Raw genomic sequence first — 144,179 nt, forward strand, 5'->3', positions numbered from 1 at the left:
ACACATAGGGGATTAATGTTAGAGTAATACAATTATAAGTTTTTTGATGAGGCTATATGGTTTTAAGGTTAAGGACTTTACTAAACAGAATGGTCCCTGAAGGTATGTATGCCCTAATCACTACAACCTGTGAATGTGCTAAGTTATAGGCTGAAGGGACTTTGCAAGTGTAATCAAGGGTAAACTAATCACATGAGTCCTTGAAAGCAGAGAACTTTCTCCAGCTGGAGGTAGGAGAGATGAAACAGAAGTGGAAGTCAAAAAGATTAAAATGTGTGAAAAAGATTTCACTCACTTTGGTAGCTTTGAAGAGGAAGGAGCTCATGAGTCAGGTAAGGTGGGCAACCTCTAGAGGCTGAGAATGATCCATGGCTGACAGCTATCAATGAAACAGGGACCCTAGACCTACCACCACATGGTACTGAATTCTGACAACCTGAACGAGCCTGGAAGTGGATTCTTCCCCAGAGACTCCAGTAAGAAGCACAGGACAGCTGATACCTTAATATTGGTCTCATCAGTCTCCAAGCACAATACTCTGTTGAGCACTCTGGACTTCTAACTAACAGAACTTGAAATAATAAATTTGTATTGTCTTATCCACTCAGTTTGTGGTAATTTGTTATAATAGCAATAGAAAACAAAACTAAAAAATAACAAGTAACTACATAGAATTTATTTCTATATTAAATCAACATGAGTAGTGAACAGGCTGTAGGATAGTCAGAGTGAAAGAAAGTAAAAGGACATAAAGTCTATTATTAAAAAGAGGCCCCCGAACAGAATTTTATTACTGAAAAATAAAATAAAATTGTGTGAAAAGCATTAAAAAGAGTAGAAATGGATAGCTTATATTTATTAAACTCCAATCCACAAATAACATTAAACTCACCTTTAGTTATCTAACAAAACAGTTTTGAGACATGAGATATAAAAAGCAAAAATCTGAACTAAGAAAAATTTAAAAATCTATAAAACATAATTAGAGTAACTGATAAAGCAGACCTGAAGTAAGAATATGGTAGAAATTTAAACAGAAAACAGAATATATACCTTGTTTTCAACAAAATCATGGAACTTACATAAAAACGGAGTTAATTCATAAAGGAAATCTCAACAATTTCCATAGATTTGATATCTTAATGCTTTGTTCAGTACAAGAAAATTATAAGTTTAAGAAAAGATAAAAATAAACATCTGGAAATAAAAATTAAAAAATGAAAATGACATTATTTGAAGCAAAATCAAAATACATATGAAATACCTGCTTTATACAGTCAAAGCAATATTCAAAGAGACATTTACAGTTTGAAGTATAATTATTTTTTTAAAAAAACATGTGCAAGAAAGAAGAAAAAATAAAAAATATATGCAGTTATTCAATTGATAAAAGAACAATAAAAGGTAAAGAGTGGGGTAGAGAAAAATCAATAAAGATAAAATTAGAAATTGTTGAAATAAAGAAAGGATGCAAATCCCCAAAGAGCAGTTGATAAATAAAAACAAGGACCTTCCCCCAACAACAAGCATCCAAATAAATTTAAAAAGCCTTGATTCTTTTTAAAGATTAATAACATGGACTATGTTGAACGATATATCTAGGTGTAATTTAAAGTAGGAAATAAAATATATGGCCATTCATCGTTTCACTTACAATGTGGTCTATCTGTTAGTTCTTATTGGAATCATTTTGGATGCTTTCTTAAAATACACAGGACCAAATTACTCTCCTGAAAATCTGAATCTGGGATCTGGTTTTGGATATTGATGTGTATATAATGGATATCTTCCCAAGTCATTCTGATTTGTATCATAAGGACCAGGAAATACTAGTAATTATACAAAAATCCTAGAGCGTTTTAGGGACTCCTGTGTACAACATTGAAAAAAAAATCCAGTTTTGAATGTGAGATGCTGTCCTCACGAGTTTCAGTTAGGCAAACAGAAACAATAATATAGTTAGTTCTGTTTTACACCTTCAGAGGCTTTATCTGATACCAATCTTGATCTCTTTATTTGAGAGGAACAGACAGAACTCTAACAAAACGCAGGCCTAACTAGTCAATTAACTGGAGGTGAGTGAAAGGATGTAATATGGAAGCATAGGATGAGTTCATCAAATATTCTAGAGAGGCCTCAACAAGACAGAGAAGCTCTAATGTATCTGGCAAGGGTTCAGTTATGCATTCAGTCATTTATTTACCACATTTTCTTTGTGATGCTACGGCATCAGGTGCTAAATTAGAAGTGAATATACAAATGTGAATAAAACAGACCTGATCCCTACTCCTCTCCTCTCCTCTCCTCTCCTCTCCTCTCCTCTCCTCTCCTCTCCTGTCCTCTCCTCTCCTCTCCTCTCCTCTTCTTCTTTCCTTCCTTCCTTCCTTCCTTCTTTCTTCCTTTTTTTCTTTTTCTTTCTTTCTTTCTTTCTTTCTTTCTTTTTTCTTCTTCTTTCTTTCTTTCATTCTTTTTCTTTTTCTTTCTTTCTTTTCTTTCTTTTTCTTTCTTTCTTTTTTTTTTTTTTTTTTTTTTGAGATAGGATCTCCCTCTGTTGCCCAGGTTGGAGTGCAGTGGTATGTTCGTAAGTTCATCATAGCCTCAAACTCTTGGGCTCAAGCAATCCTCCTGCCTCAACCTTCAACATCTGGTTCCTACTCTTAAGGCTCTTAGTCAAAAAGAGGCTAAGCTAAGATATAAATATATTATTTCAGATTTTGATGAATGCTTTGATATGAAATAAATAGACTGTAAGAAGAGTAAATAAAAGCATCTATACATAGTGTGCTCCTTGTATCATAATACAAGGGAAGGGGATAGAAGGAGCCAGACACTGCAATACTTTTCTATATGAAGAGGATTTTTATGGAAAGTTTACCACTCCCTTAATGATAATGTAGCAATGAAGTGTCTGACTCAACCTACTTTGGTGACACATTCTAATCAGGTCAAGGGGGACTTGGGGTGGGGCTCAAAGGAAAACAGCCAACCTTTCAGCCTGCGCCATGCCAGGTCTTCCCAGCTCACTCCTGCTTTCACTCCAAACCGATTTGGTAGGACACCCTTTAGGGGGTTGGAACACTTGCTAGAAAAATCATGGGTGCTTTTCTTGGTATGGTTTGGGGCTCTATTATTTTGAGATCCCGTGGTGACACTAAGAATCCATGGACAATTCAAAACTGAAATGCTTTCCACATTTATTTTTAGAGAACATACTATCAGTTAGTAAACAAAACAAGGTAATTAAAAGCAAGCAGCATATTAGATGACACAGTGTCACTCTGTAGGAACTCAGTGGACTTTTTATCCCTGTAAGATTACACAGAGAAGGTGGGGCACTTAGTGGGTCTTGGAGGATCAATGGATTAGACAGTTGAGTTAATGAAGCTAAACAATTTCATTTGCATAAAGAATAATGTTGCCAGCTCAAGAATGACTTTTTTCAACAAAAAGAAATGAAATGAATTAACTATGTGTAATACAGGGAAAATTTTCTCTCTCAAAGAAAGAAGTTCGAAGAGCATGTCTTATTGACAATGTATCAGTGGCATCATTTTCCTATATGAAATATGGCCCATTGAATTTTTCTTACTTCTTTTTTTTTCTTTTTGGCTCATTGATTTTGTAGTTTGAAATGAGCTCATTTTTCCCCCTATGGGGAGAGTATTTTCTTGCAACGAAGAGAAAAATGATTCATCTTTACCTAGTAATAAAAGTTTCCAGCAGTTTTGCATCTGTCAAACCTTGTCAGTTTATTTTAAAACTTATACCATAGAAACTTGAAGATAAATAAATAATCATTTGCTTAGAAGCAATTAATACTGTTTTCCTACATTTCTACACCTGCAATTTACTAATCCTTAAAGAAAATTTCTCTACTTTTTCATATGCAGTTGTATCATCAAAATGCAAGGTCAGTTCTTTGAAGTGACAATCCCAATGCACTAGATAAATGGTCAGATGGCAAAGTGCAGATAATAGATGACCTTGGGAGCTAGGGTCTTGAAACTCTCAAGGAAACAATTATGAATGCTTTATATCATGGCAGTAAGTCATTGCCCTAAAGCTTTGTCTGCAGGCACGTGCTGCTTTCCCAATAATGCAGAGAGAAAATGGAGGAACTGACAAAGCTGTGTACATGCTTACCCATAATCCATACTAATAAAAACACAAATATTTCAAGAGAAGTTTTTTAAATGCCACCTTTCCTCACTCTTCCAGTCATATAAATATAGGTCTGGAGAAGTGTGGCTTATATGATGATGATAGCATTACAGCATCATATCATAAACTGATGCATTATGTTATGATTGCTGATGGTCTTTGTGTTTAGTCATATCTTCTGGAATCATGATGCAGTTGTGAAAGACAGTCATTTTGCTAAAGAAAATATCTAGAAATATGGATTCAACAACTAAAAATTATCATCTACATATCTGTATCTTTTTCTTAGTCTCTGGTTTCCTCTGTCTCTCTCTCTCTCTCTCTCTCTCACACACACACACACACACACACACACGATAATATAAAATTAAGTTAATCTCACTTTTTTTGGTATGCCAGTTTTACAGATCACTACTAATCATGAGATTTTGAAAAATTATTTAATTCATCTAAAATTTGTTGGGGTTTTTTTAATTATTAAAAACAAAAGACTTTATCTGGAAATCCCTAAACTAACATATTGTTGTTTCCCTTTCCATTGGCTGGAACTAGTGTTCATCAAACTTGTTATGTTTACCCTCCAGCTATATGAGGACTATCTGGAGGGTGCCTGGACATGGGGAATTTTAAGGAAATCAATAGCCAGGTTCTCAAATTTCAACCATTCCTCTTCCTCCAACCAAGCTGCTGCAATTAGGGACTCATTCAGTCTCTTCTTTTCTATTTTCTCTTTCACAGTCACACCTTTTTCAACTTACGCAAAAAAGTAATACCTCTTATCAACTTAAAACATAATAATTAGAATTCCATATTTTCTGTTTTAGGAAAGGTATGAGAGTATTTTTTTTTTTTTTTTTTTTTTTTTTTTTTTTGTGAAAGAGGGAGTGAGCCAAATATTTAGTGGCCAAAAGAATGAACTCTGACAATCATTATACCAATTTACCAAGAATTGCCAGAGGCCCACCCATCAAGCCTATAGTAGGGTGCACGTCTTGCCAGTGGTTTGGAAAGCAAAGTGACATATGTCATTTCTGGGTTGGAGCATTTAATTGCTGGTAATATTTTTTCTTCCTGGAGTTCAGTCCGACAGAAAGTTCCTTTCTGACATAAGTCTGTTCTACGTTCCTGCTGTGTCTTCCAGGCCCTCAAAATGTGGTGGATCTTTACAGAGCAAAGCCCATATTGTGATTTGCACTTCATTCCTCCAAACTACAGGTCAACTTTCTAAAACTGAATCACCAGCAGGAACTGTAAAATTCATTCCTGGCTTTCTGTTGAACTATTTCTTGACTATCAGTCCAGGAGTTCACGGAAGGCACACAATTTTATTCTAAACTCACTGAAACACAAGGTAAACTATAAACCAGGTACTGCCTGAAATGAATTTAAAGACCAATTAGAAAACAGGAACAACAACAATATTGAAATGGGAATGTAAGAATAAGCAATTGAGCATTGATGATATTATACCATTAGCAATTTTTAGTGATATGTTTGTTTGAAAGATGAGGATAGAGAAACAAAGAGAGAGTGTGTAGCTTGCCTGGGATTATGCAGATAAGGAGAGAGAAAAATCAAGCATATATTTCCATGTTTGCAGGTTTAAATTTCTCCTCTCCATGTCGTATTTACAGAGGCACACACATTCACTCAGGCAAAACATCTATGATTTTGGTTTTGAATTGCCCAAATCAATGACTTCTATGATATTATGGCCGTAGTTATTCTAGCTAGTACTAGGGCAGTATTCAGATAGACCTATAACAGTGTAAGTATAGTATCTTTATCTGCAAGTAACATGTTGAAATATTATTAGTTTTTATGTCTATAAGTTCTACTGCTTTATCTTTGACAAAGTCTGAAATAGTACACTGGTGACATTTTTAAAAATTAGTCTTCCGCATTTAAAGACCACTCACTATTGTCATCTATCATTGTTCTGGAAATGTCACATTGATTTTATCCTCCTTGCAATAAATGGTAACATCCAAAAAAACAAATAATGGTCTGACAGCTCAAAATCAGCTGCCAGTCTTGGGTAGAGCAAAAATGAATAAAAGGGCAATTTTACTTGAAGGACAGAGAATGAAAGTGTAAAAGAGAGAGAGCAATGCTCTATCAAACACTGACAATATTGACAATAGTCCAAAGTAACCTAAATTATAATATTTTGTCTTTTCTATTTAAGAGATGTCATATAAATGATAAATATAGCATGTCATATCATAGGTCTATTAAATTTTGCCGATCATAGTACATTTCCTGAAAATAGATTTAGATATAGAACCATAGTAAAGATTGAAAATTGCAAAATCAATATACATGGAAGGCAGATTACTTCTAGATAATATATTCTGGAATTCTCATGGATCATGTCACATTAATGTAATATAATCAAAGATAGGGTGTCAGAATTATTTGGAATTTCATTAAAAGATCCTGATATGAATAAAGTGAATTTGATTCCTTGTAAGTACTCGATGAACTGAGAGATTGACTTGGAGTTCAGATCTTTGAATTTTATTGCCAGTTCTTCCAGGGATGGGTGTTGATTTTGGACCAATAACTTGAATTATCTATAGCATAGTTTATTTGTCAATGGTACTAAAAGATATGGATGTTTTGACCACATTCACAAAGCTTTTATTAATATTTCATTATGTATGGGATTGTGACTCGAATTCCCTAGATGTATCTAATAATCAGCAAGGTTTGGAAGTCCTCATTTTAGAGTCATCACTGCAGACTTATGCAGCAAGGAAGCTATGAGGGTTATCAAATAGGCTCAGACTTCGTTTTTTTACTCTCAGAGTGGACATAAATTTCCACTTGAATAATAGGCTAGAAAGGGTATAGAAAAGACATCTGTGGTTTTTCTTTTTCCCAAAAGATTCTCTAAACCATATTCTGATACCTCAGTCTAGAGGAAAGTGTGGAGATATCCTACTCAAAAGATAATTCACTATGAAAAATGCTGTGGTAGTTTGCAAGAATGGCCATAATACTTTGAAGCACCTCCATTCAGCAACAAAATTGGTTTCCCCACTCTTGAACTTGGGCTGGCTTTGGGAATTGCATTAACCGACGGAATGCAACAGGAGAAATGTATGCAATTTTGAGCCTGAATTTCAAGAGGCTTTGTATATATCTCTCTTTCCTTTTGGAATTCTGCTATCATTTTGATAATTCTGTGCTAACCTAATGAAATATAAGAGACCATGTGGGCTAGGTTTAAAAGATCATATGTGAAGTCCATCCTAGACCAACCCCTTGTCAACCTAAAAGCTGACTGACTGCAGTCACAAGATCCATCTAGCTAAAATAGCCCATTTTGGCAACTCACAGAATAGTTAACTAAATAATTGTTTTTATAAGCTACTAAATTTTGGAATGGTTGGTGTTACAGTGAAAGCTAACTGATATAGACATTAATTTTCAAGAGACACAAATGTTCCTGTACCAAACATGTAGAATAACAATGCATTTTTATACTGATAAAGTAAAAATACTTTATATCAAACCCTGAACATATCATTTTCTGTTTCCTCGACCTTTAGTAATATGTAGAAGCTTAGATGTAGAAGATTAATGCAGATTCTCCACAGAATAAATTACCAGGTCCTTGTTTCCTCCAAGCCACATAGATAGCTATCTCTATAAAGGCAGTAATCAGTGAAAACTAATACATATCCATTAATTTATTCCTTCAAAAAGCACATATTTATACTTACACTGGAATAGGGACCGTGCTAGGTATGGATATAAACCAATGAACAAAATAGACATGCTATCTGTTCATACACTATAGTGAAATTGTTTATATCCAAGGAAATAAACTTACCTAGTTGCATATAAAGGGCAAATTTCCCAATTAATGGATCATTTCTGAATTCATCACTTCACCAATTAATGTATTTTTATGATCTAGATAGACACTGTGATAGATGCTGGGAATACCATGAAAAATGTAACACACAGTCCTTGCTCAAGTGGAGTTTATACTTTGTGGAGAATAACAACATTCTCCTCCCCCAATACAGGCACAAACCAAGATTAGACTTAGAGGCCTGTGTTTTAACAGCCAGAAGTTGGAGATACAGGGGCTTCGCTCCAGAGAGAACTGAAGATGCTTAGACAAAAAAGGCCACCTGAGCCAAAAATAAATCAGAAGCTCCAAAATTCTACTGCCAGAGAGAGACTAGGGTAAGCATCAAACACAAAGAAGCCAAATGTGGAGATAAAAATCAGATTTTGAGGGCGGGCACGGTGGCTCACACCTGTAATCCTAGCACTCTGGAAGGCCGAGACGGGTGGATCGCTCAAGGTCAGGAGTTTGAGACCAGCTGAGCAAGAGCCAGACCCCATCTCTATGAAAAAAAAAAAAAAAATTATCTGGACCACTAAAATATATATATAGAAAAAATTAGCCGGGCATGGTGTCATATGCCCGTAGTCCCTGCTACTCGGGAGGCTGAGGCAGAAGGATTGCTGGAGCCCAGGAGTTTGAGGTTGCTGTGAGCTAGGCTGATGCCATGGCACTCTATCCCGGGCAACAGAGCGAGACTCTATCTCAAAAACAAACAAACAAACAAACAAAAAAATTAGATTTTGAGAGCTAAGGATTTAAACTAGCAAGACCCATCAGGTGATAATTGGAGAGGAGGGAATAGGTAGCAGAAGGGATTTCTGCATCTGAACAATGATTTTTAAACCTAGTTATGTGCCCCCAAATTAGGGAACTTAGGTTAGGAAAAGCCTGATCAGGTGGAGTTTATGCCTCTACATCCCCGCTTTGGCCTGACTCCAGAAATGGGCATTAAACAAAACAGGGTATTATGAACAACTTTATGTTAATAAATTTGAAAATGATGATGAATGAATAAATTTAATGATTCACCAAACCCTACTAAGACAGAATTGGAATATTTAAATAGTCTTATAATTAAGAAATTGAATTTATAATTTAAAATAATTCTACAATAAAGAAAAGTAAAAGGCCCCTGGATCCTGACAGCTACCTCCTTAAGTTCTACTAAACCTTTATAATGGAAATAATTCCAGTATTATGCCAACTCTTCCAGAGAATGGAAAAAGAAGGTACATTCTATAATATATTTTAGTAAACTATTCTAATCTTGATACTAAAACTTTATGAGAATTCATACAGAAGGAAAAGTATAGACGAACATTTCTCACAAATACAAATTAAAATATCAACAAAATGTTAGAAAACTGTATCTAACAGTACATAAAAGGAGCAAAGGACAATTAACAAGTTGTGCTAATCTCAGGAATGTAAGATCAGATTAACATTTAAAATCAATCAATGCAACTTGCCATATTTTTTAAAATAAGGAGAAATATGTGATGACTATACAAATACATATAGGGAAAATTGATAAATTCAAAAGCCACTTCTAATAGCAAATTAGGATTAGAAAAGAACTAATCTGAACTAAATTACCTTTATTTAATAAAGAATCTGTATAAAAAAACTAACAAACACACCAACACCTATAATAAAGACCATACTTAATGTGAAACAAAGCATTCCCTGTGAAACTGAGAATTAGATAGGGATAGTCTGAGGCAGTGAAATAAAATACATCCATATGTATGTATAAATATGCATATAAATAGATTACCACACAAATGAACTAGAAATGATGTATAGGGAAGTGAAAAGAAGTAAAGCTCATATTATTTGCATATGATGAAATTATATATACAGAAAGTCCAAAGGAATCTGTAAAAATTATTATACTTAATAAGAGAATTCAATAAGTTATTAGTATTGAAAAATTAATTGTATTTTGCATATTGCAGTACATAACATACAAATGAAACTTCAAAATTATGCTATCTAAAATAGCATAAACATTCAATTTCCAGAAATAAATCTAGCAAATTATGTGCTAGACCTGTATAGAGACAACCAAAAAATATTATTGAGAGATAATTGAGATGTATTCAATTTTTATATATTGGGAGATTCAAATTTTACAGATGTCAATTCATCTTTAATTTATAGACACAATGAAAAACCAAACAAAACCCCAATCCTTTATGATATTATTATTTGGTAGCATTTAATAAACTGATTTTAAAATATATGTGATCAGGAAAAATGTAAAGAATAGTTCATGCATTCTTGAAGAAGAAATAACAAGATGGTTGAACTTACACTACCAGAAAATAAATTCTATTATAAAACTACAGTAATTCAAATAGTTTTAATTGATTATTGCTTTAAGGTAATTTAATAAACCAATAGAAGAAAATAGAAAGTGCTGAGCAATCCATCCATTTATAGACATTTCAAATTTGATTTATGACAAAGGTAACAATTAAGAGCTCTATGATTCCAGTTATATAACATTCCCAAACAAGCAAAACAAATCCATATTGATTAGAAATGTATAATATTTGATAAGAGTACAGGTAAAAACATGGGATTTGATATAAGCTTTATCATGCTACTTTTTAATGTTGGGGTTTTTTAATGGATGGGGAAGGGCACCAGGAAGCTTCTGAAGAATGAAGAATAGTCTATTTTTGTCCACATTGATGGTTAAAAAAGGAGGTAGCTTTTTAGAAAAATCAAGCTCTACATTAAGGTTTCGTGAATTTACCTGTGTGTGTGTGTGTGTGTGTGTGTGTGTATTTTTCTATGAATTAGAAAAGCCATTCACAAAAAGCAGGGGACCTTAAGTTCATAAAGAATCATACTTGCATTATAATTCGAGCTCCTCTACATTTTGCCTGCATGTCCTTAAAAAATTGCTTAATCACCCCTAATGCTTAAGTATCTTACTCTGTGAAATGGTGATAACATCTATTTGCCTTGTTTTTGTGAGGATTCAAGATGTTCGGGCTATTCAAGGCCTTGCTAGTGCTGTAGCTAACAGTGAGTGTTTGCGATGGGATTGACAGACAGTGTCCAGAGTACTTTATAGGTTCTAACTCTTTTAATCCTTGCACTCACGCTTTCATACATGTGCTATTATTACAGATTTTCCCTATAAAATGACCCATTGATTTGTAGTATATCTTCAATGAGTTATACCACAAATCTCTGTGATGCAGGTATTTCTATCTTCTTTACAATTAAGTCCAATACTGGATTAAAATGTTTAAATTCTGACCTCAGGGTAGGCTTGTAACTAGTAACAGATACAGGACACTGTAAACTGTCTGCCTGGGCTCACCATTTGTTTGTTCAGAGCAGAGTAATTAAACTGTAATTGAAGAAAGAAGAATTCTCCAGGAATGGCATAAGATTAATGCAATTCTACTCTCTTACAACTTCATAAATTCCTCGGAGTTCTTTTTATTGGAACAAAATCTTGATTAGGGTAAGGGGTCCTTGCAGAACAAGGAAGTTGAGTTCTGTCCAGATTTTGAGAAGAGGATTAAAAATATTCTGCAGGAGGCAAGAAAAGTGATATATTTGCTTTTGAGAAGGAGAGGAGAAGAATAGAGGGGAGAGAAGGAAGGGAGAGAGGAAGGGACTGAAGGAGGAGGGAATCTGCAACTTTTCAATATTATTGAAGCTCACAAAGTTCTTAATGTAGTGACTGTAAATTTTTGTGGAAACCATTTGAAGTGTTTAGTTTTGTACTCTCATTGATATGAGGCAAAACAGCATGTGAAGACAAAGCTTGTCATAAGAAAGCAAAACATCCACGATTTGCAGATACCCAAGGGCAGAAGTTTGGTCTGGTCTGCGCTACGGAAATAGAAACATGACCTAAAATTGCCAAGTGATAGGGGGATTGAACTCACAACTGGGTTTTAGAATAATAAAAGCAAGATGCCAGATGAAAGATCACAGTGGACTGGAGTAATCCAAAGGTGTCATGGAGGAAGTGGAAACAAATATTCCATTTTACGTGGAAGAAAAAAATCCTTACAAACAGTGAGCTTATTTGCAAATGCAAGAGTTGAAGGATATCATAATAAACATAAGTATTCTACAATCCTTATTTGCTCTGTAATAGGCCCTAGAAGTTGGCCGCAGGAAGAATGCAGGATGCTGAACCCACCTCCTCCTTTCTGCCGCACTAAGACTTTCCTTGGAGGTCATACACAAAACTTAGCTCCGAGCTCCCAGGATTATTGATGGCAGCAGCCAGCAGAATAAAAATTCCATAGGTAGGCAGTAAATATTTGAAAAGACCTTTCAGTTTGGGGAATGGTTTATATTGTTGCTTAAAAATGTAGTTGGAGATCCATGGGAGCCCACGATTGGGTGCGGCGTGTTTTACAAATGATACCCATTTGTCCTGAGCGAGAAACATTCCACCCTGTAAATGTCAGTTTCACAGTGACCAGATATGATGAATGAGCACTCTGGCTCCTATTAATATGGAGGTCACACATTTAGGACAAAAATTAGAGACCATTGCAAAATTAATTTTCCCTCTCGGTGTGGCTAAAATGATAGGAAAGAAAATGGGGAGAGCAAGTTTGCAAAAATATGAAACATAAAGTTTCTTTCTGAATGTCTCTCTGAGCTTCCAACTTCATAAAGGAATTATCTTAATCATATTGAAAAAAAATGAGAGAGCTTGAAATACGATCGCAGATGGAAACTCCGACACAGGGAAGTATAGCATAAATTTCTAGGCACTCAAACCTTGGATATTGCAGGCATGATTCCATAGCTCAACTCCTGAAAGGAATAATAATTACTATTTGGCTATTTGTCAAGGTGAGGGTTCCACTGGAGGGAACGTCTTATTCAATTTGGGAGCTGAAATTACACAACTGGAGAGATATTAAATAACAGCACAAAGCTGAAAAGGAAAAGAAGGCAAGCAAGTAGCTGAATTGTAAGTGAGGAATAAGTAGATATAAAATGTGAGGAGGGCCTTAAGGAGAGGGTGGTTGGCTTCTCTGGTGCTAATTTTGGGCTTAATCTGATTATATGCAAATTCGCATGATTTTTCTGTAATCCACTTATGTGTCTGTTAATGACAAATGATGTCACTTTGCAATTAGCAGGTGTGGTAAATTGATTAATCAACCAACAAATATTTATTAAAAGCCTAATATATTCAAAGCCAGTGCCAAGTGTTGTAGAGGATACAAGAAGTCTGAATTATAGTCCTTATCTTGCAATTTACTTGAGGAATAAGACTATAAACACAAAATCCAGCACTATAAGACAAAATATGGCATATTATAAATGAATGTTACTGCGTATACCATGGAATTTCACAGAGGGAAAACAATCTGCCCTGCTGAGGAAGAATTTATGGAGGTCCAAGCAGGGTTAGGACATAGAATATTTGCAGCACATTTGAGCTTTGGGGATCAATTTGTATTCCTTTTATGAATATGCATTTAACAAATATGTATAATGTGGACTTCCAACATTCTAGGAAAGGTACTAGTATTGGATACACAAAACAAGTTGAGTCTCTGATATTCCAGTTTATTTTTCAAATTAGGTGAAGTACTTTTCATTGCTTGTTTTGGTAGAGTGAGTCAAGAATATCAACTCCTGCCTTTACACAAGAATCGGCATATTCACTGGGGAAAAATTGTTTTTGTGTATTGTGGCATGTTCCTTGGTCCTCTGGCTTTAAATACAGCCCTGCAGTAAACTAAGAAACAGACAAATGGCAGCAAAGACCTGTTAAATATTAAACTGTTTTATTTGGAAATTGGTGTATGGATATTGGGGGTTGATATTTAATCTCCAGTGTTCTCAAGAAAAGACTGGTTTATATACGAGTTATCGCAAAAATATTTAGGCATCATCATGTTTTATGAAGGAGGCCCCTGAAGCCCCTGAGTAGGGGTTAGAGCAAGGACAGGCACTTTTTCTTGACAAAGGTATTAAGGTATCCATTATAACCTTCTGACCATCAAATTACTCTCTGTTTGTCATACCATTTTAAATTTAAATGGTACCAGGGCCTTAAATGTCAGGATTCCTGTTATAACTTAGACTCTAGTGTCTTTAATTAATGCTTCATGTTCCTGTTATGGTTATTTAGAATTTGCTGAAATCCCTAGAGCTATAAATTTTTTTTACAGGTCTTCGAGGTATGAACTTTAACAAAACAGCTATAAAAGGGTAATAGGCAAGGGCAGTATATCACAGAGCAGCAGCGGCAATACGGGAGGAATGAGGGAATATTTTGCAAACAGATTAAGAGATTTTGTTTTTGTCGAGGGGTTTGGAACTGGAACAAATTGGACATAAAACTCGAGCAAGAAAGCACGATCTCTTTTCATGTCTTGAGTAGGTGTAGGTTGTCACTTTTCACAAGATAGACATTTTCATTGAAATCTTGTTCCATTCAAACCAATGTCATTCAACTGGACACATTTTGTTTGCATGCCTACTGTGTGTCTAGTATTTTATCACTACTATGGAAGTTACACAGAAAGGAATAAACAAAAACAAAAACAAGCTCCTGTCTAAGTACTCTTAAAAAATAGTTTTAGAGACAAGGTTAGCATGTATGAAGCAATTATAGACCATTACCAGACAGAACATATATCTGCCAAAGTGCATAGACTAGTCTGTGAATTTTGAGTGCTATTGCATCTCACAGGGAAAGATCAGTAGGAACTAGAATTATCATGGGATCCACCCTAAAGCAGGAAACGTGAAGTGTTTTGTATAAAATGGATGACCATTGGAGTGTGAAAACACAGGGGAGGCCTTTCCATAGGAGAGAGCAGAACCAAAAAACTCACAAAGGTAGAATAAAAAAGACTGCATTGCATAGTGCATAAGAACATGTTTTAGATTCAGAAAGACCTAGTCATGAAATTACTTACTGTATTATTATATTATTTCATTATGGAAGAAATAGAAATATAGTGTTTGTGATTTTAGATATTCCAAGAATAGTTTAAAATGGTTGAAATTGGAGTTAAATTCTCCATTCAGGGATATTTGAAATATAAACTGCTTGAAAAGGTCAGACAACAGATTAATATGCTAAAGGGTCTTTTGCTGTTGTTGTTGCTGTCTTTTGCAACACAACTCTTCTTCAAAGTTCTGGTAGTTCCCCATTTCCAAGAAGGATGAGAAAGAGAAGAGAATGGGATGAGAAACCAGGCTTCTTTTTGAACTTCGGAGCCCTGTAATGAGTTTACAAAAGAAAAACATGTAAGTTATTTCCTTAGACACAAAGCTGGACTGGACATTTGTCTTGATTGTTTCAATTTTCTTCATCTAGGAATGTTAAGCAACATGGTAGTAGTGAGACCTGCTGTGACAATGGATGGTCAGCATACCAAGATTTATTTTAGATCTTTGCTTCCGTATTCCATAATAAATGCTGATTATCTGGTATATTATAACTGATTCTTGACTGAGACATAGTTTTGTAGATATTATGGTGATATTAAATTTATTCATTTCATAAATATCTGTTAAATGATATATCGTTGAAGTCAGGGCAGCCTGGGTTTTGCTGCAGTAACAAAAAACCATAAAACCACAGTAACTTAAAACATTGTATATTTACTTTTTCTCAAAGCTACATGTTCATTCTAGGTCACAGGTATACTTTTCAAGTAATCCTTCCTTATGCAGGAAATGACATTAACTAACAGAGTCTGTACCATTTGGAAAGTCTTTGGTTTCTGTGGCAAAGGAAGGAAGAAGATATGCAAATTGCATACAGACTCTTAAGTCTTTTTTCTCAGAATGGCAATTCAATTCCAGTCACATGGATCATGTCCAATTTTAGGCCTGGTGGTGGTAGGGCATAACACTAACATGGGGCAAGGAAGAAGAGAACCAGAAATACAGATAAACACTAATGAATCTGACAATTAGTGCAGAAACTTCAGAAGAGAAAGACACACAATGCCAATGACCTAATGATGCTCCTATATTTGTTGGGAGAGATAATAAACACACAAATAAATAAATAACAGAATATTAGACAGTGGTAAATCCCATAAAAAATAGAGCAATAAACAATACAACAATGGCTTAGCTACGGTAGTCAAGAAATAACTCTCTGAAGAGTTGAAAATAGATCTGAAAACTAAATGTTTAAAACAGTCAAACTGTGCAAAAGTTTTACCAAATTAGCACTTTAGGCATGAGGAACAGTGAAGAAGAGTTCCCAGATTAAGAATGAGATAAAGTAAGGCTTTGTAAAGCAAAGAATATCATTTTCCTTGTATCATATTTGCACAATTTGCATTAAGGATCGGTAAGATCTAAGTTACAATTGGAGGGTTTCATCTGACTGATGTAGGAGAAATTAATGGTTATGGGAAAAGAACAACACAGAGAAACGAGTCAGGAGCCCAAGCAATAAAAGATAGGGTCTAAAACAGTGATTTGTTGAGGGGGGTGCAGGAATAGTGAGAAGAAGATGGAATAAAGATAGCAGGATCTGAGATTTGCAAGGTGCATGCATTTTTGGAAATAAAAAGAATCACATTTACTGTCAAGTTCTGAATATGAGCTACTGATTGGAAGATGGTCTCATTTACTAGATTAGAACTGGGACAGGACCATGTTTAGAGGTGACGAGGTGGCAGAGTGCTGATTTAAGGAAATTGTTTGAAGATATTAAGCTGTGATAAATGTTGGACATCCAAGTGGACACATGGAATGACAGTCTGAAGATTATAGAATATCTTAAAGGCAAACATAAGAATCTAGAATCAATGGTATATTGTTTGAAAAAATAAATATGAATGAGAATAATCTGAGAAACGAGTGGTATAGGCAAAGAGAAGAAGGATAATTTCTGCTTCCAATAATAATGTACTATGGGAGAAAAATATAAATCAGGCAGGATAAATAGAAATCAAATAGCAAGATGGTAAATTTACAAGGAAATATGCCAATAAACACTTTATATAATATGAAAATTATTAAATGTTCTAATTAAAATATATTTTCTACTTGAAAAATATGCATTAATTTTTTTTTAAAAACAATACATGTAAAATATGAACATAGAAAAGTAGATAGTAGGAAGACGGATAAAGTAATGTCATGAAAACACTCACTAAATGTAAACTGATATAACTTATACCTATGTTGATTTCAAACATTTTGATTCAAATGCAACTATTATAAATGAAAAGAGCCATTTTCATAAGGGCAAAAGGTTAAATTCAACAGGAAGGTATAACAATCCAAATTTATAAGCACCTAATGTGCATAAAACAAAAAGTCCCATAACAACAAATGTTGGCGTAGATGCGTAGAGACAGAAATACTCATACACTGCTGGTGGGACTACAAACTAGTGCAACCTCTATGGAAAGCAATATGGAGATATCTTAAACAGATACAAGTAGACCTATCATTTGATCCAGCAATCCCATTATTGGGCATCTACCCAAAAGAACAAAAGACATTCTATAACAAAGATATCTGCACCCGAATGTTTACAGCAGCACAATTCACAATTGCGAAGATGTGGAAACAACCCAATTGCCCATCAATACATGAGTGGATTAATAAAATGTGGTATATGTATACCATGGAGTACTATTCAGCTACAAAGAACAATGATGATATAGCACCTCTTGTATTTTACTGGAAAGAGTTGGAACCCATTCTACTAAGTGAAGTATCCCAAGAATGGAAAAATAAGCACCACATGTACTCGCCATCAAATTGATTTCACTGATCATCACCTAAGAGCACATTTAGAAATAACATTGATCGGATGTCGGGCAGATGTGGGTGGGGGAGGGGATGGGTGTATACCTACATAACGAGTGCGATGAGCACTATCTAAGTGCTGGACACGTTTGAAGCTCTGACTCGGGGTGGGGCGGGAGGGCAAGGGCAATATACGTAACCTAAACTTTTGTACCCCCACAATATGCTGAAATGAGAATAAAAAAAAATTACAAAAAAAAATAAATAAATAAATAAAAAGAAAAATAAAGAAAGCACTCTGTACCACAATGTATGGACTGCAGCTAAAGTCATGCTAATAGAAAAATGTATTGGCTTAAACAAATATATTAGTAAATTGTAGAACATAAAAATCAATTACTGAAGCATCCACCTTAGAACAATCAACTAAATAAAAGGAAGTTTTGGGAAGGAAATGATAAAGACGAGTAGAAATTATCAAAATAGAGAATTGATATAATAGTCGAAATCAACAAAATATAATGTTAATTTTTAAAAAGTAATAAAATAAAAATTATTTGGTGTGTCTGATCAGGAAAAATAAAAAGCACAAATCATTAACAGTACAAATGAAAAAGGAGATATCTTTATAGATCCTTTTATAAAGATTATTATAGAACGTTATGAACAATAATAAATTTGAAAATTTTAATAAAATAAATAATTTCATAAAAAATGAAATGGAAAAGAAGAAATAATGTGGGGATTTATATAATTATTGAATAAATTGCATCTATATTTAAAAACCATATAAAGAAAGCATCAAAGCCAGATGGCTTCATCAGTAAATTTTACCAAATACAGAAGAAATAACACAATTCTTACACAAACTATTCTAGATATTTGAAAAAAGAAAATGATCACTAACTCATTTATAGGTTCTAACAACATAGATACAAAAACCTGACAATGATATTTTCTTCTAAAAATCAGATTACTGGGCAATCTGACTCATACATATGTTTTAAAATTCCTATACAAGTTTTAACACAGTGAATCCAACACCATATATGAAGTTTAAACCAAGATATCTAAGTGGGGTTTGATTTTGGACTGTTGAGTTAGGGTAAAATTCAAAAGCCAAATTAGTGTAATTCACCATATTAACAGAATAAAGGGAGGCTATTCATAGACATCAAAAGATTCAGAAATTACATTTGATGAAATTCAGCATCCTATAGTGGGAACACACTCAGCAAATTTGGAAAGAAGGGATCTTTTTTAATTTGATTAAAAAATAATCTAGAATAATCATACAACAAACATACTTCATGATGAAATGTTGAAAACATTTGAAAGTAAAAAGTACTTTTATTTCATGTTTTACTAGAGGTTTCAACTAATAAATATATGTAATAAAAGAAAGAAAACAAGTAATAACTTGAAAAACAGAGTGGTTACCTGGATTATCTTCTTGGACCCAATGTAAACATGCAGGCACATAAAACCAGAAGAGGAAGTCACAAAATTATGACAGATCCAACACAGAAGGGAGCAGAGAAGAGATGAGGTAGGAAGTGAGGTCACAGAGATTTGAAGGAAGAGATGAACTTGACTCACCGTTGTTGGCTATTGAGACTGAAGAATCAGCCAAGAATGCTGGTGTACTCCAGAAACTGAGTGGCTAAAGCCAGTTAAGAAAACAGGGAAATCAATCCTGTAGCTCCATGGAACTGACTTCTGCCAACAACTTTAATGAACTTGGAAAAAAAGTCATCCTCAGAGCCTCTAGAAAGAGATCCAACGAAGCCATGCTGCATCCAGACTTGTGACTGATTAAACTGTGAGATAATAAATGGGTGTTGTTTTAAGCCACTACGTTTGTGTAATTTGTTACATCAGCAACAGAAAACTAATACCTAGATTGAGTATTCAAAAAGAGATTGCATTTCTATGTATCAGCAACCAATAGAAAGGGCAGTTAAAAAATATATGCCATTTATAATGGCATAACATACACAAGGACAAAATTTAACAAAATATGTGAAGACCTCTGGCAAGGAAATTATACTTATTTATATAGAAAAACTAATGATATCCTAAGTTATTAGAAGAATATTTCCTGTTCATGGATTGAATAACTCAACATTTTAAAGAAGTCAATATTCTCCATATGGATCTTTATATTCAACATTCAATGAAGTCCCGAAGTATCAGCAGTTTTTGACATAGCTGACAAACTGATTGTAAAATTTATGTTAGAAATACAAAGGTCACATATAGCAAATCCAAATTGAAGAATTAGCTAAGATGGCATTTTTTTTATCAGATATCAAAGCTTATTTTAAAAGTTATAATAACTAAGATAGTGTCATATTAGCACAAAGGTATATTAACAAACCAAGAAAACAAATAATGAGTCCAGAAACTGGCCTGTGCATGTATGTATGGGTACTTAATTTACATCAAAATTACCATTGCAAAGCAGTGAAAAATACTTACTGTCAATATACTTATAGTGGTGTTATAACTAGTATCCATGTGAAAAGATGATTGAAACTTGACTCTTATCAAGTTTGTGTGTAACACATACACAAATTAATTTAAGATTGTAACCCTAGATATAAAAGGCAAGACAATTCAGCTTCTGGAAGATAATATAGTTAGAAATTGTTATGGTCTCAGGATAAGAACAAATGAGCAAAACCCCTGAATAGGAACTTCACAGAATAGGAACTTCATCTAAATGGAAATAAATATATAAAAAAATCACTCAGCCTCAATATTGCAAACTAAAGCTGCAACAAAACACCACTACATGCCTACCAGAAAGTCTAAAATTAACAATGCAAAATTTATTGATCTATCACGTAATGAATACTGGACTAGTTGTATAAAAAATAATGAATCATATAGACTCTATGCAATTTGTTTGCAACATAGTGGAGAAGAAATGAGTGTAAATACACTTGAAATATAAGATATGAATTTCATCTCAATAACATTCAGTGAAGGAAATATGCAGGCTCAGAGAAGGAGAAGTAAATAATTCAGCATTGTAGAAAGTGAAGATTGAGAAATGAATAGATTTATTATATTTTTGACCATTAGGAAGGGGATAAGATGGTCCTTGGTATTCTGATATGACTGAGAGTCTGCTGGTTGACCTTTAAAATGAGAGTTATTTGTTTTTATTTTCTAAATTTTAACAAATATTACTTTTAAAACTATGTTTATAAAAATTTCAAACAGACACCCGAGAGTAAAGATAATGATACATTATACAATCATTTATCTATCACACAGCTCAGTGATGATCAGAACATAGCCAATCTCATTTCATCTAGATCCTTACACAAATTTTAAAAATACTTTTATTGATGCAAAAGGTCAATAAGAGACATTAAATATGTTTATTAAGAATATGTTTTGCAAGTGTGCCATTTATTATTCTACTTAGTATTTATAATAATCCAGAAACACAGAAAATCCACTAAATAACTTAAAAATTTCACCTAAGTTCACATAGCTATCATGGATAGGAATTAAGATTCAAACCAAGGATTTTCTTAATCTAAATCAAGTGTACTTTCTCTGCAACGTTTAGGATCATGAGTGAAAATCAGCTGTGTTTACGTATAAGGTTGGCACCGACAATATGGACTATTGCATTGCGCATTGTCTGGGGAATGGTCACGCTTGAATGTTCTGACTCCAGGGGATGGGGGATGGGAGAGGGGGGAGGGGATGGGGGGTATAGCTACATGATGAGTGCGATGCGTACTGTCTGGGGAATGGACATGCTTGAAGTTCTGACTCGGGGGGATGGGCGGGACATAGGCAATATATATAACCTGAACTTTTGTACCTCCATGATAAGCTGAAATTAAAAAAAAAATAGAAATTCTTTAAATAGAAAATAGAAATTATTTAAAATAAATTCTATTTAAAATACAAATTTAAAGAAAAAAGAAAACCTTAAATCATAAAGAGTTGTCAAATCATAAAAATACTATGAGGAGAATTGTACCTAATTATTGAATATTTTTATATCATGCAAAGTGTGTGTAAATAGGCAAAATACTAGCTTTATTATTGATTTTTCTTGAAATTGTCATGTTTTTTGAAAAGATTTTGAATTGTGTTATATACACCATATACTTAGAAACTAGGCAATTTTCATTGGTTTTGATTCTCTATTGTCTTAACACTACTCCATCCACAGAGTTTGAGTGTCAAAGAAAAGAGTGGCTTGTTTCATGTACACAGAATCTGGCTTAAAGCAAAAGCAGAAAATCAATGTGGCTCCATAGTGCATATTATACAGTATAATGCAATATAGTGGATCCATTTGCTGCAAATGAAGTATCTAAAGGTGACCTCACGGTTTATAGATAGATAGACAGATAGGTAGATATATATAAAATGTACTTTTAAGTCAGTTAGCTTTTGTAGAAATTTGAATGTGTAAATTTATTCAGGGAAATGCTGGACAAATAGTTTAAATGATACCTTGGAATGTAGATTTAACAATATAAATAAAAATATATGATTAATACAGGATAAACAAATTAATTTCTGCAAGGTAGAACAATATTGGAGGAATATCAGCATTTTTTCCCCTGTGCTCTTAATTCAATTTTCATGATGGCATATACATACAAAGCTTACTTCAAAATTCATTGTACGCAGTTTTACCAGACTGTACTTGGAACTCTCTGGTTACTAGATAATGAAAAGTGATCTATAAAAAAATGTAGATGCAAGTGTGGCTACAAATCTGTGGCAAAAATGTATAAAACTACTTTAAAAAATTCTAAAGCTTAAATTGGCTAAGGATTGTGAATATGTGCAAAGAAGTACTAAAAGGGCATCTGAGACATCTGTTTGAATGGAAGGAACAGGGTCAGACAGAATGACCAACGATAAAGAGAAAGTAGAATTACTCCTCCATCACATATTTAAGTTCAATGTGCCATATATGTTCTGTGGGTTCAAATGGCTTCAGACAGTAATCATCTATGCTTCAGTGCCTCTACCTGCCCTATTAACAAAGGATCTCTTACCCTTCATTGCCATGAGTCACCACATGTGCCAGGTACCACTGTTTCTACCAAATTCACCAGTTAAGACCAGGCTGAGCTAGCATGGCTGATAAGCAGTGACCGAGTCCATTTTATGGAATATCATACATCCAGAGGCTAGCACAATACCTGGAACAATATCATGCCCTCAATTTTTTGTTGTTGATGTGTATAATATTCAATGTCAACAAAGATGACAATGGAAATAATAAATTCTGGTATAACCCAGTATTAGAGCCTGTTGTGGCAGGAGCTTACTGCTAGCTGGTCACAGAGACTCAAAAGGCATTCATAAAACAGAGGTTTACTTTGGAGTTGCTAGGACAGTGGGTGGTTTTTATCTGCCTTCTACTGGTTTCCTTTGGCTCCATATTTTTTTTTTTTGCTCCTGTGCTAGTCTTTGTTTGCAAACCTCAGTGACCCCGTGTGATCATACCCATTCCATTCATTGGCCCAGAAAGCTCTTTTTCCTTAATACCCTATCTCCTCTTTCCCTTTTCCATAGCTTCTGAGTCCTAGTTTCCTAGATAGGTGGAATCCCAGTGCCTTTAAGGTACAGGTAGTACAAGTGAATGAGAACAGAAGCTCGGGGAGATTTGGGTAGTGAATAAGAGACCCCAAGCCTTATGTCAAGGAGCATATATCCAGTGCAGTTGACTAGCGTTCTGCAAATGCTAATGCAGTGCTGCTGGATCCTTTGAATTTCAAGAGTACTGGATATATCTCACTCTTTAAAAATACTGGCAAATAAATCAACAGCAATAAAGCATCATTGGAGACCCCATAGAGCATATCTGTGGCATAAACCAGCCCATGGTCACCTACTGGCGATGTCCCTTTCATCGCCATTGGTGTCTCTTCTCCAGATCTCTGCCCTTTCTTATACTTTAAATCTATAAACTGCAGAGTTTCCTGACCAATGGCATGTGATTATTTTAAATGGGTTCCAGAAGGATGGTCAAATGACCTTCATTCTGGTCTAACTTCTGCTGTGATACTTGTGAAATAATTATCCTTTCTACTTTGGCCAAGTGCTAATAGCATTTGTCTCTCCTATGAACTACATTTCTAAAATTTTAATTTGTCTTCTGTTCTTATCATAGCCTTGTTCATGGTTTCTTTCTAGAGGAGGGAAGAAAAGGAGAAAGACCAATCCTTCTTCCCCTGTGAGACAGAAGTCTGTGGGAGCACTTGGATGGGGCAAACAACACACACTGGAGAAGAAATATCGGCCAATTGGCTTGTATTTTCTGCAAGCTAGTCAAATTCCTAATCCAGATGTGTTCAAGCAGGCAAGATACTCTTTGTGAATGTTTTTGTTTTAGATTATAACATGGGATGGTGCTTGAATTAGAACTAATACATTTCTTAGATTCCCTCTAAGATTTTATAAAACAAAAAAATCAAATATTTTTTGTAGCTCACATTCTAAAATTTATCTTAAGTCAGCTGCTAAACATCAAAGATTTAAATTCCTGAATTGTTGGGGTCTAAAGCAGTTAGTGATTGTCTTCTATTTATTGATAATATTTTGATATTATTTCATGACTATGCTATGTAGGATACTGACATATAGTAGGTGATCAATAAACATTTGCAAGATCAGGTTGGATACATATCTGCAGGTCTCAGACTACCACAGTATACTTATGACCTTAATTTATGGTTGGAGTCAGATTATTTAAGAACAGATTAAAGTGCCATATGGAAAATTTCTAAAACTAAGGGAAAAACATAATTACAGAATGATTGGTAGGATATGAGAAAGTAAGCAATGAGGGCAAAGGCCAGATTTTATTCAATCCATTTTAATTTAACAGTTATTAATGAGCTTCTAGTTTGCAGAGGTTCTGTGCCAGGTGCTATGGTGATGTGAAGATGTTTAAACAGAATTCTTGCCTGAATAATTAAGATGTCTATTATCTCCCCTTCATCCTTGTCACTCCAGAAACTATGAATATAGTGCTTGCTCATAGGTCAGGAGCTGTATGAGAACATCGAAGTCACTGGGTTCATATTTAATACATTTAAGGTAAAAATAGTCATAGTAGCTATATTGTAGGGGTGTGGTGCTTTTACCGTTCACACTTTTACTGGTACAGAATTGTCTTCAGTGCAAAACCCTGGGAGTGTGAAGTCTGTGGACCAAATGGAAGGGTAGTGATAATGATAATCACACCAGGGCATTCTGAGAAGCTGTATGACATGAGACTTTGCGAGCAGCCCCTCCCAAAGAATACAAGTTGATTAGACGGCAGCCTTCCCTCACATCGTAACAACAGGATTCTGTTATTACGTAGAAAGGAAAGCATTCCTTCCCACATATGAATGGAGCAATCATTCCTAAAACCATTTGCTTCCAAAGGGAGAATTTTTATTTTAACCTACGGCCCCAAGTGGTGTGGACCTCTAATTGGAGGGAAGGTCAACTCTGGCAAGGCTCCTAGTGTGGAAAACTCTGGTATGGGAGGAAGTTTTTTGTGCTAGTAGAGGTGTTGCTATGGGCACTGATGCATAGGAGCCAGATACAGTGGAAGGAAAATAATGAAAAAGGCTGATTAGAAGCTCTGAGAAAGGAATGGAACATTTGTGCTCAACAATAAAATGTAATGCTCTGTTAATCTATTTCTTGGCTGTCCTTACTCTGTAGGTTTTTAAAATACACTTTTGTTCCTCATTTAGTTTCTTACACTGTATTTCCTCCTTTCTCATCACTTTCCCTGTATTGACACTGACTTTAATTGTGAATAGACTCAAGTCTGCAAGGGCCTGAATATGAAATATAATGTCAGCATCAAGACAATCAAGGCTTTTTGTGCCATATGAAATCAAGAATGTTAGATATGGATAGTGCATACTAGAGCCATCCCCAGCAAAGGCTCAGGAGAAGTTCACTGTCAGAGCCATGCACAGAGTTTTTGAATTTCTGGCGTAATTTAGAGAAATGTCTCATGTCCTTCAATACCTATGGCACAGATTTAAATACGAATACTAATATATGCATATATATGTATGTGTAGGCAAAATTTATCAGGTCTGTGTAGATTTGGTAAGAGCAACATTAAATCTGAATGACTGTTTATTAGCTGTTTGTTCAGGATGTTTCAATGAGCTTACAAATAGGACTTCTCCACCTCAATTTGAGAAATAAGAGAAATTTAAGAAGAAACATTGTTCCCTACCTAGCCATACTCTTATTTAGCATCTGTGAACCTTGCTATCTGTAACATCCTGTAATTCTGTTTTCCACCTTGTCACTTTACTTTCTTCTTCTGTCACTTCCGCATATCCGAGAGTCTTGAGGCTACACTTGGCCATCTCAACTTCAGTTCAGATATGTTCACCACTCACCTTTTCTGTTTCAGCTCTCCCTTTCCTTAATTCTACAAGATGGTTATATTTGATTTCATGTATATGTGCCCTTTACTTTCATAAAAGAACAAAACAAAAATATTTGATATTTTAAAACAGTGCGTTGACATCTACGCCTGTTGTGTTTGTTCAGATATCTGGTTTGTTTTCATATTTCACAGTATTAGGATATCCAGGATCCCAAATGTCATCTCCCTTCTTGCAGACTAAAAAGTCTGCCTGTTATTGGTAAGATGTCACCGATGTTGATTTCAGTGTGAGTAAATTCCAGATCATGGAATGAAGCAGTATACTGTAGCTAGAGGGACTATGCCAGTTGAGGGTTAATGTGACAAAGAAAAAGCCTCCTTCATAAACTTTCCCAGAAAGCAGCCTGTTTTTGGCGTCTAGGCTGCAGAGGACCAAACTGGAACACCTAACACCCAATTCCCCAGGACATAAACCTCCTCCTCCAACACAACTCATCCTTTGAGGAAATAAAGAAATTAGCCGAGGCAGGGAGTACACATGGCCAAATGCCATGGGGTGCCTCAGCTATCAGGTGGCACAGATTTAATCTCTAGGCGCAGAGCTGCTGATTTGATTTAGGATAGCAGTTGTTAAGAGCAGAAGGAGCTGCTGGCACAAATGGCGGCCCTCTCGGCCAAACATGTTTTCCAACTGTCCTGGATTTAGGAGGAAGGAAAAAAAGAGCAGCAAGAGGGAGAGAGGGAGGGAGAGAATGTGGTAACAGACCTATTGAAGAGCTGGGCTGTAGCTCACTCGGAGGAATTCCATTAAATGAACTCATCTGTCATCTTGCCTTTTATTGATGAGTGGCATTGCTTGGTGGCAAGTGACATAGCAGAACAAATAGCATCAGAGTCCTGGCTCCTGTTCTGCAGCACACACAGACGCGAGGGCCCCAAAACAATGAGTCATTACTTATTACATCCATTATTAACTCAGCTCAGCCTCATTAGGCTTAGAAATTGAGGAGAGGGAAAAAAAATCAGAAGCTAAGTAGCACCGAGTACCCACGCATTTAGGGGGAAGGGGGTGGTGTGGGAGAGACAGTGAACGAGTGAAGGGCAGTTAAAACCGGCAACTCAGCAATTGTGACATTTTCAAATCCTGAGGGTCACGGATAGTTGATTGTGTGTTTTCCCTTTTCTGACATGATTGTGTTGAAGACTACATCTTAAAGCAGGAGGGCTGAAGTTGAAGAATATAGGAAGTACATCATTAGCTAATACCAGCCCTTCAAGATAAAGTTTATTAGGAGAGGTGCAGTACCTTTATTAATGGGTGCTTGGAGGTTGCTATATGCTGAAACCTGTATGCATGATCACGTTTTCTACAGGGGCTTCTAGGAGTAGCACAAGCAACTGCTTTCTACTGTAAAGCAGAATGCTTGCTCACATATTGCAAGAATGCAGGGGAATCTTTTTCTTATTATTGCCCCTCACACATTTACCTATGCTTTCTCAAAGTTGGCTGCTGTACCCAAAAATAGACACATTTTCTGGAATTCAAGTGTGTTAATATAGAATCCACATAATTACAGGGAAAAATGGCTTTCATATTTTTAGCAATACTACACAATGATGGAAACACTACACAGAATAATTAGAACTAGTTCTTCAAAAACGATTGTCTTTTGTGTCAAAATATGGACTCAGACTAATGTATGAAATACCTCTTCTTTTACTGGTAACTATGAGTAAAAATTATTTTTACTGTGACTTCACATGAGACTAACTGATCAACTCTGTTGGCTAAACTTATTAGTTAATGAAGCCAAAATATTTGCTGTATTTTTTCTTCCTGAATATTAATAAAACAAGATATTTTGCCCATGTGGTCATGACTTCCTTATTTGGAATATATAATCATTAAGTTTCCTGGCTTTCACACACTTTCTTTTTGAATACAATCTTGAAAGATTTCAATTTTTTTGAGTTAGCATAAGAAGACATTGTTGGGTGTATGTTCTCGTTGAGCTGCTATAATACCTACATACCTATTTTTCTACAAGGCAGTTGAAACTTATAGTAATGTTTATCATACATCATATATACATTAGGTTGTTCAATCAAAGTGTATTCATAGATTGGCAGTTGATAAGTTACAAGGTCCCTGGGCAATTGAAAGAAAAAAAAATCCTTACTATGAAGACAAAGGTTGAAGTCCTTCCTTTCATAGAGTTGTTATTTTGCTACAATAATATTTTGGACAGCAAATAAAAGCAAAATAGTAATCAAAACTGGTCAAATATATGAGTAAATAAATGAATTCATGTCAATGTTAATTTTCCCTATGTTACTTTTTTGTCTACATTTAATTATACATTTGAAAAAAAATCTTTAAAATGTGAAGTTATATACACTAACAGATTGCAGTATGCTGAGTCTGATTGCACACATATTTGGAATATATTTTAATATCTCATAAAAATCATTGATTTCAATTATGCATTCATTTAGCTATCAAATACAGCTTTATTTCATGGTCATCCTGATTATAAAGCTATGAACAATAAAACCACATTACAACTCTCACCTTTTGCTATAAATGAGTGATATTTCTCTCCTGACATTAGTATGAAACCAGAAAAAATTAAAAAATGGTAGAAAAAAGAGGGAGAAAAAGAGAAGGAGGAAGAGAAACGTGTGTCTATATATATAAATAAAAATTTGACCTTCTAATTTTAAAATTAAAGTCCCTAGTTATTAATATTTCTAAAAAATTAGCAAAAATAGTTCATTTTATTCTATTTAAAATGTATTGTGCATTTATCCATTGGTCATGGTTTGGATGAAGGCATCAGGGCAGAGAAGACTGGATTAGATATAAATGATACCCACTTATTTTTGGTTTTGTTTTTAAGCAACTTCTACTGCAAAATACTACATTCAAAGTTATTCTCTCATTTGGACTTACCATCACTTTGGAAAGATAGATTTATCAGTTTTATACATCTGTAAACCTGCATTGTAATAATTCTACCCTCTGGAATAACTACTTTTCCATCAAATAGACCTTACAACTATTCAAAGATAATTATTAGGTATCCTAACATTGTTCTGTTTTCCAGCTTATGCACACTCAGTGCTCTCAACTGTACTATCAGGAAGAATCATTTCAAGCCAAGGCAACAGAGAGAGAATAATAGTTTTTTATGAAGTAGGAATATAATTGTAACTCAGTGGCTTTATCTGCTCTCCCTACTCCCCTCTTTCCAGGCAAACAGCTATATTGCTGCACAGTAGGCTCCTTCATTTATGTTTTTCTAGTTCAAAAGGGCTAGACCCAAAGGATAGCTATCATGAGGTTGTAAAACATTTTCTTAGGGCAAAGCTCTTTTGAAAAGTGATGGGGTCATGTGCCCTAGAGGCCACCACCATAACTGACAAAATTTTCCTGCTACAGATGGAGGTTTCTTTACCACAGAACCTGGATCTTGTCCAGTTTATCTTATTTTCCACTGAAAATTGCCATGGTGTTTTACTTTCTTGTCCAAAAGGTCTTTCTAAGGGTTATTGAAGAGAAATCCCCTTCTCCCAACAAAAGCACCTTATGCTACAGAGCAGAACTGACATGTGTCCTCATTTGTCACGTAGAAATTCCAGCAGTATGGATTTTCACCTGATTTCCTCTTTGTTAGATTCCCTTCTTCAAACTCACCCCGACCCAAAGAAGGCTGGGACACAAGAAAATGTGAGTGACATTTTACCACTGGATAATCAATAATCCTCCACCTCTAATTCTGAACTGTTTCTCCCGTCAAGTTTAAACGCAAATCTCCTTCTTGAAGGTGAACTCATCCCTCATCCAGAACACTACAAGGACTTGCAGAGGTTGCTCATGTTTCCCACAGCCTGTAGATCTTAGTCCTTTTGAATTCTTCCAGCAAATATACCTTTAGTGAGACATGCCTAACATTCTCGTGTAAAAAGTCCACTACTTGTGAATATTCAGGGGATATAAAGCTTAGACCGGCTCTCTGAAATCACCTCCACGTATCTAACAAGGTTTGCAAACCATCTGACCTCATACGTTCTTATGACTCTTTTAGGCAGCAGCCTTTTATTTTGTGAAGGAGTCTGTTTAAGTGTAGTGTGCACTTCCAGGCTGAGATTTTCCAAGCCTGATTATTTGTCTGTGGTGTGCAGGGCATCAGCGCCGGGCATCTGGGTCCAGTGGGAGGCTTATCCTTTCCTGTGGTGCAGCTAATCCAGTTAGGTTACCTTTGGATACATGCCACCGTCTGAGCTGATGTATAAGTTCACGACTTTGGCTGCACAAGTTGAACTTGTGTCACTTTAGTTTAACAAAATTTGAGGCTTTGCTACTTAAAATTTATTTTCTCTTTAACTTCCAGATGAAGGATGGATATTTTGATGTTCACTACAGCAAAGCTCAAGAATTATACCCTCAAAGACATACACAGGCAACTACCTATAAAAAAAAAAAAGCAGAATACAATCACCCCAGTAGAGAGCCAGAGAAGCATATGGCAAAGAGAGGTTCAACACTATGATTGAGTGGGTTTTTGAATGAGACTTAAATGTTCTATAGGATTAGCCACAGGCAAAGGCAGAGTAGGTGTCTGTCTGCTGGTATGATTGAGGGGTGACAGGTAATCTCACTGCCCAAATGTATGCATATCCCCTAAACCACCATGCTGTTATTAGAGAATTGTTCCTGTGGGTATTATTTCTAAAATGTCACCGTAAAAATGCAAATACTTTACCTAGACGTAATGGAACATTAAGCCATTTATAGTCATTTAAATTTTAGGAAAGCTTATAACATTGACACAGAGCTAGAGCGGATCCAGGAAAATAGGATATATAAAAGAATCATTGATTTAGAGGACTTTTGTAGTACCTCAAGGAAGCCTGTGAAAAAAGATGGGGATGGGAGAAGGTTGCATGTTGGAGATAAGGATGCCTTAGTAGGGCAAGTTAAGGATCAGTAGGTTAAAAAATGAAAAGAGTGCAGCACCATCTGATACAACTTTTCCATAATTTGCCAATTTACCAAAAGCTGACCCTGACACTGTAAGCTACACTGAAACTGATGACTTGGAGCATTTAGTCCATGTTAGGTGTGGTTGTTTGTTGCCTGGAAGCAGCCTAGGAAACAGGATCCTTAAATCTTAAATATGTCCCTGGCCCTGTGAAAGTACACCAGAATTTCCTTTTATTTAATAGAAATAATTGGCAGGCCTTTTCTCCAAATATTATCTTTGTAATATTAATTATCATGTTCTTCTTTACCTTGCAGAGTCTAAAGGAAAAATTATGCCATATGGTGTTAAAAGACTTTATTTAAGATCATTGCATTGAGAACAATTGAACTCAATTCCACTGAAACTAAATGCAGGAGGAATTTTAAATGCCTGGTGAACTAATAAAAAGGTATTGTAAGACAGGATGTTGGGGGTGTTGCTGATACTCTCAAGCCTATCTCCCATGACCTCTCAACAAGTTGCATTTCCTTCTTTGATTCACTGTTCTGCTCCTTGAAACACATGTGGTGCACCCCTAGTACTGCATATGCTCAAATTTATCAATGTATGTCCATCTTCCACCTCTACTAAACTATATCTGGTCATTAACGGAGGGTTCTTCCCATGGTGGTAGGCTCCCATCTTTTAAACACTGAAACATGTACAACCACCTTAAATGTTAATCATTATTATTTTCCTTGGAGAGCTGAGAAAACGGAAACTGAGAGAAATTAGGGACTTGCTCTAAGCCCTAAAAGTAGAGAGGTTGAAGAATCAGAACTCAGCTCCAACTGCCCAGTCTCTTAGCTCACTCCCCACTGAACATCCCCCATGGCAAACTGAATCTTATCCAAGCCAGAACCCAATTCAAATCTGGTCTTTTTTTCTGATAAACTGCATATGAGAGACGTCCCTTCTTTGAATGCTAAATCATCTTTCTGGCAAGCCTCACTCAGTGCTCCATAAAATTATTTAAATATCATTTACCTGGGGCAGGGCACTTGTTGAGCCTTCTGCTGAGAACAAAGTTGAAATAGATATAAAACTTTCCAGTATAGTAGAAACTCCCTGATGTCTGCTGCAATCACTTGCCCAGTGTCTCTTTTATTACTGTCCCAGAGTAAGTAAGTTGCAGTGCACACTCTGGTTGCTCAAGGAGGATGGATAGTGCCTCAAATGAAGAACTTGATCTCACAGGCTGCTGGGTTGTGATATCATAGTCTCTGGAAGACACAGCTGGTCCAACCTACTCACTGTATATTAGGAAATTGAAAATTGATGTTGAAGTTGTTTGTTCACTGGAACGCAGTTTCTTGTTAAACTTCCATCTTTAGAAACTTAAAATTGCAAAATAAAGAAGTTCAAATATTTATAAAAGTAGTAAACTGATAGAAGTCACTATTTTGAGCTTGAAACGTGTAAGAAGGATGAACCAGGTACTGACTAGAGATATTCAACCTATTAAATACTTAGCAAGTCTGGACAAAATGGAATAACGAAAACTAAGAATGTTCAGGGTTTTGGAAAGAAATATTTCCTTTCCATAGGAATCTTTCCCATAGACATCTTTGCCCTATCAGACACGGTATACTGGATTGACTTATGGTCTTGTGTTTTTAAACACTCACTGATTCTAACATTTTGAAGTTCACGAATAAAAGAATGGGAACATGTAGTAAATATGTAATGGCCTATTCATATATTTTACACATATGTATATGTTTATGACCACACATATATCGCAATGACATTTTATTTATATTCAGTTAATCTTTTTATCTGTATACATAAGATTTTACGTTTATGAACATTTTTTTTTCAAATCCATCATAAAAATTAATTTGATTTTTTTTCTTTACTACAAACCTAAACAAAGCAGACATTGTACATATTTTATGACTGGTGCCACAGAGTTTTTATAGGAGATCACATGGGTTAGTTTGTGTTTTAGGCTTTGCAAGGCTATGCTGCGATGTTATCACGAAGGAGTTCAGTCATTGTTTAGCTTTATCATCTCATTTTCTATTTAATCTCAAAATGCTGCCTTCATTCTAAACCCAAAGAGAACCACTGCCAGTGGTGGAAGTGGGGCTAGAAGAAGTAGGCTCCAGGAAGATGGGGAGTGTGTGGTTTCCCCCATCTGATTCTCTGGGGAGCTGGCTTTCAAGTACTTCGTGGAAAGTAAATGAGAATTTCAGTGTCTCATAGCACTAATTAATTCTTAAAGGAAAAGCAGAAGAAAGTGGAATTGTTTGACAGCTGCCCTGCACATCAAAGTGTCAATGCCAGTTAACAGATGCCACTGATCAGCTGTTTTCAACTTGTTTTCATATATCTATCAGCACAATAGCAGAAAGTTTTTATAGTTCCTTTCATGAGTTTAGACTCAAGCAAAATGTACCTCCTAAAAACAATGTACATTCAACATTTTGTACTTCTTTGAGTATTGTTTCATTTGCCAGCGATTGCTATTTCCATGGACCCATGATTTTCATCAGTCGCTGCCACAAAATTTTATTGGACACCTAATATGTGCAAGAATCTATAATGAGAACTCAGTAATATAAAATGATGTAGGTAACAATTCTACTCTGAAAGGGCTTAAAACTTGGAAAGATTAAAACATAGTAGTAGACAAAATATAAGATACCATATACTAAGCAGCAAAATATTATTCAAAACAAAAATGACTGCAGCAATTAAAAGTGCGATTCTAATAGTATGCTTTTACAATTTTATAATTTCCTTTATTTTCTTCTTGACTGACATCTTTTTTTCTTCATCTTAATACAGTATTCCACCATACCTTTAAAGCTAGAGAGCTGCTTCTATAGGAGTCATTAATTATTGCTAATTAAAGAAGCTTACTCTTTACCTGGAGCAAAGGAAGTTGATTTTGAAGGAAAGAGCTTGATCTGAAAAGTGACTGATTTTGCAGGTTAAATCAAAAGTATACACATTCTAAGAATTTTAATAATCTCGAATAATAAAAATAATATAATAGCAACATCTTTCAACTTATTCTTCATAATTTATAAAACTTGTATATATCTGTACATTCATGTCATTCTTATAGAAATTCTGTGAGGTAGTCAGAAATTGATATTTTCCCTTTAGGAATTAGGAAACTGCAGCTCTAGATTGAGGTTGTAAAGTTGGGGTTGAGGATAAGAGTCTGTGGTATTCTCACTCTGACCACGGCCCAGTCACGCTACTACATTGTATCTAAAACAGTAACACCCAAAAACAAATTTACTGAAGAATGAATTCTAAGATTTTTTGGATCATGACCTAGAAAAGACAAGCTTTGCACATAATCGTACAGTTGAAACAGCCTGTTTTTGGCAGCCCTAATTCCTATTCTGTAGCTTCCTGTCCTTCCCCTATAGTAATTCTCCAATCCCACCCATCATCCTCCCTCTTTGCAGAAAGCTTTTTCATTGCTCTGTCTTTCTTGGCAGAGACAAAGTGGAAGATGAGATGTACAGCGTGCAGAAACTGCCTGATATTATTGTTGTGTATCTTTGTGCATAATCTCTCCGGTCCAGGTTTAGAAAAGGGACTTTGTAAGGGCTAAGGTTAAATATGACAGAAAATTCTATTTATCCTTCACTGCTTCACTAGAGTGATCTCCTCTTGGGAACTTCTCAGACACGCACAGCAAGAGTCGACCTATCTTCCTCTGTACTTTGGTGGCACGCTAGGCTTATGTCTATTGCAATATAATGCGTTGGATACTATTAGAAGCTTGTGCTTGCAATTATCTCCTCACTGAATGTGAGAGCTTTAAGAAAAGAATTCTATCTATTTTAATCCTGAGCACCAAGCATAATGTTGTGTACATTGTAAGGGCAGGGTAAATACAAGCCGAATGAGAAAATAAATGAAATGGGATGGAATGATATTTGAATAATCTATGTATTTAATTTCCCCAAATTTCTTATAACATCCAAATCATAATAATATTGTATTTATTAAGGAAGTTCACATGCATTTTCATTTCTGAAAAAGATACTTAGGAAATCACTCTCAAACATTTAACAAAAGTAAACACAGACTTGAAATTGCAAAGGGATTATTTGCCAATGATGCATAATTCCCAACTCAAAAAGTAGATGAGAGGATTCAACTCATCCTGATCACTCTGGATTGTGCCTGGAACTACTAAATTAACTACTACAGTCCAGATGTAGCTGCAGTTGGGAGCTGTTATTTTAAGATCCCTCAGTATAAAATGAACCCCATGCCCATATTAAATTATTAACAGGCTAGCTTTATAAGTCCAAGATCAGGTGAAAACAACTGGGAGAGGAAAGCTATGAAACAAAGTAGATCAAAGGATACAATTTGCTCAACACTCTCCCAACAGCCTTTCAGCATTTCTCCTCCTTGAACAAGGGTCTTTTAGCTGTAGTTACAATCAGCTGAGTGGAGGCAGTGGTCACACCACCCGGAGGCAGGCAAAGTTACTGGTTCAGGCCCCAAATACATTTAATCTGGGTCTATATAAGGATGATGGGGAATATTTTTCTGAGATTCATTTTAGCTTTCCCACTAAAACCTACTCTTCTCTTCCTCCCACCAGCAATTAGAAGCCAATTTCAAATCAACTAGATCTTATTTCTAAATATGATTAAATAAATGAATAATAATGAGCAGTCATTGAAGCTTTTTCTTTACAAGTTCACCAAATTTTGGATTTTGAAGACACTCTCATAAGTTCCAGAGGTTTAGCCTAGTAATTAAATAGCTGGGACACTCTTAACTTACAGAAAAGAAAATACATAAAGTTTTATATAAATATGTATATGTTATTTTATATTACATAATTTCTTTATGAATAAACTGTCCTGATGGCCCTCACAATAGCCTTGTGTGCTAACATATGCACTATCATCCCATTTTCTATCTGAGTAAACTTGAGCTTATTGGGATATGTCTCAGCCATCCATGGTATTAGAAATCACCTAGGAACCAACACGGGAGTAGGTGTTTAGTGCTTGGGCCAAGAAAAATGATAAAAGTTGAGGACATTACTTATGTTTATGGACATAGCATCAGGGGAGACTTGAGATCAGGATATTTACTAGAGTTGTGAGATGGGGTTTTGACCTCTTGTGGATTTATAGCAGCATGCAAAATATTCCCGGTATGCATCAGTCAGGGTTTGATTAGAAAAACAGAACCACCAAGAATGATATATGCATAGGTAAAGACAGAGGGAGATTTAATAAGAACTTCACCATATTCAATTTCCAGAACTGGTACAAACAAGGCTGTTTTCTTTGCATCTGAGCCAGGAATAATCAGGGCAGGCAGTCAGAAAGGGATGATAGATATCAAAGTTGGGGAAGACAAGGACAAATTGGAAACCAAAAGATGAACCAGAACCCTCAGGATGAATTGGAACTCATGTTTATCTCCTACCCACCCCCAAGCTTCAAACTTCCATGATGTGTGGGAGCTTATAGCAAATATGGCATCCTTCATCATGGAGCCAAACATATACATGGTCCATAAGGTAAAAAAAAACAAAAAACAAAACAACAACTAAATACGAACCAGTAAAAACCAATGGTGCTGCAGGCTAAGCTACTTTCCCACCAACATGAACAAGATAATCCCACCCATCAATAAGGGACAGTATGTGTACAAGCTACAACAGGCCTTGGATCCCCTGCACTTACCATTTTGAATTTCAAATCTCAGCTTTGCTTTTTACCTTCCAAATCTCAGAATGTCGTCTGAAGCTCATGAAATCTCAGCATTATGCAGGGAAAAGAAAATCTGGAAAATATAGTTCCAGTTTAGGTATATTGAATCAATACAAATCAACTATACTACCATTGTGTGTGTGTGTGTGTGTGTGTGTGTGTAAAATGTGTACAAAGTTTATGAAGAAGAGAAGATATCAATTCATCGTATTAAAAGCTAATAAAAACAATAACACAAGGTAAAGGGATTATTCTTGTTATTGACTATGTAACAGATTTAAGTGTTGTGATAAAAAGTTAAGCATAAAGCATAAAATTTAGGGAGTCTAATAGTGTATTTGCCAAACTAGTATTTAGATGCAAGGAGGCTTTTTGCTCAGCCTGAGAAAATACGACTTGTAAGGTAAGATTTGAGGCTACGTTTTGAATTAATAAGAACAAAGACAGTTAATTTTGCCAAGCAATGGATCCAGCTTCTGACTTCATCTGATAACTTAACAATACAATAAGAAATGACAAATTTTTTTAAGAGACTTTAATGTCACTGTGAAGATATTATTTCTTCTAGGATAATGAGGACACCACCAAATTATAAGGAAATGAAAATGATGTAAACCAAAGAATAATAAGAAAGCAAAAATAAAAACAAAACTAAACTAAAAAGCAGAGGCTCTTTTTCTAGCAACTAACCCCTCTAGGTAAATACTGAATAGAAGTATTGTTAATGAGCATGTTTCCTACATTTTCCTTATGAAGAAAAACAATTGTTAATTAAAAATAAATATATTTTACCAGATTAAGAGAGTCCCTCCTCATTCTGAGTTTACTAAGAATTGTATTAATAAAATAATGATGAATTTTATGAAAATATTCTTTACATATTGAAATATTTATTTTTGGAAAGTTTATTGGATTTCTTCTATAAACCTGTCTGGAACTAATGTTTTATTTTTGAGAGGATTTTAAAGTATTGGTTTAAGTTATTTAATCAATATAGGACTATTTAGGGTTTCTATTTCTTCTTGATTCTATTTAGGAAAATTGCATTTTTCTTCAAATGTGTTGATTTGCCGAAGTCTGATTTTTGTGGCATATGATCATACTAATATTTGCTTATTATCTTTTAAATCTTTGCTCTGTCTGTAGTTCTGTACTATTTTGTTTTTCTCATATTGTTTACCTGCGTTGTTTCTGTTTTGCTTCATTAATTTCATTATAAGTTTGTATATATTGTTGGTTTTATTAATAATCCAATTTTGACTTTCATGAAACTTTGTTTACTATTTTTGTTTTCTATGTTATTAAATTTCTGCTGTATGTTAGGTATAGCTTTCCTACTACCTTCCTTGTTTGTTTTTCCTAAGTTGAATGCTTTATTTTTTGCTTTCAGCTTTTCTGTGGCTATTTCTAATACAAGAATTTAAGGCTGAATATCCCACACAGTAAAATTGTTAACTGCATTCCATAAATTATATAGTGTATTTAATCTTTTGGATTTAAGTGTTATTATTGTTATTATTATATATTTATTTATTTATTGAAAGAGAATCTCATTCTGTTTCCCCAGGTAGAGTGCAGTAGCATCATCATAGTTTATTGCAACCTCAAATACCCAGGCTCAAGCCATCCTCCTACCTCAGCCTCCCAAGTAGCTCAGACTATAGGTGTGCACCACAATGCCTGGCTAATTTTTCTAATTTTTTGTAGAGACAGGTTCTCACTCTTGCTCAGACTGATCTTGAACTCCTGACCTCAAGCAATCTTCCAGTCTCAGCCTCCCAGAGTTCTAGGATTACAGGTGTGAGCCACCACACCCGGGCCATTATTATTATTTCTTCTTTAACCACACAGTGATTTAAAATTTATTTTTTAAATTCAAACGTGTGGTATTTTTCAAGATTTTTTATTGCTTCTTCTCTCTGTATTGCATAAAAAAAAATAAGTCTATATACTAATACATTCTTGACATTGGAATAAGACAATTTTCTGTAATGAAAACTATAAAACAATAATAGGATGCAAATATTTTCTTCCATTTTGTAGGTTATCTGTTTGCTCTCATGATAGTTTCCTTGGCTGTTCAGAAGCTTTTTAATTTGATTAGGTCCCATTTATTTATTTTTGTTGTTGCACCTCTTGTATTATTCTGGATAGAAATGGAGCCCATTCTAAGTGAAGTATCACAAGAATGGGAAAACAAGTACCATATGTACTCACCATCAAATTGATATTAACTGACTTAACTAACCAACACTTAAGCGCACATATAGTAGTAACATTCAACAGGTGTTGGCCAGGTGGGAGAAGGGAACAAGATGATGCGTATATTCACACCTAATGGCTGCAGTGTGCACCGTCTGGGGAATGGACATTCTTGAAGCTCTGATTCCTGTGGTTATGTAACCTAAACATTTTACCCCCATAATATGCTGAAATAAAAAAAAATAATGACAGAAATTGAAGAGGAAACAAAAAAATGAAAGATATTCCACGCTTATGGATTGGAAGATTCAAATATCCACACTATCCAAGGCAATCTACAGATTCATTGCAATCCCCATCAAAATACCAATGGCATTCTTCACAGAAATAGAAAAAATAATCCTAAAGTTTATATGTAACCACAAAAGGCTCAGAATAGCTAAAGCCATCCTGGCAAAAGGAAAAAAAAAACTGAAGGAATTATAATACCACACTTCAAATTATACTATAGAGCTATAGTAACCAAAACAATATGATACTGGCATAAAATCAGAAATGTAGACCAATAGAACAGAATAGAGAATCCAGAAATAAATCCACACACCTATAGTGAACTAATCTTCTACAAAGATGCCAAGAACATACAATGGGGAAAGGACAGTCTCTTTAATAAGTGGTGCTGGGAAAACTGGATGTCCACATGCAGAAGAGTGAAACTACACCCTTATCTCTTACCGTATACAAAAATCAAATCAATATGGGTTAAAGACTTAAATCTAAGACCTGAAATTAGGAAACTATTCAAAGAAAACTTTGGAGAAATGCTTTAGGATATTTGTCTGAGCAAGGACTTCTTGATTAATACTAATAAAACATAGGCAACTGAAGCAAAATTGGACAAATGGAATCACATCAAGCTGAAAATCTTCCACATAACAAAGGAAAAAATCAACAAAATGAAGAGACAACCCACAGAATGGGAGAAAATATTCGCAAACTACCCATCTCACAAGGGATTAATACTAGAATATATAAGGAGCTCCAACAACTTGATAGGAAATACTCAAATAATCTGATTTAAAAATGGGCAAAAGATCTAGAGACATTTCTCAAAAGAAGACATAAAAATGGCTAGCAGGTATATGAAAAAATTCTCAATATCGTTAGTCATCAGAGAAATGCAAATCAAAGCTACAATGAGGTATCATCTCACCCCAGTTAAAATGGCTCTCATCAAAAAGACAGAAAATAACAAATTCTGGTGAGGATGTGAAGAAAGGTGAACCTTTGTACACTGTTGGAAAGAATGTGAAACAGTGCATCCACTATGTAAAACAGCATAAAGTTTCCTCAACAAACTAAAAATAGATCTGCACTATGACCCTATAATCCCACTGCTGGTTGTGTTTCCAAAGGAGGGAAATTTCTGCACTCCCATGCTTATTGCAGCACCATTCACAATAATCAAGATTTGGAATCAACGTTAGTGCTCATCACTAATGTTGAGAGATTTTCATGAACAAGATTTTTTTTTTTTGAGAATTATCCAAAATCATCATTTCTTTTCCTCTGTACTTTCATCCTCCCTCACTCAATTGTTTTCCGTCTTTGTAGTTTAGAAAATTTATTGTTAAGGAGGGATGAAGAGGATATTTCTGCTAAAACATATCTTTGACTCAAACTATGGTTGTTTCTTCAGACTACATAAAAGACTCATAAGCTAAAGGAGCATTGAGTAGGAGTGAGAGGGCAGATATTTTTTTCATAAATTCAACAAACGCTGAATAACTTACTTTTATGTCCAATACTATAGAAGGCCCTGAGTAAACAGCAGTAAAAATGGGGAAAGGGCCTTATTCCTACTCTCAGAAAGCATGCAGGACAAATAGGGAGAGCTTATCATGTAATTAAAATACAGGTTTACAGTTACTCTGTGAATGAAGTAGCTGGGAGAGAGATGTCTATGGATCCCACTGCAATATCCTTCCCTAAGCTTGAGGGACTCAGGATTCCTTCCAAAAGTAAATACTATCTCATCTGAGCTCCTAGACAAAGAAGCACAGCGAAGAACATTGTAGGAAGAAGGATGAACGCGAAAAAAGTTTAGTGACAGAGTTTCAGTCAGTATGGCTGAATATTGGGGAGGAATTTTGGTCCAGACCAATATGGAAAACAATAGAGGGAGAAGAAAAGTGAAGAAGAGCATTAGAAAAGTCTCCCAAGGGAAAAAAAATTCCTAACCCTTATTACTACCTAATATTATATACCATTTGAACTTTATTTCTTTGAGTTTTTTGCTACCTGGTATCCCTCAAGAGTCTCCCATTAAAATGCAAATGTAGTTGGAAGGTGTATTAATCAAATCCCCTTTACAAGCTAAGAACTTGGTGGATTTTAGAATAGCTAAGGAGTGTAGGTGGAAAATTGCCAAAGAAAGCTTCACCCATTGTACAATTTTGCTGCAGGCTACCTCCACTCATAATTATAATGCCCCCCTTCTTCTCCCTGGGAGGAACTGTATTAATGCTTCAGTGCCAAGACCCTAAGGCAGGAGCTTCCAGGCTGGCTGGAAGCAAATAGTAGAGAAAATGTCATAAGCACGTCCTCAATAGATTTCCACCAGTTTCTGCAGACTCTGAGATGTGATTCCAAAGTTTTCTGGGTAAGAATCCAGCTCTAGTCTTCTGAGATTCATCCATCACCAGTCTTTAATTCTTTCAAATGTTTAGAAATGATAATGATATCCCTTTTTCCTTAAGCTGTAAAGATTGCATTTTATTTGGTTCTTGGTAAATCAATCCTTCCTAACATACAGGCAATGCTTATGCAGCAGACAAATTTACAATTGCATTGTTAATTTAGGACAAGATCAGCATATTTCCACATTGCTTAACAATATATAAAAATAGATAGACAGGAAGAACAAGTGTGTCAAATTTAAATAAAGTCATTGATTCTGAATCTGTAGTGATCATTCATCTCTACTACTTAACCTTGGAGATATGACAGGAAACCCTTGACTTAGGATGTGTGATCAGCTGAACCCTCTCTGTAACCAGAGTATTACTTATTTTAGGGTTTTCAGTGGCTCTCCCAGGCACCTTAATGAAATTCTGTGGCTACAGACAGATAGTTTTTTAGGAAGCAAAGAAAAGCTTAATAGGATTAAGAATCAGTTAATGGAAGGAGGAGGCGGGGATAAAAGAATGAGAAAGAAGGACACTGAGCGGGTGGCTTGCACAGATGTCTTTAGAAGAGCCCGTGGGGATGCTATGGACACTTTCATTTATTTTTCTTCCTATCTCTTTTTCTCTCAATCTCTCTTTCTATCTTCCTTTCTTTCTTTTTAAAAATTTTTTGGTGCAATGACTCTGACTTAGACCAAGACAATTTGGAAGGGGTACCTAAAACATTCATTTATATAAGATTTGGACAACGCTGAGTTTCGTCTTCAGATGGCTACTGTTTCCTCAGATTGGATTTATATGTCCATGATAATGGGAGAGAGCCTGAAAAATAAGAGCAGAATTTATATAGTATGCATTTTGTTTGTTTCAGACATATAACATTGTTGTAGAGATCACTAAGACTCACTTTACTTAGCAAGATCTAACATTCTATTTTTAAAAAGTTAAATAATTTTATACCCATTTTTACACATGCCAATAATATAATTACCAAATTCATATTGTTTTGACTGTCCCCCATTCTCTTTTCCAAAACCTTTTTTGCCAGACTAGATATATGCCTTTGGCTGTTGACTTTGATGAAATGAACCAGATAATTGCCAAATTTTTACTTTATTATGTGCCCATGTAGACACAGTCTAATTGGACCATATAATGAAATGTTTAAATATATCCATACATTTTGCACAAAATGTAACCCCAAACCAGTCCTTCTCCTAGAACTTGGCCACTAGGGTATTTAAAGATGCACAACTGCAGCTGATGCAGAAGTTCTCTCCCAGATGTTCAATTTGACCTGGGGCAGCTCAATCAAAGTTTGTAAGGTTTCCAACATTCCTAGTGGGAATTTTCAGAAAAGGAGGCATATGGATTATTCTGGCAAGTAGAATATGCAGACAGAAACTCATGTACAATGAATTCAGAACTTGAAATCTCCCTGAGAGCAAGTCAAATAATAACATTATTTGTAACAATAATATTAATAAATAATGAAAGGAGCAGTGTTAGTGCTTTTCAAGGAAATGAATCAATAATCCATAAAGCAATGGGAGTGAGGGAAGGGAGGCTACCTGCTGAGAGCCACAGCAGAGGTACAGAAAACAGAGAAAAACAAAAAACATAAAAGGGGCTAAACCCACATACATACCAACTTTAGGGTAAAGGAAATAGCCAGGCACAGGTTTCGGGGAGCAATTCCCCTCTCAAAGGTTATTGTCTACATTCCAAATCAATTGGCTTTCCTTCCATGTCTTTATGCTAAGGTGTTCAAGTCATGTCCAAGCCATGAGGGAAAAAAAAGAAAGCTATTTTTTTTTTATTTTGCATCCATTAAATTCAATCCAACTGTTACATATTGGGACTTTACTGTGTGTTCAACAGTGTGCTGGGCACAACGTGTGATGATAGGAATTTTAGGCTTTAGACTCAGTTCTAAGATTAAACAGTTTTCTGAGACTCCACAAAGCATTTGAACTTTAAAAATATTTGTTAATCTATAAAATGAAACTATTAAACTTTCATATCTATTGATTTCTTAATATAGTAAATATTAATATATTTATAGTGAGACTGACACAGAGATACAATAGTCAGGGAAAAGAAATAGAAAAGCAAAAACAAAATAAAACAAAACCAAAAACCAAAATAAATAAAATAAAGGCATCCAAGACATATGCCATGGATTAGGTTGAAAGCTTAGATATTTGTTTACTTAGGAGATAGTCACATGTTCAAAATGAGAATGGAATCTTTTCATTTTTTTTTCTTAAAACTAGATCTTATGACATATGTTGTGTGCAATTTACTTAAATTTCAAGGAGTATTTACATAGTATTCTTATTTTCTTGAACTCTTCTCTTTGTAAATAGGGTACCATAATCTCCTTGTTCTTCCTTTATCTCTCTAATTGATAGTTCGTGTTTTCTTTACTGGGCAGTCTTCCTCTCCCCCTTCTTAAATTCTGGTATTCCACAAAACTGAAATGGAGGGATTGCAAAGAAAGAAGCCATGGCGTCCATATCAATGCTTTTAAAAAAGTAGCCTTCTTTGTCCTTTGTGCTCTCATTTCATCAATTATAAACCTCTTTTCCACAACATATTATGCTCTATTTACAAGTGAGTGTTTCATTGCTTATCTACACTCCTAAGCTCCAAGCTACTTAAAAGAATGGGCCTTTTGCTGAAACAAAGAATGTATATATCAATGAATTAATTAATACATGCATAAAGGGATGATTGTCTCCACCCACGTGGTACAGAGAGGTCCTTTAAGGATATATTTGAAACACAGCCTAGCTGTTTAATTCTCTTTAGAATTGTCTCTTTATCTCATGTATATGTTCCTGTATGTTCATCCTATTAGAGGCCACCATCACCTCTTTTCAATACAACTGAAATTGGTCTCTGAATCTATTCTTGACTCCATCCAATCCATCTCAACAATGCAGATAGAGAGATGGTATCAAAAAACAAATCTGAAACTGCTAAATCTTTTCCCACTCCCCATCATTAAAACCTTAAATTAATCCCTATGGCCTAGAATAAAATTTAAAATACTTGTCATGATTTAAATAATATTTTCAATGTTTGGAGAGCATCCCATTAACAAACATGATGTAATATTTTTAAAGAATAGAACAGAAAGAAGAGAAAATTCCAAAAGACATCATCTATATTCAGGGTGATCATTATTTCAAGAAACATATGTGTGTGCCTGTGTGTGTTCTTGTGCCAGCATCTGAGTTTGTCATGTAAAATGGAACATTTATTGTGGATCGTAGTTTAATGGTCTTGCAAATTCTGGCTCTGCCAATCTTGCAACTTTATTTTCCTGCTAGCCATACTTATCTTCCCTCACAGCTCAGCCATTTCATCTTTTCTACCTCAAGGACTTTGTACATTGTCTCTAATAAGCTGTTTTTTCATCTCTTTGCCTACCTAAATTATCCTCTAGTTCATAGATAAATAAAACTTCAGTGAAAATTTCTTAATTTAAGATGACATTACTTCTTCTTTTTATAAAATGTCCTAGCACCCTAAGTGTTTGTGATTTTTTTTCTAACATGGATTCTTTATCCTGGACCATTATTTATTCAACAATATTATATAATTATTGTAAGCCTATTATCAGCATCAAACTTTAGTTATCCAGTTTTAGTACAAAAACAATGACTTTACCTCAATCTGTAAGAAATTTTAGGATACATTCTTTGTGATGATCGATGGTTTATATATGGGATAAGAAACTATTTTGGAGAATTCAATAGCTATGGATTAATTTCTACTACTTTATCAAAATAGTCATTTTTAGCACAGAATATTTTCTCTTTTTTAATAAGCATATCCTGTTTTTATAATCTAGCCCTGAGTCTATACATTCTCTTCTTTTGAGAAATCAATGTCATAATACCGTTTCTCTTTTGTTTCTTGAAGAGCAATCCCAGCGTTTAGGCTTCAGCTTCTTTAATTCACAGATCTATTCATGCAACCATCTGTCTATTCAAACAAGTATTTATTAGTTAATTTTTCTTTCACATAATAGTCCAAGGTTTTCAGGATGTCAGTGGCTTTGCTCCAGGGGCCCGAGCTGGTGGGGAGTCTACTGTATTCAACATGCAGGCCCCCCAAATCAGTCTTCACTGGCATATCCACTAGCACAGAGGAGGAAACAGGAAATTCAGATCCTGAAAAGTCATCTTAAACAAATGAAGTGGAAGTTGCACACTGGTGTTAGTTTCATTACATGAAGAAGCTTGGTTCAACGAAAGGGTGGGAGTCATAGCCTCAGATCAAGCTACCACATTCCAGCTTGACTTCTATTACTGTGGAAGAAGGGAAAAGCAGATTTATTGCTAATGGACAATTAGTAATCTCTACAACATCAACTTTGAGAAAGGAGCTATGTGAAATGTGAAGAAAACTGAAAATTGGATTCTGTTATTAAGACATTTAAATGTAGTAGGAGAGGGAAAAATAGTATAAAATAGCTATAATACTGTGCAAAAACCCTGTAAATGGTATCTGAGAGTCATAAATATTATAGAAATTTGCAGAACTGTGGAAAGTTCCTGTTGGTGTGACTGAAAAGTTTCAGGACATTGATGAGAGGTTAGCTGAATTTTGAAGGATGAATGGGGCTTCAGTAGGAAAAAGTAATTATGAGACATTTATCTTTTACCCCAAGCTCTCTGTTGCTCAATCATTCCCTTTCCTAAACACAAATTTCTTACTCACTGCAAAATCTAAAATCACATACACAAGTACATCAAGAAAAATATACACATATATTGGGAAATAATTGTATATTCATGCTAGCTGCTTAGTATCTTATATTTTAAGTTCTGTGGGAAACACTTTTTTAATAGAACTGAATTAATTTCAAAGCACCCTTTTTGAGATTCACACATTTTTATTCATATGATGGAAAAATACAAGTTCATCTTTGGGATCTGATTTTTAGCTATATGGGGTTACTGGATCAATGACTTCAAGTAAGTTGGCAAGTGAGCAGAGTCAGAAGCTGCTTTTGTGGGCCTTGCGCCCACAGATATTGGTCAAAATCAGAAGCCGGTCGGAAGGCTCCAAGGGAAACCTGCTGTTTGTTATGGCCAGGTCAGAGATGATGCCATTACCTCCCATTGCCTCCAAGGCGACATAGAGAATGTCTACTTTGTCATGTATTTGTTCAGGGTCAAGTTTAATACAGTGCTCATAGTACTGGGTATTTACAGCCTCATGTGCAAAGATATGATTAATTGATAGATCTGCGGAAGAAAAGAAAAAGAATACAAGAATACTGCATCTTAAACAAGATAGGAATTTATTATTTTATTTCTCTATCATGTAAAAATCAGGTTATATTTCAGAAGTTCAGGGCTGGAGGCAGTGCTGCCAATTTTAACGCGAAAGTTCTTCAGTTCTCACCATTTTTGTCATGGTGACAGTGGGCTCTCAGGTCTTGGTGTGCTCTTGGCCGAAGAATGACTAGACATATCAAAGTGTCAAGTCCATACCATTATCCTGGTCCTCTGACTCCTTGCTTAGAAAAATCACCGGCAGGGCCAATGCAACGGAATAACCTCGGGTAGGAAGCGGTTTCAGAGGAGCAGCTTTTTAATGTAGAATAAAATGGATCTGTCCCCATGATTGGAGAGAGACTGACTGATTGAGACTGACTGACCAACGGATCAACCAACTCACTCACTCATTCACTTTCTTTCTGATTGTGAGGATTGTTTCCTTTTATTAGCATAGTCTGGGGAGAGCTCTTGGGAGGTGTAGGATATTATCGAATGATCAACAGGTGTCCTCAAAATTCCATTCGTGTATTAAGAGCTCCCTCTCCAAAAGTCCACCTGAGATGGTGAGTGAACCACAATGCAGATTCAAGCTAATGGCATACTAATTACCCTTAGGTTACTCTAGGTCACTTTCTAAATCTTGTTATGCCAGGGCTGGGGAATTCCGTGATTGATAAAGCATTCCCTCCTTCCCCAGGTGTAGCAGTTACTCAGGATAGGATTAAGGGTGGGGCAACGTCAAAAGGGAGTCCCACCCTTATCCGTCTTCCCAGGTGGAACAATTGCTGGAGACAGCATCAAAGCAGAGAACCCTTGTCCTGAGAAAAGCAGGAGATCCTAACTATCTACCTAACAAGTTCTCACCATTTTTGATCAGCTAGTAGGAAAAAGAAGCTAGGAGCACATATTGTTTTCTAGGAAACACTTGGCACTGACACACATCAGTTCCCCTCAGCTCATTGGCCAGAACTTGGTTACTTGACCGTAACTGTCAGTAAAGGAGTGTGGGGAATGTAGTTTTTCATTGGATGGCTATATACCTGGCTACAACTTTATTGCTATAAACTGAATGCAGAATGTATATTAGGCTATCTGCCAAGCTTTCTTTTTGTTCTGGACATATCCACTACTCAGATTTAGCCACAGCCATTAGCGTCCTTCTGTTGCAGGTACAAATAAATTCAGTTTATCAAAGATTAAGCCTTTTCATTCACCATCTTCCTGAGATGAGATCAGAGGTTTCTGCCAGGAGTGCCAGTTGCTTTAAGGTGTAAACCAACTCTCTGTAGTGCTTTGCTTTTTCCAGATGAAGCAATAAGCCAAAAAAATTGAGCTCTAAATTAACCATTGTTTTCTCCCCACATGCCACATCTAAACATACTTACTAGAAATTTCTTTTTTTAAAAGTATAATTGTGCCTAATTGTTATTTAAAATTTTCACCAATTTACCCTAATATTTATATTTTCATTATAATTTAATATCTCCTTTTACTTCAAAATCCCAGAGGTAATATTTTACATGCACTCTACTTTCCATGAGAAGAGTCAACTTGAAATAATCCAGACACATTTTTTAAATCTCTGTTTCACCTGAGCATTTCTGATATAATGAACAATAAATAAGCTAGCTTTAATTTGCATTTGTGATTTTTAAAACTTGTACCATTATAAAAAAGAAAAAAATAGACTCCACTTTAGTTTTCTAAATTCAAATGATATATATATATATATATATTTGAAAGGTGTTTGAAAACATGGTATGAAAACTGAGAAGAATACAATAAAAAGCTTTTGTTTTTTTTTTTTCAAATTTTATCTTATTTGGTAGGCCTGTCAGGTTTCAGTCTGAAATGCTGGTTCTTGGCACACCCATGGCCAAAGAATGACCAGAAGCACCAAAGTAAGGCAAGCACGAAATTGAGGTTTATTGAGGAGAGAAAGATAGGATTATAGAGCAGGAGTAAGATATAGGTTTACAGAGCCCGATACATACACCACAGATGACAACCAGACCCATTGTCACAGCAAAGGGAGAGCAAAAAGAAGGGTGCAAAAAGGGATTGGTTATGGTCTCAGTCTTATTTTATATTGCCTGGACTGGGACCTCCCTGTGGCTCAGACGTCACCATGGAACCACATTGATTGAACTGTTGGGAGTTGTATGACCTCATCTTAACTACGCATGCCAGTTGCTCTGTTTCAATTTACCAACTCTATGGTACCTATGCAGCTTGGCCTGTGGGCTAGAGAGTCCTCAGCATTCTTTTGTAGCCGGCATGCTGAGCAATGATCGGCATATTCATAGGGTATTCCTTCCTCCCCCAGGTATGGCAGTCACTCAGGAGAGGATTGGGTGGGTCAGGACCAACATTGGGGCCTGGGGCCCACCCTTGTCCTTCTTTCCAGGTGGGGCAATTGCACCAAGGCAACAGCATCCACTTTGTCCCTAGGAGACCTGGAATCCTTTGCTATCTACCTAACAGGACTTACGGAAAATCAAAATAAAAAGTACCACATCACACTGGGCTTTATGAAATATATCTTTTTGTTAGGAAAACAATCTACTTTCATTAAACCATTAACATGAACATGAATCACATGATTAAAGGGCAAATTTTACATTACAGACAATAAATGCTTATAGGTATTAATAGAAAAGAAACTTCTAAAAAGCAGACTCTGTGTTCTGTTTTTTCATATGGTGCCTGTACTCAATAGTTACACAAATGTTTACTTACTACCTTAGGCTTTCTACTCTGAATCAGAGTATTAAAATGGGTGGCCCTAAGTTGAATGGAAATGATAGAAATGAAGAAGATGGAAATTGTGCTTCTGTTTTAGGTATAAAAAAGGAAAAGGTGAACATCATATGAGAGATTAGAAGGATTATATTAGGCCAAATTAACTGATTCAAACAAACTTTTGGAAAAAATTATTCTGGGGCTAGATTCTACTATTCTGTCCAGGTATTCAAGGCTGCAAACTTCTCTGTGAGGTAGTCTTTGGTCTCAATTAAGACGTGTAGAATTTTTCCATAGCTTGGCTCTTATGAATAATGCTGCAATGAACATGAGAGTGTAGATATCTCTTTGAGATCCTAATTTTGATTCCTTTTTTAGAAATATACCCAGAGGTAGGAGTGCAGGAAATTGTGGTACCTACATTAAATGGAATGTGATACGGCCTTAATGAAGAAGGAAATCCTGCCATTTGTGACAATATGGATGGACCCAGAGGGCAGTATGTTAAGTCAAATAAGCCAGACACAGAAAGACAAATACTGTATGATCTCACTTATAAACAGAATCTAAAATAGTCAAACTCAGAGAAGCAGAGAGTAGAATAGTGGTTACCAGGGACTGTGGAAAGGGGAAAATGGGGAGGTATTGGTTGACAAGTACAAAGTTTCAGCTGTGTATGAGAAATAGGTTCTAGATATTTACTATACAGTGTGGTGCCCATAGCAACAATACTGTATCAGATACTTTAAATTTGCTAAGAGGGTACATTGTATGTTAACAACTGTTCTTACCACACACAAATAATAATAATCATAATGGGTGTGTGATAATACTATGGGAGGTGATGAATATGTTTATGGCTTTGATGGCGGAATGGTTTCACAGGTATACACATATTGACAAACTCATCAAGATGTATACATTTAATATGTACAGCTTATTGTATGTCAATCATAACTTAATATTAATAAAATGGTTGAACGAAAAAAAAGAGATGAGGACAGGGCAAAGGCATTTCTTACGAAAATGCATACTAGCTCACCTTAGGATATGTGTGGTCCCTTGTGCATTCTAAAACTTCCTTAAGGTGGAAGATTTCCCTAGGTATAGAGAAAGAAGGTGCTAAATTTTAGGGTAAAAGAATTTGATCTACTTGGCCTCTGAGTGCAGTGTCAGTAGAACACATTAACTTTTTCCAGTGCACTCAATTGCCCTGTCCTTCACAACTGCATCACTATGCTGAAAAATGTGATTTTCATAGAAATGTTCAATTTTGCAGCTTAGAGACTTTGTAAAGGGGAAAAATATCATTTTTTGCACTTAAACTACTCCTCAAATAGCTCACTTTAGAAAGTTAAAATTGTCCCTGAATATAATAACACTGGACCAACATATGTTGGAATTTTTAACCCTTTCATTTTTAGTTAGCTTTGCTGTCCTTTGTCTACTTCACAGCAAACATCCAGACAAGAATAAAATAAATCCCTGCAAATGTCTAGCTTTGCCACCTTTCCCCAAACAATTCTAAGTACTTGGATAATGAAAAATGCTCAGATTTTAGTTTTTGCCTTCATTTGGATACTTGAAGATGAGAATGATTTTTGATATTGAATCATACATATTAGGACTACAAATGAGCATGGAAATCTTCCCATGAAAGACAGGCTGCTTTTAAGCTCAGTATCTTTCATCACTCCCCCTCCCCCCAACACACACACCCCACACTGCCCCCCACCCACACCAATGAGTCCTGACTTCATTTTCATTCTCAGTGTGCTAGTTTACCAGCGCCTTGTAAAAGATCTTCCCTTCCTGCAGTTTGAAGACTAGGATAAAGCAGTAAGGCTTTAGTCATACATATTTAAAAGTGAAGTTGCAAGAGATTTCACATCAGATGATAAGGCTGTATATTTATTTATCTTTTTTTTTTTTAATCATTGAGTGGTTTCTGAAGTTCTCTTTGACAACTTATCTATCATGGTTCCTCCATTGAATATTCTAACACTGTGCCTATTTAATCTTCTGTTGTAAACAAAAGTTCAGTTTTTTTTTCACATCTCTTTCACTCTCTGAGAAAAATTTGAGACTGAAAGTCGATTTATCTTTGAAAAGCAACTATCCAAAGTAATGCAAAATAACCCTAAAAAGCAAAATGCCCAGAGAATAAAGGATTCTTTCTTCACCTTATCTCTCTCTCTTTCAATCAAGATCAATTCAGAAAATATTTATTTAATAGTCACTGTAGATGAACTCATTGTTTGGCACTGGGGGGAGAAGCAAAGGGGAATAAAAAACACAACCTGTTTCCAGATGGGATTTACTATCTCTGGGGACAGATTAGCTACCCTTGCCTTTCCATATCTGCTTTACTAATATTATCTATATTTAAAAATTATCATATGTTGACAGAATCCTACCCTATTTCTCTCCATTTTCCCTATCTCCACTCCCATTAATAAGCATTTATTCAATGTTGACCATTCACAGTACTCTATTTTGTATAAGTAAGAATGCAAAGGGATTGCAGATACTGTCTGCCCCTGTCTTTAGTAGTTTGCAGTTTCATAGTGGAGACAAACATCTGATTATATGATTTAGGAACTAAAAAACAAACAATTTGGGATTGCAGATACTGTCTGCCCCTGTCTTTAGTAGTTTGCAGTTTCATAGTGGAGACAAACATCTGATTATATGATTTAGGAACTAAAAAACAAACAATTAATGGTTACTTAATTGAAGTGCTCAGGCTTCCTGTGGCAAGAATCCCTGGTGTACTTATTCAAAATAGTTTCCTGAGTCCTGAGTTGGAGGTTGCTTCTCTGCTTTAATGCCAGCTGAAGCTGAGTTCATTCACCACACTTTGAGAACCAAGACCCGACCACATACTGAATCTGATTTTGTAGGAAAAGGATCTGATAGACTGCATTTTTTAAATAACGATTCTATGTTTGATTGTGTTAGATTCTGCAACTCTAACTTCATTTTTACAGATTAAAAAAAAATATTTCAAGCTGATTAAATTAGTGTTTTCCAAAGATAGCTATAGATCAAGGTGGCTTTTTGAAAAGGCCTTACTTTTCCTACTGAATCACACTCTATGGGGAGGTGGTCTGGGAATGGCACTTTTCAAAACATCTCAGATGATTCTTATGCATAATCAGGCTGGAAAACTGCTCTAGAATTTGCCTGTCTTTATTACAGCAAGATAGAGGTTGAGCTAAGTTTTGTTTTATTTTTTTCTTATATAGAGAGGTAGTGTTGTGTTGGGGTACTCGGAGCCCAAAGAGTGAGATGCAAAATCTGAATCATTACTCAGTTTTATAATCTCTGCTGAGCATGGTAGTTTTGAGTATTGTTCTTCTAGGCACAGAATTGAATTGCATTTCTTAGATCTGTGCTGTTGAGGTGGGTCAAATGACAAGTTCTTCTTATAGGAAAAGGAGAAAGTGAAATGTCAAAATATTTTTCTAGGATATTTGTATGCCTGACTAATGAGATCTGATAACTTATTTGAAAGTATAGAGCTAAACTTCTCTGCATAATCTAGGAAGAGGAGCTGATTTTGAAAATACTAGTCATGGACCAAAGAAGAGAAACTTCACAAAACAGAGGAACAGGAAGAAGAGATAAGAGAAGAGTCCAGGGGTGGAGGAGGTTGTAGCCGATGGGAAAGAAACACATAAGACAAAGACAAGAAAAAGTATAAGAAACTAAACTACTGCGAGATAAGAATGGCAACCCAACTGACTGAGTAAAAGATGTTAAAGAAGAGGATGATTAATATCCAGCTTTAGTAATTTATATATCTGCCACACAATCTTTATTAGAGGTGCATTAACTCCCCATTAATGTGTGTGTTTGTGTGTGTTTGATAAGTGTGTATTGAAGACTTGAGCCTAAGGAAATTAGCTCTAAGAACTTAGATGTATTAATAAAGATTGGTAACGTAGTACCAAGTCTTTGCAAAATTAAAGGAAATAAAAGTATCTTTGTTTCCTACTCACATCCCCTGTAAACTCCTACTCAACATCCCTTACAGATGAACCTCTTTCTTTTCCTGCCATACCCAAAACAAATATCTGTAAGACATTCTGAGTGTTTTTTGTGTGTGTGTGTGTGACTTGATTTCCTATTGCTTTTGATTCATCTTTTTTTGGCTGTTGATGATGTTTTGTATTACTCCTCCAAGGATATTTTCATATTGAAAAATTCATGAACCAATAAATTTTTACACCATATGGACCTTTAAGTGTGATATTATAAGGACTGTGGCAGGTAAGACAGATTGCCACTTTGACTTGGAAAACTATAATATAAGGATAGCTAATAAAATTACTATGATGAATGAACTATTTTAAGGACCTACACTAGAATCTTGGAAATGGAGGAGAATGCCATCTCTGTGCCATCTCTGAGGCATTTTGCAATTCATCACATGTAAAATTCTCAATGACCTATGAATTTGTGAGCTAGGTATTTTATCACCAATTTATATATGAATAAACAACAAAAATCCCCAAAAATGGAAATGAGGAGTAAAACAAACATTTGCCCACACAACACACCCATAGCTGGTAAGGGGTAGAGCCCAGACTCAACTTACGTTGTTAGATTCTGAAGATTCTTTTTTATTCGACCTCAACCCTTGGAATTTTTTTAGTCTATTTTGCACCAGAAGGAAGATCCAGAAACCTAGGTGGCATTTAAAAAGAGGAAGATTTTATTAAAACTTTTTTAAACATAAGACTATCCAATAATAAAATAGGTTGCCTCAGAAGTAGTTTCTCCTGCCACACTGGAAGGATTCAAAGGGAAGATAGATGACAGTCTGCCTGGGATATTGCAGAAAGGACTCCTTCTCTTGTCTGAAGTTGGATTAGATGTCAGCTAAAATCCTTTCTAAATCCCCAATTCTATGCCTCTAGGGTCCTAAACGTTGTGTAGTGTGGTGCAGAATATAAATGAAATAAGTTAAGAGAAGCGATCAACCAACAGATATTTATTACATTTCTACAATGAGCAAGGCACCAGGATTCTCATCTCACACCATGAAAACAGCTGCTTTTTCTGCTTATTCCCTCATCTCAGAGAGTGTGAATCAGACGTGGTGTCAGGAAAGAAGTAACCAAGAGAAAAAGCTGTCAGAAAAAGGACCAAAAAAACAAAAGCCAATTGTTAACGTCTCACCATTTTCTCAAGTCTGGCTCTTCCATGAGTATCTTCTTAAAGTTCTACGTTGACCTCTCCCCCACCCCTTGGGTGTCAGAATGCGGGGGAAGAAGCCTGCTGATTGACTCATGAAACACATTACCAGAAGCTCTCTAATTTGACAGTTAAGGCCACAGAAGCAATTTGTACTTTACTTAGAAGTTTATTGCATTTTGATAATTGCTTTTCCCCTTGAACTGTAGAGTTTTAAAATATAATTTTTGGCTGACTATAAAAAGTAAAAAAAAAAAAAAAAAATCCATATAACTTTAAGAGCATTTTCAAAGCTTTTTAAAGTCTCCAATAAACTAAAGCATCCCAAAGTTACCTTGTTGAGTTGTTTCAAGTTAGCATCATAATAATTTTTTTTTTAACCCTCTGACATCCAAAGCAACCAAGGAAAGAGAAATAAATGACAGAGAGAGTGTCTTCTTAAAGAGCATTCTGTCCAGGAACAATGTTTCTGAAGAACAAAACAAAGAGAAGGAACATAAAACAGCTTATCAATGCTTTTGGCAGGATTCTGTACACACACAAATAAACAATGAGTCTGAAGTGCTCAAATTCATAGAGTTCTGCAGTTAGTCAAACAATGCCAGTGAAATAAGCTTAATGGATAAATATTCCTATGGATGGTCATTTTCCAAGCATGAAAATCTATACAGGCTGTTAGTCAAAGGTATATGCTGATTTATAAACATTATGAAAATAACTTACACAGACCAACGCCTTATGAATTACAAATCACTTTCACAAATCTTCTTATACATATTTTCTGCAGCTGGAAAATATTTGCATTGTATAGATCCAGGCAAATACTCAGGGATAACGGTGGTTTAAAACACTATATGCCATTCTAACATCTTTGTTAGGATTGCTTTTGAAATTTTCCACTTACCTCTAGCCTTGTCTGTATGAGACTTAAATATTGAAATCAGTTAGTTGTCTGGTTTCAACACAGCAAATCTACACAAGTACTGGTTAGCAAACCATCTGAAAATCAAAAGAGCAGTCATCTACTTGTCTATAATCGTTTATATTAAGTCAACCATTTTCACATTTTATTTATTTGATTATCGTAACAGCCTTTTATGGTATTATTACTTCTATTATCTGAAATAGGTCATCGAGTTTGCAGAAAGGCTTAAAGATTTGTCAGTATCACACAGGTAGATGGTGATAAATCCAGAGTAGAAAACAGAATTGTTAATCATTCAAGATTTAAATTAGAAGTGCTCATTATAATACTGGTGAAGCAAACTATCTTCCGCCGGACTTGACCCCTCTTCACCTTCATTAGTGAACATGGAAGCCTCAGATTGGTGTGAATTTATATAGTGGAAAGTGCAGACACAGGACAGACTTTTCAAGAGAAATAGAAATATTTCAGGGAAGAGTCAATTCATAGAAAGCTTTCATTTTGGAAATGTTTTCCCTTTTCTAGTGCCACCAATCTCTGTTTTATTATCCCATCTATGCAATAAATTCATGGATGATGGATCTATAATGGGTGATAAAGGGAAATTAAGTTAATAACAATAACTCTCATTTATCTAATGCTCTATACTTTTCAAAGTGCTTTCAATCACAAATGGTATTTGATGAAACACCCTAGTGAGGTTGGCAAGGCGGAGATTTGTAGTGTTCTGCCAAGAGCACCAGTTAAATGAGAACATTATTTTGTAAAATTGAAAGCCTTGTGAATAACATATACTCTATATATTAAAATATAAGTATCCTAAAAAAGTAATGATAATCCAGTTCGAAATAAAAACATTTGAACTCTTCAGTGGAACAGTGATACCTGCACGCATACGCAGTGTGTGCTATCTTTGATTTAAAGATGAGGAAACAAAGGCAGCTAGAAAAGCAGACTTGATTACCAAGGCAGTTAGGACAGAACCAGCAATGGATTGCTTGAATCAATTGATTCAAGCTAAGATAAAAAGGGACAACCCCATTTCCTTATATCGTATGCCCTACTGTCTCTGTTAGAGGCAAAATCTGTACTAAATGGGCTATGCGTCAGATCAGTGTGGCTTTTCTTGGCATTTTTGATAAGAATCCATATCTCAGGGCATAAAATGCTTTCTTTCCTTTGTGAATTTTGTGGAAGCTTTTTCCCGCTTCACATCACAAGGTTGTACAATATTGTATTGGGAAGCACTTTGAACTCCTAGGAAGATAAGTGCTATTTAATTGCAAAGTGTTATTAGTCCTATGACTGTCATTATGTGCACCAGCACAATTTTACTGTTAATGCATCTCAATATTACTGCTGTTGACATTCTTCACTTTTTTTTTTTAAACTGGCTCAATGGCAGAATTGGATGTCTCAGGGGACTGATTATTGGAAATTGGATTCAGAACCTCTTGTTTCTAGGTCTTTCATATCCAATATATTGCTATGTCACCCCATGCTGAATGGTATTTCTGTGTCATCGATACTATCCTCACACATGATTCGCAAAGCTACAACATTACCAATCAGGTTTACTTGATGGGATCACATCAATTTGCAGAGATATGTAGTTTTTTCTATTTAGAGCTAATGATTTCAACATTTCTACCCTGCAAAAATAATTTATTTTGCTAATGGTATTCCATTTTCTCTCTTTCTTTATAGAAGAGACATTTGCAGTTAAAGTGTTTAATCTGAACTTGCCAAGATAAACTCATATGGTATATTTCTTTAGGCTTCCATTTCCCTCTGCTAGCTATGCCATGACTAACTTTAAATTAATCACTCAGTTCTTTGCCATACTACAAACTTTATGCCCCTTTCATTATTTGCCTCTCATTGTATGTTGCCAGCAATGATTCTCTGAATTGTCAAATGCCCTATTTTCTACCATACAGAGGTATTGGCTAATTGGATGGTTTAGTGTAACATTCCTAGAGATCAGGAATGAAGTTTGCATTTAGGGGTGAAGGAAATAGAACTTCTGGGCAGAAAGAAAACATAAAGAATTGAACATCCAATGAGCCAAAGAGGTTTATAATTATTAAAGCTCTCAAAACAAAGCTACACAGGAGAACCATCTTTTATCCTTTATATTGCTTTTTTTCTGTATATAAAAGTATGTTGAAAAACTATAAATATGATGAATTCTAGCAAAGAGAAACATGTTATGTAAAGACAAAATATGCTCTGGAGTTAAAAAGAGTACATAACTTCTTTATAGGAATTTTGTACCAAAATTGTGTTCCTTAATTGTTGATGTGCATTAAATATGGCTCAGTTTAATTTGAATCAATTCATTACATTTTCAGTGGTCAACCATAAGTGTATAGGAGAGTTCTTTTCTATATTTGCTTACCATCAAGGACCTTAAAGCATCACGGGGTAGAGTCTATATCCTTAATAAAAGAATAAGGCAAAAGATATGGGTTAATAGATTATTTAGCTCAAAGCACTCTGACAAAGCACATAGCATTATACAACTCAAATCAGTATTATTATTATGACATAATAAATTATGCAGTAAAAGCAAGCTGTACTTTAGGGAATCAGAAGGCAAATACTAAAGTGATTTAGATGACAGTAGTACGGCTTCAGGGAAAAAGTGTGTTTTGATATCAACTCTAAAAGTTATGCTGGGCTTGGATGATCAGAAGTAGGAAATCGATCTTTGTCTTAGGTTAGTGAACCCTGAGATAAGTATTCAAGTACACAGAATTTATTTGGGAAGTGCCAACATGCAAAATGATACGGGAAGGGGAGGTAGTAAGCTCAGAAGTGCAACTAGAACTTAATTCGGCTGGGAAACTCTAGGAAACATGCTACAGAATGATCTTACCCAAAAGACAAGAGAGCTCGTTTCTTTGTAGACTGCTGGTGAGGCTGTTAATTGCTGGACACTTATTGCCAGACACGAAGTGGCCTTCCAGAGTTCCTGAAGAGAAGCCCTCAGACGTAGACTGGCAGTGTGTAGCCTACCGGAGCCACAACAATGGCAAGACCAGAAGGATATATGGGAAGGGACTGATAGTTTCTACTGCGAGATTTTTAAACAGTATTCAGGGGAAACAAACGAACCTCGACCAAATGAGAGAACATGAGGAACCTGTAAGAGGAAGGTGCATACAGAAACATTGAGGTAAGTAAGTTTCCATAATTAAAGTGGTTCACCTATATGTAGATCCTTGAAATCATGGCTGTAAGGTAGTGGAAAATGTGTAATTGCTTCCCAAGGTCTATCTGAGGCAGATGCAAGCTTCCACTCATGAGTATATTTTAAAAGTAATATTTAACATATAATGAAATGATAGATTATGCCACACAGTCTCTATCAGATTAGAATGACTGGTAGTAAGAAGAGAAGGAGAAATATCTCTGTTGGCTAGAGTAAATTGAGAAATTGTTTTAAAGGGGGCAAGAGATTGAATTGCTCCTTGGAAAATGGTTGAAGGATTAACCACATGTCTATAAATGTAATATTCCGGAAGATACTAAGCACTTTTTTAAAATATAAAATGTCATAATTTTCTCAAGGGAGAAAAACATTTAAATACACCAATAATGATTTTTTTTAAACTGAAAAGTTAAGAAACAAATTAACTCACTCAAAAGGTGCTAGACACCATGATTTTAAAGTTTTATCAAAACTTCAAGAACAAACTGCCCATTTCATACTCATTGTTTTTCTTTTTAAGTCTAGTTTAACATTGATTCGAACAAAGGGCTAAGGACAAAATAAGAAGATATTGTAGTATTATTTCACTTATGAATATAGACATAAATTTCTAAAATATTAATTAACCAAGTTCCATAAAATATTAATACTTAATAAAAATACATTATATTCAAAAATAAAATAGGAGATATTCTAGGAATATAAAGGATCAAAGCTCAGTGTCTTAGTGTGTTTGTATTGCTATAAAGGCATATATGAGTCAAGGTAATTTATAAAGAAAACAGGTTTGTTTGGTTCCTGGTTCTGCAGACTGTTCAAGAAGCATCAGGCCAGTGTGTGCCTCCGATGAGAGAATCAGGAAGCTTCCAATCATTGTAGAAAGCAAAAGGAAGCAGGCATCACGTGTCAAGAGTAAGCAAGCCAGAAAGAGGAGAAAGGTGTCAGGTTCTTTTTAGCATTCAGTTCTCTTGGAAACTAATAGAATGAGAACTCACTCATTGTTACTAGGACAAATCCAAGCCATTCGTGAGGGATCCACCTTCATGACCCAAACACCTCACTTTAGACCTCACCTCCAACATTCGGAATCACATATCAACAGGAGATTTGGAGGGAACAAATATCCAAAATATATCAATAAAGGAAAAAAAAAAAGAAAAAAATGATGATATTACTAGATTCATGAAAAGCATATGATAAATTACAACACAATTTGTAATGTTTACTCGGAGTAGAAGAGAAATTCCTTAGTGTTAAAAACAGATCTAAAATAAATTACTCAAATGTAATTGATGAAGACATTTTAAATGCAATTATGTTAAAAACTGCATTAACATAATATACCTGTAACCAACACCACTATTTAATAAATATTTTGGCCAGTATAATCGGACATACAAAAGAAATATAATAAAATGTGTAACAATTGCAAAGGAAGAAAAAATATTATTATATTCAAATGAAATAATTGTGTACCTAGAAAACCCAACAAAATAAAACTATAAAAACTAAACAGGAGTAGGGGAAAGACTAATTAGAAATTTTGGCAGGATTTCCATATGTTACACACAACATATGTAAATATATAATAAAAATATCATTCATGATAATAAGAGCATCTAGGATTTAACCCTTGTGAAAATATAAGATAACTTTATGCCTAACATTTTAACACTATTGAAGAATAGAATGGAAGCCTGGACCAAAACAATAAATGGAATAAACATATTAAGATACCAATTCTACTCAAATCCATAGATATATTCAATGCAATTCTTATATGTATTCTAGCACGACTGGAGCAAAGAGCACTTGGAAAATTCATTCTAAAATATGTAAGGAAGAATTTAAAAGGATAATGACAATTCAGAAAGAGAGAAGCAATTAGTGGGGTGTGGAAAGAAACTTTAACTTAAAAACCCTTAGGACTAAAATCATCAGATAGGAGAACTTGTAAATAGATCAGGAGAGTAAATTAAGGAGTATAGAAAACACGCATGTTATCTTATTAGTGTATAGTTTAGGTCGCATCAAAAATCAGTGAGTAAATGATGGATCATTTTATAAATGACATTGGGAAAAATTGATATACTATATGGGGAAAAATAAACTCTGTCTCCCACTACATAATGAAACTTGGGTGAATGAAAGATTTCAACTTGAAGGGTAAAATTATACATCACTGAAAAAAAAGTGGAGATTTTATATCTTCACGACCTTGGATTGGAGAAGGATTTCTTACATAAAATATAAAAAATACAAACCATAGCAGGAGATGATGAATTTGACTGATTGAAATGAAAATTTTCTGCCTAATAAAGAGTATCACAGTTAATGTGGAAGCTGAAACTTAGTATAACTTATTCAAAATATTGAGTAGTTCATAAGAATATCCACTCAAATAAGTGACACCAGAGTTCTTTCTTACTACCTTTGAAATGAGAATGGGGGAAGGTTACATCAACTATTATTAATGGAAGCGGTAGAGAACACAATATTGCACAGTACCATGTTTAATATCACGGGATCTGACCTCAGACAGGTCAGGGTGAAGTCCTGGTTTGCTCCTTTCTAGCTGTGAGAGCTTGAGCAATTCAATTTCCTCTCTGAAAATGGAAAGGACATACCACATATTATAATATCCACATATTTCGTATTCTCAGTATCTGCAATAATGTACAACTCACAAGTAGGATAATATAATGTTAACATATATTTTTAGCTAATAAATTTTTTCTCCCTGTCTTCCATCATTCTTTCTTTATTTCCCCCTCCTTCCTTCTTTCTTTCCTTCATGCAGGTTACTGTGTCAGGAGATGGAAATACATTAGGGATTTTAGTCCAAAGTTTTGGATATTTAATAATAATAACAAATAGGGAGTGATCACATTGAATATTCACTAAGGACTATCTTGGCAAAAACGCTACTAAGCAGATGTAGGAAGTATGAATTTCACAGCTTATAAAACTCAAGTTTTCAAAAGTAGAAATAACTTTCCAAGCCTATAATTCTGCTGATGACAGAAAACCTAATCATGTCAATTTAAAGTAAACTCAGTCATTTCTGTTTAATAGCAATCTTCTTGAAGTAAAATCTTATGGTTTATGGAGTGTTTCCTCTTTTTCCTTTCTCGTTCCTCTCTCTCCTGGAGTGAGATAAACTCCAGGGGCACTAGCTGGAAGAGAATTATCACTGTAGTATCACCTTTTTGATGTTGCCTTCTACTGAGATGTAAGAGTAACAGCAATAACAATGAACACAACAAAAATTATCATATTAACTGATGCTTATTGAATACCTATTATGTTCCTGTTGCTATTTTAAATAATGGGTGTGTATTAATTCTTTTTATTTTCACACCACTGCAAAGAGGTAGATTCTATTATATTTTTCCTCATGTTACTGAGGAGAAACTCCCATAGGTCCTCAGCCTCTATTTTGATTGTTTGCCCATGGAATGTCTACATTTCTTTCTACGTCCCCAGCACAAGGCGCGCACATCTTTCTCCACCCTTTTCACACTAGCCTTCAGGACTCTTCAGGTCCGCTGGCTTGCTCTTGGATACTTCTGCATCCTCTGAAATCACAGGGGATTTTAGATGTTATCCCACATCACACTGGCCTATATGAGACTGTCTGAGGCAACTCCTAGACTTCATGGGGGCAATTGTTTCTCTCCCTGAAGGCAGCATGCCAGCATCAAAAGGTATGACCTTCCTTATTGACAATTTCTGATTTTAACAAGAAGCTTAATACTTCTTTATTCCCAAAATGATGACACTAACATTTAGTACTGATCTATGCAAATGAGGGATTAATGACCAGGAGATGGACATAACCCAGATAAGAAGACCCTCCTCCCCTCTGCCTAGCCCTGATAAGAATGGCTGTCCTTTGGGACAATATGTGCTATAGATCTCTCTAGATCAGGACCCTTCTTTTTACATTTCTGAAGGCACAGGACTAAAATATCCACAGGAGGGCTCTGCTCAATCTTTTCTCAAAGTAATCCTACTTCCTGAAGGAGAACTAGAAGGCAGTGAGCACGGTCATCAAAGAATGTCTTTGAATTGGCAATACAGGGGAGAAAATATAATTCATTGGATTAAAATTTCAGTGGAAATGTGAATTGGAGATGGGTTTTATAAAGGATAGACTGTCAGTTACACTGAGGAACTAATAAGCAGATTTCCATCCACTGGGACAAAGGAGAAGGAAAGTAGAATGAATCACCATTTTCCACTATAACAATGACAGTTGGAAGACTGTTATGACTCTTCCGATGATAATAATTTCCATTTCGATGGGCTCCTTTTCCAAGACATCTAAAGTATTTTACAAGTGATTTTTTGCCATCCATCCTTATGTCTCAAAGAGAAGAGATACAAATACTCACATCCTCATTTCATAGGCAGCAGATGTGTCTGAAAGTTTCTGAATATATTGTGCTTTTTCCAAAGAAATTTTTAATAAGGTTTGCTGCGGAAACTGAAGCATTCAGTCATATCTGGGAAGAAAAAGAAAGGAAGACAGAAGTATAATATGTGGACACAAAATCCCCTACAAGATCTTATTGTCTTCTTATAACCCATCTATTGAAAATGAGAAAATTAAAGGCTTAAAATGATATTTTCTGAGTACATATTACATTTTAGCTTTTGATTAATATCAGTTTTAGTCCTTTGACATTTAGACTTTCTGTACTTCTCTGACTCAGATGTTATTTTGTCTCTCATATCATAATATATGCTATTTTCTCTTTTATCTATGCTAACATCTGGGACAGGCTGAGCATACATTGGATGCTTTGTATAGTTATATTTACTTGCTGAGTGTATATAATCTTACGTGTGGAGTAGAGGTCCACAAAATTATTTAGCACAAGAAAGGAACTGAAGACTATATCTATCAAGGGAAGGAAAAAAATCCTGTAAATGATGAGGATTTCCCTGATTCTTCAGTTGTCTTCTAGTTTAGAACATAATTGTACCATGCACCATGGTCTCTCTTCCAGTTTTTAATTTATTAAAAAAAAGAGGATTTCTGGTAATTATGCATGATAGGTAGAAAAATGGCTACTCAAAGATGTTAATATTCTAATCCTGGTAACCTCTGATAATGTTATGTTACACAGAAAAGGGAAATTTAGGTTGCAGATGAAATTTAAGGTTGTTAATCAGCTGACTTGAAATAAAGAGATTATCCTATATTATCCAACTTAATTGCAAGAGTTTTTATATATAGAAAAAGGGAACAGAACCACCAATGTGAGAGTGATGTGATATGAAAAAGACTCAGTCAGCCATTGCTGGTTTTGGCTTTCCATGGATCAAGGAACGTGGGCAGCCTCTAGATGCTGGAAAAAGCCAGGAAACAGACTCCTCCCTAGAGCCTTCAGAAAGTAATGCAGTCCTGCTGACACCTTCATTTTAGCCCTACGAGACTCATTTCAAACTTCTGACCTCCAGAATTGTAATATAATAAATCTGCATTGTTTCAAGCACCTAAGTTTGTGGCAATTTTCTACAGCAGCAATGGGAAACTATTAATAATACAGTATGCAATACATGTTTAGAACATAATTGAATAAAGGGATGAACCAACTAATGTAAGTCAAATTCTACCATTTACTAATATTCCAAATAGAATAAGGGCTGGGAGAACTGGAACTCACAGGGTAGTTTCCAAAAATACAGTTTTAACTATATTTGATTTTTAAACCATGACACTGGCAATAGTCATACTACCAGTTATTTTAATTCTTAGTTTATACCTTTACTTATATCTGTGAGAAACAGCATAGTGTGTTTGTTCATGAGACATCTCAAAAACATTTTGGAAGTACTCCAATTCTACAATAATAATTACAACAGTATAGTTCTTAGTTTGTGTTTACTATGTGCATTGTTCTAAACAATATACATACATGAACTAGTTTAATCCTCACCACAATCCTAGGAGGAAGCTGCTTTTTTTTAAAATCTCCGTTTCATGGGTTAGTAATACAAACAGGCACAGAGAGTTAAAGTAGCTTGCTCAAGGTCATACAGCTAGAAACTAGCAGAGGCAGTACTTGAACTTTTAATCACTAAAACATATTCTATATAAAAAAATCTCTCCCACTTCCCAGTGCCACTTTTAATAGGCAACCCTTGATTTAAGCATTAGTATGTTTTTTTTTTCCTTTGGTCCTTATAAGGTTGTATATTCTAGAGTGAGGAAATAGTATAAGAATGCAGAGAGAGTTCTTTGCTGTGGTTATTGTCTAAGGCACAGGGAAAATTATAATGCAAAATGAAGCTAGAAGGGTATTTTGAGCTGGTTCTTTGGAGGTTTCTAAAGTCCAGCAGAACAGCTTTAAATCCTATTCAGCCATCAGTAGAAAATTTAGTTTGTTTGGTTGTTTTGTATTGTAAGTTTGTTCAAGCACAAAAATGAAGCAATCAGAATTTCCATGTTAGGACTTTTGACGTATATTGGTTTATGTGGAAGGGATGCCAGTAGAGGCGATGAGGCATGGAGTTCAGTGAGAAGATGATGACAGTCTCACAAATGAAGGGTGCCAAGGATCTGAGCAGGACAGGAGATTACTAGAGTGGGAGACAGGGGTTCTATCTAGGGAGATAGAACTGACTTGCAAGTCTCTTGAAATGTAGGGGCAACAGAAAGCTGTTCACCTTTGAGACTGTATGATGGGGAGACAGATGTATGTAAGTAGGGGGAAGCTCAGGGAACCCCATTGTAACTGAAGGAATATATATATATATCTGAAGTATTGAGCCCCAGGGGTAATAAGTACCTGGTTTGTGATTTTCTTTCAGATGTATTGCAAAGCCTTTCAATGAGGCCTCCACTTTGAAGCTACCAGTCTAAATTTCACTGATCATAATGATACTCATATCACATAAAAAAAAAATCCCAGGGTCTCACTTTGATTCTTAGATAATCCATGAACACTTCTTAAGTCCTGCTTCTATGCTACCTATTCACATGCTCAGTTTCAGTTTGCTGGTTGCTCTACCCACTGAGGTGAGTACCGCCTGATAAAAATAGATATCTTGGTAATTAGTAATTAAGTAACCAGATGTGACCACTTAATATGCACCAGGACTAGAATTCTCAACTCTCTTGGAGATCTTCAAAAGATGTCCTGAATAAGATCTAGCTCCTGAAGGTTAAGGTTGATCATACTTCTTACCCATTTACTACAGATGAATCACACCCAAAGAACATTCAAATGTTGCTATTCTACCATTATGATATTAACATGTATGGACCTTCAGTGCTTTCCTCAGGGGTAGGCAGATGTTTCAAACATAGAAATAGGGGCAGTATCTACCAGCTCAGCTTACTCTCTGCCCTGCTGGAATCTGCTTGTTCACTGCTTATATCAAATCCCCAAGCCATGAACATTTATAATGTTGCCTGGCAATCTTCTTTCAATTGACTGCCCCATTTCTATGTAGTTTAAAAATTCATCATACTTGAAAGTCATAATGGATGTGCAAATTCTCATTTTTGTTAGAATCCATCATAATGCCTCACAATCCATTGCAACAATTACATTCAATCATTATAGGAAAGCTCTCACAAAGTTTATTACAATAATGTTAAATACAGCTTCTCCATTGGTCTTTAACCAAAGCAATTTTTTATGTTGAAGTATAGTTTTATGAAGCTTGTCGAATGCCAACAGTTATCTTTTTAGATCAAAGAAACTTCCAAATGAGCGTTTGGTTATTTGAATCTTTCTTGATCCCACCTCCCCTACCCCCAGTTGAATTATTATCTTTCTCTTCTATTTGTCCACTAAATTTTCTACATAGTTCTATGCTTGTACCTATAATTCCTTAGGTTTGTTATTTGCATCTTGTTTAATCCTCCCACTAAACTACAAGGTCTCTGAGGGCAGTGTGGTCTGGTCTGCGAATGCTGGAATCAGTACAAGCTGGGTTCGTGTTCAGGCTTCATCAGATCTCTACAGTATGTGACCAAATCTCTCTAATGTTCACTTTCCTCATTTTAAATATGGATCAATTGATTACAACATCCTACATTCTTATATCTCTTATGGATTTTTGCAAATCAAATGAGAACGCTCTGTAACCTGACAGTGCTTTGGAGCTGCAGATCTGATTTTCACTTGCCAGCCCCTTTCCCCTCCCCAGTTCAGTTTTCTTGGCCCATCTTGCTCCATTCTTGCCAGATACTAACATGATATGCGTTGCTGGTATGAAATAAAAGAGATTACTAAAAACACATATCAATATTCCTAGATACACACACAGGCATGTGAGCGTGTACACACATATGCATAAACAGATAGTAACTGCTACCTGTAGAGTCCTCCTCAAACAGCAAGGAAAATGATATAAATAGCTGCTTTATGCAAGAACAGTGATCCACACCACTGTCAGACCCTTCCCAAAGTCCACTGGGAAATTAGACCTCATCAGTGTCAAGCATCAATTCACAATCACACAACAAAGTGGCAGAAGTTGCTAGAGTGACACGCTGTGCTGCTGAGGCCAGGATTCTTGTCACAATGAAAGGAAAAGGGACAATTTTCCTGAGATTTAAGTCTGTGTAGACAGCCACCTTATATCATTCGGGACCACAAATTTCACATTGTTAGAGTTCCCCCAATGACTGTCCCCAACCACCTCCATATCACTGTCTATAGTTTACATTACTTTTCACAGAGTAAACTGGGTCTGAACTTGGTGTCTAAAGAGGGAGAAGGGCCACCACCAAATTACACTCGGTAAATCTTGACAGCTTGAGGCAAACCTGACAAGCCTGGAGCTGTTGTCCCCCCTGGGGCCCCCCTCAAAAATGACACATGTATCTCATGAAGATATCCTAGCAGGTAGCATTTGAAAATAAATAAATAAGTCTTACTAGAGAACACTGTCAGGTAATAAGTATGGAGTGGCTTCAGCAACTAAAGACATCAGCCTCTTGGGGATATGTTAATCTGCTTGTGTCTGCTAGGAGGAAGGATGAACTGGCAGATGAAAGTCTGAGGCTGTCAGTGCCTTCAGGGAAGTGATGGGTGAACATCAAACTTCAATTCAGATGAACATCTCAACGCCTGCGTAGGAAATTTACTGTCGGGATGGGTTGATTGGGAGGGGTCAAAGGAGAGGAAATACACCCACACAGTCATGACACACACACCTCACCAAGACAGCATGACTCTAATGGTGGTAGTGAATTTTCACAAAGAACAAGGAGAAAAAAATAGATGCTGGATTCAGAGATCTACACAAGAGAGACTACATAAATGTTAATGACAACAGGACAACAGGCTTCAGGACAATCCCTTATGAATTCTGGCCAAATGTTAGTATGGTACACTAACAAATAAAAATACCACTAAGATGAGTGTGCTTAGAGAAAAAGAGGAAAAAAGTTTAAAGTAAATAAAATGCATACCATAATATAATGTTTCATATTCGGGATAATTAAGGACAGACTATGAAACATTATCACTAGGGTAAGATATCTTGCTCCAATTATCAACCAAGACAAGAATTCTACCTAAAGCAATGTCAACTTTATTTCTTGAAATATCTTTATTTTTAAAGATGCAGTAATTAGATTTGTTCACATTCAAATTTTACAGATTAAAACTTTAAGGAAAATGGCAACAAATCAGTTTTTAATTTATTACATGACTCTAATGGGAATCATTTAGAGATTTAAACTCTTAAATATTCAATTCTTAAATGTGTCCTTCTGCTATTTATGTCCAATAGGCTGCCAGATACAAAATCATATGGCATCACTACCACAAAAGTAACAATAAACATGTTTGGAGTGTTTTTTATTTTTTATTTTATTTTTTTGCTTCTGGGTCCGATGTCCTACATTTTAAATGGATTATGACGTTTGATCCTTACACTAACCATATAAAATCGGTATTTTTCCATTTTAGTAGATGAATAAACTGGTATTTAGAGAGTCTAATTAATATAAACAGGATTATATACTAGCAATGGGTAGAACAAGAATTTGAACTCAAGAAGTATAAAACCAGAGGCCCCACTCTGGGGATATTTATTATGTTAGCTTCCTTTTATTTAACTTAGGTAATCAACCATGATCAGGTTTTGCGATGAGTGCTTTTTTTCTTGCAAAATGACGCACCCTGCAGTAGAATAGAGTACATCATACCTTCCTTAAGACAAATTCTAATCCATCAAAATTGTTGATTAAACAGGTTTAAAAGTAAGCAATTTGACAGAAACAACCTGGAGAGTTCTATTTATGAAAATAATGAAAACTGCTGTGGTAAAAATAAAAAAGCTATATTATTATGCTTTTTTTTTTGCCCTTTCTTAATTTGGAATAGGAGAACAAAATGTATTTTACTGTAGAACTACAGCTCTGTGAAGAAAGGTCGTCTTGCGGACATACCACTCACAGGTCACATATTGCTACATATTTCTTGATTTCCTAAGGTGGGTCCAGTTTCATATAGTGTGTCCTTTTGCCCTGGTATTTCTCAGACTGTGCATACCTATGTATTATTCAGAAAATATAATCACTGCATATTAAGAGTACTGATATTCCTTACTTTAAGAAATTGACTATAGCTATATTTATACACATAGAAATTAAATCATGTACACATTCATGCACATGCATATAGAAGATAGACACATCTATGCTTTAAGTTATGTGTAGTAAATTTTAGATTTCTATTATAAAGTTAAGCTTATATTTTTTGAGAAGCAAAGAAAAATACAACTTAACCCTAAGACATAATATAATCATACTTAAAAATGCAGCAAATCCTTAAAAGGCATACACTGAAAAGAAATTCAGTCTTATAAGAAAATGCTAATGATACTATAAATATGTCATATTATAAATGTTAATTAGTTGGTATTCTTTTTTATGTTTGGGAAAATGTACTAAATGTCCACAGGGAAGAAAAGTCTGACAGCCTAAGAGGAGAGAACTTTACACTGGTCAGTAAAGTTCTTTAGCTTTTAAAAATCTTTGTCCCCAATATTCTGCAAGGGGAAGACATGTCACTGTTTTTCTTCATCAGATCCTTTGCCCAGCACTTCATGGAACTTATTACTTTAAGTTGAGCTGAACAGGTGGAGAGAGAGGAAATCTCAATCTCTCTCTCTCTTTCCTTACAGACAAGTAATAAAACAGTCCATGTTTGAAAATATTAATTACAACAACTGCATATATTTAGATATCAATTGAAGTATAATGCAACGTCAAAGTTAAGGAGTTTCCTTTATTGTGCAACTACACTTATATATGTAAATATTAATAAGTGTCTCCTTCTCAGATTAGCTGTGTTAATTCAAATGTAATATTTTACATATTTTTCAAAACGCTGAATTTATTAATATGTTTTGTTATGTTCCTTTTAGTTCCCAAGCAAAAATTGTTAAGTTACTTAGAGCAATAACGTGATACCCCCAAGAACTTTAAAATAAGGGAGCAAAATTGGTCTCTAGGTGCTAAACTAATAAATACATAATGTACCATGAAAAAAATATATACACAAACATAGCATAGAATGAGTCCAGGACTAATATGACAGAATCATAGTCTGGTTGAAGACTTAGGTATGTAGAGCAAAAAAGGGGTAATCAGAACCTTAGATAAAGAAGAGGTCAACTAGAAATATTCATCTAAATCGTCCCTGGGGTGGAAGGTGCCCTGGTTTGGGGGTCTGACTTACTCTTCCTCATGTAAGAAATATCTATACTTTCTGTTTCCATGTTTGCTTATTAAATTGCTGGTCATAATTTAACTTCTCATGCAGTACTACTACAGAGAATGGTGGTCACAGCATATATTCATCCAGGCTATTGGCAGCTATTTTACTAAGTGTCAATTATTATATATTGACATAAGATTAGGGAGTGTGAATATGCACATTAGTATCTCTTCAGGTCCAGAATATTGTGTAGTTTCTTTCCTCTCAAGGCTAAAGGCCAGATCTTAGACAACATTGCTTTGATTAGTTCTATAAATAAGTCTTTTCTAAAACTACATAGTATGATCCATGACTTCTCTTGCCAACTCCAGAATTGATATCTCTGTAACAACACCACAAACTCACTGCACCCCTCTATTTGGAAGAGTCCACACAGGTATATTTCGATATTACTGGGTTTGGTGATTGGGTTGACAAAAGAAAAAGAAAGACGAGAAGAAAGATAAAAATGGATTCAGCTGAGACTGGAATCTCCAAAGATAAGTGGTGTGTAAGAAATTAAACAAAGCCTAGGAAGATAAACAATATGTGAGTCCACATGTGGAACAAAATTATAAAGGACTAATGGCTATTCACATGGCATCAACAGAGAATAAAGAAAACTAAAAGAAATCCTGCCTCTCCTTAAGAGGGAGGCAAGAGAATGTCTAACATAGCTGAATCTCTACAATTTAGGGCAAAGACTAACGATCACTTGGACAAAAAGGACAGTGTCCTAAGGCAAAAGGTTTCATGATATCCCTGATTTTCAAAGGACCTTTTTGAACCTTCTAATTAGATGATGCTTCATTATGTTCAACATGCCTTTTTCTATAATTTAATTGAGTTGAGTATGTGGACCCTAATTCATTAATAACATTCCTCTGGCAATTTCATATCCTGTTAGTATTCAAGCAAAATGCAATTTTTTTAACCAGCAAAATTCTTAGGGTAATTTACCAATATCCCTTTCTCTATAAAACCTATTTCCATATAATGATATTATAAGGCTTTGCTAACTTCCCCGATTCATTTACCACTTACCAAGTACTTATTTAACACCTATATGTGCATAGGGGGGTCACCCTGACACACAACTTCTGGGGCAACATCAAAACATTAGGGAAAACTGCATGGCCACATGTGGCAACTTATACCTGGAATCTGCTGAAAGCTCTCGGTGGCCAATGATCTGGGAGTCCGGATTCTTGTCCGAGAGGTTGTAGTTCTTAAGCTTCCATGATAGGTTATGTTAAAAAGGCCACCAATAGAGTTAGATTGGAGAGTGAAGGAGGCAATTTCTAAGTTATATGACAACCAGCTCCTAAATGCCCTCTAATGACACAAGAACTTTGCAACCGTCATAGGAATGCTTAAAGACAGGGTTTCTTGACTGTTTGGTGAGAAAGACTTTCACTTCTATCCATAATTAGAAAGAATACGAATATATTGAGACTGGATGATGATGAACTGAAGAACGCTGGAGAAAGTTGGATTGGAGTAAGAGTCAATAAGGATTCTGTATAAAATTATAAATAAAGAAGCAGTGGGCTGATACCTAGTGGAAACTGGGTGCCCAGGGAGCACTGCAAGGAAGTCCTAGAAGGCAGGGATAGGTGACAGTCTATTTGGAGGGAGAAGCTAGGCTGTCACTGTTGAGCTGCCAGGTTTAAATAGCAAGGACACTGATTTATTTGGAATGGATGCTTATCTAGGATGCTTGGCAGCAAAAGATTGAGATTATAGCTAGGAAATAAGGAAAGAATAAACTCCCTCATCTCCACTTAACCTAAGATGTGGAGTCACCAGAAAAACAATGATGTGATGTTAGGATGGAAGTGAGCCTGCCTAAAACCCATGCACCAACTGGGGCCTAGGGAACCATTGAGTCACAAGTGTATACCAATCCTAGGCCTGGTTATTCTCATACCTATCTCTCTGCCTTCCATTCCCATTATCAAGAATGATGACTCTGGCAGGCTTGGCTTTCTGGGCACTTATGGCAGCTGTATTCCAGCTGGGTTTGGCCAATGGGAGGCAAATGTGAAAGGCTGGAGAGAGGAGGAACAGCACAGTCAAGGTTCTTCTCTCTCTTTTCTCTTGCATTAAATGGCATCTGTGGAGTTGGCCACATCTCTCGGATCCATCTGCCACTGGACAGGCTGCTGGGTTCCAGTAACGTTCCCTCTTGTTTGAGCCAGCCTGTGGGTGATAGCTTCTTCCTGATTAAATAAACTCTGAGTCACTTTACCATTTCCACAGGCTTCTCATATTCACCAATGATTGTCTAATAAATTCCCTGAATTAAATCCCTCTGTTGTGCATGCTGAGAGAGGTTTCTGATTCTCTGGTTTGGACCATAACTGAATGTTTGAAACTGAACTTTTTTTTGATAGCTGTTGTTTGTTTGGTGTTTGTTTCTGACTCCTGCTGCTTCTGGGTTTGGGGTTTCGAAAACTGAAGGTAATCTTTAGAAGATTTGGAAACTTAGGAAAACTCCATTCAGGATCTCTCATTTTTGCTGATTATCATGGTGACTACAAAATTTTTCTTCTTAATTTACTGGTCCTATTTTTCATGAAAACTTTGATGTAATCTGCAGTTAGATTATAAACGAATAATGCTACTAGAGACTGAGATGGATACTTTACTTGCAAAACCACAAGGTTTTCTATTATCACAGAGGCACTCGTGATATCAAATATACTTGAACACTTTTTATTAAAACTTACCTACATCCAATTCAACCCACTATTAGGAAAAAGAAACTGATGTTTGGTGAGTTGATTATGAACATACTTAACTGGAAACTTTGAATTTGTTTGCCTGTTTTCTCTTTTCCTTGAATGTTTTTTAGACATCAAACAAATTCTTCAAGAACTACCACATTAGTAATTGACTTTTCACTGGGGAAATACCATTGCAAACAGCTCAATTTTATGATGTATCTACAACTTTAGAAAAATCAAGTATGCAGCTTCAAAGACCTGACAGTTAAAAATGAAATTTCCTAGGGAGGCTACCTTATTGATGGGTAAAGTTCTAAAGTTTTTGAGGTTCAGTTCAGTGAAGTATCCACATGTTAGAATAATCTCTAACTTGTCTGAATATGTTGCAACTGTAAATTGAATCTGAAAATATCCTCAAGATAGTATTTATTTGGAAACTTGTCTACTACTGGATTTTCTTCTTCCAAATCTAAAGAAAAAAAAAAATATATATATATATATCACTCTTTACTCTCCCCTATGTTCTCTGTTTAAGTATTACTAAGGGTCCTATTTAAGAATATGATTCATGTTGTTATATAACTGGATGGATCGGTGCTCAGAGAATTAGGAAAAAGGGAGACTGAGTCCAGATGCAAAATAAAACCCAAATAAATGGCTGTTAATTAAATATTACCTCGTAATAGATGGAATAAAGAGAGAACTGGCAGAGGGCAGAATGATAGTATTTATTGGGAAAAGATTTGAAAATGAATAGTTTCTGTTGCGATGTGCTTTATATTTTATTTTATAGCAAATTGTATGCAGATACTTCTAGAAGGGAAAAATGCAGCCCTTCATATTTCTGCCCATTTGTTTAAAGATAAAGCTGTTTTTTTTTTCATAAAATGAGGAAGATAAGAAAATACAAGAAATATATTCAACAAACCATAAAGGTGGATGAGATGATAGATTTTGCTATCAGTTCTTCTGATCATGTTAGTAAAAAATCAGTTTTGAATCTTGAGTGACTATTAGATTTGTGACAAGGCATTGGGAAGAAAATACACTGTGTTTTAGAGAAAAATAGTTTTTTTTATAGATTTTCATATAAGGCAAGATCGTATCTGGGGATTTAAAAAAGAACAGGTGCTTGCATCAGAGCTTTCAAATCCATACTTCAAAATTCTGAAAACTTAAGCATTTCTATTTTAAAATAAGACAATATCTCACTCTAAATATTATTGAGGAGTAATTCCACTTAGGAAATAGAATGGAAAATGTAGAGTATATTATTTTAAAATAGAGATAGGAAAAGAGTGAAAAAAGATGCAATGCTTTTATATTTTTGGGCTTTAGGGAGTTAAAATGGTGACTGAGGTACTAAGAAATGAATATGCAAAACTCCAGCACTAAGTAAGGACTTTTCCCAAAATCATATGATACTACATCTATTTAATATATAACAATGACTTTATGAGAAAAATACATTCTGGCCACAGGCTTTATAAATTACTTGGAAGTGGGCTATATATCATTGATTTGTTTAGGAAAAGTTTGGAAGACCTGGTAGAGAATTTGCTACAAGCTTTGCTAATTATTTAAAACTGGACCATGTGTCACTTGTTTTCAAGAAAATTAAGTACCTAGAAGAAAATGACTTTTCCTTTAAGGGAGACAGAATAATGGCCAACAAACATAAAAAAGTGCTCAACACTTTTTTTTTGTTTGTTTTGGAATTTGAATAACACAATCATATCCTTTGGAATTCTATTAGTCCATGCACATATTGAATTAGTTCTCTGCTTTATATACCAAAAATAGGTGAAAAGACAAGCCCTGCCATAAGGCTATATTTCATTATATGGAGGTTTAAAAATGCAAGTAAATATTTTGAAAGCAGCAAACTATGTAGTTGATCTTCTTCTGTCTTGGGATAGGGAAATTACATTAGTCAAGATATTAATAATTAACATTATTTATCATAATCCAAAAACTTTGAACTGTAATAGTACAGTAAGTTTTACTTTTTCCTCACATCACAGTCTGATGTTGGTAGAGCAGTTCTCTATAATATAGCTGTGTCATGCAGAGCATATGTCTTCCAGGATTATTGTGGCAGAAGAAGAGATAAAGGAAGGTCAAGCACTTGTTCTTGGCCACTTCAGTCAGAAGTATCCCTCACTGTCCATTGGCCAGGAGTGGTCACATGGCCTCCACCCAACGGCAAGACAGCCTGGGAAATGCAGGGAAACAAATGGAATGTTTGACAATATTGTCTCTTCCACAGATAGATTACTAAACATGTGTTCACAAATTTGTTTGCAGAATAGTGGTCGAAAGTGAGGAAAAAGAAAGCAATTGCACTTTTAGATTTTAATTCTTCCGTGGGTGAAGTCCTCACAGTGGATACAAGAATAGTCGTTAGGCAACAGATTTAAATACAGCAGAAAATTGTTTCTATACCAACATGACAAAATGCCTGGTTGGAATTTCTGATCTCCATTATAGTTTAGCCCAACATCCTATGAGTCTTTCTTCAATTATAAGATTCCAAGTGTAACTTAGCTTAAATAGCTATTTTCAGGAATATATGATAGATTTTGCTTTAACAGAGAGGTAGGTATCGAATTTTGGGGGTAGATCATAAAAGTCATCGAGTTGCCCTCAAAGAAATAGAACATGTTAAAGTAAATTTGGTTTACTAGTTCCATGGAAATTAAGACAAAATCAACATTATATAATTCAACACATTATTTCCTCCTCAAATTGAGTAGATGTATGGCTTTCCATTACAATTCAACAACCATGTCAAATCTTGAGATCTAATTGTAGCTCACATACTTTTGAAATGGTTGACTTGGGCAAGCAACTAACAACAGAAGCATCAGGCAGGTGTTCTTAAATCGTCTGCTGGTTTCCATTTGGTTATTCTTGCAGGCCCTTTGGCAAGGCTGCATGCTGATAAACTCAAACCTGTTCATTGTTTGGGATTCATGATTCAGGAAATGAATGCCTTAAAGAGGATGGTTTCATGTGCAGCTGACACCCAATGATTTCTATTTACCTAAGAGACTGTGTGGGGCACCATTTGATTATGAAACATATGCTGCAGCAGCAGGGTTTGAACTAAATATAAACAAAAATGTACTATTTGGCTTGTGCATATTGATAAACAAGAGCAAACTATGTTCCCAGAAGATATTTAGGTTACAAATGGACAAATTAAAATTCTGAGGGGTATTTTGGGGAGTCAAAATGCCCCAAAATTATACTGATAGAGGGTAAATTAGCATGAAGGAGTGTAGGATCTGGAGGCAGACTTGAGAGCTGTCTCGTTTTAGTGGAATCAAATCCCCCATGTTTGATCAGCATTAGTGTCCAAAGTTGGCTCAAAATAACTTTGTAAAACCTAACTTATCAGTTTGAAAATAACTTCCATTAAAATATTTAGGGATTCTGTAAGTGGAAAAATGTGCAGCCTGTTTTTTGTCTACTAGTTTAAATTGTTTCATGGGTGAAGATTGTACTTATCGGCATCTGTAGGATTCTGGGTATACTAAACTGCCTATGTTGTTACTCAAAAGCTGGAAGATTTCACCCTTTTCCTAATAGACTGGGCTCTAATGTAGTGATTCTTAATCTTGTTTGCACTTTGCAATCATCTGTGGTGTTTTATAAAGTTTGATGTCTGAGTCTCCCTACCCATCCTAAGTTAATTGATCTGGGATGTAGATTAAGCCCTGCAATTTTGAAAGCTCCCAGGTGATTCTAATATACAATCAACTTGAGGGCCATAGTTCAAACACCTGCTATGGGCCATGCCTCCTTTTGGATTGACAGAAGATCTTTAAAAAATGATATAAGGGTAGAAGTTGACAGATTCACTGTCTAACATGTTTATAAAATAACACTGTCTTATGCACGTGCATGAGGAACTCAATAAGGGCCCAGAAAAGGGGAACAAGAAAATGTAAAAAGTACATTAAGGAAAGACTCCAGTACCAACATTAGCTTTGATCAATTTCATATCTGGGATTTGGTCATTCTGAGAAAGAGAGTTCCCATAAGTTTTCTAAGAAATATCATGGTGTTAACTTGTATACTTTAGAGAAGACACACACAAAGGGTAAACCAGGTGACATTTATTTTCTTAACCCTCAACTTTCTCTTCTTAGAAATAAGTTTGGTAGATAAGAATCTCATGAAATTTCCTTCTAGGTTCAAATTCCTATGATTCAAAGGTAAACCTGGGCTCCTCCTTGATTTGGCATCTCTCCACATTTCTCCTAACCAGAGTATAGCTTTTTCAAAAATTCTCCAATTATCCTATTAATTTGAAGTCACTTGTTGGGCCCAGGGAATCCTGAAGTTCAAAAATGGTGTGGGCTAGAGTGTAGCTTTTATAAGAGGCACCATCTGGGCTTTCACAGTGAGCAGAACTCATCTGGATGTAAGCATCCATTATCACAGGTGATACTCCATAATGGCCTCAGCTAGGCTGTGTTTGTGCAGGAACAAGTCTGCATAAGCCCAGAGAGGCAGAACACTGTGTATTTAGACAATTGAATAATTATCAGATAAATTCAGTGAAAACAAAACAAAACAAAAACACAAAAAAACTTTGCCTAGATGTCAAAAACAATTTACTCCCCATACAATAGTGGAGATTTTTACTACAAAGTCAGAATTATCCAAAGAAAGCTCGGAAAAAATAGAGAATAAAATGTATATGCCATGAAAACTGTAGGTGGAAATTATATAAAATTGACTTTCATTTTATTAAATTCTTTTTGAAACCCCTCTTGGTGATGTGTTTATTAATATATCATTTATCTGTTTAGAGATTTTTCAAAGCACTTTCACAAGAAACCCTCATTAAATCTTTTCTTAAAGAGAATAATAAGTGATTCATCATTGGATAGGTGAGAAATCAAGATGGTAAAGTAATGAAATAATGAAATTAAATTGGAATCCTAAAATCTAAAAACTAATCATCTTCTGTTCATATCCTTGCTCTTGTGAGAGTGTACCCTAAGGCCAGGAGAAAGAAGACTCTGCCTAATGTCACTCAGCTAGTTAGTTATAGCAAGAGGGCGGAAGTTAGTTAAGAGTCCAATCCCCTACTCTCCTTCATATTTTATGTTGCTTTCTTTTGGATAAAACCGTATATATGCTTAGGATTAGTTCTAATCCTAAAACTTAATATGATTTTAGGATAATCACTGCCTCCTAAGTAACATGAAATACCCGCTAGAAGTTCTCCTTTTGAACTCCAAGACACTGGAAGGTCCACATAATATGGTAAGATCACAATGTTCCAGATAGAACTTGGGAGGTATAAAAACCAATGTATCACACCATATTCTGAGCAACTTAGGAAAGAGTACCCAGGGGTCATTTTGAGGGCATACATGAGAGGTAGCCAAACTATAAATGATTTAGTGATCTGAACAGATCTGAATCAATGCTGTCAAAATACTCATAGATATAGAGCATTGCTAAAAAAATGTATTCCATATCATCCAAAGGGTAGTGTATTTTTACTGCAGTTATCTCAGATAGGCCCAAGAAGTTTAGTCCTTCAAATTGGACTTTCAGAGCTCTCACTGGACACACCAGATTTAAGTGTTCTATTATCCTCAAAACCTGATCAGACTTACATCGATCTCTTCTTTTCCGAACTCATCCAATTACAATAATAAAGTTATTAAAAATAAATGTAGATGAATGGTATCTTAGAGTTGATTTAGTTCATTTCTTAGGATTTGGTGAAGAGGAAGTGTTATGGCTAAAGTCTCCAACTTAGTTGATTGTGTAACAGAGAGTTTAACCTATTCAGGTTCTTCCCACAACCTTTTAATGCCTTAGTCAATCATAAATTGGTATAGCCTAATCTATGAAAAGTACATGTTATCTTCTTTAATGGTTTACATTTTGAATATGTGATGGTTCCTGTCACATATTCCTGAGATTTTATTCCTTTAGACACAAATTGCCTTTTTTGGCATCTTCTATAGCCTAAGACAAACACAGCACGTATCTCAGGAGACAATGTAAAAATCACAGTTGGTCAATCTATTTCAGTCAATTAAATAATTGTTTCATGAAAAGAATTCAAAGCCATTTGGGGCCAAAGGATGCTTATTTTGATCTCTAACACCTCTTTACCTCCCCTTTCCCCAGTTGTTTCATTTTTAGAGTTGCTTTAGAGGTAAACTGAGAATGAACCTCTAAAGCAGAATGTAGGGAAGGCAACATTTAGTCCAGGTGTTTTGAGAATTGAGAGGGTGTTGGTTTAGTGGGCAAGTTCTAATTTGGATTTTAATAATGGCATTCCCAAGCAATTAGCTGAACACACAGCAGGAAATTAAGGAGGAGGTGGAGAAAGAACAGCAATTTATGAATAGCAGCATAACAGGCAGCTAAATGGGACTCAATTTGGTTCATCTAGAGGTAAAACACCCAGGAGAATTAGGCTACAATGTTGCCTTTCTCTGGTTTAGTAAAGGATGGTTGCATGATCTCATGTAGATCTTGAAACCATCTTCCTTATATTGAGACTGTGAGTGAACGTTGAGAGTGGTACACACTTATTTTGTGGCACATCTGCCCTTTTAAATAGACTACAGAATGCCTGCTTTGCATTTGTTTTTGCCAAAAATCAGTTAAAATAAACTGAATGATTTATACATATTTCTTTAAAATCTTTGGTGGAAATTTTTGCAGGAGTAAGATTAAAATTTCTTATTTCTATATATAATAAGTAAAGTTTGCCCCTACTGAAATAGACAGGATTTTAAGCCTTGTATTAGTTTAATCAGTGTTCTAAATGTGTGCAGAGAAACCAATGGATAAGAAGGCATTGACTATTATAGTACATTGTTTTCTGAAACAGAATTACATAAAACAAGATATTTTAAGATGGAAGGGAGGAAAAGAAAAAATCTGTCATCATACATTCATTTCTTCATAACTGCATGTTGAAAGCACTTGGAGTATTGAGAGGTGTGCATGGAAGTTTGGAGTATACATTTGTCAAGAAAGATTATAACGCCCTCCTCTCAAATCCTAAAAGAATTGAAAATGATATTGTATTACAAATCTATCTCTCTAATTCTGGAATGAATTTTTCATTTGTCCTTTTAAAGAATCAGATTTTTAGTATGGTAATTAGCCAGTTTACTTAACTGAGAAGCAAACATCTCTGTGATCACTCAGGCTGACAGAAAGAAATCCGTATTCTAATGACTGCAGATGGCAACACCATCATATATGTCTCATCTGTTCCTAGGTGAAAATTTTCTTATCAATCCCCATACTTATGTGCATTTCATACTGGTGTGTGTATTATTTGTTTATTTTTTTATGTGGCCACTCATTTTCCACTGGGGAGAGTAATTAAAAATTTTCCAAAGTAGATCATAGTTAATCTAAGTGTGTTCTTCCCTCCAGAGCTTTATAATTGTAAAGTTACTTCATTTATAGCTATATACATTGGCTCGTGTTCTCACGTTTTAGCCATTTCCAAAATTAACAGGTTTTTTTCTTTTCTTCTCCTTTTTTTTTTTTTTTTTTTTTAACTAAAGACATGGCACAATATATAGAAAGAGATTTAGCAAGGTAAGAGGGATTGGCAAGTTACAGTTCTACAGTTAAAAAAAAAAAAAGTCACCAGCATCCAGAGAGGGTGGTCATTTTGGCATTCAGTGGGAAGATCAAATGCAAGAGCAACGATGACAGTGCTTGGTTGCCAAATTCCTCTTTTGGCTTGGGAACAAATTGCTTATGGCTGTTCACTCCTGATAGCCACCTTCATGCTTAAGAAACCTATTGAAAACGTGGGCAGTTAAAGCCAAGCTCATTGCCTCATAAAAAATCAGCCTACCTGAACCACATTGCCAACCCATTTGCTGCCTGGTTTGATTGTCTCAAATGATGATCTACTTATTTGGGTTTAATACATTAAATGAACATCTTGAGTTCCCTGATTCTGATTTTCAAAGCTGCTCTAATGTAGTGGATAAAAGAATATTAAGGAAATGAATATTTGTCCTTTAATACATATTAAAAAGGAGAAAAGTCACATTTACTCTAAAGAGATCCTATTGTACTTTTCAAAGTTGAATGTCTCTATTAATATTTTTATTTTTTTATTGTTTTGTTTTTAAACACTCTTTTTATTTAACTAACACATAGAAAGGTGACACAAACTTGGAAGCATAAAAGTGAGTTCAAATTTGATGGATTTTGGACAATAGTAGATACTTATTTTAGTCAATATCATTTTGAGCATTTGGGTCCCTGATTAAGAAATTAGGAGTGACTGTCTCCACCAGTGTCTGTTCCTTTTTATTCAGAAATGTTCTCCTAATCTTTCCTCCCTGTTTCTGTGACCACATAAAAGAAACAAACAAACAAACAAACTTCTTGGCTCTTTTAAGGAAAAAGGGACTCGTATTCTCCAAAAGCCCAAAGACAAACATCCTTAAAAAGTATTACTGGCTCTGTGTTCCCTATCTGATTTAAAAGCAGTAAATTCATTTTCATGGATTAAATTATAAAGTATTGTTGATATGTGACGATAATAATCCACAGCCTATGACCGAACTGCTTGTTTTCCATTTTCAGAGATAGATTTATGTTAAGGATCATGAATTTGACCCCAAGGGACACCACAAAGTTGACAGGTAGATTTGTCATGAGCCTTTCTCATGGAATCAGTTAAATATCCCTGTTTACTAATGAGATTTCCTGATTTGGCTCAAAAGGAACTCACTTGGTTGGAAGGGTATTAGTCATTCAGCTCGACTGAATAAACATCTAATTGCACAAATTCTTCTTCCCTAGACTTAAGTTTAAAGTTAAAAAGAGAAAAATATTATAACACAATTGAATTGATTTTTCTTTTTTTAATCAACATAGGATATCTGGGAAATTTCTTGAAAAAGAGATTAAGCAAACAAATGTGATTAAACTAAAGTGAGATAATTATTTTCAGCATTAATTCCTAACCAATGTCAAAGACCTGTGGTGTTATCAGGCAGTCCACAGAATATGGAATATATTAATTGTCTGTCTTAGAAGACTTCATATTTTAAATGTCACTGGAAATTTAATCCAATTATATAAAATAATCTTTTGGAATGCATGAAAAAGCTTTGTTTTCTGAAATTAACCACGTCTTAGTCTACAATTATTTTTTTCCCTGCTGAATTTTCCTGTGGTCCAATATTTACAAATTGCAAACATTTGCAATTTTATCTAAATAATAGTACTATTTAGGTAAATTACAATCTTTTAAGATAAAAAAAAAAGATTTTTATCCCCATTTTCCTGGAGAAATTTTATAAGATTTGTTTGAATGCAAATGTGATTGGATTATATATTGTGGTAGTTCTTCTCTTCCATCCTGAATTTCTAGCAATTGAAACTTCCTTTTATCAAACTAACAAGCAAGTATCTCCAGAGAGCAATAGTCCCTATGCTTTCAAGGGCAATAGCCAAAAAAAATTTTTTAAAAATTAAAAATAACAAAAAATGGCAATAAGAAAAAGAATCTAGCAGTTCCTTTAAAACTAATGTTTAGGACAAGGTCTATCAATCTATGCAGAACAAAGTGGGGAGGTGAAAAATGATTATATCTTAATTTTTTATAGACTATTACACAACTATTTTACAGCATTCTCATATTAAATCTTTTTAGAAACTCTAAGAAATATCTTTAGCATAAGACGAAGATATAGTAAGTAGTCTAATTTACTAGTTGTGCAACATATGTTAGGCAAGTATTATCAAAACTTGGCTAAGGACTAAGGCACAGAGTAGTACCTTTCCTGTCCAGGGCCTTAGGGATTGTACACAGCAAACCCAGGACTAGAATCCACATCTTTTGGATCTAAGTAATATTTTTCAAGGAACAAAAGCTGTCTCAAATCAATAAGCTGGTGTTAATGGACCATTAGCAAAGTGAAAATAATCATAGAATTCCCTTCAAGAATCTCTTTGATGGTGTGGGCCCGAAATGAAAGGGGTGGACCATTAAGACATCCCAGAGAAAACTCCTTGTGATATTGATGTTCAATTCTCAAATTTTGCTTTGTGTCATTTGGTTATACGATTTAGGTGCTTAAAGGGCACAAGATGCTTCTATTCTCTGAAGGGAAGAGTTTTGAAGACCCCATCCAGCTTAAATCTCACTATAAAAACAATGGATTTCAAGCTTCAGTGTGCCTAGGGATCACCCAAGGAGCTTATTAAAATGCAGAATCTCATTCTGGGGCAGAGCCCAGAAATCTGCATGTTAAACAGGCATCCAGAGTGAAGCTGATGTAGATGATCCAGGGACCCCATTTTGTGTAAAACTAATCTAAATTATTTTGAATTAGAGTACCAGATGATAGAATATAGTAAATTAGGTGGGTGCATTATTAGGCACTGTTTAAGATAAGTAGCAGTGCTTTTTTAATTCACAAAACAGATTCTGTTAGACCAGAGGGAGTATATTCCCCTGCATGGCCAGACCAGCTAGCCTCATTGCTGACCTAAAGGGACAGCTTCTAGATGAAGGTTGTAGCTAAATTTTTATGGCCCATTTAGTCCTTGGCCTCTCTGCTTTGCCTAACAACAAAGGGGCCAATTAGCAAAGATGGTTTCAGTACTTTTTTCAGAGACAAATCCCTTCCCGCTAGGGAATGATATAAGCCCACCAACGTACTTTGCATAACCTGAAAAATCAGTTCTAGGAGGGGCTGAAAATTTTGCTGGTGGTCTAGAGGAAAACAAAGCCATTAATTTTTTGTGGATGAGTGAAAGGTTGGCCCAGGTGGGTAGGGACTAGGGCAAGGTAGAATCAGAGTTTTGAAAAGTGGTCACACAAAGAAGGCAATGTTGTCTGTGTGTTTTAATTGTAATGATGACACTGAATTCTTACATTTCTATTCATGAAGCATCAAAATAGTGCAGTATATATTTATTCAGCGCTGTTTGGTAAACAGCACAAAATGAAGAAATCTAGCTACATAAAAGGGGAAACAAAATATAATCTTTTACACTGAATTTGTGTAGCAGTATCTTATAAAATCTCTGTGTTTCAGGAAGCTTTTAATCTATCACCCAGCTCCTAAGTTTTCCATTGAAAATACATTTTCATTGAATTGCATTTAAATTATTTAGCTGTTTTTATAGGCATAAGGTAATCAGATACATAATGTATCATACAGCTCCCCAAACGTCCCTAATGGATGCTGTCTTTCTGCTAATTAAATCTACACCACTGTTAAGAGAAGAGAAAAGGGTTTGAGGTTTTGAGTTTTTCGTTTGTTTTTTTTTTTATCTCTTTCCCTTTCTCCCTACCTCCAACCTTCCCTACCTTCCTTCTTTCCTTCTTTCCATCTTTCCTTCCTTCCTTTTCTTTTTTATTTATTTTTTATCATACTCAGTTCTTTTTCTTTAGAAGGAAAATTAAAGGTCAGCTGCTAATTAGCTACTTTTGAAAAGTATCCATTAATATTACATAAATTACTGCCTACAAATCCAATTAAATCCAAATAGGTCATATTGGAACTAAATAGATAATTTAATTTTCAGGGCACATTATGAAATGAGGTCTATAGGAGAAATCAATAGAGGTACAGCAGAGAACTAAGTTATAAGTGTGTGTGTGTGTGTGTGTGTGTGTGTGTTTGTGTATGTGTATCTCCAGGTTTTCTATATATATTTTCAAATGATAAGTTCTACTATGATTAGATGGAAGTACCCAGGATGCTCAGTTAACCTTCCCTGTCATTGCTGAGACCAACAGCCAAAATTTACCCAGTAGTACCTCAATGACAAAAAAAAAAAAAAAAGTAATTAGCAATATAGGGGCAACAAACAAATAAACAAACTAATTTAGAAATGCTTCCCAGAAATTTAGAAATGCTTATATTTGAGTATAAGAAATAGGGTGTTCTGAATATTTGTGCATGAATTCATTGACTTAGACCTTCAGAAAATATTTATATGCCCAGGTCTCGGTATGTATGCCAGTATATATAACAATCAAATTCTATCCATATAGCAGAAAAATTGCATATTTAAAGGAAAGGTACAAAGTAATAAAATCATTACACCCTAAATTATCTTTAACTTAATACTTTTCAATGATTGTTTTGCCCTGTTGATCCACTATACCAGCAGTCCCCAACCTTTTTGGCACCAGGGACCAGTTTCATGGAGTCTTTAGGTTTCTCTAAATATAAGGTCATATTGTCTACAAACAAAGATAATTTGACTTCTTCCTTTCCAATTTGGAGGCTCTTTATTTTTTTCTTTTGTCTGATTGCTCTAGCTAGAACTTCTAATACTATGTTGAATAATAGTGGTAAAAATGGGCATTCTTGTCCTGTTCCAGATCTTAGAGGAAAGGCTGTTTTTCCCTATTGAGTATGATACTTGATGTGGGTCTGTTATAGATGCCTATTATCACGTTTAGGTAGGTTTCTTCTATACCAAGTTTTTTAAGAGTTTTTTTAACGAAGGGATGTTGAATTTTATCAAATGGTTTTTCAGCATCTGTTGAAATGATCATATGTATTGTGCCCTTCATTCTGTTGACATGATGTATCATGTTGATTGATTTGCTTATGTTGAATCATCTTGCATCCCTGGGATGAATCCCACTTGATCACAATCAATAAATCTTTTGTTGTTGAATTCTGTTTTCTGATATTTTGTTAAGGATTATTGCAATCTATGTTCATCAGAGATATTGGACTATAGTTTTCTATTTTTGTTGTGCCTTTGTCTGGTCTTGTAATCAGTGTAATGTAGGCCTCGTGGAATGAATTAGGAAACATTCCATCCTCCTCAATTTCTGGAATGGTTTAAGTAGGACTGGTGTTATTTCTTCTTTGAATGCTTGGAGAAATTCAGCAGTGAAGTCATTGACTACTGAACTTTCTTTAATGGTAGCATTTTTTTTTTTTTATGACTGGTTTCCTAATAAACTTTGTTACACTCTCGCCTTGCTTTTAGTGTGTCAGCCAAGAGCACACCAAGAACTGAGAACAGACTACAACCAGACATTCTCACATATGGATATCCACTTGTTTCAGTATGATTACCTTAAAAGATTATACATTCTTCATGGGATTACTTTGACATATTCGTCAAAAATCAATTGATGATAATATGAGTTTATTTCTGGACTCTTAATTCTGTTACATTGATCTGTGTGTCTATATATCAGTTACATACTGAGTTTAATACTATAGTTTTATAATATACTTTAAAATTGGAAAGTATTAGTCCTCCAAATTTATTCTTCTTTTTCAAAATTATTTTGGCCACTCTAGATTCTTTGCATTTCCTTATACATTTAAATCAGCTTGCCTATTTCTGCCCACCCCCCCCCAAATAAAAAAGAAAGAAAGAAAAGAAAAGAAAAAAAAGCTGCCAGGATTTTGATAGGGATTGCACTGAACCTATTGATTCATTTTGGGAAGAAATGCCATCTATACTGACTCTTTCAATCCATAAACATAGAGTGTCCTTCCATTTATTTATGTCTTCTATAATTTTTTTCGGCAATATTTTCTATCCTTGACAGGTTTGTGATTTTAGGGAAAAATTAGTCTTTCACCATTAAGGATAATTATCATTTCAGAACTAGAGTTTTTGATGTCTTTTATTAGATTGAAGACATTTCCTTTCATTTCTGATTTGTTGAGAGTTTTTATCTTTACTGGATTGAATTTTGTCAAATGCTTTTTCTGTATCTATTGAGATGATCATGTGACTCGTTTTTTATTCTTCTTCAATGTCATAAACCTGGGGAAGGTATGAGAATATTCCCAAGCTAAAACAAAGATCTTTAATCTCATTAATGTTTAACTTTTTATTGAATAAATGCTTCTTAATTCAATGTATGCCTTTGTTAATGCCCAGCCAGGGTCCAAAAGTTGTTTTTTTGACAATCTGTTTCTAGTTTTATTATTGTTTTTTAGGGAGTGGATTTGCTGTACTCATTATTTAACCATTTCAGAAATCACTCCACCACCACCACATAGGTATTATTCTTGATCCAATTATTTAATTTCACATTTAATACATCCTCTGTGAAATGGAATTAATAGCCCTCCATTGGATTGTTGGAAAGATTAGATATATATTTAAAAGTGCTCATGATGCATCTTGCACATGGCATATTCAATGGATATTAATTGTGTTTGAAGCTAAGGTGAATGTAATAGAACAGGATTATTAAGAGGTGATTTTAAAAGGCTTTGTAGAACTTCAGTAAAACTTGGGATCCCCCATCAAACTAAAAGAGTAAAGAATCAAAATCAATATTTGCTGATGTGTTCTAATTCTTTATTCTCATGGATAAATCATTTTATAACCCTTTTTCTTCTACTTCCTTATTAAATCAGGTCTACTTTCATCTCTGTTTGAATTTTATATTTAGCTGAACCTTAGCTAATATATATAACAGAAACTTTGGTGTATATCTGATTTATTAAACTGCTTTGGAAAGACCAGTAGCAATATGCTTGGTACCAGCATACCATGATAGCACAGATGCATTAAAAAATAAAAGTTACTGCTTATGAACAGGTTCTGTATATAACAAATATCTCACATAAATAAGCAGAAGAATAAGATCCTTCAAGTCTATATAAAATCAAATTTTCCATTTCAAGGTTTATTTTTGCCTCTTCCCCTTAAAGATTTTGATTTTTTGCTGTAGAATATGCGTGCTTGTTGATTCAGATAGTGATAACGTGTAGGAAATTAAGTGGCAAGGAAGGGACTAAAATGTTATATGCAGCTTTTTTAAGTTTACTAATGTGAGCTAGGGTTCATCCCTATCTAGCAAGATTTCACAATTATAACTGACCCTTATGGAATCAATACAGTATTCTGGAATTCTCCAAAATAGAATGTTCTCTACCTTCTGCTCTAGATTACTCATTAGTACAATTTAACATCTGTCAATAATGGCTTCTTGTGGGGCAAAAGTTATCCTGGTGGTGATCCCACATTTATTTCATATTTTTGTATATTTATATAATTGTGATGATTATATACATAGAATTTTTTTACATACCAGAAGAAGAAATATAAATAAATATATACAAAGGGAATATAATAAACAGTGACAACTGGACTAAGCTATTTTGATCTTGCATACACATTTTGATCCATTCTTTGTTCCCTTTCCTCTATTCCTTCTCTTTCCATAATTTTCTCAGTTTACGTTCTCTTATTTCTCATATCTACTTTCCTTACCATCTTGTCTTACACAAACGCTGTCTTACTTTTCTCTATATTTTTTCCCCACAGAATGCCTCACTGATAACTCTTTGTCTTTTCTGTACCATTTCAAACATGTCTATGCATATTGGGTGCAGTTTATACCCCCCAATAATCCACTCTAAGAAGTAGCTAATGTTATCTTTCAAATAAACAATTTGAGTCCTATTGGCCGTAAATATCTCAAAGATGATTCCCTTTACAACATTTTCATTAAAGCTGGGGATTTGTTTGGTGTTTTGGTTTTAAACAAACACTCATCCCAGCAGTGCAACTCACCAATATAGAACAGAATTACAATGTACTTCCAGCCAAATTCAGTTTATTGTCAATTTCAGTAGTGTTTCTTATGGTAGCAATTATTCTCTGTAAGCCTGCAAGCAAGCAGCAGAAAAGTGAAATCATCAAAGAGTTTTTATCTGCAGCAATTCCAGAAATGGCAGGTAGCTGATAGTTTAAACTTTAGTTCTCTGCAGTGGAATAGTGCAAATAGGAGAATGCCATCTGCCTGCTCCTGGAGGCTTTCTGAAAAATATATCCAAGTTAATAAAGTTTTGGGGTGGTATCTGATAACTTTGGTTACTATTGCACTGGATGCTCTGGCATATACATGGCTGGACACTCCTGAGACAAATTTTGCATTATTTTTTTATGTATATGAATTACATAGTTGGATGTTTATCTCAATTTTCTAATTACCTGAAGCTACATCTTCTATATGTTAAGTTCCTTAATTTAACCTGGTTAATAGACTGACTACTGAAAGTTACATGAACAGGAATAAGTACAAGAAAATGTGACCAGCTTTGAACTTATTCTTGAAAGAGTTGTTCTTATGAGTTTTCAAGATCATAGACAGTTACACCTTAAAACAAAGGAGAATAATTTAAGGGATGATTGTAAAATGTCATCCAGTTTATTCTTTCTATTGTTGATAATTTCTTTAAAACACCCTAGATAGAAAGTTAATGTCATTTTCTATAAATGTTCTAGAGGAAGATTTTATTTTGTATTTTTTAATCATTAATGCAACAAATATTTATTGATCTCTCTTATTTTCATGCTTTGGGGGAAACATGGGCAGGAAAAGCCTTGCAGTTAAAATCACGAACAAGATAGAACTGTGCTCTTAATGCTTATATCCCAACAGAGAAGAGTGCTAAGGGTACAGTTGCTTGAGTACAATTGTAAAATGTGTACAAAGGAGTCAAATAGAAGATGCTATAAAGACGTACAACAAAGTGGCTTGCTCTTGTCTCTAGATTCTTCATTGAGAAATTTGTTGAACCATATAAGGTAAGTTGGAGTTAACTCAGCAGTTTAGGAGGGAGTGTGGAAGAGGCTGTCCAGGCAGAGGGACAGAGTGAGCAAAAGTGCTGAAACAGGAAAGAACACAAAATTATTTTCAAACCCAAAAGAAAGCCAGTGTACTTAAAGCACAAAGAGTAATGGAAAAGTGATGCAAGGGGGGATTGGTGAGGTAGTCAGGGTGACCGATTTTGTTTCCACCAAATTTGTGGTCTGTATATGAGTACATGTGAAATGAATGTCTGCATAGGCAAACAACATAGAAGCGTGGTACAGAAGATGGGTAAATTTAACAAGGAATGCTGTCAGTGTATATCAACTCAAAAGAATTTCAAAAAGAGCAGTGCTACCTAGAAAATGAATATGCATGTATTCCTTGAGGAAAGCCATGCCCTAAAAGAAAAAAAAAAAAAAAAAGCAGCTGCTCATCACAATGCAAGACTTCAAAATATAGTTAATAATAGTGAAAGCCAGCCAGCTAGGTTTAGAATTATTAGCGATATTAAGAAGACATTTGGCAATACATGGGTTTTAAACTGCACGGAATAATCTAGATTGATGCAAAATATTGGGAATTATCAGCACACATGTGGCCATCGAAACTTGGCTAAAACCACTCCAGGAGAGAATATGGAATAAGGAGAGAAAGATACTTATATTCTGACCTTTCAAGATCCAAGTTAGAGGTTAAAGGATGATCAGCAGCAAAGGATGCATCGGTAGAGATGTAGACGGCAAGAACAGGAAAACTTGATTGGCAGGAAGTCAAGAAACACTGTTCTATGAACAAACAACACATGAATCAATCCTGTGTTGCCCCCAAATTAAAACATTTTGTGGGATGTGCACTTGATTCTAATCAACCCCCTTTCTCCTGCTTTCCCTTGAAAAGAAAGGGGACATAGAAGCTGCTTACTTGCATTATTCACTGTGAGTGTTTTTATTCCAAGTTAAGAATGAATTTAGAGGAATGTCTGACTATAAGGAAAATTTCCACTTTTATACAAACAGAATCTGTAAATTTAAGCATAGTGTTCAGGTGGCAGGACCAGTGCAGCTGGACCCAGGGGTGCCAACTCTGCCTCTCTTTTATTTATATTTCATTCTAATTTTTTTCTTGTGAATATGGAAAGAATAAAGGTCACAAAATCAGTAGCTTGGATCTTAGTGGTAATGCTCCTATAAAATAAAAAATTCTTAGGGTTTAAGGCTTTTTTTTAATAAGAAATTAATAGTAAGACAAACTGCATTCTTATGATGTGTTAATATTAGTGAAATGTGTGGAGTATAATCAGATTCTAACAGTGCTTCTCCCTGCATTATTTTTTCTTGGAGGAATATATGAATCTGAAATACTTACTCTTGTTACAAAATCTTGATTGCAGTTGAGTCTACCTTGCGTCTGTGTGTTTGTGTGTGTGTATACTCTAACAATACATACAATAATATCTGCAAAAATTCTTTTAGGTTAATATTTTATTATGATAATGGAAATGATTTTGATATTGACAAAATGAGATTTTAACATTGATAACATTTATTATAATGAAATAATTAATTGTAGTTATTTGAACATTGTAGTTTACTAAATACAAATAATGTAGGTTCATCCATATTCACCATGACAAAAAGTGTATATGTAAACTTTTATGTATTCACATACTATTTTTATATATATAATTGTTTGTTATGTGAAGTATATGTTTCAATTTTTAAAATCTCTCCCTATATTATATATATAAATCTATAAATACTTATGTACTGTATATATGTTGTATAATAATATATAATAGTATCATTAGGAATAGGGAAAGGTAATCTGTGTCTATGCAGAAGAGATTTACTAATACTTTATGTGTCACTCTATCAATCTTTTTACGTCTTTCTAAAGCTACTTGGGAATTTACTACGTAGCTTTCTCTTAGCTGTTATATGCAAACTACATAAACACCAGTGCTTGTGATTCTATTCCTACTTTGAACTAGATAGACATTCATAGAAATAAAAAAAATAGACATCTTTAACATAAATTCTTATTATAATAATTATTACATTTGCAAATACAGGAAATGTCAAAGAAATAGTTTGAACTTTAGACTCTTATTTTGCTATAATAATATTCTGGAATTTATAGGCTAATTTCCATGAGGAATACAGAAGCTATCCCACCTACATGCATCTATCTCTCCCTGGTCTTCAGGATCGTTTAAGATGTTGAGGCAGATGTAAGCCCATTTTGAATGGGATTCTATCTAAGGGTTTGTGATCACTCACTGAAGAACAAATCTTGATTTCTGGGGCTCATTCCACTATGTATGATGATTTCAAAGGGGCTAGGTATAAATTGGCTTTTTGTGTAGAAATGATAAATGGCATTTTACATTCAATTCTTTAAATTTTTACGTGTTCAGTTTCAAAAAAATTAAAAGTTATTTGGCCATAGTCACTTTTGATAGTTTCTAGATTTTTTTCATTGATTATTTTAAATGTGCTTTTCAGAGTCTTTCTTTCTTATTTTCCTTTACTATTTTGTTTTCTTTCTTGTGATTACTATCATTAGTGTCTCTATTCTTACTCTCCTACCTCTTTGTATGACTCTATAAAATTTTTTATGATAAGTATTACTTTTGATCCTCACTCACTAAAACCATGTGAAATACTGCACACATAACCTATTAAACTTAATTAGCAGAAAAGGTAACTGGTGTCACACACAAACACACACACAATGAGGCAAATTTCTGAACGTGACTTTAAGAGATGATTTCAGAACCTGGAGCCCAACTTTCTCTGGATCACCAACCTGAAAGATTCCCCTCTCCAGAAGTCATAAATCCCAATCCAAGGGAAAATTCCCAAGGGGATTTATACATCTACTACATGCTTAGCACTGCTCTGGGTGTTGTGGATGCAGAAACACATCTCTCCCGAACAAGTAGATAAGCTAAGTGGAAGCTATGCAATCTTCTCTTAAAAGCATCTATAATAAAGGTCAGTGAGCACAACTGCATAGGATTTTCTTTCAGAGGGCTTGCTGGAAGAGGTGATTTTTATGTAAGTTTATTGGAAGGAAGGGTCATGAATTTGGAAATGAAGGTAATGAAATACATATTGCATGGGTGATGGCAGGAATCACGTGTATGTTAAAGTTGATCCATGGTCTCCTTGTTCAGTTCAATGGTTATACATTACTTAGATAATGCTTGTTCCTCTTCTATGGAAATATAGAAGAATGTTTTTGGAAACATAAAAGTCTAAAGGAAAAATACATAAAAAGTGCACATTGGAGAGTAAATACATTTTTTTTTCAAGTATAAGTCTATGTTCCTTAACTATGAAAACCCAGCCCTATTTTTTTTCACTGCAGATTTGATTATGTTGTAGCTAAATCAATGTTTGGAACCTGATGGAATTATAGCACAAAGGTAATGTGTTTTTGTAATGATAGGACTGATTGGATTTCCTCCCAATGGAGGAATGGTTGTCTTTTTCATTTACTAACAATCTGGGTAAGTATTAGGACCAAATGTGCTACCCACCTAATAGTAACAGGACAATAAAATCACATTAACCATACTGTTGTTTTTCTTCTCCACTGCTGGCAGCCAAAGAGAAGAGAGAGAGAGAGAGAGAGAGAGAGATATCCAGTCCAAACTCATTTTCTCTACATTACTCCTTTTTAATGTCTTTCTAGTATAATGAGTAACAAAGGCTTGCAAGCTATTCCTCTCTTCAAAATAAGGAAGATCTGCCACCGTGAGAATGAAAAGAGAGATCACTCAACTGTTTTTGTCACCAAATGTGATGTTCATAAAGGAAAGGTACAAATTTGGACTTGTAAATCCAGTTAATAAAACTTGTATTCAGATTACTCTCTGCTTTTCATGTTTTTCTCCCCTTTTCTGCCCTTTCATCTTCTTCACTGTTCTCTTTACTCCTTTTCTTCCCTTGCTTTTCCTTTTCTGTTAATACAGCTCTTATGTTGTAATAGGCATTGCCTTCAATTCAAGAGATGTGTTGTAAGTTGTCTCTACTCTGAAAAAAACATAATCACTGTGGGTTCCGTGGACCTATGGGGATGAAGACAATATTTATAGAGTTGAAGAATGGAAGAATCAAAGTGTTTACAATTATTGATATAACCAGTAAATATAGGAGGCCGTAAAAGAAAAAGGAAATTATGCAGAAGAGTTATCAGAGGAAATTTTGTTTTATCAAAATAAGACAGTCTGTAACTTTGACTCTAGTTCCAGCAAATACATAAAAAAGAGCAAGCACAAAAAAGATATTGATCATGACATATTAAGGCAGTTAATTGGCTAGGAAGATCTATTTAGAAAAAAAAAGATGGACATTTATGGCACCATATTCTAAGACTTTCTTCATGTTATTGGAATTTTTGTAGGTCACATAAACCAGTTGACACATTTATGCTTAATTCCACATGCTGTAATATGCAAGTCGTTGTCACAGGCCAGGCTGCACCTAAAAGGTAGTTGGCATCTTAGAATGTAGATTAAGAGCATAATGTATGAATACCACATATCCATTCTTTAGAAATTATAATAGCGATTAATTTGAGAACTTACTATCTGTGCTAGCTATATGACAGCTGGAGATGTTTTAGACAATAAATTTAATTTTATAACTAAAAGTTGGAGTTTCAGGAAGAATTTAGATAATTAGCCTAAAAAGTATGTCTTAGAAGCAACAATAATAGTAGTCAATATTCATTCACATGTGCTTAAGAAAATATGGGTCCCTGTATAGGATACTCATATAAAATAAGTATATTTTACATGTCAGTGGAAGAGACAAGCCATAAGCAAAGCAAATGAGAAGGTACTTGTCACACTATATGCTTTTGCAGATACAAAAATGATGTTCAGGATGTTGAAGGGTCTGGAAATTGTCTCTTATTTGTAACATATAAAATAATTAAGAATTAGGGACATTTAGCATGGGAGAAATATGTCTTGGAAGGTGTGAGACTTATTACCCAAAGATGATATTTTGCCTAGAGTAAACAGGGATGACCAAGAAAAGACTGGGTCTTTTGCTAAACCTATCCACAATACAGGCACATAGAAAAGAGGTAGGAACAAGCCTGTTTGCCAGGAAAAATTGATGTGGGCCAGCTGTCATTTCATAATTTGTTTTTTATTTGTTCCCTCTATTTTTATTCTTCTCTTGCTCTTTTCCTAACTCCCTGTTGGTTACTTTTAGTTGACTTAATTTTTTAGTTGTTTATCTATTTTAGTGTTACATTTTAATTTATCTATAATTTTTTGTATATATATATATATCTTTATTTTTTTAGTGGTTGCTCTAAGTATTATAATGTATATACTGAACATATCACAATCTATTAGTTGCAATAATTTGTCTCTTTAATTGAATGTAGATACTTTACCATCATTTAGATGCACTTACCTTCTCTTTTTTATGATATATATATATCTTAAATCTTACCTCTATATACATTCAAAACCACTTAAAATACTATAATTTTTGTTTTAAAGGTATATTTTATAACTCTAGAGAAGTACATTTGTGTTATATTTACCCACATATTTATAAATTCAGTTGATCTTTCTTCAGTCCTAATACTCCTAGTTTCCTTCTTCTATCATTTACTTTCTTTATGAAAAACACCTTTTAGCAATTATTGAAGAGCAGGTCTACTGGTGGGATGTTATTTTACTTCCATCTGAAAATATTTTCACCTTTTAAATTTTTTCCTGAGGATAATTTTGCTGGAGAAAGAGTTCTGTTTTGATTGTTTATTTTTGTTTATTTTTTGTTTGTTCTTCAGCACTTATAAAATGTTATACCAATACTATATGGTTTTCATAGTTTCTGATAAGAAATCCACTGTTATTTAATTATTGTTCACCTACGTATACCTATGTGTAATTGTATAATATTTTTTTTCTCTGGTTGCATTCAAGACTTTTTATTATCTTCAGTTTTTATAAATTTGATTATTATAGTCATTGATTTCTTTGAATCTATTCTGAGTGGTAGTTGCTTAACTTCTTGAATCTGCGAATGTATGCCTTGTATCAAATTGAAGTAATTTCAGCCATGAATATTTAAGTATTTTTTTCAACTCTGAACTCTTTCTCCTTTCCTCTAGCAATCCTATGATATAAATATTGAACCTTTTTTTACTGCCCTACAAGTTCTTAAGCTCTTTTCATTTTGTAAAACTCTAATCATCTCTGTTGTTCAGACTGGATAATTTCTGTCAACCTATATTTAAATTTTTTTACTCTCTTCTGTCATCTAAATTCTATAGTTCAACTTGTCAAGTGAAGGGTTTTTTTGGGGGGAGTTGTTTTTTGTTTATTTCTTTTGTTTATTTCTTTTGTTATTGTACTGTTTAGTTATAAAATATAATCTGGTAATCCAGTTCTTGTTATTAATATTATCTTCTATTTATTATATTTATCTTATATTTCTTTGTTGAAACTTTTTTTCCTATATTGTCCATAATTAACTCTTTAAGTATTTTAATGATATTTACACAAAAGTCCTTGTCAGATAATTTAACGTTTGTATTATCTTTGCAGTTTTGTCTGCTGATTGTCTTTTATTATTCTGGTTAATATTTACTTGGTTCTTGGTATAATAAATAATTTTTCATTTTTACAAACTTTTTTACTACAATAAAAGTCTATTTCTTATTAGCATATATTTTAGTGGACTGTCTACCCTTTAATATTCAGAATACAGATCCTGGCCCAATTTTGTGCATTGTGGTTTGGATGCTAATGTAGTTTTACAAGTTTTTGAAATGTTATTCTGGTTTGTCTCATCCGTGTGCTGCTCTGAGACCAATCTGAATCTTTAGTCATATTCCACTTCATAGTTCATTCCTCGAAGTATTCATTGTACTGATCCTGGACAGTTTTGCATATATGTTACTCAAGAGTTTGCCTAGGACTCAATTCACAGATTTAAAGGAACCCCCCTTTCCACATCCTTCCTCTCTATAATTTACTCTCACTATTTAAATGGAAGGGAAAGCGCTGCCACTATCTATCACTCTTCACTTAATGCAAGATGGCAGGAATAGCAAACAGGGCTCCACAACACAATCTCTGCATTACTTATTGGAAGGGGCATGGTGTTACATCCGGTCATTATTTTATAAACACTATTCATTATCATTTGGCTTCCTGTGTTGAGAATTAGCTGTCAATATAATTAATATTCTTTTGTAGATAATCTACCTGTGTTCTATGACTGATTATAGAATATTGTATTTGTCTTTTAGATTTTATAGGTCCTCTTTGATTTTTTAAAAAGTTATTGTGCTTGGAATTAATTTATTTTCCTGAATTTAAAGACACTATGTCATGTATTAATTACGAAGAATCCTTATTCAACTTCTCTTTGAAAATTGCATCTACGCTCTTTTCTTTCTTTCTGCTTTTGTAATTTCTGTTAAGTATATTTTAGACTTTTTCACTGTGTCCTCATTTCTGTTACCTTTCATATCCCTTTTGTTGATTCTCTGTACTGCATTTAGTGATATGCTGAAGCTGATTTATATTAATGCTAGCTTTCAAGAGCCAATGATTAAATGTTCAGAAATTTTATAAGCTAGTTTGTAAACCATTATTCAATTGGCCAGAATATTTAGAGTTGGCAAATGCTACAAATCAGAGCTTATTTTTTGGAAAGGAGAGATTACCAGCATACACTGATTGCATTCTAGAAGATTTCTTCAGATACATCATCCAGGTTTCCAACTATCTCTTCAGCTATGTCAAATGCACTTAATTATTCATTTATTTTCTAATTTCAATTATAAGTTTCAACTAGAAGTTGAAGTTGATTTTATACCAAATCCACTTTATCATTTTTAATAGTCTTTTGCTCCTTAATCATTCTTATGCCTTCTTATTATTATACATATAGAGTATGTATGTGATATTTTCTTTGATAGTTGCAGTGGCTATCATCTTAGTTTGCAGTTCTAATCTTGCAATTCTTTTTTAAATATGATTTTATCTCTTATCCTACCCATCCTTTTAAATTTTTATTTGTAGGCTATAAGAGATGGATGCCCCAGTGAATTCACCAGGACTTGTTACCTCTCTAATGTTAGCCATTCTCTGTTTTGATCTCCAAGGATTTCCTTTATTTTGCAGTTGATTCAGGAACATAGTTAAAAATGATAGTTTTAAAAACATTTTTTATTTCCAAACTGCTTGTATTTGTTTGAAGAAGTTTTATTGCATATCCATTATAGTGCATTGGTAATAAGCAAAGCTGATACCATGTTTGGAGTGTTAATTCAAATGTATATAAATTTCTTAGATTAACATTATGTAATTGATAATCATTATTACTATCACTGATTTTAAACTAGTACATTGGATAATGTCATAATAAAGTTCACTAACCTATAATCTAGTGATGTGGTAAACATGATAAGTGATTAGTAAAATTCTAGATTTTCTCTTCTTTCATGTATATTTCTCCTTGACTTTAGTAATAACCACGTGATTTGCCTTGATCAATGAATATGAGCATAAGTAATGTCTATCATTTTGAGATAAAAGTATTTCAGAGACAGTTTGCCATTATTTGTTTTTTTTTTTGCTTAATCTGGAACAATATGTTGATATGAAGATGCTAGAAGATTGAAATGATCTGGAATGCAGACCCACCATAAGGAGGACATCTGCTTTGAGAGTTACCCAGTTTCTTGATGAATATTGACAGACTAAGAAATGAAATGTGCAATTTTAAGCTATATATATATATACACACACACACATATGTGTGTGTATATATATATACATATACATATATATAATTTTTTAATGCTACATAACATAGCTTAGCCATATTGACACTGTATTATTGTTATGCTCTATGCTCATGGCATGCTAGTTTCTGCTTCCTTAATATTATTACATTATTCCTACTGCTTCATATACTCTACTTGTTACTCTCTACCCAGGTAAGTTTTTCTTGGATCTTAGAGTCATTTGGACTCTTTTGTCTTTTATTTAATATCCTATAGGGGTTTTTACAATATAATTTATAAATTTATAAATTCTTGGAGATATTGACAATATATTAAGCCCCTTTCATTTCACCAGATTACCCAATTTGATATCTGCAGTCTATTTTTAATAATTATTTTTGAAACAAAATATGTTTCAAATGAAAAGAATAAATTTATGATCTTTTTTATACCATTTTCAACAATGTGTCCAACCAATGAAATGCTAGAAAGATTAGAGTATAATATATAGATTATTTTCTATCCCATAGAATATTACAAAAATATGTTAAATAGTCACTATGGTAATATATTTGTAAAATGTGTAATTTACAAGAAAAATAAATTATTTGGATTAAATAGTCTTTTGAAATAATAATGATAAAAAGCAGGTTGTGCTCATTTATTTGGCCATTCATTCTCTCACTTCAAAATAATACTGACTGGTTTCAGTCCATACCCCAAAGCTATCACACATGTTTTATAACAGATGTTTTATTGCCTGGCACTTTGCAAAACTCATCCATCCAAAATACTATAATATGCCCCAAACTCAACCACTACTGAAAATAAAACAGCAAGAATGCAAAGCAACCCAAAAACGAACCCCCCAAAAAATTCATTCTGGAGCTTAGGAAGTCTTTTGTCCTTGAGTTTCTCCACATGATATGTTTTTCTTTCTTAATTAAAGTTTGGTCTTAAAAATTGAGTACTGTAAAGTTTTGTTTCTCTGCTTGCACTTTGCACAGTGATCCCTGCTCATCAGGAATCTTGATAGTGGATTATATTACTTATGTCACTACTGTGACCTTTGATTAAGATTTATCAATAATCTCCTCTAGAATCCTTAATATAATGGCAGAAGATGGACACCAGAGGGGGAAAATCTACTCTACTTTACTGTACACTTTTGTAATGTTTATTTTATTGCATATCTGCCTGCCTGATAGTGTTAATGCATGATTTGTAAGGACAAATGCTTCAAATGTCCAGACAAATAAGAAAGCCAGTCAATGTGGAAAGGTAATGGTGGTTAGGAATAAAGTAATAATAATGGAAATAACAAATTTAAAAATTACAAATAAAACACATTTAATTAAAACTGCTTTGCTAGAAGAAAACTCAGCCTTTGATGTACCAGTTTGCCAGTGTAAGTGGATATTGCTTATATCTAACTGATATAAAGATTCATACTGAGAAGAACAGCTTTCATTCAAATTTTTTGGTTTGTGACACTTCTGTAAAATTAGTGGAATGCCCTGATATGTACCAATACTTAATTGAAGGGACATTATACCCTTGCATCATTCACATCCCTTGCCTTCAACCATACTTTGTATCTAATGGACCCACAAACAGCAGCTTTCTATTTCTTTTTCTGCACCTCTGTCACTATCTCCTGTAATTATTAGCTTTTTAGTTAAAATGTTTTTAAAGGAACAGTTTTCTTAGTTTCTGTGACCTCATCCTATATTTTGTGGATATTATGATCATATGAAAACAAGCAGAAGACATTTCTATGAGAAATCGTTGATTGTATGTTTTAAGGACAAATTAATAAAGCAAATAAAAGTTTATTATCATTTTGAGGAAGGTTCAAAAGATGCCAATCTCCTTTAGAAATTAGTAACTGGAAATCCTCTAGACACCTCCTCTACCTTTGAAAGCAAATGATTAGAAAGGAAAAAGAAAAGGAAGCCCAGTAGCCACTGTTGTGTTTTGTTATCAAGTTATGGAGAATTAATAGTTTTGTGCTCGAGCTCCAAGAGACTTGATATTTATTATAAGGTTGTAGTTATTATATTCCAGGAGCAAATGGACTCACAATAAGTGTTCAGATAATACCTACTGACTGAAGATTGCTTCCATAAATTAGAAGTCCTTATAATATGTGAAAATGTTCCTGTTTAGTTGTTTGTTTTATGGTCATCTTGTAACCCCCAGTGAGAACTTCTGCCATGACATATTATCTCCAACCAGTAACAATATCATCAGTGTAAACCTACATTAGCATCCCTGATAATTCTCTATTACTACATTATTAAATAGGACTGAATTACTTAATCATATCAGGTAATTGAGATAATCTTCCTTTCTTTGAAATATATGAGGGCTTCTAAACTATAGCAGAAGGCAGAAGGCTTCTGGAAACCCAGTTCTTTGTACACACCTGAAAGGCACCTGAGCAGACTATGGTGGGAAGGGGAGCAATCTTAAAGTACTTAATATCCTTCAAAGAGCACATTGCTCACTAGAAGAATTGGGGTTCATATATCTGTATCTATATCATCTATATTATCTATATCTATAACTATATCTATATCTACAGTAAGTGATGATTCACAAAGCACTCCTGTAAAAGACCTGGAGAAGAAAAGAGTTTATATAATTCTTTCTTTGGGGCCTTTTGTAAATCTAAAAATTGCCCAATAAGGTCTAACTGTATGAGATCATAACATTTCTCCAATATGCATTTGATTTCATGGATGAGTTAACATTTGAAAAGTACCCATAGGAAATATGTGACTATAAGAAAGCCATCATTAATCATATTCACTTAATTTTAACTTTTAGATATAATAAAGAGGTCCTAGGATTTAGAAGCTTCTTCATTTCTTCTGCCATTGTCTACTTTAGCAAGCTCAAACTGGTCTGTTTATATTCTCTGTATTATAATTAAATTACATGAAATGCAGAACATGGAACTAGGGATCTAACCAGCTGCTAGGTTCCTTGTGCTTCCAAAGCTTCTATCGGTGACAACCAGTCCTGGATTTCACTGCACCAGAACCACACTCTGAGTCCCTTGCACCCACAAATGGCAGCATTGCTGCATTCTAAGTTCTGAGAGAGAATGTAATTTGCTGAAGGACCCCATGGTTCCATCCTATTCATCTTCTCTTGTTGATAAAGGGACCAGAGTAAAGCTGTTATTGTAAAGGCTATTTGTGGCATTGCCAATTAAGTGGGCAGAAAAGCATTGTTTGTCTTAAGATGTGTAAACACCAAAAAATAAAAATGGAATTTGGGGCTGTGTGGGGGCTAAGTAACTGAGGCAGAGGCTGCAAGAAGGTGGTTTTGTTTGTTATTTTTTGCTACTTATGGGGTGACATGTTCACACAGAATACAAGGTTACACTGGGATCTAGATGGAGGCTGGGATGGGGACAAGGTTGGAGGAATGTAAAGTCAGTCCTCATTTGTGAATTCCATGCTTGTGGATTATCTATTTGAAAATTTGCCTGATCAATAAAATATATTTGTAACCCCCCAAAATCAATACTTGCACACTTTTGTGGTCATTTTTGGACATGCATGGATCAGTGAAAACTTAAGTTGCCAGGTGAGCACGTGCCTGCTTAGGGGGAGCAAGGTAAAGCTCTGTTTTCTTGTTTCAGCTTTCATACCACAAAGAAGTGTCATTTTTATGGTCTATTTAGTGCCACATTTTTTTTCTGTATTTCTGCACCTTTTCTTGTTAATTTTACTGTTTAAAATGGCCCTCAAGTATGGTGCTGAATTGCTGTCCAAAGTTCCTAAGTGCAAGAAGGCTGTGACATGCCTTACTAAGAGAGTAAATTAAGTTTTCTTCAGGCAGCAGTTATAGTGCTATTGTATCTGAGTTCAATATTAATGAATCAACAATATATATGAAATATGGCATTCTTAAAATGAAACACATCCAAAACATGGTTATACATTGATCGGGTGACAAAGACATTGTGACCAGAAGTTCACAGAAACCTAACCCTGTATAGTTCAGTATTTGCTAATTCAGTGTCCACGGCAACTTATGAAAATGTTAATAGTAGCCACAAATAATGAAAATCAAATCAACTGTAATTTGTTGTTATCTTCTGTATTTGGCTTTTGCATGCCCAGCTTGGGAATGAATATCTCTCCGGTGCAACAAGTATTTTTTTCTAAAAGCAGAGCATCAGCTCTAGTCATGCTCCAAATGCTTCTTTTATGGGCGTACCGCTTGGTTATGACTTGTATCCAGCCACACCCTGATCCTTCGCGAAACAAATAACTTTAGGTTTTTGTGCAGATGAAAATTTGCAACAGACATACTTCCTTCAGTGGTGGACAATTCTCTGGCTCTCCATCTCCGGGTGCATACTTAATACTGAAGGAGCAAAGCCAAACTCAGTATGATTCTCTCTGTCTCTCTCTCTATTTTTTTTTTTTTTTTTTACTTACTTTTATTTTCTGTCCTTTAAGGTAGAGTCAAGTATCTGTCAAAATCAGGTTCTTGTTGCTAAGTATGTCCTGAGCTAAGGGGGATAACTACTATAGTCACAGACTTCCTTATGTGCTCACTTCTCTTTTCTGTTTTTTTTTTTTCCCAGAAATTATGGGGACTGGTGTGGGAAAAAAAAATGTGCTCACTTCTCTTTTCTGTTTTTTTTTTTTTTTCCAGAAATTATGGGGACTGGTGTGGGAAAAAAAAATGTACCATATTTTTTGATGACTTTAGACTCAGTCCATTTTCAGGAGTGAGCTCAATGAGGACGGGCTCCATCTATGTAATCGCCATTCCTTCCAGAGGCCCTGGCTAGCCAGAATTCTGACACAAAGCCTTGTGACAAAGCTGCAAAACATCCACTTGGGATCTTGGAGTACCTAATTCATTGTTATAACATAGTTCTCATAAAATTATCTAAAAAACTAATTTTACAGTTGTCAGGGGAAATAACTACCCAGATAAATAGGCATGAAAATACCATAACTAGAGTAGAAAAAGCCAATTTGAAATTGAGCCCCAACCCCAGTTTCTTAATTGGCTTTATTATAGTGTCATATGAATGAAAGGTTTTATTAGCAATGGTTTTAAGTTTAGTCCACCGTTCTATAAGATATTGGCCTATATGCATTATTGCTTAGAGATAGTTCTGTATTGTGCTATAACATAAAAACATTTTTACATTGATTGCTACATGAATTTCGAAGTACTTGCACAAAAATGGCATGAATTTCTGTTGTTTCATTCTCATAAGCATTTCTAGTATTTTATTTTTATATTAGGAAAGACTTTTATTTTAATTAAGCAAGCATCATGTTCTAGAATATTTTTAAATGTAAGTTTTCCCTTTTCCAGGGCTTCTTATCTCCTGCTACCATATCCTGAAATAGACATTTATAAATAAGATACACTTTGTTCATAATTTATTTTAAAGGAAAAAAGATAATAGTTGCACTTTTGGGTTCTCAGAGTCTGAAAGTGTGTGTGTGGATGAAATCAATTACTTCATAACATTAGGATACAAATTATTTTATTAAAAAATTATGTATATACTTTAATGACTTTTAAGTTTTAATACATATCTTCATGTGTATATGAGGCTATACGTATATATATGCATGACAAAAAAATTAAATGTAATGTTGAATTCAGAATAAAGACAAATCATTATGTACATTGGTGTGCATGTATGTACACAAGCCTATCATAATTAAAAATGGAGGCTCTAATATAATCCCATAAAGCAGGGTTTCCTTAGTGCATAACCTTCACATTTACTTTTTCTAGGAGAGAAAGATATATTCCCTGTTTTCCAGGAATCCTAAAACCTAGGCAGAAATGTTGTGACTTCTTTTCTCCACAAGGACATTTATGAGATAAACCAAACAATTAAAGATATATTGGCCTGGGGAGGTGGTGATCAAGATTTTAAATTTAGCAGAAAAAATATAAATCCCTTTGCCTATTTGTCATTACAAGCAGATTTATAATGAAGGAGGCATGATTTGGCAGCAGTCGGTGGGATGAAGCGGTGTGTTGTGCACTACATAGGTGTGGGAGAATATTCCTCACTCAAGAAAAACTGAATGCAATGATTTCATAACTTTATGTCGATGACTTTATGGATGTTAAAAGTTTGTGTTTTCAGTTTACCCTGATCATGTCTGATCTGGAAAATTAGAAAAATTTAGTCCACATCATCACTGTATTCCAGTATTTAACATTATATTTAACTCCCAAAATGTGCTAGGGAGTGTATCTAACACATACCATCTGCATTATTTTCTCAGGAGAAACTCCAAGAGGATGGTGAGTAGGGGGTGAAAGTGGAGGGAGGGGTGGGAGTGGGTACAGCTCATCTGAGGACAATAGACATAACCAGAGCCTTTATTTATTTATTTTAATTACTTTTCTCTTCCTCCTATTAAATGCCTCCTCCTTTGTTCTTAATTTGAAAGCCTCCCCATCACCATTTAATTACTGTGCTTTTGATTGACAACAGCAGAGGACAGGGAAAAAAGAAAGCTGTCGCCTTCATGTCCTATTTGACACAATATAATGAATGTGTGATGGCTAGTTTGTTTTTTTTCTTGACAACTTAAATATTTGAAGATGAAATGTGGAATTTCAGAGCATAATACCAGAAAGCTGAGAGAAAAAAAAAAAAAAAAAGAAAAAAACAAAAAGAAGAAAGGAAGTTAATTAGACCAGGAACCAAATACAATACTCATTTGTGCATTTGCCTAATAGTTTAATAACTGCCAATTTGGTGCAGAGATTCTGTGTAATTGTAATAAGAATTTCATCTCAGCTCTTCTCAGGCAAAGAGGAATCAGCAAATAGACTGTGTCCACCGGATGCCCTGGTCTTGTGTTTTATTGTGTTTACTTTATAATCCCATCATCCCCACGCCACCAGCATGCTTGAGGGGTAGTGAAGACAGCAGCGGCTGCTCCCTCTCGGCCCCCTGTCTTTTAGAGCTACCCTAAGGTACTTAAGAATGACAGTATAAAGAATATCTGTGCAGATGAGCCTGTAGATTTGGGGAATTGGCTGCTTATAGACAGGGATTCTTTTGGTAGACTTAATTCCTTTAGCAAGGGTGAAGTACCATCTGTGGGGATTCCTGTCATGTATAAGGAAGTTAGTCATGCTCTCTGTGGAGTTGAGTTTCTTGAATTTTAATGAAACCTATGTCAATCTGTCTCCTCTATACCCTAGTGTTAAAATCAGTGGTCAGCTACTCAACAATCACAACAGTAAATCACAGTAGATAAACCAACCAGGACAGCTCTGAAGAATTTAAGGTTGTGTTTCCCCCTTGCCCACCCCCCTTCACAAGGAAGACACTGAGAGAATGCATAATGAACTGGTGGCATTTCTGCTTTAAAGGGACAGGCTTGTGTTCAAACCAGGAATCTAGATTTTTTAAAATGCCTTTCTTGATTGGGAAGTTTTCCTTCTCTGTAATTATTTATATTCCTTTTAATAGATCTGTCATAGGTTGTGCAGCTTTCGTACGGGTTATGTATGATAAAGCTGTACTTTTACAAAATGCTCTGAGAGAAATGCTGATTCTAACTAAAGAAAATGAACTGTTATCCAGAAATTAAGAGAAAATGTTGTGCATGCCACCTGAATATAAATTAACTGTGAATGATGTAACGCGGGAAAGCAGGTGGCAGTTCTATATGAGATGTTTACAATTAGCTGTATGCATCACTCTGAGAGCACAGCGTAGGAAATATCTCACCCAGATTGGATTGGCTCTCCACGGGTTATAACAGCATTACAGACCTCAGTGTAACTTTCTAATTCTTCTCCGATGTGCCACCATCATCTCAAAGACAAGGTCATTGGAATGTAACTTTCATTGTCACTTTGTTTGCATGTACAAGCCAAAAATGTTTCCGTGGAGAGGACTGACAGAGCAAGTTGGAACTGAAAGTTCTTTTTGGCAGAACTGTCCTGGCACAAAATGGAACTCTAACTGGTTCCTTAATGGTGAAAGCTACAACCTCCATTTGTCTTCTTGTTTGAGCTAGCGGTTGAAATTACAGGCTGGCTGTTTTCACGGATCTATTGTCTCTAACCAGTGTTGTGTTTCTCTTGTTCTGTTCTTCTTGTTGGTGACGGTATATGCCACTAGAGCAGGCTGATAATTTTTTTTTTTTTTTGGATCGAAATTGACACTCTCCATTTAAATTAATTAATATTTCCATCTTAATTACTTATTTGGGTTAAAGAAGGTAATATGTCAATGTACGTGCTAACTTAAATTAAATCGCCATTTAAAATATTGCCTATCTTATTAATATTTTTAAATTAACACATGAGGGTGTATTAAGTTTTCTTTGTCATTTTTCATGGCTTCATCAATTACTTTCATTTGACATTTAAATGCATCTGGAATTACTGATGCCAGTAATATCACATACTACTGATGCCAACCTTTAATATACAGAAAAAAGACAATGTTAAGAGAAACATTTTACTTTCTTTCAAGAAATAAACAAAGATGTCACTTTGATTTTTTAAAAGAAAATATATTAATAAAAGAGCATCTCAGATTTCGCTCTTAGCATTTTCTGCCTGATCATGTCTTACACTTTTTTAGTTTACTCAGTAGAAAGGGCATATCCTAGATACTCAATTATCATATTTTATTAATGATGATATAATATATTAGTTATATGAGAATTCAATTCTTTAGTTTTATTCATTTGTAAACTTAGTTTTATGGAAATCTACAAATTTCCACCTTGGAAGCCAGTTGAGTTCACAAATATTATATATTTATAAGTCATGTATTAATGAATTTAGTCATTTATTTCAATAAATATTTGTAAGTACCCATTATGTGTTATTTGCAGCTCTAAAGTCCTGTCAAGGTAATGGTGAATAAGAGAGATGTGTCTTTTCTTTCTCAAAATTTACCATCTAGGAAGTACCACCTATACGTGATCCAAACGGTTCAGTGTTGGTAATACAGATTGCAGTAATCTTTCCACTCTTTAATTATATTGTCTGCTTTCTTCATGTTCTTTTTCACTCTCCCCTAAAATCTCAGTCCTATTTTTAACACTAGTTGTATCTATTATAACAAATAGCTAATCAACTTTTATTCACTGTTGATCTAATTTGTGTAAAAAAAGATGCTGAACTTTCTAAGTTCAAACTTTTCTAGAGAGATATCGTCACTGTATTTGAATCCACCTTGTTGATAGTAACCATGCTCAACATCTATTGAGTGCTTACTATGTGCCAGGCATTGTGCTAACTACTTTCCCTGAATTTTTTTTTCTTTTTTAATACTCAAAATATCCTAAAGGAAAGATTACAACTTAAAGCACATGATTTTTGAAATCAGTATTGGAGTCCTATAGCTTCATTTTCCTAGATTGTATTCATAATTATCAGATTACATTTCTTCCTTTAAACACACTGTCATAAATCATGCAATGCATGTGAGTTGAGGCCTATAGTAGAGCCATAGTATGCTACCCCTATTTCCCCATCTTTACTAAAGCACTTATTCCCCTAGTTGTCAGAACTGTTAGCAGCTGATTGCTCAAATTTGGATTTTCTCTAGAAATTTTCTTCCATCAGTGTGAGCTTTCTTCAGTTTTGTATTCCTTCCTTGGTACAGCCCTTCATCCATTGACTAGTGAATGGGGGATTCAAAAATCTGGCATTCTTTTCCCAAGGTGGGACATCCATCCAGCTTCAGAGCTCTTGTGGGATGGGCTGAGGCCTTTGGTACAACTTTATCACTGTTCAATTTTTGCCTCTGAGTAATCCTGCTTCGATCACTCCATACAGGAGCAGTGCCCAGAAAGTATGCTCCAATAAACCTTTTAGAAGCAGATTCTATGTCAAATTCTATTTCATGAGAAAGTAAACCTAAATTAAGGGTTTGGAAGTTACCAATGATGAGGTATGGTCTACGAGTTCCTAGGGATAACATATTTGATCAGGAGTGTGAAAAACAAGCTAAAACAAGTGGCATTTGAGATATTAAAAGAGGTAAAAGGAGTTCAAAATTGGTTCTGCTATCATTCTCTTAATATCAAAACACACAGAATTAAATCAGAAGGAACATATCTTAGTTTTCCCCTTTAGGATGTTTTTCTCTAGTGTCCACACTAATTGATTAGTAAGAATCCAAAGTTGACTTTGCAAAGAATGTTCTCTTTTCAATCTCTTTTGCTTATCTGAATATTTCTTATCGTCAATTGTTTGTCAAACAATTAACATTCAGTTTTATACTATACTGTATTGTGTGTTTTTGTTGTATATGTAGGTTTTTTCTTTTGTCTTTAATTAGATTTTTTGAAACCTCTGCGTAGACAGGTGCCATAATTTCAACTTCCATATCTCTCTACATGTCTCACCATTCCTAGCATTTGGTAGAGTTTAGAATGTATAGGAATGTCTCAACATTTGAGACCTATTAAAGGAGAGAAAAATTCAATGCATTCCTTCAGAGAAGCTTTGAAAATTATTCAGACAATTGAAAATAGTGAGTCTATTGAAGCTTGAACACTTCATCTTCTCTCTCTTTCCTGCCTTTTATAATCAAAGAGTTAGCTATATATACTATCAGAATGCCATCTTACAATTATGAGTTTTTGAACCTGAGTTCTAATATTGTCTATAAATAACTATACCAAAATATTAAAATAAACAACAGAAAATCAAAGATGAGTCAAAGCCATTGAAGGGCATGTTGCCTGATTTGTTAGTATAGTGTAGTAGAGATAAAAGCTGATATAAAACAAAAATAATCCAAATACTTCATTTTATTCAGAAGACATGACTATGCCATCTACTTGCAGCTAAAAATAACCAAAAATTAATATTTCTTGCCAATATTTTTCTTACTGCAGCTTCTGGTTTTTCAAAAACGTGGGTCTCAGTGCCTCGATATCCCCACACAGACTGTTTTTGTTATTGTTGCTGCTCTTTTAAGTGTTACCATGGTATTCTCCATTTATTTTTTTCTGCTAGTATAAAGAGGCTGGACCTCAGCAATTTCTGAGATATTAGAATGCTCCTCATGCTCAGGAAGGAAATTCATTCTATGCAAGAAACCCATTTCTTAAGTTGGCTAGAAAGTCATTTGATCAGTTGTATGCAGTCAAATATCACGAAGATCCCTTTCCCTTCTTGGGTATAATGAATGGGGTGATTTCTTTCTCATTTTATTTTGGAAATCTCAGTAAAAATTAATCAAGCACGTTTTAGTAAACCCCAGTTGTTAAGACTCACAATTTATATATTCATTGCCTCTACTTAAAAGGCTGGGGAGGGATAGGGCAGAAAGAGTATTCGTTCCTTTTCATTAATGCACATAAATAGATTGTAGGAATTTCAATTACATTATTTGCACCCATGGCTTTATTTTTAAGATTGAATTTGGTGGCCCATGATTGCTTATTTATTATTCATAAAGTATATGTTATTTTGATTTTGTACATTAATGGTCTTCTCATCAGCAAAGATATCACATCCAAACCACTTTCTCCATTTTTACTGACATCCATGAAAGACTGCTTTTGGATGTTTCAGGTTTTGTAATTTTTCAAAAAACTGTAGTTTCAAGCCAAAAGAATACAAGCATTATTTTCCTAAAAATATATGAAAAAAATCAATGTCACCTCACTGATTAGAATTAAATATGAAATAAGAGAAAGGATAGCAATATATTATTGCTGATAAAAAATATTGGTGATGTATGTTGGGATGCATTTGGGGCATTTTATTAAAGCAGTTCACAAGGTCAATCTCATTTTCATCCCTATTTATACATATGTTTTCAGTTCTAAATGATAGCCTTTTAACTGCTCTATCAAGATCCATATAAAATTACCCTTTCTATGGATCCAGTTCAAATTGATAACCGTTGTTAATTTCTCAGTGTGAATAATTGAATTCAATTTTGTTTTTATTAATATCTTCTTCAGGATATACTATAGTACTGGGTCCAAAAGAGGCACTCTGTAAATCCTAGTTATTAATAAATAAATAACTAGTTATTAATAAAATTACTAATAACTAGTTATTAATAAAACAATAATACATATATTAAATGATATTATGATATCATTTAGAAATATAGACAATATAAGTTAATTCTCTCCCGTCTTTCTCTTGTTTTTCTCCAAACTTCCCAGCACCCTTATACTTTCAGTTCCTTTTTTCCATTTAGTGTCTACAGTAAAAGAGATGAAGCCATGAATCCAAATGATCCAGTGATAGCAACTGAGTATTATGTGGAACCTGAATTATAATAAATATTAGTGAAATGTCCCATCTCAACCAAAAACAAGTACTGAAATAGCCACAGTAATTGCTGCTATGGAAGAATACAGACACGAGAAGTCAGGACTTCTGATTTAAAGGGTGTATCACTGTAAGTGGAAGGGAACATTTATCCTCCTAACCCTAACATATACTAAAATTGAGATATCAAGTTTTGTATGTTATTGCATAATAAAGGAGCATTTAAATTTTATTTCAGAAGAGTCACTGTCTCTTTGGAATTTATAATCTGGAATAGAAAATCACTTACATAAAATATCCTACATATATTTCATATACTGTATAATGTAAAGTGAAATTTCCACCTTAATTGTTTTCCTTACATAATGAGTAGTATAAGGTCAACAGTTTGCTAAGCACTTCTTTCTGATATGAAATTTGATTGGGACCTTGGAGTTATAAATTTACTTTCTTGCATTAAAAATATATTCAAGTCAGCAACCCATATGAAACAAATAAAAAATTAGCCTTTAAGATATCCTTCAGCACATCTCAGAAAGAAAATCGTAAGTAATGTGCCATCTGAGATGTCAACATTCATCTAATACTTTGTACAGAATGGGCATCACACAGTTCATTTAAGTGTTCTTTCAAAGTCTCAGTTTAAACACATAGTGTTTTCACCCAAAGTTCAATTTTTTTTTATTTCAGAATATTATGAGGGTACAGACATTTTGGTTACATATAATGCCTTCCCCCATATATGCACACTGCATCCATTAGTTGTGAGTTTATCCACCCCTACCACACCACTCCCACCAGACCTGCACCCAGTGAATGTTACTTCCATGTGAACACCTTAGTGATCAGTTAGTACCAATTTGATGGCAAGTACTGTGGGGCTTGTTTTTCCATTCTTGTGATACTTCACTTCGAAGGATGGGCTCAAGCTCTATCCAGGATAATATAAGAGATACTAGTTCACCATTGTTTTTTGTAGTTGAGTAGTGTCCATGGTATACATATACCACATTTTATTAATCCTGGTAATGCCTACCAGGTTATAGTAACCAAAACAGCATGGTACTGGTGTAAAATTAGACATATGGTTCAATGGGACAGAATAGAGAACTCAGAAGTAAAGCCAAATACCAACAGCCAACAGATCTTTGACAAAGCAAACAAAAATATATACTTGAAAAAGGATGCCCTATTCAATAAATTGTGCTGGCAAATTGAATAATCACATGAGAAAGAATGAAACTGGACCCCTACCTGTCACCATATACAACAATTAAATCAATATGGACTAAGGACTCAAATGTAAGACCTGAAACTATAAAAATTCTAGAAGAAAAACTCTTCTGGACATTGGCCTAGGCAAAGAATTTATGACTAATACCTCAAAAGCAAATGCAACAGAAGCAAAAATAGGCAAATGGGACTTAATTAAACTAAAAAGCTTTTGCACAGCAAAAGAAATAATCAACAGAGTGAACAGACAATCTATAGAATGGTAGAAAATGTTTGCAAACATTGCATTTGACAAAGGACCAATAACCAGAATATACAAGAAAATCAAACAACTCAACAAGAAAACCCAAATAACCTCATTAAAATGTGGGCAAAGGACATGAATATGTATTTTTCCGAAGAAGACATACAAATAGCCAACAAGCATATGAAGCAATGATCAATATCATTAATCATTAGAGAAATGCAAATTAAAACCACAATGAGATACTATCTTATACCAGTCAGAATGGCTATTATTATGTCAAAAAATAACAGATGTTGGCAAGGATGTAGAGAAAAGGAAATGCTTATACACTGTTGGTAGGAATGTAAATTAGCATTAATTCTATGAGAAACACTATGGAGATTTTTCTCAAGAACTAAAAATACAGTTGCTGTTAGATCCAGCAATCCCACTACTGAGGATAGACCCAGAAGAAAATAAATCAGTTTATCAAAAGGATACCTGTATTTGTATGTTTATTGCAGCACTATTAATAGTAGCAAAATATGGAATCAACCTAAGTGTTCTTCAGTGGATAATTGGATTAAAAGTGTAATACCATGGAATACTACTCAGACATAAAAAAAAATAATGAAATCATGTCTTTTGCAGCAACATGGATGGAACTGGAAGCCATTACCTTAAGTGAAATAACTCAGAAAGTCAAACACTGCATGTTCTCACTTATAAGTAGGAGCTAAATAACGTGCACACATGGACATAGAGTGGAATAATAGACATTGGAGACTCAGAAGAGTGAGAAGGTTGGAGCATGATGAAAAATTATTTAATGGCTAAAATGTAAATTATCTGGGTAATATTTACACTATAAGCCCAGACTTCATAACTATGCACTTACTCTATGTAACAAAACTGCACTGTATTCTATAAATCTATAGGAACAAATAAATAAACTAAAATAAAAAAAATAAATTCCAACTAATAAATCCAGCATGGCTGAAATTTAACAACTCTCATTAATGGAACTGCCTTCTTTTTCTTTTTACTGAAGAGGTCAGTGACCTTGTTTTGCTTTAGGAAGTCCTCTCTGAATTGTTAATAGTCTTGATTTCAATTTCAAAAGCAGAGGCTCACAAGCTAAGATTTCTCTTTGGTCAACAGAGAAAGTTAAAAACAAGTCAAGTAAAACTATCAAAAACAAAACAAAACCATAAAGTGCCAAAGAGAAATGTTTATAAGTTTTCAAATAGAAGCTGAAAAACACCAATAAAGTTTGGATTCAGCTCAAATGTACTATCAACCTCAGGCAGCTACCCCACCCTACTCCTTTTTAATGGTCCATTTGTCTAGTCCTCCTAGAAGATCTATAGAGAAAATTACCAGGGCAGAATGTAGATCCAATTGCACATCCTGCTACAGGAGAAACGATTCCTGTTCTCATCATTGGGATCAATAATTTGCTAACACGGTATTAGCAAGAGCAACAACTCCACCAGGTTAAAGGAGTTTTACACTGAATAATGACGGCCGAGGAGAGAGAAAAGCTGAGCGAGTAAATCCTGGCAGCCTTTACTATTGAGAGAGCACATGCCAGTGAATCAATAGTGGCTCTGGTGAGTCTGGGCTGTAAAGATGCTTTATTGTTCTGCCTAAGTACATTGGCAGAGCGCTCCTCTTAATATCCGTACACAGAGATCCAGGCCTGCCCTGTTAACGAAGGCATTTCCTCTTCAGAAGAATGGAAGTCCCATTAAGGGACCCAGAACATGGCTGCATCATATATCAATAGAAACCCCAAGAAAAAAGCAAAATGCTGGGAAGAGAAAAATAATAAGGGAAGCCCCACAGAGCATGTAGAAAGGAACCTAGAGCTAGAGAATGCCACTTTATCTCTACAGATTTCAAGAACTGATCAAGAGACTTTTCTCCTAGATAGATGTCTTCCTGCTTAGTCATTTAGCTGAATCTGTATTGATAGAAACAGAGACTATCCACATCAATGTGTTTTTTGGTTGTTCTATAGAACAAATGAATCAATTCTTAATAAGGAAACAAATTTTTGGAACAGTGACTCGATTTACCCAAAATCATCAAATGCAGAAGAGCTAGTACAGGAATGGAATACCTTATGCTGATCACCAAGATAAAGTGGTCTCCCCACTGCCTCCAACGATAAACTGCCATTTATCTTTTATTTATATTTTTGTCAGTCTTCTTTCAACAAGTAGTTAAGGAAGGAAGTCTGTTCATCAAATATTTCTGGCTTCTTACTTTTGAGGCACTCAGGGGAATTGTACATTCCGTCTCTATTGTGGTTGGACAGGCCATGAGACAAGTTTTGTTAATGAATTGTGAGAAGTCCTTCCTGGACTGGCACAGTTATTTTCTTGGGGTAATACTTGAAGTGAACAATGTGGGTAAGTAAGAAAAAAGAGGTATAAGGTGTGTCTCTTCATGGAAGACTGCCAGGCTAAGATTAACCTATAATTAAGAGAAAGGCATGTAGCTGAGAATACAGAGGAAAAAACATCTAAATAAGTCTAGGGAAAAAAGCTATGGATATGGCTTTCATCACAGGAAGTTTGCCATGCTTAAGTAGATGAGAATAAAACTAAGTTTCTCAAAGGGTTGTACTTCCAAGGAACCATTGGCCTAAACTAAAAATCACATCCACTGTTCATGATTTAAAGCAACTCTTGGTCTGCTCACCATCTGTGGGCAAAAAGCAGACTGTGAAAACTAGTCAACCCCCAAGAAAAGTAAAATTTACCAACCCATTTCAGATGTTGTGTGTGTGGATAAAGGAGAAGGAAGGGCCTTTCAGAGTGGAGCCCAGGGTAATGGAAAATAGTGATCTAGGTGTTCTTCCTATGAAGCTGATTTGGGAGCTAATCAACAGATATTTCTCACAGACAGAGTCGAGTCCTCCCTAAATCTGCCAAGAGGATTTCAGAATTGCTACAGATCAGATTTAGTCTTGAGTCTTTCTCTCCTGAATGGGAACATTTCTATGATTATCTTATTTCTGCTTCATTAAGGTTTGTGAACTGAGTAGAAGCAGTTAACTTGTCTTTTGAATACACAGGTTTCCTATTCAAAAAGGGCTTGGTGGACCTCATTAAATTAAATTAAACATATAACCCCTGATGTATTGTTAAAGCCATGTTCCTTAAGAACCTGGATTTTCATCATGATGTCCTAGATAAGACCTTTTGGGTTGTCTCCTTTGAGGAGGGAGTAAATATATTTTGCCTGCGGAGGGAACGTGAACTGAATGTTATATGAGCAGAAGGATAAAATTTGGATAAAATTAATGCCATTTATCAAATATTTTCCATTCTCTGTTATCTGATTGTATGTTTGGAGGATACTTCCTGGACATTTTGTAGTTAAGTAAGGCCATGTGTCTAGCCAAGGAGCTTTCAGCAGCTGTGATGTTTGTTACTTCTGAACCAAGACAATTAATTGACAATTTCAAACCCATTGGAACTCTCTTTCCCTGGGACATCTTTTGAAGTAGTAGTTGCCTGGTAGATGGAATGGTAGAGTGAGGAGGTGTAGAGCAGACCTTAGTCAAACTACAATAGACACGTAGACAGACAAGAATAAGCATGAGTTGTTATAAGGCTTTATTATGTTAGAATTTTAATTCCTATAGCATAATCTAGCCTATTCTGACTGGTGGAGAGTCCTTGCCATTACCTTCTCTTGCATATCTAGGACAGCTAACCCAGTGCTGTGCTTATAATAGATGGTTACCATAAAAAGAATAAACAAATGAATAAATAAAAGTGGAATATAATAAAAACACCTTTAGAAGGAATTATCTATTTCTCTCTTGAAGATTTTTCTCATTTCTATGTCCTGAGACTGAAAACCTGGGTAAACATACAAACATGTGCTGTGACATTTTTCTGCAGTGAAAAGTAATTTTTTTATGTTCTCATAATAATTGTTCTGCGTAGTTTTCACAAGATTGTATAATGTCTTCTTCAAATGACTACAGAAGTAGATATTCTCAACCAGCAACCCAAATCCCTTTTATAACATTCAATAGGTTGTAAAGAATACTACTAACTGGAAATTTTCCCACACGGTTCATCACATCCTTTGAATGGCATCTCTGAAAATCATTTCCTGAGGATGACTGCTCTAATTTTAGATCCATGATTATAAAATGGCATCCAAACATTGGTCACTTGATATGTTTCAAAGACTTGGGGATTCGATTATTTTCTCAACTAGGGGACTGGATTTATAGATTCTCATTGCACGTATATATTTGGAGTCTATTCCATGATTAAGGGACGGTGCTTGGGGATCTACCACAAGCTTTGAGTCTTATGGGTTGGCACTTTGTGGAAAAAGGAACTGCAGTTATAAAAATGTAATGGCCTTTCACATTGAAAGCCAGATTAGATTTATGTAAAGCCCTTCTCATATTTGTTCTTCTAATGTGCCTACATTATGCCACTGCCCAAGAAAAGTGGTTATTTGGAGCAGTATTTTCCAAAGTAATCTACCTTCATTGGAGCACACTACCTGCACATTTCAGGAACATTTAGAGAAGCATTAACTATATTCACTAGCACATGGTTTTTCAGGGTTCATCCAAATGGAATAAGTGTCTGGAAAAAATATCTCTGTTCTCAAATTAATCTCATTGGAGACAGTCAACCCTGAAGTTAATTATTATTGGAGAAAACGTATGGGGGGAATGTTCTATCCTATTAATCTCTTGTTCCTTATCTGAGGGAATAAGTTACTAAGAGTAGAATTGCAAAGTGCTACAAACAGTTCCTGAAATCAACCTAAATAGGAAGGAACTGATTTTTATCATTGTACCAACAAATGGAACAGAGTAGATTTCCTAAGTTATAATATGACCAGTCTCACAGAATAAAAGATTAGAGATACAGGGAAGTTTATGTACTATTTCATCATTTTAGAGGAGACTAAATTGAGGTCCAGGTATGCAAAGTACATCCCAATTTAGAGAGGTATTTAGGAGAAGAGGCACTGTTGGTACTCATGGACACTGACTCCCTTTTTGAAACATCACTCATTCTCAAGTTTAAACACCTGACATTCACATGTCAATTATACCATATCATTACTTGTCTTACCAGATCTATTTACAGTATGCAAAATGCTGTAATAAATGAAATAATTTCTCTATACATACCAACTAAATTATATTTATTTCAATGCCTTGGCTCAGTGCTTTTCCAGATAGGTCCTTAAGTACCAAGCTTTCCCTAAGATAACCCATGCGTAGCATGAGCATGTAATTTATTGTCAAAACTAGGTCACTTTTGAGAGCAAAATTTGACACTGATTATAAATTCGCCAGACCCATAGGTGTAATCCAGAACTATACTGGGAATATTGGTAAAATTGTATATACATTTACCTTCTCAGTGTCTGTCAGAGTAAAGAAGGCTGTTCCTGAGCATAGAGCAGGGAGCAGGTGGACTGTGAGTTTCTCTACCCAGATTCAAATAAGAGAGATCTACTTTTCCAGTTTTAAATATAGAACTGCCATACAGAATTTTATTTATTTGAAAAAAATCCACAATAGCAACAAAAAGATTGCTAAACCACTGCTCTAAATGAATGATGATCATTTGGGGATTCAATACAGTTATAAAATGAACACAAATGCCTGCCTATAAGTCTCTCATAAACCAAATCTTCCTTACCCAATGCAGCAATCAGAAAAGTAGTGATTTCCTGGTATCAGTCCACTCACCTTAGCATTTAAATTCTATGTGTTCTTTTTCTTACCCCAAGTTTGGTACTGGCTGAGATTTACACATTTAGTTTTATCTGGGATGGAAAATGAGAAATCAAGACAGGAAGAGAAAATTAACATACTCTCCATTACCCCCTTAGTCACATGTAAGTCATCATCACTGAAAATGTTATCAAAATAAAAGAAGGATAAAATACAGAAATGGGAAGTGAGTAAGAGTAACAGAATTTCAATCTTGATTCCGTAAACAATTCTTCTAAGGAATTCCAAAGAGAAAGAGTTATGTTTTTTGAGCAAAGTGATGTGCTCAGGGTCTTTCTTTGGGAACTGTTGAGTAGCCTGCACATTTCTGAAGAACTTAAAGGAAGACAAAAAGCGAGATACTGTCAACTTTTATTCCCCAATCTCCCAGGTAAAGGTTAAAATCACGGGTAATATGCTGAAGAACAGGAGACGAATCTGTAAAACAATTTTCATATTCTACTAAATAACAATACCTTTTGGTAGGGAAGGACAAGTGTGTTCTTTGTAATTCTACTAGCATGTCTTCCCGTCTTCACACACTGTTTCCTTACTTCAATATAATTTTGACAACCATGTATTCTGAACACTCCTGAGCAGTTCTTAACCAATGTACTCTTTAGTTGCATGTATTATTCAGTGACTAGATACATGAGATTAAATTATCATATAATTGTTTTTTCCTAGGCATTTTTGCTATGCATGCCTATAATTTCAGTCCCTGGAAATTTCAGAGTGTCAAAGTGGAGTAACTTATAAAACAATTCAATATAATTTAACAATGTACACAACCTTAAAATGCTATTTAACGTCTCTAGATCTAACTTATTCAATAAGTTTGGCTTTACCATTTGGAAAATTTCCTCAACTATTTACTCTACCTTAGACATCCATCATATCATACAACCAAATGTATTTATTCACTTCCCTGTGCTTAGAACTATCCACTTATTCAGGTACAGAAACAAGGTGTGATTCCTATTCTTTAGGAGTTAAAAAATCCAGTAATGGAGACAAAATAAATTGAAGTAGTAATGTCTTGGGATAGCCAATAATTAACAAAATGTGAACTACAAATAACAATTGGTTCAGGATTTATCAAGAGAGTACAATCAATAGATGCTGCAGTAAATTGGGAAGGCTTTATCTCTGAAGTCATACCAAAGCCAAATTGCTGGGTTTCCACCCAACCCTTATTCTCTTTCCTTTGTAACCCAACACAGACCTCACCGTTTTCAGCATTATTGTCAAACTAATAAACCATAGTTTCCCATCTTCCTTACTTCTGATGAGAGGGGTGGAGGACACATGATATAAATGCAACCAAAAAGATAGAAATGGAAAATCTACTGGATAGTTCCAGAATTTTGTTTTTCCTGGTAACAATTCTATTTATTTTTTATGAGTGTTTTATTCTAGTTTAAGAAGCCTTTATGACTACAGAAGTAAAGCAAATGACTTAAGAGCAGGTGGTAAAAACTCAGATAAAAGCTACATGCTTCAGGTGGCAAAGAAGGAAGCTTAGAGGAGTTGCTTTCTTGATGATCTACTCAAGTAACCGTACTAACCTTACTCTGGCCACCTCCAGGGTTCTAGCGGTGGTCATAAAATTTAACTCCTCTTTGGTTAAGGCACTGTAATTGTGTTTCTGTTCCATGCAGCCAAACACAATCTTTGGCTGATAACAGGGGAGTTGGGTTAGACTTTTCCAAGTGAGAATAGAAACATGCTTTGGTGTATGCAGTAGAGAGAAATAAACAGACCAGAATAGAACCAAGCATTCTTGTGAGGAGCATGTCTCTGTAGCATGGAATAAGAAAATATGACATCAAATTTGCTCAAAGAAAACACAACTGGAGCTTTTCTATTTCTGTCACTCTATTTTTATGTAAATGCTTGAGTAATACTATTATCTATGATCTAGTTCATGTTTAATAACCTACCCTTCATGTAAGAGTCCAAAAGAGAAAAAAAATAACGCATTTTTAAAAGTGGCTATTCTTTTGCTTTTCTTAGTTTTATTCACATGTGTTATGAAGGCCAATATCCCCTTCCCCTAATCTTATTTTTGTGTTTATACTTTCTTTTATTAATTTTAAAATTAACACAAAATGTATTTTTCTACTGTCAAACAAACAATAGAGAAACACACAGAATAGAAAGTTGAAACCCTTCTTATACCACTCTCACTTGTCCCCTTCCCCTGAAGCTTCACTCTTCTCCATGGAGGAAGTCAATATTATAAATTAGATTCGTGTGCTTCTGGACCTTTTTAGTAGGCAGTTACATATTTTATATAAATGGATACCATTGCAAAAAGTCTTTCTGTTATTGTATTTTGTTAAAGTTTGTTTAACATTAAAAGGATCGATTTACTCAGATACATTTTTATTTACTTTTTTTTTAACTTAATTTACCTTGGAAATCTCCCCATGTTAGTATGCATATCTGCCTCTCCCTTTTTAGTGGTTGAATCATATTTCATAGTCTATTAGTCAGAACAGGCCTGGTTATGCTACATTAACAAACAAGCTTAGTGACTTAAAATAGCAAAACTTTTTTATTAACCATGATACATTTCCACCTTCATTAAGTATGAGATCTACTCCGTGATGCCTAGCTTTGAGGCTGACGCTAATAGAGGATCCATCATCTGGAATGTTGCATGTTTCTGTGGCATGGCTGGAAACATAGCTAATCGCACACTGTCTCTTGAAGTTGTCTACCCAGAAATGACACACGTTACTACCACATATGCTTTCTTGGCCAAAGCAGATTGCATGCCATGCTTAACTTCAAGAGGGTGGAGAAATATATTTCTGCTATGTGTCCAGAAGAAAGCAAATTTAAAAAATTCATTCTCACTTAACTTCCATTTCCTTTCTCTAAGTAGTGTATCACAGTGGATATTCTGATCTCCAGAAACTATCTTCCATTCAATGTCAGTATTCAGTAATACCTGAAAACTCTGGGAGTTTTCCTTTCCTCAGTGCAGAATCATCCTGGTCAATAACCAGAGATCTCTTTCAGAAAAAGTTAAGAAATAGATTTAGTTGTGGCAGCACAATGGGGTCATTTCTATCAAGATAAATATGACATCTGCAAATTTAAAGGCATCTGGATCTATGAACAAACTCAAGGCTGGTCATTGGATCAGAGATTGCGAGACTGTTATGGAAATATGACTCTATTCAAAACTAGACATCTATTTTATTCTTAGCAACAATTAGTCCCGTCAAAATATCTCTGTGGTTGAGCCATTTTGAATTCTGTTCCAGTTGTACTTCCCATGGGAGTAGCCAGACTCAGCTTGCCTCCAACAGTTCAGCACTTCAGTTGGACTCTGAGTTTCCTGGTTCAGGAAATCAGGAAGTCCATTTAGTAGTGATAGCTCTTCCTAGAATGCCTTGCTCTCAGAGGCCAGGCTCTGCAGAACTATTTAGAGGTGCTTGTGCTCTTCTCAAAAATGTTTCTCAATGTTGTGGTGAAAGGTATGATAAAGACTTTGGGTCTTTGGGGGATGGATATGCAAGCTCACTTGCAATAAATCCAATCCAATACTTCTCTCCCTGAGTATTTGTGTAACTCTTATCATGGCATTAAAAGGAATTTCTAACATTTCAATTGTAATTGATGTGAAGATTATGAGTCTAGGTTTTAGGAAACCAATTACCCTAATGTTTGAAAACCTCACATTGCTTAGGCCAAACTGCTGAACCCAGAATCCCTGGTCAGTGCACCCATATTGATACATTCAACCTGTTCTATCTTAGAGTTTCATCATTCTTGGTCTAATACCTTCAGGATCAATCCCCACAAGTATTCAAACATTCAGCAAGTTTCTGTGTGTCTATGTATGTGTGTATGTGTGTGTATAAAATTCTTGTGATTCTTTCAGTGAAAATGTTTTTTTTTCCCCCCCTGGGTCAGACTTTGTATATATTTTAATACAGATAATGAGAGGTTTATACAATCTCTGGAAGAGAGAGGAGATTAAAATTAGGGATTCTAAATTTCCTTGATTAGTTCTTTACTTTTGATATAAAAAATCTTCTATGTCTTTGACTTCAACATATGCTATAATTTAGCCATCAGCAAGTCCAAACATTGGGTGTGATATTCAGAAATATTACCCTTGAGTCTTTGAGAAATAAGAGATCCTTTCAGATCAAACAAAGAAACTATCTTCTCTTCTGACCAAGCCTTGGCCTGGTCATTTAAATTCCTACATTTGTCACTTTATTGCTGTAAGCTTTTCAATACAGTCTACTCTACAGTCCTCATATATGTCATCAGAGTTCCACCAAGTTGTTTTATTCCAATGGCATTGGTCCCCAATGCCTTGCCTTTCATAGATGCTTGGCTTCAGACACTTATATGTGATCATGGAAATTGTTTCACCATTGTTTTTAATTGATCACCAGGTTCATATTTTACACAGGCAAATAGCCATCTCTGATTTCAAATCTAATCGGACCAAACACCTATTCCAGGTTGTCATTTCTGAGATTGTTTTTCCTGGAAAACAGCTTCCCATATGACATATTGTTTCAGCCAGAAGCAATTACTATATTTTTGATGCAGATGACTAGAAGCTTATGGAACCATTGGAGGAGTTAGAGGGTTAAATATCAAGGAAGTTATTGCCAATACTATCAATTTGCAGCATCAAAATTGTAGCCTCCAAGGGTTTACTGGGAAGCCATAGGGACATATTGAAACTCCAGGAAGCTTCTGCTAAGTTGTCTACAGTGAGTCACATCGTGCTCACTCTAAATTAAGTTAGAGTTACCAATTTTTACTTCAAAAATGATTTTCCAATGTATATTCTTTCAATAACCATGGAAATTTACATTTTCTCACAATTTTACCAAAAAAAGATTTAACTACTTAATATATGCCAATACAATGGGAGTAAAATACTTCCTTAGAGTTAAAACCCATTTTCTAGCCATTTGAATAAATTGGTATTTTCTAGCCAAGGAAAATTTATTGTGCTAGTTACATTTCTCTATCTATTTAGACACTTTTAGAACCTTTCATATCAGCCTTTACTGTGGATAAGTTTCTCCTGGGTTTAGGATCTAATCTCACACAGCATCTGAGAAAGCAGATAGAAAATGGAGAGAGACATATGCATTTTCGTTTTTTGATGATTGATTTGGTGCCAACTCCATGAGTTGAACATCATCCGCCGTCACCGTTGCCAGTTACATACATAAAATATCATGCAGGCAATAGATTTGAAAGGACCTGCCAAGTACAGTGTTGAAAACCCCAGAGATATTGATTTTACAGTTTCTCCAGTGATTCTACATCATGCTCCTTTACTTTCTGGCAATCTTTATAACTTTTACACTGACATAAATTGCCATAAAATAAGCATCCAGTACGCCCCTCTTCTTCCTCCTCTAGAAATGGTTAAGGACACTCCATTATTCTATTAACATGTTTGACCATTAATTCAGCTGATCTTCCTGGGAATGACGAGGTGACTCTAAACTTGGAGGGCAATTTGTACTGCCCAGCAGATTTATTATTATCCTCTCTAGTGGAAAGCGCATGAATTCATCTAAACATTTATTTTCCTTAGTGTGCCGCTATTTTTCTTTTTATGTTTTTTAAAGTAGATTTAGTGGCAGAATATTAGCAGCGAAGGATACCAGAGTTGTTGTCTAGGCAGCATGGCAGGCAGTTCAGCTCTCTGAATATGGCCTCAGACACATAGATTTTCCCTGGGCTGTGGTGAACAAAACCTAAATGGAAAAAGAGGAGGGCATTGCAAGCTTCCTAACTGGTGGGGAATTAGCCAGTCTTCAGGTGAACAAAAAGGGCCCCAGGTCATAAAGATGCTACATAGACAAGACCACTGCTTAGGTAATAATATTACTGTATTAGTTTTCTATTGCTTCTGTAACAAATTACCACAGGTATCATGGCTTAAAACAGCACAAACTTATTATCTTACAGATTTGAAAGTAAGAGGTCTGACACAGGTCTCACTGGGTTAAAATCGAGGTGTCAGCAGAGCTGTGATCTGGTCTAGAGGCTTTAGGGTAGAATTCAATTCCTTGCCTTTTCCAACTTGTAGAGCCACCTGCATTTTTGGGCTTCTGGCCTGCTTCCATCTTCAAAGTCAGTGATGGCGGCTTGAGTCCATAGACCATTTAATTAAAGGCAGACTTGATGGGGACAACCCTGGCAAAAGCAGATCCCTTTGCTTAGAGAAATGAAAGAGTGTTATTGAGGGAATTGTCAGGCTGGGCTCAAAGCACTTGACTAGTATCTGGCAATGTAGTTATTACATTCAGGAAGAAAGCAAATGTGAGCATTATCTCAGAATGAAACCTTTCTTAGGGCAATGCCCACTGAGTATGAGTGTGCAGCATGGAGAAACAGGGCTGTTGGAAGACCTCTGCATTAGGAAGCACACCAAGTGTTTAGAGAATGTGGGAATTTTGAGACACTGTGAAAATTGAGAGAAGAGCCTGATTCTGGTCCAGTCTCTGCCGTTATCTAGTTATTTTACCTTAAGGGAAACATTCTAAGAACATCAGTTTTCCTCTGTGAAAATAATAATTATTATTACAAGCTTCCTTCCTATTTTAGAATTCTATGAAGCCAACTAAAAAATCAATATGCACCTCATCCCATGTGTCTCCATTTATTACTGCATTTATATAAGACTCTGAACAAAGAAGGGCTGACGTTACCATCAAAGGATCAAACACAAAGAAAGCAAGGTTATTTCCTAAAAATAAGAATTATTCACAACAAAAAAAAGCATACCAAATTTTTAAAAAGTTGCCCAACTTAAAATCTTTACAGCCTTTAAAAAGGAGTGGGAAGATCACTTGAGCGCAGGAATTTGAGGCTACAGTGAGCCATGATTATGCCACTATGCTCCAACCTGGGTGACAGAGAGAGACCCTGTCTCAAAAAAAAAAAAAAAAGATACTGGTGCTGGATTATGTTTTGATCAATTCTATTCTCAACCACAGATATAACTTGGCAAGGGATTATTACTTCATATGAATAATTTAAGTTTAAAAAAATATATATTTTCCTTCCCTGATTTACTTGGTAACCATTCTCATTACATACTTACCTAAAACTATATCTGAATATTTTTAGATACATTTAAAAGAATTTCTCTACTATAATTCTATGATTACAGATATTTATTTTTTTTTGCATTTAAAATATTTTAAAATAAAAACTGCACCTTGAGTATAAGAAATATCACATTCGTCCATATAATGGAATATCACTAGGATGAGGAGCTGGAAGTTAGTGAAGCATGGCTTCAACAACAAAGCCAGATAGAGAGAAATCATTAATTTATTTGAGAAATGAAGTCATGCGAATTGTATGCCTTTTTGGTAGGTCTTCAGAAATGTGAAATCCTGGCATAGAAAAAAAAAAAGGGCTCATCCTCTATCCAACTCGTATTCATTTTTCAGTTAGTCAAACAACAAACATTGACTCAACAGCTATTTTGTAGAAGTGAGTGTTATGTTCATCATTGTTTTTCAGCTGTAGCTCCTTGTACAGAGGAAAAGGCAAGTGCTCTGTTGGGATGAACCGGGGCTTGTTCCCTAGTGGTGACATATGATCTGCCTTCTATGGAGGGGAGAGGGGAGAGCATTCTAGGCTGAAGAAATCACATGGGAAGTGGTATTTAGCATAAATATAAATAGAGTGTAAACATCTGAGAACTGCCATTAAAACGGCACGACTTGAGTTAGACTCAGGGATAAAATGGTAGATAGGAGAGGTGTGCTGAAACATGCTGTGAGAATATTCACCAAAGCTATTGCAATACTAAGTTGTTCTGTTGTCTCATCTTCCAGGGTTTCATACTTCACTGGAAGAAGCAGATCTCATGTGCCAATAGCCAGCCTGTCCCTGTGCTATGTGGAACAAAGCTGAGCAGGATGATTCATGTATGCATATGGTATTTTTTTATTATAGGAACATTCAGTGCCAATGATGCTTTGTCTTTCATCCACTTTTCTCTCCTAAGTCGCTCCAACATTGCTGTCTGTATTCCGCATTTATCTCAGCACTAGTACAGTGAAGCCAGGCACATCTTCAGGCCTAGTTAGCTTCAGCAGTTGACAGGAATTGAAATGCTAATAATCTTTTTTTTTTTTCTGAATTCTTATGAAGATACAAATGAGTCACACAGCTGCAAATCATCTGATGGCAGGAAGAATCTCTGACAGCTTCATTTGAAGTTCCAAAGTTCTTGCTTTATGGCTTGTTTAATGCTTGGTAAAAGATAGGCTGTTTAAATGAGAGAAAACTCGTGGTAGAATATATAGTCTCATGGTGAGTGACAAGTTTTTCCCAAAAAAAATTCAAAAAGAGAAGAAAAGACACAATTTTGCAAGCCTGTGAAAAACAGAATAGTCTTTCCTTTTCTGTGTTTTATTTTTTAACTGTTTGTAGAGTGTGCAGCATTAGATAACTCAAATACTTTCCTTGATTTGGCCCATTAGTTTAGGACTTCTTCCTGCTTTACTCAAAATTGTCTTTTGTATATGCAAAACAAAACACAGTGAAGATTAGACAAATATTCAAATATTTGAACAAAATAGCAAGTAAATCATGATCATTCTCAAATTTACACTAAGAGATGGAATTATTGGAATGGGTAGTCCAAAGTGATTCCTTAATTTTAGGTTATGGTCTATGGAGTAGACACACGTTAGGTCCTGGGAGCCTTGTTATCAGAATGGTTTTATCTTTACACCTCCTGAACCCATCTTTCCCTTTTTTTGTTTTCTTCACTTACCTAGGTTAGAGCTCCAAGTCCAACATTGAAAATTGGTGAGTCCATGGGCAAATCAACTAACCACTCTGAGTCTCTCGTTTCTTCCCTGTGAGACAAGAACCCTGGGTCAACAAGACAGACAAGGCTGCTTTTTAGTTCTAAGACACTTAGATGTATGACTACAACTTGATGGTAAGCAACTTTATTATCCCCATTTTACAGATGAGGAAATTGAGATTTTTAAGGAGGATATGTTCCTAGAACAATGATTCTCAGTAGGGGCAATTTTGCCCCCAGTAGACATTTGGCAATGTCTGGAGACATTTGTGGTTATCACAACTGGGTGCCAGGAGAGGTGGCTGGAACAGGAATCTAGTGGATAGAGGCCAAGGATACTATTAAACATCATACAGTACACAAGATGGCCCAACAATGCATCATCTAGCCCAAAATCTCAATAGTAGTGTGATTAAGAAGCCCTATCCTAGAGCCACAAAATCCAGGTTTAGAAACTAGGTCTTTATTCCAAAGTCTGGACTCAAATATTGCACTAATTTGATTCTCAGTGATAATAGTTTAATCTCTATTTCTCAGGGACTTTCTAAAGAGTGAAATATACCATAACAGACAGATAAGGGGAGATATTAGTGGTCTGACGGGTACCTGAGCGCACACTTCAATTTATCCTGGTAAGCAGTGGAGAGCTCCACCTATTTGCAATGGGAGTTTTGTAATTAGCAGTTTGTCTTAACTTTTGCTTGCCAAATAGTGTTTTTATGTTTTTAGGGAATCGATGCCTGTCTTTGAAGGTTTCTTTCAAATCACTCCATGTTCCTCTTCCTTTCTGTCTTGACCTATCTTTTACTTTTTATCTTGATGGATACTTATCAACCTGCCCTCTCTAATGTTCTAATTTCCCAGAAACCTGCAGATGAATTGAATCCAACCAGGGCATCAGTAAGACAAAAGCTCTGAAAGTATTCTTATCACCCAAAGGTCTCATCTGAGATTGGCAGAATATAAAGTCTGGATTCCAGAGCCCTCAGTAGTATAAATTGGTCCCAAACAAGCAGAACCATCAGAGAGAAGTGCCTGTGTTGTATTTGTCATCCAGGATTTGTAATTGCTGAAGAAGTTAATGGAATTGTCAGACCATTGATAAAAGTGGATCCTGAAGAACAAGAGGTAGATTTAATGAGCAGCTCACCTCTGTCCTCGCAATGCAATACATTTGTGATCCGAGTCCTGACACCCCTTTGTTCCAGTCTTTTCTAACACGTCTGACTTTCCACAGAGAAAGTGGTCAGTTCTCCCTATAATTGTTTCCAAACTTATGTCTCTGATAAGTGCTTTCATTTAGCTTGTTCTACAAATCGCCCCTTTAAGGCCCATTCTAAATATGCTTCTTGGAGCATGTATAGTGATTAGATTGAATGTGCTGCTTTACGTAAGGTCTAACAAAACATACTGCATTTTTTCCAACAATAATGGAGCTGAATAATCTTTAATATAGGTTTTTATTAAAATAACTAATATCTCTCTCCAGGTCAATATGCTGCAGTACTTTCCCATTAAACAGATATTATGTCCTTTTATTACATTCTACAAGACTCATTATTCTGCATTTATCTGCATTGAATTTTCTATCTATTAGCCCAAGTATTTAAGTGAACTAATTCTTTTCCTACCTGAGGATTGTTTTTCAGGGTTGACCTTTCCTCCCAATTTAGCATCATCTGCAAACCAGAACACTGTAGTGTAAGTAATGTGCTTGGAGTCAGTTATTTAAGATCCTTAATAGCAGGATAGCCAATATCATTTCTGGACCAAGGTAGCTCTGCCATGAGTAGCTTAGCTGTAATTATTTTCTTTATCTCTAATTTCATAACATAGAAGTCTTGATTAGAATAAAAGCAAGAGAAAAATCTTAATTAAAACAAAACCTCATTTTAAGTAGAAGTTTCTTCTGCTAGATTTCTTTGTAATGCGATGTCCTCCAAGATGAATCTGCGGAGCACCTCTCACATCCTGGCAGGTAACCGTTCACTTTACAACCTTGGGTAAACAAGATAGACATCACTTAGACCCAGAAAATTGATGCAATTAATTCTAGGCTTCTACTTCAGGAGTCTCTGAACTGGTGACTGTGGGTCAGTAATTCAAGGAGGGAGGTGGAGAGCAGGAGAAAACAAGGCTTAACTATGTATCTGCAAGGATTTCCTAAGTTAAATGGAGGAGATGTGTCAGGCATCCCGTTCATGCACACCGTGTAGGGAGAAACCACCCACCTATGAAACCTTTTCACCTTCAAATCTGCATTTAATATTATCTGATGTTGTCTGAATAAAATGTTAGAGACAAGGTGGGTCTTTCAGAGTGAATCAATCGCTGCTTTGCAATCTCTCTTTTAACCACACACTCCTGAATGAAAAGGCCCGTGCTTAAGGGACCTTGAAAACTTACACAGTTTTAGAGTGAGGAGACTTAGCAACCACAGAGGTAAACAAATGCAAATCGTGCACGTACAGAGTATGGTTGTTGCTCCAAAGTATAAAGGTAATGACAGCATATCACTTTATTAAAGAATTGAATTAGTTATCTATTGCTGCCATAACAAACTACTGTATATTTAGGGGCTTATAATAACACAAATCAATGATCTCACACTTCTGTATGTCAGAAGTACATTATGGGTGTCATCAGGCTAAAATGAAGGTGCTTGCAGTATTGTGTTCCTTTCTGAAGGTTCTATGGACAAATCCATTTCCCGCTCATTCAGGTGGTTGGCAGAATCCAGTTCCTTGTGGTTTTAGGACTGAGGTGCCATATCCTTGCTAGCAAGCAGTTTGAGACTATTCCCAGCCTCTAGAGACTTCTGTATTTCCCGGTTTGTAGCAGCCTTCATCCATCTTCCAAGCCAGAAATGATGGGTCAAGTTTCTCTCATACTTGGAATCTCTCCTGCCTCTTCCACGCCTCTCTGACTTCAACAGAGAAAAGATGTCTGCTTTTAAGAGATAATGTAATTGAATTGAGTTCACCTGGATAATTCATGATAGTTCCCTCATCTCAAGATCCATAAACTTAATTACATCTGTGATGTCCTTTTTGCCATGTAATGTAAATATATTCACAGGTTTCAGGAATTAGGTCATAGATGTGTTTGGGGACCATTATTTGCTACACCACAGGATTTTAATGTATTTTATTAGGACTGGGTTTCCAATTGAACAAATTTTAATTTTATCACCCAGTTAGTTTTGGCTGAGATGAATCTACTTTTGTGAACATATTTGACATCAGCATGTTGGGTTTGTAATTTTAGAAACAAATAGCCCTTTCAGGTCTCAACTATATGAACCCTAAACATTTCTTGTTGTATTAGTAAAATTTTTATATGTATTAGGATAATGTATCTTGTTCATTCATGTATTTATCCACATTCATCGATATCCTATTAGACCACAGGCACCTTTATTGGCATCATTGTCAATCCATCTATCTTGAATTACCTTGATTAGGTCAGTCCAAATTTACTGTTATGTTTTATATTTAAGATGTTCACCTTTGTACCTGCACAGTGCTGGGACAGAAATCTGGACATCCAGTTCCACTGGTGAGCATGTCCATATGCTATGGATTGAGGAGATGGGGCCCTGCCACCACCTCGGTTTTAGCTGAGGGAGATCTATGCCAGACTTTGAACACCAAGAACTGTAAGAAGATAAATTTGTGGTGTTTTAATTCTTTAAGATTGAGGTAATTTGGCATAGTAACCATAGGAAACCAATACAGGCTACTAGGAAACAAAGCAAAGTCTTCCTTTTAGACCCACTTTTTAATGATGAGTAATATGGCTCAGTTTTAATCAATCATAAAGCATTTTCAGAATATTCTGCCCTGAGCAAGGATTGTAAAGACTACTGGAAATATTCTGGGATTTGCATAGCCATTATTAAAAATCTTAAAAACTATTTGGCTAGTTATGTTAAAAATATATCAAATGTTAATTAGCAGCACACAATATAAGTAGCATTTGCTATTATTAATATATTGTCCTGTGTGCCTCGATTTTCTCATTTATGAAGTTGAGAGGATCAGGTTGTATGCAGTCTGGAATTCCACTTACCTACTAATCAAGAGCCTATGATTCTAGGATCATGTAGGCTAGCTAAAACACAACCATTGTTTCTCTTTCCCTGCACAACACAGTTCATTGTATATTTTTTTCTAACACAATATTCACAAACTTTGATGTTAGAGCATTGTGATCATTTTAGTTGTCAGTTTAACATAAATTAAAATATGTCATGTCCTAAAAGTAGTTCTTGAATCTTCTAGACACAGAAAAATGCGTATAGCTGAAGTGAACCATGTCTATTTACCTGAGTTATTTGCAATTAGGTGATACAACCTAGAGGATAGTGCTATGGAGTCTGAAGTCAGGTTAGCAAGAAGCTCATATATCTGTTAGCTTCCCAACTCTACATTTTTCAACAGAACAGGAAACATGCTTTCACAGTAATAAATTATAGCTATTATTGTAATTCTCAGTTGGTGTGAGATCTCTGTTAAGAAGCATTGCCACATTCTTTACACTTTCTGGGTATCCATGCCTCACAAGCCAAGATTATTATCCTTCTTTCAGGTGATGGATAATGGAGACAAGTAAAGCTACTGGTTGCTCTTTGTTCCATGCCTAGGAAACAATGGAATGAAAATAGAAAGAAGATGGCAATCATTTCATTTAATCCTCCCATCAACCCTACAATAAACAGGGACCAAGTGCAATTAAATATCCTACCAAGGTTACTCAGCTAGAAGGTGGAGGAGATGGCATTGGGATTTAAGTCTCCCTTTCTCCAAAACCCAGAATCTCTCTACTAGACACCCAGCCTCTCCAGTACAACATACACATTATGAAGTTCAATGTCGGTAACTCAATGTTTTCAGGCCTGATTATGAATGCTATAACACTATGTAGAATTTTGAGCTAGCATATTATTTAATATTATATGTGATTTTTTTAAAATCAAATCTCATAAACCCTGAGTCTCAGCTTCCTTTCCTATAAAATGGGGATGTTTTTCTATTAAGTTAACAGGGCATAATCAGCCATAAAATGATGTGAAAACGCATCATAGAACTTTTTTAAGACTCTCGCTTGGTGTAGTTCATCTAGCACCCTAAAATTTATAAAGATCATTAAGCCTGCTGAACTTCCTTATTAAGTATGGATTAATTCTCCACTTCCTTAGCAGGTGTTAGGATAATCACTTTCATAGAGTCTGTTACTTTCTAAGAAGATTCCACTTTGTTGGTGATGGGAGTGCCCCTGACTTAACTACAGCCTGAATGTCTTAGCTAGAAAGCCTGCAGGTGCCATTCGAATTAGACTTTAGGTGCTAGTGCTATGTCTGTCATGAGAGTAAGACTGGCTTTTTTTTTTTTTTTTTTAAAGCATTTACCATGACTCACTTTGAGTTTTTTGTTCCTATGAAGCAAATACCTTAAATTCCTGGCTATTGTTAATAAGAGCAAGAACTGCATTCTACTCATCCCTTTAAAGGAAGGTGCCAATGTCCTTGTCTTTAGGACAGCATGAGGGAAGAGGACATCAGTTTGGTCTCAACCACTCAGCACCTACTAAGACTTGCCACAGAGGTTACATTTCTTCCACAGCAGACAAGGAAACACCCAGTTTCCCTGGGGACATGTAGCCTACGGTAATGACTTCACCACTCTACTTCACTGCTGTCAGCATGATTAGATAGCTGAGAAAATGTCATGCTTAACTCCATTCTCTGAGGAAGAAGGTTCTCCTTCCTTTTCTTCTGAGTCTTCCAGGATGGGAAATGGTGTTAAAGCTTCCAGGTGTTTTACTATGTATGATGTAATTTTGTGTCTCTATAAAAAGCCCACCCATTTTGAAGGTTAACAACTTGTCTTCCTAACCTCCACTGGAAACCTGGCATTAGTCTTTACTAAGATTAATACAGTTCCAAAGGGGTCAGATGGCTTCAATCTCTTCTGAGGCATAGACAAATGACCACCCTCAGACCAGAAGATCTACAAAAAGCAAAAATCTGTTATACTGAACATAAAAATAACCATTTATTTCCTATTAGCGGTGAGAACAGAGTCGTATTTGCTTACTAATATCATATGGTGTGCTCTCTATTCTTCCTCATGCTTTTAATTCTTTAAAAATATATTATTATATTCACTATTATTTTGGACAATTTTCAATTTTCAGAAATTGGAAAAGTAGGAGCAATCCTTTTTCTACTCTTCTGAAAACTTTTCCAATAATGACCAACACCCAAAACGATATCCATCTTCAATGTGTTTTCACGAAAAACAACAACAAAAAGCCACAATCCAATGTTATTTAGCATAGCAAAAACGAAGTAAATTTAAGACATAAAGATAGTCTGCAATGCTTGATTTTGTGATATCTACTTATAATACGTCATCATGACACAACTAGATGAAATGCAACAACAACAAAAAAAAATAAATAAAAAAGCAATACAAAAAGGCAGAATAACCTTAGTTACCTGAATCTAGCATTAAAGCTTGAAAATAAGATTTAAAGGTAGGAGAAAAAAAAGAATAAGAGAAAGACGTAAATAAAATCGTTTGCAGATGGCTTTTCTCTGAAAGCGGAAGATGAATAAAATCTCTTTCTAGGGTCTTAAATAATTTAAATTCTATCAAACACATATTTCCCCCGTAACAGGTTCACACAATTTTCACAACACTATAAGCTGTTACTTTCTTTGGCTTTTGCTTTTCTGCACTCCCTGAGGATGTTCTGCGATGATTATTTCTTTCTGTCTTTATTTTGTTTCTTTCTATTTTTTTTCCAGCCCCCTCCTGTTCCCGGAGGAAGTACGCAGCCATAATGCTGAAGCGCTGCTAAATGCAATAAGGCAAAAATCATCACTGCTTGATGGCACCAGAGTGCCAGCGCTTTGGATAAAGAATTATCCCACTAACGCAGCATGAACCAGCCAAAAGGAAAAAGAAGAAAACAATCCCCAAACTCATGGCGTATTTGTTTTTTATGATTCTAAAAACCTTTATTTAAAAAAGATAAAATGAGAATCATTGGATGAATATATTTGAAGGCGGGAATCTCACAGGCAATTTGGACCAGCCATAGCTTTTGTGTGCTGGTTCTCAGCATTGGATTTTCTGAGCTGGGAGAAAAATATATATTGTCCACCCACTTCAACCTGAAATAAAAGATCCCTTCTTTGATTTGTTCTTTGCCACAAAAGCTATTATTTAAAAATGAGTTTTGTTTAAGTGGAAATTTAAAGGGGATTCAATGACTTGAATGAGTCCTGGGTTTAAAGTAGAAAGGAGAGAAACATTCTCTTTAAATCTCAATAACCTAGGTTATTACAAATATTAAATGAATATATTATTTATATTATATGCATATATACCCTATGCCTTTATCTTAGTGAGCTTTACCCATTAACTAGGAACTTTTCTTCTTACTCTATTTATATTTCTCTTCCATTCCTTCAAAATACAAAGAGTCACAATGGAACTTTGATTCAATCTCTCTACTTCTCTCTCTCTCTCTCTCTCTCTTCGTGCTCAAATTCAGATGTAGAATTTTATCATCGTGGACTTCGGCATTCACTGTTATGATGTGAATCATAGGCTAATGAATCTAGGTTAATTTAGTTTGGACATGATTAAGGTTTTTCTTATTTTCACTGTAGAAAGACGTATTTATTGTTCATCCACATCCAAATATTAACTTGTTTAGGGTTTAGGTAGCTAACTCATTTTCTTTTGAAATTATTGTATGCATTTGTGTACAAATAAATATTTACTTATTCTGAGGTTGTCTCCATTCTGTTTTTCCTATTTCTTATATTTCTCAGTTTTATTTAGATAATAAGCAGAGGAGCCTCCACTGTGCTAGACAACCCGAGGGGACCATTGTTAGTGTAGACATCTTTGCAACAAGATTTCAAATTGCAAACTTGAATTCCTAATACTGAGTACCACATTTCACATAAAATTACTGGAAATTCTGCTCATATAAAAGATCCTCCTTGATTATTTTACTTCTGGAAGTTTTATTTAGCTACTAATAGGATTTTAATGTGATATTACTAACTATGTTAAGAGACAAGGCCCACAGGTCAGCCCTGTTAGGGATTTCAGTTTTTTTATTTTCTTGCACGGCTCTCTGGACTACTTCCTTCCATATCTGCCATATTTTGGCCCTTTCTTCTTTGAAAATCCCAGTTATGGATAATGCTGCTCCCAAGATGGAATTGCTGAAAAATTAGTAACTTAAGCATATCTTCTTCTGGAATTTTTAAATTTCAGTATTCTGTAGTCATAGAATTCTAAAGATAAAGGCAGCATTACAGAGCCTTTATTTTGTGCTATTGTTTAATACCCTGATAACATTACAAATTAACGGGAGGGAAAAAAAAAACTAGTAAACAAGTCTTTATTTACTGTGTTTGTCTTTAAACATTCATTTTCTGAGCAACAAAGTCCCAAGCAATGCTTTTGTGGTCCATTTTCTGTCAGTAGTTTTGTGACCCATCAAATGACACTGCAATGATGTTATCACCACAGCTTGATTTGTTTTTTTAACAGATATTGTCCTGGCTTCTGCCCCAAGGGTGAGGCATCATTGTGAGTTCTGAGATCATATGAGTTCGGGGGAAAAGAGCATTTTAGAAAATTGGTTTCAACCTGAATCACATCATCAGTATAGAAATCTGTACCTGTAGATATGTGTATGCGTGTGCATGTGTGAATGTGTGTGTGTGTATTCAAATTAGCATTCCAGCAAAGATACTTACTAGTGTGTGAACTGGGATACACTTTTAATTTTAATAAGTTTAATTTTGTATTTTCATTTTTTAAATGGATATGTTAGTCAATAGGCCAATTGCTACAACAAACAACACTCAAATCACAGTCATTCCAAAAAAGTTTATCATCACTGATGTTACTCTCCACTGTGGGTGTTTCTGCTTAGGTGATTTTTGGGGGACGATTTTCCTCCAAGAATCTATTCAGGGACAGAAATTCCAACAACATCCCAAAAAGACCTTTGAGTCTCTCACTGAATTCTCTGTATCTGGTCAGGATGTTAAGGTAAAAAAGAGAACATGTATTATTATGTGAGTAACTTTTTAGGGGGCAGTCCTGGAAGTAGGGTTAATCAGATCCATACACATTTCCTTGCCAAGAACTCAGTCCAGTGACAAAAGTGGCCCTGCCAAGTATAAGGCTAGCTGGGACATTCGGTATTAATTGCATATGACACAGAGTGTAACAGGATTTGGAGAACACATGGCCTTATCTCTGTCAAATAGGATAAATCAGTGCCTCGTTCTCAAATATGTTGTGAAGACAAAAAGAGATGTTACCTATAAAATGATGTCTAGAACTTGATAGACATTTGTTTATTGTGGGGGAAAAGCAAATAACATAAATAAATAATTGTATTTTGTAGGACTAAAGTGATAAATACCATCAGAGAGGTAAAGGCAGATTACTATGGAACATGCAAATTGAGTTTGTGGACTATGATAAAGTCCAGTGGGGTCATCTGTGGACCCTGATAATGGTCCTAAAGAAAGGAGATAATAGTTTCTTTCTTACAAATGTATTCTCATGAATTTATTCTCTTATAGATGAAAGAAACTCACTGGAGGAATTATTTTTTCAGAGAAAAACAACATCCCTGTTTCTGGAGAAGCAGCTTCTATTGGTGGAGGCTCCACAGCAGTTGAATTTCACTGGGAATCCCCAAGTGGCTATCCTTTCCCCTCCTTAACCTACTTGCACGAGGTCCTTCCTCCTCTCCCACTTGGGTTACTCTCAAGTCCTGTTGATCTCCCTGTGCACAGACAAGTCTTGAGCTACAATGGCAAACACGTGTCTGCCAGCTGCTACCTCATGTCTCTAAATTTCCTCCAGCAACTGAGTGTGAGCAGCTTTGCAATAGCACATGGAGGTCTCTTCTCAGAACACTTTGTTGTGGCAGCAGCTGGGGATTTATCAGTTTGGGGAAATTAGTATTCAAAGAGAGGAATGGTCAACAGAGTTCAGTGGGCAGATATAGTCTCGGTTTTCCCCTTCTCCTTCCTCCGGTGTAAAACTCAAAGAACATACCTTTTGCATGATTTATTATTACAGAAAAAATAATATTTTTTTCTGATCACTAATGTTAGTGATTCCTTAAAGAAATCATCTGTAACACATTGTTTTCTTTCTACCTATAGAACATTCTTTTCCAGAGCTCAACTATACCTTGGATTCTTCTGATTTCAACAGAGCAATGAGTTCATCAGAAAATGAGTAATAAAACTTCTTTTGAGCCAGGCTTAATTACTATGGTTGTGTCCTGGTTTAACCATCTAATAAGCACAGGGCTCTGTCTCTGATGAGGACATCAGGGAACATTTTTATTGGGAACCTTGAGAGTGTATTTTATGATATAACCTATAAAATTGGAGTGTCTTTTATGGTATCTCCAAATTCCTACTATGTCCTCTTAAGAACTTATCATTCAAATATTCATTAATTTATTCTTGCTATTATTTGTGCTTTCAAGTGGATATTGTCACCTGGATATATGAAAAGAATCACAGATTTTACTCATTTTTTGTGCTATTCCCCTCCCCATGTCTGACAACATTGCTCTGATATTTGCCATCCCAATTAATGGAAGTAATTTACCCTCTGTCACACAGGCCAGATCTTTGCAAATCATCCTTAGCTCTTTTTTCTTTTCACTTATCTCTACATCCAATTAGTTACTAATTCTTACTTTCTACCTAAATCTCTCTTACATCTATCTAGCTAGATTTTTTTTTGCTTTCTGACTACCACTGTGTTAATTTGAGCCTTTTAATCTGCTGGTGGAATGACTTTTCAATTAGCTTTCTTTACTACCATTTCTTTTCACATCCAATTAAATTATCTGTTTAGAGTGTAAATATCATATAAAATACTCCCCTCTTCCTCATGAGAGAACAGAGTCCTCACTATTAGGCACCTCGGGGTTTGGTCCCTATCACTTCCTACACTTCCTCTTTCAGTCCTCATTTCCTGATTTTCCCAAACCCTTCCTCACAAATACCATGTTTCAGCAATACCCAGCTACTATCAATTTTTCAAATAAGTCATTTTTTCATGCCCCTGAGCTGCTGTCTCTGCCACATATACTGCTCAGAGTATCCTTTACTTCTAGATAACTTTCAAACATTCTCAAGTTGAGACTCTAGTATTCCCTCTAATTTTCTTGGGGGGTGTTGTTTTTTACAGTTATTTTGCACATAATTTATTTTTGTTGCTTATATTCTACTGCAGTTATTGTCAAAGTCTACTATCTATTAATATCTGTCATTATCTCTATCTGTTCTAGGAGACTACAATTTTTGTTGAGAGAATAATCAAATGTATTTACCATTTTATTTCCAACATTTCACACAGTGAGTTCACAAAAAAATGTTTGCTGAAGGACCAAAGGCAGGAATGCATTGGAAAATATGAGTGGGCAGTAATTAGGAGTCATTCCTAAAGAGAATGTACTTTTGAAAATAGCACAGCAAAATGTAAAGCATTTTAATAAATTAATAGGTAACTTAATTCATCTAAAGTAAAAGTTTTACATGATTCTGTAGGGCAAAACATCTCCATTAGTAACAAGGCTGGAATCATAACTTGAGGAACTCATATTTTACCCCCTTTGGATCATTAAGGAAACATTAAGGAATTTCCTTCATCTATCTTGGTTATCTAGATTATAGTAAGAATATTATGTCCAGGTTCCTTTTTACATAATGACTACTACCACCTGGGTTCCATGTAAAGAAAGCCACCATGCATTTCATCTGTACAAGCTCTACTAAAAAGAACAAATGGATGTGCTTTTTGTGTGTGACTTGAAGGTATCTTACTGGCCAATTTAGTCTGTAGCATTGATGAGTCAATCAGCCCAGCCATAAGGCAGCTGCAAATCTGGATCATGCACAGAATGCTCAATTTGTTGTCCATATGTAGGCATCGACTTTGTGATGAATAAGCAAGACTAAACCAAGTCTTTTCTTATATGGGGAGCGCACATGCATGTTGATGAGCCGTCAGACCAATCCTCTGCTGACTCGAGAAAGCAGAAAAGGAAGTCCCAAAAATCCATCTTTTACAAAAAGAAAATGTACAAATTTCCACTAAATTTCATTTGCCTAGAGATTTAATTTATTCATACCTGTTAAGGACACAAAAGCCATTCAGTCTATTGACTTCTGGAATCAGTAAATTTATTACTGAAGATTTGTACATGGAAAATGCGGTCAATGGAGACAATTCACTACTGCAGAAGGTCAATTGGACACATTAATGGCCGATTCTCTAAAGCATGAAGGATCATTTTAGGGCTAGCATTACTATTTGTAGTTAAATAGCCAGGTAAATGTTAAAAGGGCAAACAAATTTCATTCCCCTAGGCATTAGCTAAGGCCAGAGAGAAGAGGAAATCAGCCACAGTTTCTACTCATCTGTCCCAAGCTCTCTGACTTCTGTTCTGGGGAAAGAAGGTTATTTCTCAGTGCCCTCTAGCAGTCTTTGGTCGAGGTGGCCTTGGTCCTTGACTGGCCCAGTGAGTACCAGGCATGCTGTGAACAGCTGTGCTCCAGCTGTGCCACGACCAGGAGGAAGGTCTCTTCTGCAGATTTAGGCAGAATTTCAAAATGTGAAAAGTGTGTCTTTAATGTCCTTTTAACCTTAACTCTGTCTTTATTTTTCCCTGTTCCTATTAGGCACCCTGGAATTTAATGGACACTCCCTCCCACCAACCATGACCCTGTCACTTCACCATAGAACTTCGTCTATGACAGTTCTCCCAAAGTAGCACCATGAGAATGTGATCCACCTCTCTGTAGCTCCTCATTAAAACTACCCTGTCCTTTGGGCTATTGCCTATGGAATTGCCTGTCAGTAAGCATTAATCTGACAAAATACATTAGATAAGTGTGTTTAGCAAGGCCTCTGATTATTTTAATCTGAAAAAGAAATGTTTGTGGAAACTTTAGGTGGCCCGGTGAGGTATAAATAAGTATATTTTGGCACAGAGCACTTTTGGAAACTGCAAATCACACCACTTTTATGACTAGTAAATGACTCTGAAATTTTACATTATAACAGAACAAAAAAAAAAAACTTAATACCATAGAATTTTTCTAACAGATATCAATTCTTACTTCCTTTGGAAAGTATTTTCTGGATATTTCAGTTCACAGTGGTCCTACCCTAAATATTGCCAAAAAAAAAAAAAAAGTAAATGATAAATAATATTCCCCTTATATTACTATGTAAAGGAGTTCCTCATGTTTCATTAGATCTGAGGATTTAGGATACATTTGCTCATTTACAAAGTTTCCACCCATGTTAGACATGTGAATATTTTTCATCTATAAAATGAAAAATAACTAACTAGAAGCCTTTTTTTTTTTTTTTTTGGTACCCTGTGCTCCTGTTTTCAATGGGATCATTTGAGAAAAGTACGGAAACGACATTCTAAGCTCCCAAAGGCATCATGGTTTGCAGAAGGCCGGAGACTGGCTCCAGGGTTTGCAAACACGGTGGAGATTGTTTCACCTTGGAGTCCCTGAATCCCAGCCAATTCAGGTTAATAGAGCTCAAAAGTCATTTCCTGGCCTACTCACATGATTGGAAGGGGATGGCGAGATGGCAGAAATTTCAGACATCCACCTCCCAGACGAGAATGGCCATATGGACTCAGAGCTGGAAGAGAGAGGATGATGAGTTTGGTGGCTGAAATATGAATGGGTAAGAAAGCAATTTGAGCCAGGCTGCTGGGGAAAGCAGGGCAGAAATGAGGAAAAATGGTTTAAAAGAAACAGCTTGTGGCTAGAGATCAGGATATCTGAGTTTTTTCTGGCTCTATCTCCATTCACCTAAGTGACCTTGGAGAATTTACTTATATTATCTGGAAGATTTGCATCTCTCTCTCTGTGTTTGTATGTGTGTGTGTGTGTGTGTGTATGTGAGTGAGAGAGAGAGAGAAAGAGAGAGAAATGAAATGAATTTAATTATCTCTGCAATTTCTTCCAGCTCTAGAATTGTGCAGAAGGGACTCTTGAACAATATCGTATTACCAAATAACTATATTATACTTTGTAAATCAGTAAATGTAACTCCATGTCAATAGTCTCTATTTATATGTGAAATTCAAAGTACCCAAAGCTGCTTTAGAGAGTCCTCAAAGTAATCTAATTCCTAATAGCATGAAAGTTAAATACAGTCATGCACCGCATAATGACATTTAGATCAATGACAGACCACATGTACCATGTGCATATGTAACTAAACACACAATCTTATATATAAGATTATAATATGGTATTTTCACTGTATCTTTTCTATGTTTAAATATGTTTAGATACACAAATGCTTACAATTGCTTACAGTATTGAATAGAGTAACATGCTAGTCAGGTTTGTAGCCTGGGAGCCATAGGCTGTACCATAGAGCCCACATATGTAGTGGGCTGTCCCGCTGAGTTTCGTGTAAGTACGCTCTATGATGTTTTCACAATGATGAAATTGCCTAATGACACATTTCTCAGAACATATCCCCAGTGTTAAGTGATGCATGACTATATGTGTAAATTATACATCTACTTTCACATGTGCTCTCATTAAATTTTCTCAAGAATTCTATTAAGTATTATTACTGCTTTTTATGGATGAGAAAACTAAAGGTCAGATAATATAGCATTTCCTCGTGCCACATATCAGATGAGCATGTTCTGTAATAGACACAAAAATGGCACAGTCTCTGTAGAGCTTATGAATTCTCCATGAAATCAACATGTACATACGCACACGTGCACACACACACACACAGCAAAATTACAACAACATGACAGATGTCAAGGATAATATTAATATAAACAATACACACACAAGAAACTCAATAAAATGCAACTAGTGCCAAAATCCATAAAAACTGCAATAAGTTCCATAGACAGTCAAGATTTGGGAAGCCAATAATACTATTCATTGAGCACCTACTATATGTATATGTTTCTCTAATTAGTATATGCATATTATTTTGAATTCAGACACACACACATCACAAATTTTGTTTTGCTGAATGAAAAAAATATTGTCCCAAAAGGTTACAAACTGCATGATTTATCTTCTGTAACATTCTTGAAATGACAAAGTTATAGAGATGGAGAACAGTTAATGGCTGCCAGGAGTTAAGCAAAAGAGGAGGGAAGAAGGTGAGTGTGTCTACAAAAAGGTAACAGGAGTGTTCTTTGTGATGAGGGAGCTGTTCTGTATTTTGACTGTTGTGATAGATACATAAACCTATACATGCTAATACTATGTAAAACTAATACACATACAAACACACAGAGGATTGCATGTAAAACTAGGAAAATCTAAAAAGGTCGAAGGAATGTACCAATGTCAGTTTTCTTGTTGTGATATTGTACTACGATTATGTAGGATGTAACCATGAGGGAAACTGGTTAAAGCATATACAGAATCTCTCTGTTATTTCTTACAACTGAATGTGATTCTATAATTATCTCAGAATATAAATTTAACTAAAAAAATAATGAGGGGAGCTTAAAAACATCAAAGATCCTTATTGCATGTAAACATTTTGACATTCAAGGAGCAAAATCCTTCAGGTGTTCATATGCAATGGTTTGCATTTTTGCAGAAGGAAAATGCAAAAACCAAAGCTGTTAGATCTCGAGTTCTTGTAGAGGTTTGTGGCAATAAGCTCTTACCTTAGGAGCCTTGCTCTACGTGCTTTCCACTCAAAGACAAGTTGTTATGCTTGTTCACTTGGCTGTTCTTCCTCCAACACTTTCTTGGACCTCACAGGTACAGACTATCTGGACTGATCCCACATGTCTTGCATCAAAAAAAAATTTGACAAACTATATTTTTGTCTGTTGATTGCTGCATTTCCTAAATGCCAGGTTTATTACGTTTTCTGTCCTTTCCTATCACCAGGCAGGGATGGGTGGAAGTGTTTCCTGCTGTGAAAAAGAGTGTGTTTTTTCTGATTTGTAAGCAGCTCTTCTTCATGTTCCTATCTAGACCAGCAATGACTCATCACCTTCCTTCTCTTATTGCAAAAACAGGGCCTGGGAGAGTTGCACATACATCCCAAATGTTACATATTAGAATTGATTACACCAACACAACTATTAGGCTTTCAAAGGCATAATGTTTTAAGCCTGCTCAACTAAAATGCTGTAGTCTATGCACAATCAAACCTCTCTGAGGGGATTAGGAGGAAACCATTTTAATTTATCCATTCTAGAGTGTGGTGCCAAGAGTGCTACAAAGAGGAAAACAAAGAAACTACTGAGTGAGCAATTTTTTATCCATCAGCAGGAGTCAGCTTGTTTTGGAAAAAGAAGGGAGAGTACCATCCTTTACTCATCTCATACACTTAACAAATGAAAGGCACTCCTCTAATCAAGCTCCCAATCTACTCTTGCTCACACAAACCCCACATAAACTTGAGGTTTCAGAGAACTTGTTTTCAGTTCATATTTTCTTGCTTTGCCTATACCAGAGTGTCCTGTAGGTAAGAGGTTTCCTAATCGAGCTCTGTGCAACCTCAGCAGGGTTTTGGGGCATGTCCTAAAGTCAACTTGTTGGTATTATGTTGCTACTATGAATATGAATATGTATCATTTTATTGGACATGGGAAATTATAAAAGTATATTGTAAAAAGTATTCCATAATTGAATAGAAGCCACATCTTGACTCTGGTCTGTACATCTAATAAGGCCATTTATTTAGTGGATATACCTTC

The sequence above is a fragment of the Eulemur rufifrons genome, chromosome 5 (genome assembly GCF_041146395.1).
Source record: "Eulemur rufifrons isolate Redbay chromosome 5, OSU_ERuf_1, whole genome shotgun sequence".
In the NCBI taxonomy this organism is placed as follows: Eukaryota; Metazoa; Chordata; class Mammalia; order Primates; family Lemuridae; genus Eulemur; species Eulemur rufifrons.